This window comes from Gigantopelta aegis, chromosome 4 (genome assembly GCF_016097555.1).
Source record: "Gigantopelta aegis isolate Gae_Host chromosome 4, Gae_host_genome, whole genome shotgun sequence".
NCBI lineage: Eukaryota > Metazoa > Mollusca > Gastropoda > Neomphalida > Peltospiridae > Gigantopelta > Gigantopelta aegis.
Window position 1 is genome coordinate 38,561,891 of NC_054702.1, and position 137,357 is coordinate 38,699,247.

The 137,357-nt window shown below is 36.6% G+C and overlaps 4 protein-coding genes and 1 long non-coding RNA gene across 5 annotated transcripts; 3 read left to right on the top strand and 2 right to left on the bottom strand.

The window, feature by feature from the left end:
* Positions 1-29,231: 29,231 nt before the first annotated feature.
* On the top strand, positions 29,232-67,564 carry LOC121370513 (lipoxygenase homology domain-containing protein 1-like). Its single transcript, XM_041495796.1, has 19 exons — positions 29,232-29,647; positions 30,379-30,498; positions 31,335-31,405; positions 33,477-33,641; positions 35,536-35,691; positions 37,450-37,621; positions 39,004-39,015; positions 48,639-48,834; positions 50,729-50,777; positions 52,654-52,792; positions 57,198-57,364; positions 59,216-59,302; positions 59,988-60,249; positions 61,041-61,207; positions 62,170-62,256; positions 63,396-63,675; positions 64,278-64,459; positions 64,846-64,932; positions 66,101-67,564. Exons 1-19 carry the CDS (start codon positions 29,407-29,409, stop codon positions 66,284-66,286), a joined length of 2,826 nt encoding a protein of 941 aa, XP_041351730.1. The 5' UTR covers positions 29,232-29,406; the 3' UTR covers positions 66,287-67,564.
* LOC121370515 lies at positions 64,121-82,248 on the bottom strand. Its single transcript, XR_005957689.1, has 2 exons — positions 82,178-82,248; positions 64,121-64,381 (listed from the first exon to the last, which is right to left on the bottom strand). It is a non-coding gene; the product is annotated as an uncharacterized LOC121370515 (long non-coding RNA).
* LOC121370514 (NADH dehydrogenase [ubiquinone] 1 beta subcomplex subunit 2, mitochondrial-like) lies at positions 74,930-80,813 on the bottom strand. Its single transcript, XM_041495797.1, has 3 exons — positions 80,633-80,813; positions 77,303-77,426; positions 74,930-75,194 (listed from the first exon to the last, which is right to left on the bottom strand). Exons 1-3 carry the CDS (start codon positions 80,719-80,721, stop codon positions 75,129-75,131), a joined length of 279 nt encoding a protein of 92 aa, XP_041351731.1. The 5' UTR covers positions 80,722-80,813; the 3' UTR covers positions 74,930-75,128.
* A 1,422-nt stretch (positions 82,249-83,670) lies between the features above and the next one.
* LOC121370516 lies at positions 83,671-100,358 on the top strand. Its single transcript, XM_041495799.1, is given in 9 exon segments — positions 83,671-83,769; positions 86,116-86,775; positions 86,777-87,091; positions 87,462-87,684; positions 89,188-89,558; positions 89,560-90,112; positions 92,149-92,350; positions 93,421-93,760; positions 95,014-100,358. Coding segments are annotated over 8 exon segments (2,883 nt in total). The 5' UTR covers positions 83,671-83,769; positions 86,116-86,121; the 3' UTR covers positions 95,239-100,358.
* Positions 100,359-103,647: 3,289 nt separating this feature from the next.
* On the top strand, positions 103,648-109,596 carry LOC121370466 (cysteine-rich motor neuron 1 protein-like). Its single transcript, XM_041495716.1, has 3 exons — positions 103,648-104,300; positions 108,300-108,416; positions 109,392-109,596. The coding sequence occupies exons 1-3, from the start codon at positions 104,183-104,185 to the stop codon at positions 109,517-109,519; spliced, it is 363 nt and encodes a 120-aa protein (XP_041351650.1). The 5' UTR covers positions 103,648-104,182; the 3' UTR covers positions 109,520-109,596.
* Positions 109,597-137,357: the final 27,761 nt, after the last annotated feature.

The following is a 137,357-nucleotide window of genomic DNA, read 5'->3' on the forward strand; positions in this document are numbered from 1 at the left end:
CGTAATTCAAATAAAAAAAGCCTACCGCTCCAGTCTGCGCGTGCCAGTATCAAACTACATATAGCTAGATATTGAGTAATTGTTATGACATGATTAATATCTTACACCGGTGTGTAATAATTTATGACATGATATGATATGACGTTATGATATGATGTTATGATCTGACATGATACAATATGATATATTATGATATAATATTTTGGGAATAACTGGTTACTATCTTAAGATATCGGCTTTGTCCTGCGAAGGCTAGAATGGCGAATGCAGAGAGGCTCTTCCGAGCTGCATTCGCCATTCGACCTGAGCAGGATAAAACCGATATCTTATGACGGTAACCAGTTATTTCGTTTGTCCTGCAATCCTACGGGAATAGTCGAAAATAATTATTTATTTAATTTTTGTGCAAGCAAATAGAGTATTGTTAACCTAGCAAAGCTTTTGCCGTATGACGTCATACAAGATACATGACGTCGTTTTTTTTTAAAACGCTAGGTACATTCTGTCACATTCAAAACGCGTTTCTAAACTAGTGGATAAATAAATAATAATAATTGTTATCGCAAAACTAAACGTTATTTGTATTTACTGTACTTATACAAACGATTTAAAGAATATATTTGTTGAAAATGTAATCTGAAATAGTGAATCTGAATCACATGACCTATATTTTTGGTCATTGACCGAAAATATGGATATTAATCTAGTCATCATATCTTGCCAATGTATACGGTGATTGCGGGTAAATTATTATATGGTATGATATGATATGATATGATATGATATGATATGTTATGTTACGATATGTTATTTTTTGGTCTTTGTAATCTTTAAACGGTTTATTTCTGCATTCGTCTGCTTGTTGTACCACGCCCTAGGATTACGTGACGTCACAAAATGTCATCAGTTAGAATTCATTGCAGGGAATTATAAGAACTGGTACATTTCGATTCTGATAAACAAAACAGGACTGCACGAGTCGTATGGATGTCATTATGTAATAAAACAATTCTGCACCATATTTCGGGGAATATCAGGTTTGATAATATGTTATGTTATGTTATGCTATGTTATATGTTATCTTATGGTATGGTATGTGTTGAACTTATAATATGTTATGATATGATGTTATGTTATATGTTATGTTATGTTATGATATGATATGATACGTTATATGTTATATATAGAATACTAAACGAGCTTGCCTGTCATACCATCTTTATGAAACGAGTGAACAGTTTTGGTATCTGACGAGCGAAAGCGAGTACTGTTCACGTGTTTCATAAAAATGGTATGACAGACAAGCTAGTTTAGTATTGTATTTATTACAAACCAACTGCAAACATACCGCAACGCAGAAGTAAGCAGATGTCGAGACCTACTACATGTTATTTTTCTATGAATTGGGTCAGCAAGTGATCTAAGTCACACGTAAACTTAAATGACGTCACAATGAGCAACGAGACGTCAGCAATGTACAGTTTAGATGTTGGCATGAAGCTTTTGTTAATTGTCAGTTAATGAAGTGTTGAGATTCACAATCATAACTGAATTGTTGATCGGACCACCAAAGATTAAGCTGAGTAAATGGGATTGACTAAATCTGACGCTGACATTTTGTACATAGATATAGAATACTATACGAGTTTTCGCTAGATATCATTTTTACGAAACGAGTGAACTAAAAATGATATCTAGCGAAAACGAGTGTGGTATTTTATTTATTACCCTCCTTTAAATCACGCAAATTATGAAAAATAAATAAATCAATCAATCAATTTTGTAGCCTATTTCAAGACCGGATGTTGATTTGCATAACTAGCCGGTGGACGACTACATACCGCCGCATTGAGAAATAGTTCGTTGTACTTCCGCTACTTCTCAGTGACGTTTTCAGGGGAGTGGTGTAGACGTACTTCCCGATAAATTTCCATCGGGTTTCATTTTTTAATTTAAAGAAAGCTGTAAGGTACATGCATCAATATATGTTTATTTTCATATTGGGTGAAAAATGGGTAAAACTAATGCATAATTCCATATTTTAACAATTAAAACGCCCCCAAGAAACATGTTTCCGTTACGCCACTGGTTATGCTAATAATGATGAATTCACAAATCACAACTGACAATAACAATTTGTTGACCAAAAATCGAACCAATAAGAGATTAACAAGTGTTTTTGCAGTTAAAAATGTGTAGCTTGCAAAAGAAGATGAGTTCACAGGAAAACTAAAGTTACAACTTTAAGGTCGACGACAGTCATTTTTCGAGCCCTTGTTTTGGCTTTGTACACAATAAATATAGCATATCTTACCGTAATTTCACTTGAAATCCATATTTCGTAAAAGGTACAATTTTTCAATCACAGAATTTTCTTCAAACACATTCAGGTGCTTCAGTAATGTTCGAAAAAAAAAAATCAATAGGAATTTTGCATTGGATTGTTTCCAGCATTCTTAAAACGGAAACGTCATGTACCCAGTTTGTGGTTATTGTAAGGAGGTGCAAAGTGACGTCATTGAAATTCTGACGTCATTCAAATTCAAAATTAGCTATATTATTACAATGTATCGCCACATTAAAATAAAAACTGGTCTACTAATCTTGACCCCTGTTAAATTTCTACAACAAGCAAACAACGCTGTTTACAGGTCGGTATATTTTACTTTTTCATAATTCTACAAAAAATATTTATATAGTAAAACTTGTGGAATGTTGACAACGTAATTTTTCATGAATGAAAAAAAAAGTCCCGGTAGACTTACTGTCCAACCAATCATAATAGCCTTGCTTCATTGTCAACCAATGAAAAGACGTACATCCGGTACGACCCTCGTGGTGCGTACCGTATTTGTACGACACCGCTATACGTTCACCAGGTGGGTGATAAAAAACAGTAACAGGTCGACGACAGACACTTGCCTCAACATCGTTTTGGCTTTGTACACAATGGGCTCAAATATAACAGCCTATCTTATCGTAATTTCAATTCATGGCCATATTTCGAAAAGGTGCACTTTTAAATTACACTATTTGGTACAGACACAGTTAGATACGTTAACAGCAATTTTGCACTGAATGTTTTCTAGCGTTCTGAAAAAGGACGTGTCATGCACTCAGTTATTTTTTTTGCAGGGAGATGCAAAGTGACGTCATTCGAATACCGACGTCGTTCTAATTACAAACTCATGTCAGTCTGCGTGTGCCAATATTACACTAGTTAGATATTGAGTAATTGTTATGACATGAACAATATCTTACACTGGTGTGTAATAAGTTATCATGTTATGATATGTTATGTTATCTTATGATATGTGATGTAATCTTATATGTTATATTATATGTTATGTTATATGTTATATGTGGTAATATCATGTTACATTATGTTATGATTTGTTATGTTATACGTTATATGCTATGTTAATCTTAGTGTTAGTGTTAGTGTTTGTGTATGTGTCTATTTAAGAATTGACCGCAATTATTTTTTGGTTCATGCAAGTATGAACGAAAAAACGATGTGCACACTGTATGATCCCGCGTAGTGGGTCATACAAAAGTGTGCACATCGTTTTTTCGGTTCATACTTGCATGAACCAAAAAATTATTGCGGTCAAATCTTATAATTAAATTTATATGCATACTTTAACAATACATAACTGAATTTATTTTGTTTCACTTTAAATACGCCTGTAGTATTGTTTGTGTAAACTTCATTGATACTTATGTCGCGTAAGAATGCGAACGTTCATTCACTATTATTTGAATCAGGTGATGTTTTGTAAATGACGTCATTTCCTCTAGCTGCTGTGCATTTTTACGGAAGGAATTGTCCTATTCGTGTTCAGTTTATATTTTATGAAAGTGAAAGAAGGGAACGTGTCTAACATTTATGCTGTCTGTGGAACAGTTTAATTTTCGCTAACAGCTGTTGAACATCGCTTACAAGTAAGTTACAGGCGTGAAGTTTCCTACATGATTTTTTTGGCCAACGACAGAGTCTCATGTCATGATTAGCGAAGGGGGGGGGGGGGGGGGGAGGTAGTAGGCGTGGCTTAATTTTTTTGGGTTCATCGAGATATGAACGAAAAAAAGTAAGCACCTCTGGACCAATCAGATTGCCGCAAAGTGTATAGACGCAAAGAAAATTTAATTATATGTCTATGTCAATAACAATGTTAAAATCAATGTTAATTTTATGTGATATGTTATGCTATGAGATGATATATATTATGATATATTATATGTTATGCCGTTATGATATGATATGATATATGAATTGATATGATATGATGTTATGATATGTTATACGTTATGATATGACATGTAATTGTATGTTATGTTATGTTATAATGTTATGATATGGTATATTATGATGTTATGATATAATATAATATCATACATTATGATATGATATGGTTATATGATATGGTGTTATGATGTTATGTTATCTAGGATATGTTATATGTTATTACATGTATGTTATGATACGTTACGTTAAGTTACATTATGTTATGATATTTTACATGTAATGTTATGCTATACTATGTTATGCTATGCTATGCTATGCTATGCTATGCTATGATATGCTATGATATGCTATGATATGGTATATGTTATGATATGGTATTTTATATTGTGTTGTGATATTGTATGTTGTTATATGTTATGTTACGTTGTGGTGTGTTATCTTATGATATGTTATGGTATGATTTGGTATGGTATAATATGGTATGTTATGACATGCTATGGTATGTTATGATATATGATATGATAGGATAGGATAGAATAGGATAGGATATGATAGGATATGATATCATATGATGTTATGCTATATCATGTTATATGTTATGATGTGTTATATTTTATATTATCTTTATGTTTCTTTGTTTATGTTTATATTTATATTTGTGTTCATGTTCATGTTCCTGCTTGGTTATGTTTATGTTTGTTTGTTTTTAATGTTAATGTTAATGTTAATGTTTTAAAATTAATGTTTATGTAGTGTTTGTGTTACATGTTTATGTTATGATATGTTTGTTATATGCTATGTTATGATATATGATATGAGATACTGTATGTCATGTTATGGTATATGATATGTTTTATTATGCTATGTTGTGTGATATGATGTTGTGATTTATTTTATGATATGATGTTATGTCATGTCATGTTATGTTTTATGCTATTTTATGTTATGCTATGCTATGTTATGATGTGTTATGATGTTTTGTATTATGTTAGTGTTATGTTTATATTATTTTTTGTGTTTATGTTTATGTTTATGTTATGTTTATGTTAATTTTTGTGTTTATGTTTATGTTTGTTTGTGTTTAATGTTTATTTTTATTTTAATGTTTTAAAGCTAATATGTTTTTGTTTGTTATATTTTATTTTATGTTATGTTATGTTATGATATATTATGTTATGTTATGTTATATTATGTTATGTTATGTTATGTTATGTTATGTTATGTTATGTTATGTTATGTTATGTTATGTAATGATATCTTATATATTTTAATATGATATATATGTTGTGATATGAATTTATCCTATCAAATGGTATGTTGTGCTATGGTATGATATGTTATATTACAATATGTTATGTTATGTCATGCTATATTTTATGATATGATATGTTATGTTATGTTATGTTATATTTTGTATTATGTTTATCTTATGATTATGTTTATTTTAATTTTTGTGTTAATATTTATGTTAATGTTGATGTTGATGTTAATGTTAATGTTAATGCCAATGTCAATGTCTGTGTGTATATAAGTTATGTTATGTTACTGTTTATGTTATGTAGCGTTGTGTCGTGTCGTGTCGTATCGTGTTATGTTTATGATATGTTATATGTTGTTATGATATAATAATATATATGTTAAGATATGATATGTTATGATATGATCTGTTATGATGTTTTATATGTTTTAATACATTTAAGTTATGATATGTTAATGTTTATGTTAATTTTCGTGTTACTGTTTATATTAATGTTAATGCTTTTTTATGTTTATGTTAATGTTAATATTAATGTTTGTTTTAGTGTTTATGTTAATGATAAATTTTATGTTGATGTTAATAGGTTTGTTACTATTTATGTTAATGTTTATGTTTATACTGATGTCAATATATATGTCTATATCTATTGCAATGTCAGTGTCAGTGTCTATTATGATATATTTATGTTATGATATCTTTATGTTACGATATGTTTATGATATGTTATATGATAGGTTATGATAATGTTATATTTTATATGGTTATGTCATATATTTTATGTCATATGATGTGATATGATATACAGATTTGATATGTTACGATATTGTATGTTATGAAATGTTATAATATGATATATAATTATATGTATGATATATGTTATGATATGTTATGTTTCGATATGTTTTATGTTATGATAATAATATGTTATGCTATGTTATTTTATATGTTATGATATGTTATGATATGTTACATTACATTATGATATATTATGATACATGTTACGATATGTTATGGTATATGTATGTTTATTTTAATGTTAATGTTATTGTTTGCATTTGTGTTAGTATTAATGTTTATGTTAATTTTTATATCAATGTTTATCTTTATATTAATGCTGATGTTAATTTTGATGTTTATATTAATGTTTTTGTAAATATATTTATATTAATATTCATATTTATATTTATATTAATGTATGTGTCTTTATCTATGTCTATGTTTATGTTATGATCTTTTTATGTTATGTTATGTTTATTATATTATATGATGTTATGATATGATATATGTTAAGATATATGTTATCTTACAATATTATATGTCTTATAATATGTTAATATTTATGTTAATGTTTATGTTAATGTTTGTGTTTGTGTTTGTATTTGTGTTAGTGTTAGTGTTTGTGATATGTTTATGATATTTTATATGATATGTTATAATATAAGTTTATGTTATATATTGTATATGATATGATATGGTATGTTAATGTTATATATTATGTTATGTTATCTTATGATGCGTCATTATATGTTATGTTATGATACGTTATGTTACTATATACTATGTTATATTATGATATGCTTTATGTTATGATAATGATATGTTATGTTACATGTTATGATACGTTGTGCTATGTTTAGGTTATGTACATATTTACGTTTATGTTAATGTTAATGTTAGTGTTTGTATTTGTGTTAATGTTAATGTTTTTTCATATTTATGTTAATGTCTATGTCTATGTCAATGCCATATATATGTGTTAATAGTTATGTTATATGTTTATCTTATGATAGGTTTATAAAATGACATATGAAAGATATGAAAGATCCACAAAACACAGACTAAAATAATCTTTAATAGATCTTGGATCAAAAACAGAGAAGCTAACACTTCGATGGATACCCTGGCACTGTAAAGTGGCTGGACACGAAAAAGCTGACAAGTTAGCGAAAGAGGGATCAACGAAAGAACAAGTCGACAACAATATCTCTTCCAAGAAGCTAAATCTATCATAAAGTCTACCATGAAAACAAAATGGAGCAAACATCACCCACTCTATGATAAACACGATGCCTATTATCAAGTCGGCCATAGAGAACAAGTAATAATCTTCCGACTAAAATGCGAACACAACAGACTGAGACATCATTTGCACAGAACATTCAAAATTGGCGATTCCAAAGACTGGCCTTGTGGACAAGCGGCTGAAACACCCGAAGATATTCTACAACACTGCAGCCTACACAACACATCCAGACAATTAATATGGCCAAACACAACACTCGCCACAAAACTGCATGGAACAGTCACTGAACTAATGAACACCGCCTCTTTTGTGTGAATGACTGGTCTGGTGATTTGACTGACGAAGAACGAGAAGAAGAAGAAGATATAATATGTTATATTATGATGTTATATGTTATGATATGCATGGTATGTTATGGTATGATATACTATGCATGATATGTTATGATATGATATATTATGATATATGTTAAGTTACGATATGTTTTATTTTGATATGTTTAAGATGTTGTATGTTATAATATATTATATTTTAATACAGTTGTGATAATATAGTATGTTATGTTATCACATATTATGATAGGGTATGTTATGTTATATGTTATGATACATTATGTTTATGTCAATGTTTGTGTTGATGTTAATGTTTTTATTAATATTTATGTTCGTGATAATATTTGTGTCTGTGTTAGTGTTTATGTACATAGCAAGACATGTCATGATATGATATATGATATGGTATGATATAAGTTATATGTTATGATAATAATAGTTTACGTTATGTTATGATATGTTATGATAGTGTTTGTCTTAATGTTGTTACATGTCATGCTATATTATGCTATATCAGAGGCGGATCGGCCCTAAATTTTGCGACAGTTATAAGTTTATTATATATTAATTTTCATTTTTTTTACGATCCCCTCCAAACCTCCCCTAAAGTTCCATTGGCATTACGCCTCATGTCATTGCCCCCCCCCCCCCCAATGGATTTTCTGGATCCGCCACTGTATATTATGATATGACATATATGTTATGATATGATATGTTATGAAATGGTATGTTATGATATGTTATGATATGATATACTGTTATATGTTATATTATGATATGATATGTTATGTTAAGATATGATATATTGTGATATGTTATCTTATGATATGTTATGATATCTTATATTTTGATATGATATTTATATGATATTAAACGAGCTCTCATTTCGTATCATGTTTATGTCCCGAGTAAAATAACTTTCAGTTGTTACGAGATTTAATTATGATATGTTATGATATAATATGTTATATTATATGTTATGATAATGATATTTTACGTTATGTTATGATAATGATCTTTTACGTTATGTTATGATAGTGATGTTGTGATATGTTTATATTATGATATGTAGAGATTATTGTACTAGCTTTTGTGTCGTACAGATGTTACGAAACTAGTGTCTGGATTCTTGTGTTGCTCGAGCCGAAGCGAGCGTACTACGAGAATCCTGACACGAGTTTCGTAAAATAAGTACGATTCACAAGCGAGGGTAACAATTTCTTTATTATCCATATTGTCCATTATTTTTTTTTTATGAACTAACAAGGACCGTGTCAAAACCTTTCAAACATAACCAGAAGGAGATATAAGCGATTACACAGAGGTAAGTCAGGGGAAGCCACATTATGTTATGACGTCGCTTCCCAAAATGAGGTCATTCGTTGGTCATGTGAAATCGTTTTGACATACGTGTCGTACTGGTTATATGTCACTATATATCTTGAACTGTGTAGATAAGTTATGATGTCATGATATGATATAATATGTTGTAATATGATATGTTATATGTTATGATATGTTATGTTACGATATGGTATGTTATGTTATAATATTTTATGATATGCTAATGATGATATGTTATGTGTGTTATGATATGATAGTTTTGTGATGTTATGATATGATATATGATGTGATGTGATGTGATGTGGTGATGTGATGTGATGTGATGTGATGTGATGTCTTGTTCTGTGTTATGTTGAGTTATAATATGTTTTGCTATGAGAGAGGGCCAGGACGGAAATATAGGGTTTTTTCCCCTCTATATTAATAACAAATGTGGCTTGTGACCCCCTCCACACACACACACACACACACACACACACACACACACACACACACACACACACACACACACACACGCGCGCGCGAGGTTGTAACCCCACACGAGAACGTGTTCCCCTCCTCCACTTCAGATATCGTTCCTACGAGTCTATGTATAGCATATGACCAATGACTCTGGTAATCATGTCCTATACGGGGTGGGGTGTCCATACACAGACACACACACGCGCGCACGCGCGCACACACACACACACACACACACGAGGCTGTAACCCCACACGAGAACTTGTTCCCACCCTCCACTTCAGATATCATCGTTCCTACGGGTCTATGTATAGCATATGACCAATTACTCTGGTAATCATGTCCTGTATGGGGTGGGGTGTCCATACATATATACACACACACACACACACACACACACACACACAGACACACACGCGCGCGCGAGGTTGTAACCCCACACGAGAACTTGTTCCCCTCCTCCACTTCAGATATCGTTCCTACGAGTCTATGTATAGCATATGACCAATTACTCTGGTAATCATGTCCTGTACGGGGTGGGGTGTCCATACACAGACACACACACACACACACACACGCGCAAACAACCACCCAGCCATTACATACATACACACATAGATGCCATACATATACAATGACACACAAACTATCACAAAGAATAAATAAGTAACCGCCCCCACCTTCCCGGAGTATATCCCAACAACTACCGAAACAACATACCTGTTTATAAATACTTGTGTGTATAAAACAAACTAACAAACAAACAAACAAATATATTGTGTGTTTCTGTTAAAGAAAAATGGTGGTGCCCATGACTCATTCACACGGATGCAGTTATGTATCAATAGCTACGGTAGGCTAAATATTTACCTCATTGATAAATATACATAATAGAAAAGTTGTAAACCGAATTATAGCTAGGTGAGATCATTTCCTTTCCCTCTGTTCGACCGACACATAATCCCTGTATTGTATTGGGGTGTACCTGTAACGCGGTATATAATATTCAATATTAATTACCAAGGCGGGTCTAGGATTTGACCAAAAACAAGGGTACTGTCATAATGTTTTTGTTTACTTTACTTATTTATGAAATGGTGGAACCATAATTATTAATGAAGTACAAACTTGGGATACACATATTTAAATGAAAATAAATAACTGAATAAATAACTGAATGAATGAATGAATAAATAAATAAATAAATAAATAAATATAAAAACTAAAATAAAAAATACAATACCTATTATAGGCTATATACACCAAAAGAATATGAGGCGCGGATGCAGGAATTTTAGCAGGTGTGTGTGTGTGTGTGTGTGTGTGTGTGTGTTTCTATGTTGTGGCGAGCAAAGTTTATAGGGGTGTCGAGTCGTGCTCCCGTGGAAAATATATTGAAAACCCCCCACAAAAAAACCCCAACAACAACAACTTTGCGTGAGCAGGGAGGGGTTTCAACCTCGAAAACTCTCCCCTGTACACGCGCTTACAGGGTGAGGTGTTGGGGTGCGTCCCCTTGATGTGCCTCTAATATTCAGTGTTCAGCAAATGAATACGTTGTATTTATTTGTGTTTATTAGGGGACATGTAATATCTTCGTCGGCTTGGTGTTTAGGAGGAGTATTGCCATACACATGTGTAATGTGTATTATAAGATAGAATGAATGAATGAATGAATGAATGCATGTTTAATGACACCCCAGCACGAAAAATACATCGGTTATTGGATGTCAAACTGTGGTAATGGAAAAACAATGTAATGATCAACATCAATGTAAAAATTCAAGTGTCAAATAAATGAATGAATGAATGAACGTTTAACGACACCCCAGCACGAACAATACATCGGCTATTGGGTGTCAAACTATGGTAATGCAAACAAATAAGGTGATGATCAACATCAATATAAACATTCAAGATTTAAGTAAAAACAGTGTAAAGAAATGTGCAAAAATACAAATATCACAGATAGATACTGACTTTTACTCAAAATTTCAATTTGTGCTGTATTGGCCATTCTCAAAGAGAATGTTACACCCCTGCACCACGGTGAGGTTACAGCACGCGCAGGGGTTATAAGATAGTGTACTTTTGAATTTTGTAGGTGGCCTTTCGAAACGTACGCGTGGCACCCCCTCCCTGAATACTTCAGGTACTCCTAATAAATGTTGCACCCCTCCCTGAAAAGATCCTGGCAACGCTCCTGGATATAACGTATACCTTTAAACTTACGTTACTCAGGTACCTAATGACATTAATATGACGTCAGATGATTGCATAATGTATTTAGATTAATATGTACAAAGTGTGCATACCGGTAGTGGATTGTGTGGGAGTGTTATAAGATTCCAAAATATTTTGTTATATAACCACCTGACCTAGATTAAAATGTGATCTCTCAAAACAAATGGCTGCTTAATACATTAAACTTTCGTTAGCCGACTTCGAAAAGGTGATCTATTTCATTTCATTTCAACTTATTTGTGTGCTTATATCCAATTAAGGTTCAAGCACGCTGTCCTGGACATACACCTCAGTTATCTTGGCTGTGGCCAGGATCGTTGGTTAGTTGTTAGTGGTTAGTGAGAGAAAAGAGGGTGTAGTGGTGTTACACCTACCCAATGAGTCGTTAAAACTCGCTCTGGGTTGGGAGTCGGTACCGGCCTGCGAACCACGTACCTACCAGCCTTGTGTCTGATGACTTAACCACGACACTATTAAGACAAGTGGTTAACTTCACAAAATTAATGTGGTAGGTGAACAAGTTTGACTCATGACAATAACTTGCACTAAGAACATGGCAGATTGTTAGATTTATTAACACAATTAACACTTATAGCCTACATGGCAAAAATGCAAAAAAAAAGAAAAGGACAAAATGTGGAATGTAAATTAATATAATATGATTTCGTCATGGGAAAATAACGACGACGCCCTTAATTGATGAATTTAAGTTCACTGACGTCATAATATGGACGCGACAACGGGGAAGACATCATTGTTATTCATTGACTGTTCAGTTACGAACGTACAGAAGATATTTCATTTTATATCATGATACGTGTATGACTCAGTTGAATACATTATGTAAATTACGGTATTGCCAGTCTTAACACTATAGTGGTTAAACTATCAGTTTTAAGACTGGCCCCGTGCTTATAAAACTTTTAGAGTCTAGACAGAGGCGTATCTAGGGGAGCCCCCCCCCCCCCCCCCTACATTGTGCGACAGTTATAATTTTATTATATATTAATTTTTAATTTTTTTTACGATCCTCTCCAAACCTCCCCTAAAGTTCCATTGGCATTCCGCCTCATGTCATTTGGGCCCCCCTAAATGGATTTTCTTGATCCGCTACTGCTAGACTCAAGGCTCTTAATCAATGTCATGGCAACACAATGTAAATTGTACGCATGTGACGTCATTACAGACTGAGTCTAAACTAAAACATTTATAAGCACGGAAGGAAGGAAATGTTTTGTTTAAAGGGACATTCCCGAGTTTGCTGCATTGTAAGATTTTCCCGACTAATAAAATATTTCTACGATCAAACTTACATAGTAAATATATTTTCTTGTTTAGATTATCAGTGTCTGTATATTCAATGTGTTTCCTGTCGTCTTAATATTTGTAAGAAGCCCAAACTGGATTTTGTCTTCAAATAATTTCGTACGTACGAAAAAATAATATTTTGGGATATAAAATGAAATTGTACCTAGTACAAATATAAGAACGATCAGAAACACTAATATTTTGTGCAGAAAAATATATTTGATATGTAATTACAATCGTTAAAAAGTCTCTGTTGGTCGATACCATCTTAAAAGTTGCAACAAACTCAGGAACGACGCGAACCCAATACCTACTTGGGCCCGTGCACTGTGGGATGGTGCATATAAAAGATCCCTTGCTGCTAATCGGAAAGAGTAGCCCATAAAGTTGCGACAGCGGGTTTCCTTTGTCAATAGCTGTGTGGTCCTTAACCATATGTCTGACGCCATATAACCGTATGTGTTGAGTGTGTCCTTAAAGGGATTCCTCTGTTGACTACGTGTCCGAATGACTAAATTTATGTTTGACATTCAATAGCTGATGATTAATTAATCCCGTTTGACCTCTTGTTTTGTACAGTCAAGCCCATAGTTGTATTTCTCGGGACAGCGTACCAAAACCATAAATGGCTATACTGAATATGTAGCCCAGCCAGTAGGAACAATGTTTTAAAGGTATTATATGGTTGGGGGTTTTCAAGTTCAAGTCATTTATTGCGTTAAGTTTTGCAACTTATCAGCATATGTAGGCCTACCATGCCAAAGCCCTCCCTGCTAAAAAAAAAGCTTCTTTTTTTCCCCTCAATATATTTTACGGGAAAGCATAACTCGACCCCCTATAAACGTCTCTTGAAGCAGTCTAGCCCCCCCCCCCCCCCTCCTGCTAAAATTCCTCCACACGCGCCTGATGCCATTTGCAAACGCTATATAGTTGGAAGGGGGAAACATTCACATGTTTGCTTTTGGTATCTCTGTGTGTGTGTGTGTGTGTGTGTGTGTTTGTGTGTGTGTGTATGCGTGCGTGTGTGCATGCGTGCATATATGTATATATGTAGGTGTGTTTTTTGTGTGTATGTGTGTACGTGTGTGTATGCACATGCGTGTATTCAACTTTGTCTACTAATTCCAAGACCGGTGGTGTTGTGTACGTTTATACCTAATTAAATTGTCATACACATTTCGGGGCTATACGTGTGCATGCATGTGCCTTGTGTCAACGCGACATTTTATCCAGCGCATCAACGCAGCTGTGAATTAAAACTATTTCTGCAATGTATCAAAGGAATGCAGGTAATTCAGGTTTGACGTGTGGACGTATTGTGTGCAGGGAGATGTGTTAAAAGGTTAATAACGAGAGTGTGTCAAGGAATACATATGTAAAACGAGCACCAGGTACACTCTTTTTATCACTCACCTCTGGAAACATAATCGATTGTTAAAACGGCATTCGGTGTGAGTCTTATATACTCAGGCACGTGTGCTTCGGGGGTTGATTGATTGAAAACATGTTTTATTGCATAAACAACAAAAGGATTGGGCACAAGTTTGACAACTTACTTGGCTCTCTCCTGTATACATACAATATAATGGCGACAATTACGTAATAATAATATAACAGTAATGTATACATACAAAATTTGTATACAAATGTATTTTAATGACAATCAAATTGAGGAAAAGAGAGTTTTATGTACAACAGGATTTTGAAAGAAACTAAACAGAAACAAAGAAGTACATGTGCCTTTAAGTTCAAACCATTAGACTATTTTAATCAAAACGATGTGTTTGTTTAATAAAATTTTGAACACAAATAAATATTTTTTAATTATAGAGATCACTTAAAGTATTTTGACCATATAAAAGCATTCGGGGGCTGTGTGGGTGGTGGTAGGGGGGTCGGAAGTCGAAAGACTAATGCTTGAAGCAAATTTTCTTCTTTTTAAAAAATATTTTTTCAGGGCTAGCATGACCTGAATCTCCCTAGAAACGTCGGTCGCCACAGGCTAGAGTCCTCTCCCCTACACCCCCCCCCCCCCCCCACCCCCGCGTAATACTGATACTGGTTACGCGAAAAATATAATCCTACATAATTATACATTTATATAGTAAAATATACAATCATTCCCTTAAACATGTAACATAATAATATAAAGTTTGTTTGATTTAATCACACCACTAGATTACATTTCATTAATCAGTCACCGGCTATAAGATGTCAAAATCTTGTCTGTGGGATGGTGCATATAATAGATCCCTTACTACTAATAGAACGTATAGCGGGTTTTCTCTCTGAGACTATAATATGTCAAAATTACCAAATGTTTGACATCCAATAGCCGATGATTAATAAATCAATGTGCTATTGTGGTGTCGTTAAAAAAAATAGATTTTAGATTTTAGACACGTAGTCAGAGGAAATCAGCCACGTGTTTCCATTAGTAGCAAATAAGAGAATCTTTTATATGCACATTCCCATAGATATTACAATATATACCACGGTATTTGATATACCAGTCGTTGGGCGCTAGTTGAGATGGGGGAAACCCCAAATAGGTTTGCTGAGTAGGTTCGCTCCCACTACCCAACCACGTCAAGCGAGCGTTCTGAGGCCTATTTCAGAAAACATTGTAAGTTTACGTCTGCGACTAGCAGTTATACCAGGCAAGAAGAAGAAGAAAATGGTTTATTTAACGACGCACTCAACACATTTTATTTACGATTATATGGCGTCGGACATATGGTTAAGGACCATACAAATATTGAGAGAGCAAACCCGCTGTCGCCACTTCATGGGCTACTCTTTTCGATTAGCAGCAAGGGATCTTTTATATGCACCATCCCATAGATAGGATAGCACATACCACGGCCTTTGATGCACCAGTCGTGATGCACTGGCTGGAGCGAGAAATAGCCCAATGGGCCCACTGACGGGGATCGATCCCAAACCGACCGCGCATCAAGCGAGCACTTTACCACTGGGCTACGTCCGCCCCTTTATACAAGGCATACATTTTTAAGTGTTTGGCATCTATTTCACGAAGAAATTTACATCATTACAGAAGACGGAGCATTTTAAGGACAAAAGAAAATGAAAAACGTCTACTTTTAGCTATAATAGTAGTAAAAGAAAATGTGGTTTTGTCGTAGATTTACGTTTACGTGTAAAACTAGGCTTTCGGTGTTTTGTTAAATTGGACCCTGTTGTTTAATGATTGTTGTCACTGGTTTTCAATTGTGATTCATATCTGTTTATAAACAGATCAGTCAGGTAGCAGCTGTAACACAGTTTCTGACTCCGGTCATATAATAGTAATACCAGTTTCACGCACATCTATATATGGTTTCTTTCGTTTAATACGTTACATAAAACTTATTGAAGCGGAAGTAGGTTCCAGTAACATTCAAGTAATGTCCATTTTTCTTGTACTTTTTGATTTGACAAATTGTCCAGATCTACGTAAGTCGTGCGTAATGTTATAATGTATGTCTGTTTGATTATAGGATATTAACCGAGCTTCCATTTCGTATCATTTTTTATGTCCCGAGTGACACAAACATGATACGAAATAGTAGCGAGTTTATTATCATATTTATTACCCATATTCGATCTTAATTTATACCACTCAACTCGTTTGGTTGACGTTCCTGTTGTAGTCCACCAATCTATGACATCGAAATGTTACGTCCCACTTGGCTAAGTCCGGGGTGGGCGTGCCTGAACCTCTGTGGATATGGGCACGTAAATAGAGTTCCCATTCCCATCTTCTCTTGGTAAGGAGTCATCCAATATTCCTGTACATATTCAGTTTGCTTCTGTGTCAGTCTGTCCATTTTCCTGTCTCTCTTTCTCTCTATCTCTGTCTCTCTTCTGTTTCAGTATCTGTCCCTATTCAGGACCGGAGAGTAGCCCAGTGGTAAAGCGTTCGCCTGATGCGCAGTCTGTCTAGGATCGATCCCCGTCGGCGGGCCCATTGGGTTATTTCTCGTTCCAGTCAGTGCACCACGACTGGCATATCAAAGGCCATGATATGTGCTATCATGTCTAAAATGATGCATATAAAAGATCCCTTGCTACTAATGGAAAAATGAAGCGGGTTTCCTCTACGACTACATGTCACAATTACCAAATGTTTGACATCCAATGACCAATGATTAACGTTTAACTGTCTATATTCTCTCTTTGTCTCTGTCTCTTTGCGATAGTTGTGTAGTTATCAAATTTATCATAACAGATATCTGTTTCAGATGTTTAGCAACATATATTTAATATTAGTTTTATTCTGCAATGAGTATTATTTGTATAAATGTATATTATTTGGCATATCAGGGCTGTAGCTAGGATTGTTTTTGGTTGGGTTTTTTTTTTTTTTTTTTTGTTTGTTTGTTTGGTTGGGGTTTTTTTTTTTTTTTTTTGGGGGGGGGGGGCAACTGAGTAGTTAATAGTCTAAAACTCCTTAAACGGTTAAGAAGAGAATTTTCTTTAAGTTTCCATGATGCTTTCCGGATTTTATGCCGCCCCCCCCCCCCCCCCCCCCCCCCCCCCCCCGCTAGCTACGGCCCTGCATATTAACCGTACTCCCACATCCCCTCTCAAAAACATCCCAAACTTGTTACGTTATGCTTTAATCACTAACTTGTTGATTTGTTAATGGACCACGTATACATGTACATAACTTGTTTTCCAACCAGTTAGACGCCTTGGGACATAAAATGCTTACACGAATGGCGCCAAAACCTCTGCCTTTATTTACACGTTAAAATCTACAATTATACCGTTTTCCTTGAACATACCAACAATGAACAATCAACTTTGTGGTTGCGTAGTTTATAAACCGGTTTCAGATCGCAGCTGTGTTTTGTAAAGTGATCACCGGTTAATGCTCCGCCAGAGTAAACAAGTTCTGTATTTCCGTTCTAACTGTATACATATACCTATGAAGTATGTGACACTCGAGTGAAAGGTCAGTATCGAGGTCGTTTCCAGTTGGTTTTGTACCCGATTCGGATTTTCGTTTTCCTTTTGGGAGGAGCCTTGAATCTACGTTTGACGACTTGTTTTCGTGCTTTATATCCAGTTGAGATTCAAGCACGCTGTCCTGAGCACAGCTATCTGGCTAGCCCGAATACTCTGACTGTAAGAGGGCAAGACGGACATTTGGACGGTTATTTAGCCCTAAGTAGCCGTCCAAATGTCCGTCTAGCCTTCTTGCAGTTAGAATACTCGTTCTACTATATTGCCTTTCGGTCCAATGTCCCTGCGCCTGCTGTAACCTCACCGTGATGCAGGGGTGTAACATTCTCTTTGAGAATGGCCAGTACAGCACAAATCCCCTTGTTTTCTTCGAGATACAATTGAAATTTTGAGTAAAAGTCAGTATCTATCTGTGATATTTGTATTTTTGCACAGTTCTTTACACTGTTTTTATTTAAATCTTGAATGTTTATATTGATGTTGATCATCATTTTATTTGTTTGCATTACCATAGTTTGACACGCAATAGCCGATGTATTATTCGTGTTGGGGTGTCGTTAAACATTCATTCATTCGGTCCAAGGCCCCGTTTTATGAATCGATTTAGGGCTAATTTAGGCCCGTGTGGGGCACTGTAATTTTACCTTTATTTATATAGAGAAAGAAAAAACCGCGTATAATTTCGTCTTCGGAGAGGGGGGGGGGGGGGGGGGAGAGGGGATTTAGCTCAGTTGGTTGAGTTATCGCTTCAGGTGCTTGCGTCGCAGGATCGAACCACCTCGGTGGATCCATTCAACTGATTGGGTGTTTTTTTCTCGTTCCAACTAGTACACCACAACTGGTCAAAGACCGTAGTATGTGCTTTGCTGTCTAAGAGAAAATGTAGCGGGTTTCCTCTGATGATTACGTGTCACAATTACCATATGTTTGACATCCAATAGCCGATGATTAATTAATCAATGTGCTCTAGTGGTGTCAGTAAACAAAACAAAAAATTTAATTTATCAAGGGGGGATACAGACCCCCCCCCCCCCCCCAGGGTTCCTACGGGTGCACTTAAGGTGGTTTTAGCGTCAAGATTACTTCGAAAAACGGGGCCCAGAACAGTGGGTTAGTAGTTGGTTGTAAGTGAGAGAGAAGTCGCTGTAGAGGCCTTTCCCACCGAGTCGTTAAAATTCGCTCTGGATGGGAACCGGTGTAACGTGGTACTTTAGCTCCCGTAGAAAACCGACCCTGGTATTCTACGTAGAAAAGTGACAGGGGGACAGTTTTCTACGGGAGTCAAAATACCACGTTACACCGGTACCAAGATGAGAACCCAGTACCGGTATTTACCGGCCTGAACTATGTTATTTTCATGGCAACTAATAAAATATAAAGCAAATATTTAAGTACATGAATAAGATTCCGTGTAGATGATGGATATGTCTCTGTGGGATAAACTACATTTCATATTTAAATATTCATTTGTTTTACAACATAACATATGTGATTTACATCGAGAGAAATATTAGGTTTAAGTTTCTTTATGCCAAACTGGTATTTCTTTTCAAATTGACGGCTATTGTTTTCATGGATACGTGACGTATGTTTTTCAGTTTTGATATGCTCGAGTAATTTGTAATTCTTTATCACAAATAAAATTTTGGAAATGTGCAAGAATTATAACGCACTTTTAAAGATGTGCACCTTCGCCAAAATTGCTAGGTTTTCATAAATACCAACTAAATTGTAAGGATGTTTTATAATTTAGCACGCTTCAACTGATCACGAATATAAGAACGTAGTTCATTCAGACCGAGCTTAAAAACCTCCGCCAGACTGGTTTATGCGCTTCACGGTAAACCAAATGGCCACGTTGGGAACCAGTCAAATAGTTCGCGAACGTTATCCGACTGAACTTGGGGACGTATTCACTCGTCTCCGGAAAGGGTCGGGACGTAGCCCAGTGTTTTTTTTTTTTGGGGGGGGGGGGGGGTTTGTGTGTTTTTTAAGCGGTCTAGGATCGATCCCCATCGGTGGGCCCACTGGGCTGTTTCTAATTCCAGCCAGTGTTCCACAACCGGTGTAACGAAGGTCGTGGTATGTACTGTCCATTCTGTAACATGCTGTATATATATCCCTTTCTGCTAATCGGAGAGTAGACCACGAAGTGGCGGCAGCGGGTTTCCTCTCTAATTATATAACTGGTGCTTAAACATATGTCCGACGCCATATAACCGTAATTTAAAATGTATTTTTTTTAATTTATTATTTAACGACGCCGCTAGAGCACATTGATTTATTAATCATCGGCTATTGGATGTCAGACATATGGTCATTTTGACACAGTCATAGAGAGGAAACCCGCTACATTTGTTTTTAGTAGTAGCACAATCTAATTAAAATTAGCTCCACTATTACATGTAATAGTGGAGCTAATTTTAATTAAATTGGTAGTAGCACGGGATCTTTTATTTGCCCCATCCCACAGACAGGATAGCACATACCATGGCCTTTGATATACCAGTCGTGAAAATGTATTGAGTGTGTAGCTAAATAAAACATGTCTTGTTTTTGTCTCCAGATTAAAAAAAAAAAAATTCACTGGGCATAACCAGACGGATTTTAGGTGATTACACAGTCAGAAATGTATTGCACATGACTATCGGTGTGCGACGATATCATTCCATGTAAGGAACCATAAATACCATGTCATGTTATCAAAGGGCCAAGCATTGTTTAATTGACCACAATATAGCTACTTCCCTGTCATCGATTTTTACTATATGAACCCGCCGTGTATTACGTTTCATATAAGGAAATAATAACACTGGTAGACTGATGACATAATCACAAGAGAATGATCATAAATTACCCGACATTATTTGCCATTCCTGGTTATCAGACAACAGGGAAAAAATACATCAGAACTCGGTGACATCGAGACTATTCCGCTGAAAGATCTGATCGACCGACTTTACATTGGTCAAAGTAGCCGTCTTGGAAATGTTGATGTATTAACGTAAACAATAAACACACACATGTTTGGAAAGTTTTTTTTTTTTATATATTTAGATAATGAGAATGATAGAAAGAGGGTGATAGATGAGGAAGATGAATAAAAGGTGAATGTGTGCGTGCACACACAGACACACACATATACACACACACACACTACACACACACTACACATCTATACACACATACAGCACGTATTATACTAGTTCATCAAGATTAACCTTGAGCGCAAGCGCATATAGACAGTACAACGCGCGCGCATATACACAGACGCACACAACACAAACCACACACATATAAACACGATGCGAAAGCGGGTGGATGGATAAACAGTAGGTACTGGCCCACACAACTCGGAATATTATACATCCTCCAGCTGAAAGGTGAATTAATACAGAACCATCACCCACCACCCCTAGCCCGAGTACTCTGACTGTAAGAGAGCTAGACGGACATTTGGACATAAACACGCTCTCATGAATGATAGAAAGAGGGTGATAGATGAGGAAGATGAATAAAAGGTGAATGTGTGCGTGCACACACAGACACACACACATACACACACACACACTACACACACACTACACATCTATACACACATACAGCACGTATGAGAGCGTGTTTATGTCCAAATGTCCGTCTAGCTCTCTTACAGTCAGAGTACTCGGGCTACCACCACCCCCAATAGCTATTGGCATCTTTAAATGCCACGCACACACATACTTGCACATACGCACGAAAACAGTGGCTTGGTGGAGGTATCAAGAAAGACACGATTTTGCGCCCCACCTAACCAGAGAAATACGATATCCACTCTCCACCCGCAAGTTTCACAATATTATATACAAGGCATGTACAATATACATTAATAACATCTGATGTGAAGCATAACGAACAATGCTACATACGTACGTACACACACACACACACACACACACACACACACTCTTTCTGTTTCTCAGTCAGTCTCTCTCTCTCTCTCTCTCTCTCTCTCTCTCTCTCTCTCTCTCTCTCTCTCTCTCTCTCTCTCTCTCTCTCTCGGGTGTGTGTATGTGTGTTAAAAACAACAATAGGATTTCTTTTTTTAACTTTGTGAAACGGGGTCGCAATACACACCGTATGGGTGTTGAAATGTACACTGGGCGGATTAGTTGATGTTCGTTCCACTCATTAACAGGTGGTGTACAGCTCTCGTCAAACTCATTCACAGGTGAAATACGAGTCTTTTCATCTGTCGCATCTATTCGGTAAGCAAGGCTATGTGTGACAAGTGTGTCAGGGACGTGGTACAGAGTGGTCGTGTTCTCGCATCGTCTTGTTAAATCTACCAGCGAAATGCTCCTCGTGCTAATGAGAGCTATGACGTCAACACGGATGTTAATTTCAAGCCGAATGGAGATGTCACTTTCCTGATCTCGCAATAACACGTTAACGTTCAACACCTGTCCTTCAGCTTCTGAATAAACATCTAGATCTATTTTTCGTCTCATTTACCTCGTCAACAATTATTTGCAAACAACCGCAGCCTTGAACCTACTAGTATATAATATATTTTTGAAAATATATTTTTAGATGAACAGTGTGACCAGCTAAAAGCTACTCTAGAATAAGATGTTAGAACAGATGATCCAGTTCTGTTTCGTACCTATGCCATAGCGTGTTTCGCTTTCAGTTCAATATGCTCGCTTATCTAGAATATATTTTATATTTAAGCTTGTAGAATAGATGACCCAGTTCCGTTTCGTACCTGTGGCATAGCGTACTTCGCTTTCGCTTCAATATGTTCGCTTATGTAGAATATTTTTATATATTTAAGCTTGTAGAATAGATGATCCAGTTCTGTTTCGTACCTGTGACACAGCGTACTTCGCTTTCGCTTCAATATGTTCGCTTATGTAGAATATTTTTTATATTTAAGCTTGTAGAATAGATGATCCAGTTCTGTTTCGTACCTGTGACACAGCATACTTCGCTTTCACTTCAATATGTTCGCTTATGTAGAATATGTTTTATATTTAAGCTTGTAGAATAGATGATCCAATTCTGTTTCGTACCTGTGACACAGCGTACTTCGCTTTCGCTTCAATATGTTCGCTTATGTAGAATTTTTTATTTTTATTTAAGCTTGTAAAATAGATGATCCAGTTCTGTTTCGTACCTGTGACACAGCGTTTTTCGCTTAAAGTTCAACATACTCGCTTATCTAAATCACATGCACGTATGTTTTTTTTTAAATTGAAATAGCAGTCTATCAAAATGTTGGATTTTAAGACGATTTACGCAGGTGTTGAATTTGTAACATGTTAAACAAATTTAATTGTATTTGAGGGACCGTCTCAAAGCTCCAACACATCTGTCCCTAGACATATGGGAAGACATATGGAAAATAAATAAAATAAAATAAAATAAAATAAAATAAAAATAAATAAATAAATATATAAAATAATTAAATAAATGATTTAAAACAACATCAACAAAAAAAAACACAACCTAACAAAAACAACAACAAAAACCCAGTTGAATGAATTACCCAACTGTTTTATCAGATTCACCGAACAGCACCAGAAGAAAAGGGCAAACACCTGTCCGTTTTGAGTTCTTTTGTATTTGTATTTCTAATTACTCTTCCCCAGTTCAGTTTCTAAGTCAACGGAAGTGTTTCAAAATGCAAACACGTCGCCAAATTATCCTTTTCTTTGTTTGTTTTTGTTGCCATTGCAGTAGAGAAATATAAAAATGAGCTCCTATAAATTGTTGATATTGTAGGGCACACGGAAACAATTGACGGAGTCTATACGGAAGTCATTAAGGTGTCTGTCAATCAACATGCTAGTGCACACCATCGAATTGACATGGTGTACCGAATGCCGTGTTATTAAAGCGGTCTGAGACCCAATAAACCATTTTATCTAGAATCGGACACGGCGAAAGCAAGTAGATCAGGAGCGCAAAGCAAAGCTTCTAACGTGTGTGTGTAATATTTTTATTCAGAATTATTTACGGGGGCTAGACCCCCCCCCCCCCCCCCCCCCCCCCCGCTCATCGTGCCTGAGAATTACTAGGATCTAAAAACAAATTGACCGATTTGGCACACCCAAATATCAAATCAGCTGGGAATTACGTATTTTGTATTAAAATTATGTCATGTATTTTTTTAAAATTAAATTACCTCAGTGTAAGGCCTATTTAAAGAAAGAAAAAAAACACGCGTCTAGAGGTCGTGATAAAAGAAAAAACAAAGCACACTAATACTATTTCATGCATTATCTTTTGGACAAACTGCCAAAATAGTGTCATATATTGACAATGTTTTCACACCAACAATATCTCTCAGTGGAATATTTTAGCCGATTTCCAAGATGGATGGATGGATGGATGAAAATATACGATAGCAAAAAGGAACCAATAATTAAAGACCATAAAAATGATGACCAGTCTAATTCAGCGATTACGTCCAAATATCTTCAGGGTGTGGACCAAACGTGATGATACCCGCAGCTGGTGACACCTGATGATACGGGTACACAAAACGCGTCTAGAGGTCGTGATAAAAGCATTATTCTCTACCTGTTTACAACACGTATCAAATTTCCACGTACTACCAGGGCCGTACCTAACCTAAAATAACTGGGGGGGGGGGGGGGGGGGGGCAGTAAAGAAATAATCAGATATAATATATTAGAATCTTCTCTAGTTAGACCTAACAACAACGACGACGAAGACAACAACAACACCACCAACTACAATAAATAAAGAAATAAAAAGGTGCTTTTAAACTAAAACACCGACCTCGGTGGTGTCGTGTTTAAGCCATCGAACATAAGGTTTGTACGTACTGGGTTCACAGCCCGGTAACGGCTCCCACCCAGGGCGAGTTTTAAGAACTTAATGGGTAGGTGTAAGACCACTACACCCTCTTCTCTCTCACTAACCACACACACCTAATTCACTTTCCTAGACAGAAAGCCCAGGGCCCCGTTCCACAAAGCGATCTTAGCGCTAAGATCACCTTAAGTGCATATGTTAGCTGTGCAGTTACGGTGATCTTAGGGCTAAGATCACTTCGTGGAACGGGGCCCAGATAGCTAAGGTATGTGCGCAGGACAGCATGCTTTAACCCCAACTGGATATAAGCACGAAAATAAGTTGAAATGAATGAATGAATGAATGAATGAATGAAAGAAAGAAATGTTTTATTTAACGACGCACTCAACACATTTTATTTACGGTTATATGGCGTCAGACATATGGTTAAGGACCACACAGATTTTGAGAGGAAACCCGCTGTCGCCACTACATGGGCTACTCTTCCGATTAGCAGCAAGGGATCTTTTATTTGCGCTTCCCACAGGCAGGATAGCACAAACCATGGCCTTTGTTGAACCAGTTATGGATCACTGGTCGGTGCAAGTGGTTTACACCTACCCATTGAGCCTTGCTCACTCAGGGTTTGGAGTCGGTATCTGGATTAAAAATCCCATGCCTCGACTGGGATCCAAACCCAGTACCTACCAGCCTGTAGACCGATGGCCTACCACGAGAATGAATGAATGAATGAATGAATGAATGAACCAAAACAACAGAACATTTTTATGCTTTTGGGCGAGTGTTGGGGTAGCTACCGCTTACCCCCCCCCCCCCCCCCCACCAGCTATAGGTACAGCCCTGACAATCAACAGTCAAATAAAACCCGAGTTTATTCCACATCCACCCTAAGTCACTGTTCAAATAACACTTGACATACTAATAAAGATGTCAGAATACATTCCATTTGCATAGTTTTAAATGATCACAAATGTATATATCCATATCCACATTCCTGTTGATATAAAACAGTGGAATTTCGCTTTCAAGAACTCGAGATTCACGTCAGAGATATACATATGTAAATACAAAGAGTTTTGTTTGACCACCATCGTGGTCAAGAAAGATATGTCGGAAATACCTCGGTTGGGTGTTTCTTAGTTATCTTGGGGCAACGCCATTTAGAAAATGTTGTTTTCGTACCTGGTCAGAGGGTACAAAAAAAAAAAAAGCATTTTATGATAACAGTAATATAGTGCACCTATTCATCAATCTTTGTATATTTGCAGCTGTCACAATTAACATACGCATGGCACTTAATAGCCGCTGATTAAATAATGTTATGTTTAAAATGTGTTTAAACAAATATTATTTATTTTTCTAGATTTATTGCATAGCTTAAAATAGCCGTCAATGCTTCTTTTAAAATGTTTAGGCAAAATAATCAAATTTTAAAAAAGAATTATTATAAAAATAAAATAAAATCGTACATTACAGTATTACTATTAGGAAATCTTGAACAGTATTCCAATATAGATACGAGATATTATGCCAGAGGCGGATCTAGTGGGACCCCAGGGGCCCGCCCCCACTAAATTTTGCGATAGTTATAATTTTATTATATATTAATTTTCATTTTTTTTTACGATGCCCCTCCAAACCTCCCCCAAAGTTCCCTTGGCATTCCACCTCATGTCCCTGGAGACCCCCTAAATGGATTTTCTGAATCCGCCACAAACAAAACAAACTTTAACTCTAACCCTGACCTATTATCTTGATTTTTTATTTCGTTTAATGACCTTATTATTATTTAATTAACACAATTAAGTAACTGTGGCATAACAAGAGTGGCTGATGCTCGAGAGTAAAAAGAAAAATATTGACGCCCATCAAAAGACCCCCCCCCCCCCCCCCCCCACACACACACACACACACATACAACTCCACTCGCCTTTCACACTCACACTATTTGTCCTTCTAACCTTACTACCACTTGTGTAAATATTTACCTTTGTTTGACACACAACAGGCGATGTATATTTCGTGCTGGGGCGTCGTTAAACATTCACTCATTAATTCATTATAGTTTTACTGCAGTACTACTGTATGAAATATATTACAGTTTTTATCTGATCACGGGGCGGGAGGTATCCCAGTAGCAACAACGCTCGCTTTATGCACGGTCGGTTTGGGATCGATTGGGCTATTTCTCGTTCCAGCCAGTGCACCACGACTGACGACTGGTATATCAAAGGCCGTGGTGTGTGCTATCCTGTCTGTGGGATGGTGCATATAAAAGATCCCTTGCTGCAGGAAAAATGTAGCGGGTTACCTCTAGCTATGTGTGTGAAAGAGAGAGAGAGAGAGGGAGAGACAGACAGACAGACAGACAGCCACAGAAGCAAACGAGTGGGTGGGTAGACATAGGGAAGGGTGTAACTTATCTTCATCCAAGTGCGGATTCGGGTGTGGGGTAGGATTCGGGTGCTGGGTGGGATTCGGGTGCTGGGTGGGATTCGGGTGCGGGGTAGGATTTGGGTGTGGGGTAGGACTCTGGTGTGGGGTAGGACTCGGATGTTGGGGTAGGACCGCCGAACATTTATTTAGAAAATCTTACTTTTCCTAATTATAACGCTTTAATAGTTATTCAATGTTAATTACTACTAATACAATTAATGGTATTAAAATTAATGGCAAAATAAATTAACCCCCCACCCCGCAAACCCCCCCCCCCAAAAAAAAAACAACCACCCACAAAAAAACCACCTCAACACACAAAAAACCCACAAACAACAAACAAACAAACCCCCCAACAAAAACAACAACAAACAAACAAAAACAAACATAAATAAAACGTTTGCATATTTTGGTACAATTTATATCACAGCCACTAATCAACACCCCCCACCCCCACCCCCACCCCACTCCCACTCGAAGATAAACATGTACGGGTTGTGGGGGTTTTATTTTTTGCATACTATAATAATTATAGTAAAGGTTAAAAATATGACTTGTGCCCCCCCCCCCCCCACTATGGAGGCCGTGTCACTCCCCACTAGAGACTGCCCCCCACCCACCCCCTTCCAGATATCGATCCTACTATTTAAGCGTCTGCTGATACCAAGAGCTAGCATGGTTCCCGAAGGGAAACGAGTTGGGCCGAAGTGTTCGCAACGGTAATGAAAACGTCAATAATAGTTTGACGTCACGATGTTACCACAACTACAACTAATGGTCCCAGTCTTTCTGTAAAAGAAAGTAATTTATGAGTTCGAAAATTGGTAAGTTACACCTTATATCTTCATTATGCCTAGTTGATAAATGTTTAAGACAAATGAATTGGTAAGTTACACCTTATATCTTCATTAGGCCTAGTTGATAAATGTTTAAGACAAATGAATTGGTAAATTATATTGTTTAATTATGTGAAAAATTACAATTAATGCTTTGAACTCTAGTATTCTACTGAATATTCCACATAAGCAACCTTTTCTCTCTTTTGGGGGTGGGAGTGGGGGTGGGGGTGTGGTATGGAAAAGCCTCCCCCTCCATTACATGTACTATAGTAAATATGTGTACTATAGTGACTAGTCAACATCGTATAATATACTTTTTTCCTAACCTTGGACTGAGGCACTACTAAACCCAATAGTTCTGCCAGTCTGTAAAGTTCGAACTATAAATTTAAGTTACATAATACTAATATTATTTACTTTATTTTCAATGGCCATTATGGACAATTATATAGCTTTATTGAGAAACAAATGTTACTGAGAGAAATATTTTTATTTAATAGGGAAATAGCTAATTTTTCTTTACATCGACATATGAGAACTGACGAAGAATTGGGCATACGACTGGGACAACTAGCTGGGTGCTATTTAATTTGGGCGCTACCTAGCCTAAATTAAAATAGGAGGAAGGTGTGTGTGTGTGGGGGGGGGGGGGGGGGGGCAGTACCCAAGGAACCAAGGCACAGTCAACAAAAGATCTCCAGGTAGGGAACTTTTGTCTAAAACTGATTTTTTTTTTTTTCGTTTTATTAACTGTCTCCCTTGCAACCTAGCTATGTAGTATGTAGGCTTTGGCTATATTCTAAACTTATTTGTTTTTGTTGTTGATGAACGTTAACTTCGGTTGTCAAATATCTAATGGGCTCACACGGAACTCCTCAGCTTATTCTTCGGGTTATATACCGTTATCGACCGAGGTGTTTCGAATGGCATTCTCTGCAAATTCGCGAACTGACGGAAATATCCGATCCACAGTTGCCGAAGTGAAAGCGAGGCGGTACTGGGAAACCACTGACAAATAAATAAACAATATGGCAGCCGCCATGCATTTTTCGTAACGTGTACCAAAAAAGAGGTTTTCTTTAATTATTGAATGAACTAACACATTCATACTAGTCATGAGTTACATGAGTATTTGGAAGACAAGGCCTCATTGTTTAGTGGACAATCGATTTTCCAGCGATACGAAGTTAACTTGGGCGGGGCCAATAAGCACCACTTTATACGGCGATGCATTGCAGCAGCTCTGTCGCCGTACAGAATATTCCAAACAGAGGTTACACAATCATATGGGTTACTTGGACCCATGTTTAGACCAAGGACCAGATTTCTGGCACGACAATAAGAAGCGTTCATCAGGTATTTAGCTTTCAAAATCATTAAACAAATGGGATATGTTGAAGGTGTTCGGTCACTCGGTCTGTATAGATAGTTTATACTGTGTAGAGCTGGCAGGTGCGGTAGCTTATTAAGATACACTTTACTACTATAATAATTGGGACATGGATGTCCCGGGTCAGGCCACTGGCTATCCAGAGACCAGACCCGGGACAGACATGCTCGAAACTCCAGTGGTATATGAGCATGTTAATAAATATTGGATTGGATTGGGACATGGATGAAAAAAAGCCCATGTTATGAGAATATTGGCCAAATCAGCATTTGAATGGGTTTTTTTTTTGGGGGGGGGGGGGTTGCAATAAAAATATGGCTGAAAGAGTGATCATAACATATTTTTATTTATTCACGACTACTCGAGGATACAGTCTGGCGCCAAAGTAAAAAACACTGTCCGACATACGGTGCCAAGTGAACTATGACAATAAACAAGTCGGGGTCTTGACATCTGTTGTGTGATTTCGTTTTAGAAATCTGATTAGGTCCAGAATATTACTTCGACTTCGACTTCTCACTGCTGCTAATAACTTGGTGACTTGAGCTGATTTTCAGTGAAAAAAATGCTCTTTTCGCCAGCAAAATTAGGGCCTGGAGATAACACTATAACAAAAACACAGAAATGCTGCCTACCACCGATTATTTTTACAGTTAGTATTCATTTAAATATTATATTTCTTTCTTTTTTTCCACAGCTTATAATGTAACTACACCAGATAAGTCTAAAGTATCATGGCACGAACCCAATGTAATGTTTTCTTCTGTGCAGTCCCTGAGCACTGCGGCAGATACAGAATCTATAGCTTCGTCATTATGTAAGTATTTTGGATAGAAATTTGTGCAGGGGTAATGGGGGTTTAGACAATTGGGTGGGCCCAGTGGTGGATCCAGAAAATCAATTTTTTTTGGGGGGGGGGGCCTAGTGACATGAGGTGGAATGCCAAGGGAGGTTTGGAGGGGGATTGTAAAAAAAATGAAAATTAATATATAATAAAATTAAAACTATCGCAAAATTTAGAGGGGGGCCCCCCTAGATCCACCTCTGGGGCCGCTTCACCCATGGCAGTGGCTGACAAATTCTTAAGTTCAAGTTCTGATTTTCACTATTCGATGGGGAAGTATGAGGTTCTCTATAAACAAATAAACATGTCTATATAAATAAATATTTTTTTACACATGTGGGGGTAGCGAAAATAAAATGGTAAATTTTTTGTATACTTGTGAAAAAGTTATTTGGGAGTGATCCCTAAATTAGGGGTGGGGAAAAGCCCTTTTTTCATGGTCTGGGACCGATTCTTGATCTCCAAGACTGATATTATTTTTTTTTTAAACATATGTTTGCTGGTCCCACTTCTGTCATTCTTGTTGGTCCGAAGCATGTGGGCCTAAATAGATATTATATGTATTTATTTAGACTGTTACAAAATTTATGTGATGAAGTTTTTATTATCTTTTGTTTAACTTGACATTTAAATTTTTTAAATTTATATTTTTATTGCTTAATTTGTTGATTTATATCGGTAGAAACTGTCTTATGTAAAGTGCATATATGCATTTTGTAAATGCTTTTTGTATGTGTGTGTGTGTGTGTGCATATGTGAACATTATTTTGTGTTTTAAATGGTGTAATAAACAATTTGTATATTTACAGGTGGTGGTGCCAGCAACTTTTGTTATTTATGTTCAACAATGGAAGAACACGAAAGAAACCATTTACATTCTGTAGGTATTTGGACAGTATCCAATCATAATAGTCTTATTTACTTGCTAGAATACAAAGTGTTTTTTGTTTAAACCTTAAGATTGGTAGGTACTGGGTTCAAGCCTGCTCATGACTCACACCAAGAGCGAGTTTCAATGACTTAGTGGGGAGATGTATGGCCACTATATCGACTTTGTTCTCACTGGGGCGAGACGTAGCCCAGTGGTAAAGTGCTCGCTTGATGCACGGTTGGTTTGGGATCGATCTCCATCAATGGGCCCATTGGGCTTTTTCTCTCTCCAGCCAGTGCACCACGACTGGTACATCAAAGGCCGTGGTATGTGTTACCATGTCTATGGGATGTGCATATAAATGAACCCTTGCTGCTAATTGAAAAGAGTAGCCCATGAAATGGCGACAGCAGGTTTTTCCCTCAATATCTGTGTGGTCCTTAACCATATGTCCGACACCATATAACCGTAAATAAAATGTGTTGAGTGTGTCGTTAAATAAACCATTTTCTTCCTTGTTCTCACTAACAGTTAACCATTAAACCCTGTTATGAACAGACGGCTCTGGCTCTAGATGTAAACTGAGGTGTGTGTGCCCAGGACAGCATACTTGAAAGTTAATTTGGATATAAGCATAGAAATACATTGGAATAAATGAGTGGATGAAAGAAGTTGGTTACAATTTTGGAAATAAAACTTTTTATTTCATGATTTTACAAAAAAAGTTAAGTTTGTGAGAGCACAAGACGTATTTTGTAATGAGCACAGAGAGGTATATCCATATATTGTTATGGTATATACAGTCATGCCAACAAATATTGGTATAGTATTATATTATAGTGATTTCCCTAGAAATTAGGCAAGGCATGGTAGACCAAACACTTTTGGGGCATTTTCGGGGCACTTGTTTTTCATTAAAAATACAATTTTTTAAAATTAAAATAAACATTAATGTAAGTTATGCACTTGCTTTAATAAATGAATGGCAACAGATATAAAAGACATATTTTATTAGTTAATAATACCTTTTTGGGTGTTTTATAAAGACTTTTTTAGAATTAATTACTGAAAAAGGCTTGTTTAATCTCAGGGCAGCATGGCACTGATTGAGGCAAGATGGTGCTAGACTATTGAGGCATGGTGCTGCACCATGCTAAAACAAACTAGGGAAAACACTAATATTACCACAAGCTGGTCTTTTAATAATGTTTTTAAAATGAACATTACTGTAATTTTTAAGGAAATCATCAGCAATTATAGGCCTTGAATTTTGCAAATTAGAGGGCAAGGCAATTTGGTATAGACCAATGGAGATATTTTTTAGGCCTTTATGGCCAGAAAATGGGACAACAAGGAAAACTTCAACAACAGGTGTCTTAATAGAAAACAGCACACATTTAATGTAAAGAAATGTAAAGTTTCATGTTTTCATAATAAAATAACTTTCAGGAGTTGTGTTTGAATATGAAGACTAGGGCCTCCATGAGTACTCAATCACGCGTCGAGTCTAGCAAGACTTGAGTCCGTTCACAGGACTCAAGTACTATGCCAGGAATAGGACTGGATAACATTTTAACGTACCTATATCCAATTAAGGTTCAAGCACCGTGCAAGGAAGAGCATTCTCATTTAATTATAATTTTTGTCATTTTGCCATATGCTTGCAGCCGGTTACATTAGAGGGCTATGAGAATGTCTGCAATGCAATACAATGGCATGATTTGGCATCCATGTTCAGCGCTGGAATTAAGATGCATAATACTATGTTACTTTATTCTTCAGTCTCATTATCATCTACCAGGTACTCATGTCCGGGTTGGGTTTGAGCCTCGAGTACTCGAGTCCAGTATTTTGGACTCGTGGAGGCCCTAATGAAGACCAGTTAGTACCATGTAAAATAAGGCACTGCCAGTTTGGCCATGAGACTATGTTTAATTTTGAGGGCATTGAGGAACGTGATTATGGCAATTTGCTGCATAGCCATCATTAAATTCAAGCCATACAATGATGAACTTTATTCATGACAAAATAAATTTCGTATTTATACTTCACCATTTTTTCTCTTTTTTTTTCTTTTTAGTGTCCTCGAAAAGCATCTATGAGAATGCTGAGAGCTCGGATTGAGTATATAGCACCAAAGCCAAAAGTAAAGAGGAAGATACTGGAGCCGGCTCTCGTCACCGACGTGTCTTACAAAGTGGTGGTCTGGACAGGAGACATGGCCGAGGCCGGGACCAATGCCACTGTGAGTTGATGATGAGAATCAGATGTTTATAGGATATTAAACAAGCTTCCGTTTCATATCATGTTTATGTTCCAAGTGAAATAATTTTCAGTTGTAACGAGCTTTAGTGAGTGCCAATGGAAATTATTTCATAAGGAACAGGGCTAGCCCTGGGTTTCTAGTTTTGTTCACCCCAAAATTCGCTAATCTTCAATTTCTTTCACCAATTTACCAACTACATTTTGGCATTTTAGTCAAAAGATTTTATTTTAATCTCATGCTTTATGATAATAAAGTATATGCTCAGATGTATTTATTATTCAGTTTACATCTTGTATGACATTGTTTTAGGGGGTCTATTTTACATATCTATGGTAAGTACATAATGTTTACATACATATATTTAACGAGTTGTATCATTCAGTATGTGTGCAAAATGCTGGAATGAATGTAGTCCCACAGGACCCAGTTCCCTTTTAGTTTTAATACATTTAAAAAAAAAATATAATGAGATATAAAAATAATTTTAAAGTGACAAAAGGAGTTAATGTCCAATTATGGAACTGTTCAACAATTACATAACGTAAGATCTGACTCTTTTTATTTTTTACCCCTGCCTCCATTATTACGTTTTGTAATTATGACAATACTCACCCCTCTAAAGTTATGTAATAATTGTCTCCCATCCACTTCCTTCTTTTCCTGTCATTCACATTACTTTTACCAACATTATAACATTAGATTATCGGTTCTTATTTTGGCTTGGGAAGTGGCCATGTCTCGATCTCCCAACCCCATGAGAAAACAGTTTTTTGTTTTCCTTTACCGGCCTCGGTGGCGTCGTGGTTAGGCCATCGGTCTACAGGCTGGTAGGTACTGGGTTCGGATCCCAGTCGAGGCATGGGATTTTTAATCCAGATACCGACTCCAAACCCTGAGTGAGTGCTCTGCAAGGCGCAGTGGGTAGGTGTAAACCACTTGCACCGACCAGTGATCCATAACTGGTTCAACAAATGCCATGGTTTGTGCTATCCTGCCTGTGGGAAGCGCAAATAAAAGATCCCTTGCTGCCTGTCATAAAAGAGTAGCCTATGTGGCGACAGCGGGTTTCCTCTAAAAACAGTGTCAGAATGACCATATGTTTAACGTCCAATAGCTGATGATAAGATAAAAAATCAATGTGCTCTAGTTAAAACAAACTTTTTTTTTTTTTTTTTTTATCCTTTCTTTTTCTTTTATGCTTTATATAAAGATAACAATCTAGCCTGGGCCATCCCACTAGAGACTGTGCTAAACCCTCCGGATATTGTTTCTGTGCCACAGGCCCATAAGATATGGGCTTGTATCTTTAATCTCTGGTAATAAATACATGTATACAGAAACAAATATATGAAGACAGGCTGTATATATATACATGTAGTGTAACACACATGGGTGTTCCATTGACTGGTACTAATCATACACCTAGAACCTCCAACCTGGACCCAAACGCCCATGTTCTATGTATGTGCACACCATCAATTTAGAAGGGGCAGCTCCAGAACCAACAACGTATATGAAAGAAATGTTTTACTTAATGACGCACTCAACACATTTTATTTATGGTTATATGGCGTCGGACATATGGTTAAGGACCACACACATATTGAGGGAGGAAACCCACTGTCACCACTTCATGGACTACTCTTTTCGATTAGCAGCAAGGGATCTTTTATATGCCCCATCCCATAGACAGGATAGCACATATCACGGCCTTTGATGTACCAGTCGTGGTGCACTGGCTGGAGCGAGAAATAGCAACTCCAGGTTGGAGATGGTAATGGCGAGCAAATGATGAGCAGATAATCAAATTCAATTCTTAAAGGTGTTCAGGTGTTCAGGTGTTCAGGTGTTCAGGTGTTCTGTTTCTTTTCAGGTGTCTATTGCAATAAAAGGAACCAAAGATTACCTTCCAGACATAAAACTTAACAAAGGCCAAAAAGCAAAGACGTTTTGCTTTGTCCAGGGGTCGAAAGAGACATTTTTTGTAAAAGGTCCAGAATTAGGAGAACTGGAATATTTGACAGTTGAGGTAAGTACGATATATATATGAAGAGTTTCATCGCAAAACGTAATAAGCGCCACTATACACACCCAATCCTAAAAACGTTTTTATTTCAAACCACCATAAACACTACGTCAGTTTCTATGCGATCTGCGATATATCCTCAGACAATCGTATCGCATTTTGCTGAAAACTGAATTTGAACTTGTGTTTGTCTACGTGTGAACAGTGTCTGAGTGGTGTTCGCACAATGGTTTTTAATATGGCACTTTTCGCATTTTACAATGAAACTCTTCATATCTTCACCTGTTAGTCGATTTTGGCTGTAAGTCAAGTTCTTAATTTCCTGAAGTCCTGAAAATTTTAAAATTTTTATCCACTGTTTATAAGTCAATCTAAAAAAAAGGGCCTAAAAATATTAAAGCATTTCTTATTTTCAGCCAATGAGAATCATGAATGGCTAATATGTGTAATATTTGAACAAGAGAAAAATGTTTTAGGAACTCCTGCCTTGAACATCAGTATCCCAAAACTGTTTTAGGAACTCCTGCTTTGAGCATGAATATCCCATTTCCAAGAACATTTTATAGCATCAAAAGATAATACTTATTATCTGTAGTGGTTTACCTTACAGCACAGTATAGTATTTATCAATAGATCACTGCAGTATTCAACATGAAACTGATATATGAAAGCATGCGTCATTTTACAATGTAGCAATGTCAAGGAGGATAACTCTGTTGGGGAGAAACTAAACTGGTTTTCATGCCAAAAGTGATTCCTCATGACTACCCCAGTAAAAAGCAGTCTGAACTACAGTGAAACTCCTCTAAAACGGACACCCTCGGGACCAAGTAAAAAAGACCGGTTTTAAGAGGTATCCAGTTTAGAGAGGTTCTCTTCTGTACATATATTTAAAACGGGGCTGCAAAAAATGTCCAATTTTGAGGGAATTCCAGTTTACAGAGGGTCCGGTTTTGAGAGGTTTCACTGTATTTAAGTGCAAGCTGATTGATTAATATATTTATGAAGCTATCATAGATGTGTCAGTGTGCATATTTTGTACCAAGGATTCTTTGAACACCAATTAATGCTGTATAGTGACCAGATTTCAGAATAAACATGGGCAACAGGTGGTTATAGCATTATCTACAGTTTTGTGATATACGTGATAGGCTCTGGTGTTGAAATGACTATATATTAGACACATATTTTCTTTTCATCTTGACCATCAGTTAGAGGTCAGGCTAAGTGTTTATGAAAAGAGAAAATTATCCCAAGTTTTCTTCAGTCTTGGGTCTCATTACACAGATGTCATCTGCTATTAATATCCATGTTAAATTGCCCAATTTCAAATGAACAGGTAACAACATATACCAGTGCAAACATATTTTATATAAGCATTTATTGTCACTCCAAAATTGAGAACATTTCCTTCCGTCTTAGTTTTTTGCTATATGACCACATCTGGCTGTATAGTACCAGTCCAAACAGGTGGTTCAGGAACTGATTTCAATGCACAATATTACAAAATAACATAGGGGAAATCCAGCCAGAGGACTTGCCATTGAAAAATACAAATTGTTTTAATTCTACCACAATTACTAGAAATAAATATATGAACCACAACATATACATGTCACAATTAGGAACTATAGTGGACCGTGATGAATGAACTCTCACCCGAAAGTGAACTAAGTAGTGAGACCGTAGCAGATCATTACACATGTGCTGGGGTGTCATTACTCAAACATTCCTTTTTTTATCTTTTTTTTACCTGTACAGCATGATGGTCTACAGAAGCGACACAGCTGGTATCTGGAGAAGGTCGAGGTGACCAACTTGAAGACAGACCGGACCTGGGTGTTTGTGTGTAAGAACTGGCTGTCTCTCCACAAGGGAGACTATCGGAAGAAGAGAGATCTGGAGGCCCAGGAGAAAGAGAGGAAATTAAGAGGTAACAAAGTACTACCGTCCTTCCTGTTATTCCAGTTATACAGAGGGCATAACTACATGCCTGCTTATTAATTGTGTATATTCAATAACAGATTTCTTCATACTAAATAATAACAAATTTCTCCATGTAAAATAATAATACATTTCTCCATGTTAAATAATAATAAATTTCTCCATATTAAATAATAAAAACATTCTCCATGTTAAATAATAATACATTTCTTCATGTTAAATAATAATAAATTTCCATATTAAATAATACTAAATTTCTCCATGTTAAATAATAATAAATTTCTTCATGTTAAATAATAACAAATTTCTCCATGTTAAATAATAACAAATTTCTCCATGTTAAATAATAACAAATTTCTCCATGTTAAATAATAATAAATTTCTCCATGTTAAATAATAATAAATTTCTCCATATTAAATAATAATAAATTTTTCCATATTAAATAATAAAAACATTCTCCATGCAGGTCTCACTCTGATGGATCTTGCTTTAGTTGATTTACAGTTTTGAAGTCACTTCATAAAAGATTATTTTAAAAGTGTCAAGAGTTATGCAAAAGATTATTAGCCAAAATTAATGTTGATTATTTTTGTCTGTCTGTTGCCATTCTGGTTACTGACAAAATAAGACATACGCTTATATCTGAATGAATTGTTTTATAACTTTTTGTTATTGTTTACGTTTTAAGTGTGCGACTCAATAAAAAAAAGAATTTAAACTATTAAAAATTCTCTAAATAATCAACTTTCTTCAAGAAGTTCTTCCTTAGTGTGTGTATGAAGGCACCGACATCTACATGTATGTCCCAGTGTCACGGCATCCTAGCATAGCTTTGGAAAAACAGACATTCAGTAACCAACATTAATGTTTTGTGGGGTTTTTTTTATTTTAATTTTTAATGGGATTTTCCCCAATAATTTGTGCCTTGAAGAAGGATTTGTGCCCCAGATACATCGTTGCTTTTATAGAAAGATGGTTGTTCTATAGATCAGGGGTGGGAATTCTCCTCAGATCTTCGCATTTTAATCATCCTTTCCTCCAAAATGTGTTGGATGGCACAGATTTTAACCTAGGATTTCAAGAATTTCCGTGACCCTTCTAGATTACCTCTTTTTTTTACAGTTCACCAATTCCCACCCCTGATAGATACCCTATATTGTATGTTAAATTACTATATTTTGGAGAAAGTTACATGTATGTTGAATATTAAAAACAAAAAACACCATGTAGTTTATAATTTCAGGTAGATACAATACTATAGGATGTACATGTATATCAAAATGAACTTTGAAGAAATAACAGTTAATTTAAAACTGAATATTATTGACTTACTGCATTTAGTTGATGGCTTGTTGGTTTTGTTTTTATAGGTGGAATTCGAGGTAATGTTACCAGCATATCTTGACATATATTTTTAGAAACTTACATATATAATGCATGCTTTAACAGGATTGTTGGATTTTGATTTCTGTTTTGTGTATTGATTGAATCTGATATTTCCATCCTCTTACAGTCTGTAGCATGTCACATCCCTTTTGAGATCCAAGTGGACCCAAAATACATAATTAATTAAAAATTTAACCTTAGATGTTGCAATGAATTTCTTTTTTATAAGGTTTATTTTTGGTACCAAATGCATAGTGTTTGTTTTATATATTGTATGTTGTCATGTTAGTGTTAGTTCTTAAAATAAATTCAGCTAGGATAAAACCAAAACCAAAATTGCTTGCTTTTGTTAATTTTATACATTTAGTTGGCTATATACATATATACATCAGTGTTCGAGATTAACGGTATCCTGATATCCCAGGGATACCAGAATTTAATTTTGGATACCAGACTTCAATAACCCAGTATCCCACTGGGATACCATATAATGTTGGGGTTTTTTAATCCTGTGTTTTTATTTTTCACTGAAACAATGAAAGTCGTCATTTACTGGGGAAGTTAAGTAAATAACAGTATTTTCCAGCTCGTACACAGTCTAATGCTATGGCATAACAATATCTCCCCCAACTCTTACCCAGTCTAATGCTACACTGGAACAATAACGGCATAGCAATAGACTGAGAACTGCTAAGTCGCTATTGTTTTTGTTGGATGTTTCCTCCCTTTAAAGTTTTACACATTCAAATTGATACAGGTAGGTTTATCATTAGTAATGTCAGAAACACTTACAGGCTACTGCTAAATATTAATTTATGTCAGTATTATACAAAAATAGATACAGCAAATCTTTTTGCCAATTCCGTTTGATTGCGGATTTTACGAATTCCACGATTTCGATTGCGACGTAGCAATAGACTGGGAACGAGAACAGTGTAAGTCTGTTACGATGTTGTTTATGAATTTCATTTAAGTGGGATACTAAATTCTCACGTGGGGTACCAGATTTTGAAATGTTAGTATCCAACTGGGATACTGCCCAACATTTTTAATCTCGAACACTGTACATGTATATATACATGTATATATGAAATTATGGAATTGTCAGTTAATAAATTGCTGTAAAACTGTCTCTGGATTTTGTGTGGAGGAATCAGGATTTTGGGGCCAAAAATTAATTGTGTCTGGTATCTTTAATATAACATCTAATAGCCGATGATTAGTAAGTCAGTATGCTATCCTGTTATTGTTAAACAAAACAAATTATTAACTTTTCTTTAATATAATTCTTTCTCGTATAAAGATGAAATATATACAACTTTTAACTTTAACAGTACTGTTTTCTCAGCATCACTTTTTATCTATTCTTTGAGTCTAGACAACTAATTATTCATATCCTGAACAACACAGGTATATAACCAAATAAAATTTACATAACTGCATTTGTAGAATCTATCAGAGGGCTTGCCTGAGGTACAACTGGTTATAGGATTGATTACCTTGGGGGCGGGGGGGGGGGGGGATGTAGCCCACGGGAGGGGATGTAGCCCAATGGTAAAGCCCTCACTTGATGCACGGTTGGTATTGGATCGATCCCCATCAGTGGACTCATCTGGCTATTTCTCGTCCCAACCAGTGCACCACGACTGGTATATTAAAGGCTGTGGTATGTGCTAACCTGTCTGTGGGAATGGTGCATATAAAAACATCCCTTGCTACTAATGGGGAAAATGTAGTGGGTTTCGTCTCTAATGAGTATATGTCAAATTACCAAATGTTCAACATTCAATAGCCAATGATTAAAATAAATCAATGTGCTCTAGTGGTGTCGTTAAACAAAACAAACTTTAATTTTAAATATTTGCTTTGAATAATCTCTAACAAGTTTTGTGTGATTAGTGTTAGTGTGAGAAACTAAAACACTAATAGCAGAATGTAAACTTTGTAACAACAGGGTGTAATCTATTTTCACAGACAGATTGAACTATATATTAATTACATTACTTACTAACCTAACACAGGTGATTATTCGATGTAGTTAGTAACAAAATGTAGAGAATACTTTACCTGCTTAATGCCTCTAGTATATTTAATATTGTTTAAAAATTTAGCTTAGATCATCCAATTTTGTTAGAATCATCAGCCATTTTGCCTGATTTGTGTAATTTAGGTAGCAATAAATAGAGGCTATTTCATGTTTTTTGTCATATATGATTTATATCTCATCTCATGAAGTTTGCAATATCTCACGAGTTGCGCTTGCTCGATGAGTGTGATATGATTGCAAACTTCATGAGGTGAGATATAAATCATATTTGACAAAAATGTGAAATTTTCTATTTATTATATAACGTTTTGCAATTCATCTTTATTTTTAAAATACCAGCAGCAAAATAGTTCCGGCTTCCTTACAGTAAAGATAACACTTTCTACAGTGACGATAACACATTTTAGAGTGAAATAGTGAAATTTTCTCTCTAAAATGTGTTATCGTCACTTTGTGACTGATAACACTTATTTCACTGATATTTTAAGATATTTCACTAAATGTTGTATAATAAGATGCAATTTTTACTGTATTATCACCATTCTCAGTGTGGAATATTGTACCGGTATATTGTACAAAGATATTTTAGTTTTCCCAAACTTGTTTTAGCATGCCTCAATAATCTAGCGCCATCTTGCCTTAATCAGCGCCATGCTGCTCTGAGATTAAACACGCCTTTTTCAATAATTAATTCTAAAACTGCATGCCTTTATAAAACACTCGGAAAATGTATTATTAATTAATAAAATATCCCTGTTATATATTTTGCCATTCATTCATTACAGCAAGCACATTAATAACATTTATTTTAATTTCAATAAAAACATTTGTCTTTAATGAAACAAAAAAAGTGCCCTGAAAATGGTAAATTTTTTCCAAAAGTGTTCAGTCTACCATGCCGTGCCAAATTTCTTGGGAAAAACACTAGATTTGTATACTGATGGAAAGAAATAAGGGAAAACACCAACACTAACAACAGTGACAGACTGCAGCCTAAACTCTCATCCAGGGAACATTTTGTTTTCAAAATTTTGATTAGCAATATTTCTAGTCAATTGGAAATTGATTAGCAACTACAGTTTATTGTTTTGAAAATGTGTATGGGTCTTGGAAACTCGTTTAGCATGTTGCGATGTGATACTGAATAAAAATGTTCCCTGTCATCCACAGTGTTACTGACATTCATTCCCACATTCCAGATGTTCAATCTGACATTCCATCTTTGTATTTAATACAGACATTGCATCTTTGTATTTAATACAGACATTGCGTCTTTGTATTTAATACAGACATTGCGTCTTGGTATTTAATACAGACATTGCATCTTTGTATTTAATACAGACATGTCTTTGTATTTAATACATACCATTGCATCTTTGTATTTAATACAGACATTGCATCTTTGTATTCAATACAGACATTGCATCTTTGTATTCAATACAGACATTGCGTCTTTGTATTTAATACAGACGTTGCATCTTTGTATTCAATACAGACGTTGCGTCTTTGTATTCAATACAGACATTGCGTCTTTGTATTCAATACAGACATTGCGTCTTTGTATTCAATACAGACATTGCGTCTTTGTATTCAATACAGACATTGCGTCTTTGTATTCAATACAGACATTGCATCTTTGTATTCAATACAGACATTGCATCTTTGTATTTAATACAGACATTGCGTCATTGCATCTTTCTATTTGTATACTGAACCGCAAAAGAAACGCGACACATGTGTGGCTGAGAAAATATGTTTCAATTTATTAATATACTCTTCAAAAAAAGAAACGCAAAAGGGTACAAATGGGTTATAACTCCGATTTTATGTTTCCTACCGGTTCATGCTTTGTGAATATAAGGTCATTGCATGTCCCAAACACATTCCCACGGTTACATTCGATAAAACGCAGCTACTGTACAATAAAGTTCCAAAATGTGAATATTCGCAAAAACGCAGCCACGTGCAAACCATGTCACCACTGCACGTGCGTTGTCTGCACGTGCAACATGAACACCGACAGTATAAAAGTGCAGGGTGTTCGCTTGCCTGGCCTCTGTATCTGGCCGACAGTTGACAATCCAGGACATGCCACGTCTCAGTGAACCGCAGAGAAACAATGCCATCGGCCGACTAGACGCAGGCGAATCCAGAACGGCCGTTGCCAGGGCATTCCATGTGTCCCCAAGCACCATCTCCAGACTGTGGGACCGTTACCAGCAACATGGATCAACACGTGACCTCCCTAGATCCGGTCGACCACGGGTCACTACCCCCGGGCAGGACCGCTACATCCGGGTACGCCACCTTCGGGAACGATTGACTACTGCCACCTCCACAGCCGCAGCAATACCAGGTTTGCGCAGGATATCCGACCAGACCGTACGGAACCGCCTACGTGAGGTAGGAATTCGTGCCAGACGTCCAGTTCGAGGTGTCATCTTAACACCACAACACCGTCGACTCCGACTGCAGTGGTGCCAGATTCATCGACAATGGCCTCAACTGCGATGGAGACAGGTGTGGTTCAGTGACGAGTCCCGATTTCTGCTCCGACGTCATGATGGAAGATGTCGCGTGTATAGGCGTCGTGGTGAACGTTATGCGGCAAACTGCGTGCAGGAAGTGGACAGATTCGGCGGGGGTAGTGTCATGGTGTGGGCAGCCATCTCACACACTGGCAGAACTGACCTGGTCCACGTGCAGGGCAACCTGAATGCACAGGGCTACATTGACCAGATCCTCCGGCCACACATCGTTCCAGTTATGGCCAACGCCAGCGCAGTGTTCCAACATGACAACGCCAGGCCTCACACAGCACGTCTCACAACAGCTTTCCTACAGAACAACAACATTAATGTCCTTCCTTGGCCATCGATATCACCGGATTTGAACCCAATTGAGCATCTATGGGACGAGTTGGACCGACGCCTCCGACAGCGACAACCACAGCCCCAGACCCTGCCCGAGCTGGCAGCAGCCTTGCAGGCCGAGTGGGCCACCATCCCCCGGGACGTCATCCGTACTCTGGTTGCTTCAATGGGCAGGCGGTGCCAGGCAGTTGTCAACACACGCGGAGGCCACACTCGGTATTGACTCCAGATGACCTTGACCTTGGTGGTGTGTCCTATCACTTACTCACAATGGACTAGAGTGAATTGTGAACAATCCTCCAACATTCGGTAATTATCGGACTCACCATTCAATAATTAAATCAATTCTCCAAATGTTACGACAATGTGGTTTTGCGTTTCTTCTTTTGAAGAGTATATCAAAGATAAATTTTGAAAAATCTGATAAAGTCAATTTATTGGATGCTCTTTGACCACAGTCTCTGGGTCGTTTGCCTGTGTTCAGGTAGTGGGGGGATCCAGCACATCGAGATTGTAGGGCGTGACATGTTCAATACCATGTATGTCCTCCCAGGGTGTTCAAAACGGCCATACACCGTCGGTACATGGAGTGCACGAGGCGGTTCACAAAAGCCATTGGCACCTGTGCCCACACCCTCAGGAAAGCTGCCTCCAGTTGCACATGAGTTGTCGGCCTTGGGACCACCTGGTTAAGCCGTCTCTGGATTTCATCCCACAGGTGTTCAATTGGGTTCAAATCAGGGCTGAGAGCCGGCCACGGCATGGTTCTGATGTTGTGCTGACGCAGGAAGTCCATGGTGATCCTGGCCGTGTGGGGGCGAGCATTATCCTGCTGGAACACATGGTTATGGTGACGCGTGAAGAAGGGCACTATGTGAGGTGTTAGAATCTGGTCAACGTAGCGCTGCGCTGTGATGCCATTCCCTCTGCCTGCACCAACATTTTGGAACAAATGGGGCCCAATTCTCTGATTCAGGCCTATAGCACCCCAAACCATGATGCTTTGGCCACCCCACGGGTCTCTCTCCAGGACACATACGTGTCTGTAGCGTTCACCCCTCCTACGCCACACCCTCACTCTGCCATCCGAGTTGGAAACGCAGTACCGGCTCTCGTCAGAGAAGACTATCAACCTCCATTGTTGATGCCGCCAATGTTGGTGCTGTGTAGCCCACTGTAGTCGTGTCTGACGGTGGCGGGCGGTGAGGACAGGTCCTCGAGCGGGACGTCGGCAAAACAGGTTGTTGGCGGCCAGTCGACGTCGTACCGTGTCGTCACTGATGGGTCGCTGTCCAGTGCCAATGGTCGTGCGAGCTGTCATGCTGGCCGTTCTGAAGCGATCATGGAGGTGTTGCCGGTTGATGTAGCGGTCCTGCCTGGGCGTGGTCACCCGCTGCGGTGACTGTCTGCAGTGCTGTTGGTGTTGATGTACCACTGCTGTAGACGATGGATGGTGCTGACATGGACATTGTAAGCGTTAACAACAACCAGGGCACGCTGCCCGGCTTGCAATCGGCCGATAGCTTGTTATCTCTGCGCTGCTGACAATCGGGTCATACCTGATGCGTGCAAATTACGAATGCCAGGAACGCGGTTCAAGTTGGTTTTTATACCCATAACCTCCACAAGATGCACGTGCATTTCGGTTTTCATGACAATTGTTTGCAACTGCCACCCACGGCCTTCGAGACAGGTGCGTTTTGGCGTGTCATTTCATGGACAGTTGAAAGGGTACCTGCAATTTGGGTCTCAGTCATAAACCAGCATGTCTTGTAATATTGACAGTTACATCCCCGAAATAAATTGTTATAATTTACCATATAGAAATGACATTTAAAAATCTCGCGTTTCTTTTGCTGTTCAGTATATTTAATACAGACATTGCATCTTTGTATTTAATACAGACATTGCATCTTGGTATTTAATACAGACATTGCGTCTTTGTATTTAATACAGACATTGCATCTTTGTATTTAATACATACATTGCGTCTTTGTATTTAATACAGACATTGCGTCTTTGTATTCAATACAGACATTGCATCTTTGTATTTAATACAGGCATTGCGTCATTGCATCTTTCTATTTAATACAGACATTGTGTCTTTGTATTTAATACAGACATTGCGTCTTTGTATTTAATACAGACATTGCATCTTGGTATTTAATACAGACATTGCATCTTGGTATTTAATACAGACATTGCATCTTGGTATTTAATACAGACATTGCGCCATTGCATCTTTCTATTTAATACAGACATTGCGTCTTGGTATTTAATACAGACATTGCATCTTTGTATTTAATACAGACATTGCATCTTGGTATTTAATACAGACATTGCATCTTGGTATTTAATACAGACATTGCATCTTGGTATTTAATACAGACATTGCGTCTTTGTATTTAATACAGACATTGCGTATTGGTATTTAATACAGACATTGCGTCTTTGTATTTAATACAGACATTTCATCTTTGTATTTAATACAGACATTGCGTCTTTGTATTTAATACAGACATTTCATCTTTGTATTTAATACAGACATTGCATCTTGGTATTTAATACAGACATTGCGTCTTTGTATTTAATACAGACATTGCATCTTTATATTTAATACAGACATTGCATCTTGGTATTTAATACAGACATTACATCTTTGTATTTAATACAGACATTACGATACAAATAGTGAATTAAATTTGCTCAACAGTACCATGTGTTCCTTTATTTATTTCTCTCAGGCATCAATGCAGTTATTGATACAACCATTGATAGCGGAATGTTATGTTTCTTATTTAAAGTTGTATTTGTGTTTTACATTAGTGAAATATACAGCTTTACTTTTGCTAGGGATATATATATATACTAATCATATTTGTGCACATCTGTAATTCATGCAATGAGACAGTGTGGTTTGGGACGTTCCACACATCACCATAGTAATACATGACTGTGATTAGATACATGTATGTCTTCCTTGAAACACAATAAATGCATTTGCTTTACTTGACATATTTTTTCCAGATATTCCTAGTGAACGTTGAGTACTGGTAGTATATGTTAATTGATGGAGGATGTCATATTGGCCATAATCCTTCTTGCTATGTATTAGTCACAGACCCTAGTTTTAACCCATGGAAATGGGCCAAGTTTGGTTAATATACAAACCTGTAATACATCTGGATAAAGTTACAACAGAATGAAACGAGAGTCTCTGACGCTAAAACAGAGAAATACACTGTAAAATAGACTAGAGTTCATCTCCATAAGCATTACTTCTCAAAAGTATGTGTGTTTTTAGAATTAAAAAGAAGAAAAGTATTTGGGCATTACAAACAAGGATGACCAGAAATACTTTGGGATGTACGGTATAGAAATTAATGGATAATCTGAACAATAAAATACAAGTAATGTCTAACTTCAATTATCAAACATGGCTTCAGTTGTGAAAAACATGTCGCAGTGTTTAAAAACTAGGGTCTGTCACTTTATGTAACTATTCTAAGAATTAAAGTAACTCGGCTATTTCCATTTCTATATACTTCTCTGGATTATATTAATTCTTCAACATCTTTTTTTATGTTTCATCTTCAAATTTTCTATAAAGTTAACACTCACAGACTTGTCTGTTATCTGTTTTCCTGTTTTCTGGCTGATAGAATAAAATGTCAGAGTATTGAGTTTTAAACATCATTATATATATATATTTCAACCTTCAAAAATGAAGTCTTATTTAAGGTACATGTTGTACATGTACTTGGTCATTTTACAAATCTGGGGCCTAATTCACAAAGGTCTCTTAGGCTCTGTTAATTAGACAACAAAGCATCCTCTTTGCAAGTCTTTTAGCATTGCACTGCGAGATTGCAATGTTGTAAGAGTTTAGTGAATTAGGCCCCTGTGAGGTGTATCTATAGCTGAAACTTAGCTTTCTTGTTTAAATTAGTAGTTTCTTCACACATGAAATGTATTTTTTAAGTGCATGATTGCTTATAAATTATCCAATTCAATATGTTCATATCTTGGAATCAAATGCTTACGTTTGTCACCAGGCAATCAAAGAGAATTGTAGGGTTATAACAATTTGGGTATGCATTTTCAAATACTAAGTTTAAATACTCCAGTATTATGCAAAATGTGGCATATTCCAAACAATAGCATACCAAAACAAATGTCTTAAAGGCATACTGTCACAGATTTAAGGACCTCTCTAAATATGGATAATAAATAAAAATTACAGTAACTGTTGGAAACCAAATCTAGCTATCGCATCACCTTAACTGAACCATGATGGAGTGAAATCCATGTCATCCCTCTCGGCAATTTTAGTTTTTGAATTATGGACCATTGCCATAATTCAATTATTTTTTTACAAAATGTCATTAATAAATGGAGTATGGTGGTTATGAAGATGGTTGAATAAAGTACATTTAGGGACAAATCAAATTATATTTGTTCAGGTAATACTTTGTTAGACCAGTAAATAGGTCAGTGGTCTGTGACAATATGCCTTTAACAGCCTTTGAAAATATTTGTAATTCATTTGCTGGATCTCTTAAATTGTAACTTTTTGTACGTTTTAGTCTGATCACTTCTTGAAACTGATTGTCATATTATGCATCAAATTGCCACATGATTATGCATTCGTATTGCCAAGTGTGGTATCTATTAACTGTGTACTATAATTTTTCTAAAGAGTATGACGTGACGGTTGTGACGGGAAAGAAACGCTTTGCTGGGACAGATGCCAAGGTTTACCTCACCATCTACGGGACCGAGGGATCAACCAACAAAATTCGCCTTGATGCAACCAACGAAGACCCGTTTGAGAGAGGGAAAACCGACAAATTCAACATCAAAGTCAGAGACGTTGGGGAAATTAAGAAAATCAAGTTTGTATTCATCACAACATAACAAAACCAGAATAATAATTTACAGGGCTATAGCTCTGGCACTTGCCAAATTCGCTAATTTTGAAAACAATAGGCACATTTTATTTTAATTTGGCGAAATTAATAATTCCATGCAATTATTGTTATTTTGTCAAGAAATAACTGGGTTTTTACAATTTTTTAAGTTTAATAAATAATTTGGCAACATTTTCTGCTTGCCTAGAGTTAACCCAGCTTTAAATACCCCCCCAAAAACTCCCCCCAAAACCCAATAACAACAACAACAACAACAACAACAAGAAAAAAGCATTCATAAAATACATTTCTTTTATGATCCTCTGTTGTTATTACATCAAGTTAGTCCCAGCCGATCTAGATAGAAATTTTAATAGAACATGTTTTTCTATTTACTGCTATACAATATTTCTGGCTAAAAGATATTTTTATAGTTCTTAAAAATTAAATACTTGGTACTTAATTTGTTTCTTCCTTGGGGAATACAGGTAGTACTTACTGTTTATCCAATGTATTTTGTCAATTTAGTAGTGCAAAATCTTTTTAACATGATTTAATAATGTGCATTATTTTGGAACTGTCAAGTTGATTAATATATATGTATAATCATGTCATTAGTATAATGTTTCATTACAAATGAGTGGATAACCCACAGTTTAATGATACTTTAAAGTCACATACCCTAGTTTCAACCCGTAAAAATGGACACTAAGTTTGATTAATTTACAAATGTGAAACATATTTGGATAACGTTACAACAAAGTGAAATAAGAGTCTATGACATTAAAATGGTGAAATACTCTTTAAAATAGACTAAAACGCGACTACATAACCATTACTTCTCAGACGCACATGCATTTTTTAAAATATGTAAAATGCATTTTGTAGTATTAGAAATACCAGGATGACCAGAAATACTTTGGTTGTACAGAAATAGATAATCTAAACAATAAAATATAAGTAATATTTGATTACAGTGATCATAAACGGCTCTAATAGTGGAAAATATGCCTTAGTGTTTAAAACTAGGGTCTGTCCCTTTAAGGCAACTTTGAGACATCATGGTAATTGCACATAGGGGCATGCAGGTGTGAATTTGAAGTGACAGCTATATGTATATATAATGTCACAGTGAGCCCAGTAATTAATCATTTAACTCTTTTACTAAATAATGATCCTCTCCCCCTCTAAAATGCAGCTGCCTGATAAACTCATGTTTCTGCTATTACCAGTTTGCATTGTGTTGTCGTTTTTAGTATAATTAATTTCTATTATTTATTTACACATTAAAAAAACACCTAAAGAAGAAAGAAAAGAATTAGATGAATATTCATTTTATCAGACATGCAGGACAAAATCTCTGTACTTACGGTTAAAGTGTGAGAATATCAATATTACAGCAATTATTATACGTGTATATTTCTTGAGATCCGACGCCATATAACCGTAAATAAAATGTGTTGAGTGCAGCATTAAATGAAACATTTCCTTTCTTTCCATTTCTTGAGAATTCTGTTGTTCATATTTGGTTTTGTTTCAGCAGGACAATGCTAATTGGCTATTAGTAGCATATTTAATTGTACATGTTATATATCCGGTAGATAGATTTGGTATCAAACAATTATAATGTTTTTCCTAATGAGCAATGTAGCATTTTAATGACAATATTTTTAAGACCAAACATTGTTTTTACATCTGTCTTAATTTTTACAGTTTAAAGTCATTCTAAGTTTTGATTTACTACTTTTGATTATAATAGTGATTGTATTATATTGAAGTACAGCGTATACATGTGTACGTGTCACATCATTTTATATCACATGGTATATAACAGTGACCAGTCAAAACATTTGTAACAAACTGTAATTATTTCTTACAGGATTGAACATGATGGAAGTGGATTGGCTCCAGGATGGCATCTAGATAGGGTAAGTGGACTGAAATTCTACATGCATTATTCCCCAGCCTACTACCAGCTCTCTTGCACTTGCCAGCATGGGTGGTCCCCTCCTCCCATCCACGCCAAACCCGTTTCCTGTCCTGGACAGAGGAGCCGACCTAGGCCGACACCTGCACCCATAACAGGCGTGCACTACAACAGCTTGTTCTGAATGTGCATGTTAAACCCTATGACACGACCTGACCTGACCTGACCTGACCTGACCTGACCTGACATGCATGACCCATAACAGCATACAACTAGAAAAATTATTTGTTTTGTCAAACCAAGGGAATAAAAACTGACATATACATGTATAAAGAATAATAAACAAGTTACCAGTTACTATCATATTTATATCTAGAGTAAAATAATTATCATTTTTCACGAACTTTAATATTAGCAAGTGACAAATGAAAATTATATTTTGAGGGCCATAAATTGGATACTACGGTAACTGATATTGAGTTTGTTATTCCATTTATTACCCCAGCTATTGTTTCTTTCTCTAAAAGCCTTTTACTTTTGCTATACGTAAATATAGAAACAATGTAAACCACTTTACACACTGTTCTGAGGATAGCTTTGACTTTAAAATTGTATTTTAATCATGTTCATAGATAATTTTCAAAAACCAAAGTTCTATTTATTCTGTTAAAAAAAAATCTATAATGAATAGCATTAAAATAATATTTTATTACAAATTTAATAATGAAAACAAAGACGCATAAATGCAAACTCTTTTAAACAACGTGACATCATTTTGTGTGTTTGCCAAAATGTGATAACGTCATCTTTAGTACCGACAATGTCATTGGTTTGTAAGCATCAAATCGTCCAATAGTATTGTACATTACAATAGTCCAGAACATTTCACTGAGAAAATATTAAAATTTTAATATTTTCCTCGTTAGGAGTAACCGCTGAGGTAATAATGTAAAATATAATTTAAAAAATTATGAAAACCATCTCATTGTCTGATATTACATGTTTTAGGCATCATACAAGGTATCTCCTTTGATTATACAAACCACTTACGGTATATAATATTATTCTGACTGATTCTATGAGCCATAGCAATTTATTTAGTTTTTTGCCAATCTTTAATTTATACAGAAACATTACAAATGCATTTATGTATTAAATTATTTTCTTACCCCAGCAGGCACTCATAACGGGGAAAATAAAAATAATAATTTCACTGAGAAATTATCATGCATTGGTTTAACGTACACTACTACTGTACAATTTGACGCCAACAAACCAATCACCTTGTCGGTACTAAATATGACATCATCACGATTTGGCAAAGCACACACAATGACATCATGTAGTTTAAAGCATTTATGTTTACGTCTTTCTGGTTTCAGTGTTAAACTTGTAATAAAATGGTAGTTTAATGCAATTCATTATAGATTTTTTTTTTTTTTTTTTTACAGAATATATAGAACTGGGTTTTCAGAATTAAAGTTAAAGCAATACTCAGAACAGTAAAGTAGTTTACGTTGTTTCTATATACATGGACGTGTAGCCGATGTAGCTATCGAAAATAAAGGCTTTAAAAAAAATAACGAACTCGGTACGAGTTATTATCACATTTATGTCCCTCGTGAAATAATTTTCACTCGGGACATAAATTTTATAATAACTGGTAACTTATTTGTTATCCTCTATATATACATGTATAACAGTATAACATTAGTATACCACAAATTAGATATATGTACTTGTATATAGATTATATCACTTTGATGTAAGGCCATGAATTCAAGGCTCCCCAACCTTGACATGGTGAAAATGGACTGGGGAAAATAAATAATATTTTTTTTATTTATTATTCTGACTGAGAATATTTCCATCTCCAGGTTATCATCCAAGATCCTAAAAACCCAAAGAACATCTATTACTTCTTGTATGGAGGATGGCTGTCCAGAGATGCGGGGGATGGCAGGTTGTGGAGGGAGATCAAGGCAAAGAGGAAATTACCAAAAGAAGTGACCCGAGGTAAACCACGAACACTATGGTACATGTACCTGTACTTTACCTGTTTTAAGCAGGAGGATATTACCATATGAAAATATCTGACTCAATGTAAACCAGACGGACCAGCATTTTATAACCTATGTTTCTAGACTCCCGATAATTGGCACCATTCTCCACCATTCTCTGAAGCCTATGTCGTTTTTATTCCCAACTTTAGAGTTAAAAATTCCCAGTCTGCATGTAAATAATTCCCATTTATTATTATTATATAAAGACATATTTTGAAAATGATACATAACACTTGGCAAACACCCCTTCACTCCCCTATAAGATTTTGTGTCACAAAATACATATATTAATTTGAATAAACTCAAGTACATGAGGTGCTTTTAAAATAAAACTGAAAAATCCCTCTCTTTTTTTATAAAATGATACTAAAACTCCTAAAGTCCATGCCATGGATGAAATAAAACCCTGCAGACTGTTGTTGACAGTTTTAAGGATACTAAAAAAGTTTTTAAAGTTTGATACTACTGCATTGTACTTAAAAATACAAGCTATGTTCAGTGACATGACATTACACATTTCAGTTTGTACTGAAAACAGCCTTTTACTCACACTGACAAATAATGCATCATTTGCACTCCGAAAAATCAATGTTTTCTTTTAGTTAAGAACATTTACCAAATTGCTAAACGTTTTCGTCGTAGTATAATTCTATTCTTAAATATTAATTTTAAAGTAGATATAATTAACAGGTCGAATTTGTGTTGTCGTTTTATCTTAAAATACTTCACAGACCTCTAAAAGTAAAAACTTGTGTAACCATTAAGAGAAAAAAAAAGTTTAGGTCATCATTATGATCTTGTAAATAGTGTCCTAAATTAATTTGTTTTATGTAAGTCAAGGTTGAAATGATAATCCTGGATGAACATAATGGTCAGTAGGCAATCTGATTAAAATTAGCTCTACTGGTTTACCAGTAGATTTAACAGCATTGTGTGGACTCCCATGTCCAGGTGACATTTCATCTATAAATAACAATTTAAATATCGACCAATTACACTTCGCCTTTTATAGCGTTATTCGGGAGCATACAAATTTTAAAAATATCGGGCGAGACTATTTATGCAATAGGCGAACTTGTTGGTCTATTTTAACATTAAAAAACAGGGGGAAAAGTGCAGTAATACTTTGGATTGTATACTAGTATAAACAGATTTTATGGCTATACCATCATGGTTTTTTTTTTTTTTTTTTTAAGTGAATTTTATATAAAATTTTATATTGAAATTAGTTTCTGGCATACTTTGTAATTCACCCGAATCATTTCGTATACCCTCGGCATAATCCCGAATGTTTTCAAATTCTTTTCAAATCACTGGCTTGATTTTGCAAGTAAGTTTTTGATTGGTCGAATGAAAGGTCAACTGGACATTAGCTCCAACAAGGTGCTGTTAGATCCACAGGTAATAGAAATTAGCCAGTGGAGCTAATTTTAGTTAGATTGGTCAGTAGGCAACATTTCAGATGATGCTGTTTACACAGCTAGCTGTTAGGTCTAATTGTCAAAATTAGCTTTTAAAGTTTATATATACAAATGTATATGGTAACTAACAGATACATTGTGTATTTCAATTTCACAATTTTTCGCTGAGGAAACAATCCACTCCCAAAAAACCCCCCAGACAAACCAAAACAAAATTTAATATTGTATGATACTGTACTATTAACTTATTGGTGTTCCTGTGGCATTCCTAACAAAGTTTTAAAGAAGGTTTTCTTTAATTTATGTTTTACTTCAAATGTTTTAATGATAAAATTTATTAAAACATGAGACACATAACTTTTTCCTCAAGACATTCAGCAATTCATATATAATTTTATTTTGTCGTCTATTTTCTTGTTAAAAGAAATTATTTTCATATATATTACCAATGGTTCCTTATTTTAATGCCTACTTGTTTTGTTTTTCTTGAATTAAGTTACAGCAAAGAAAAAATCTAAAGGTGACTTGTACAGGTGTATTTTCATCTGCATGAATGCTATATTCTTGTGCATCACTGTAGTACAATGATGAACAAAGACATTTGCATTATTTTGTCTTTATAAAGCGTGCATGCTCAGTGTTGCTTTACTTAATTGCTTTCATTGAGGTGATCGTATGCAGTATTGTTATCTCGCTTGAATCTTAAAGTTGTCATTGTAATTTTCTTATACATGTATGTCCAAGTACATGTGTTTACATTGAATAACATATGATAATAGCTATATTGCCTACATCGGTGTGTAGTACGGTAGGTTTTAATTCTTGTTTTCAGTAGTTTTCTTGGGACAGTCTTTGTTGGAATCTATCAAAATGATGTCCTCTCATATGAAGTTGGAACTCACAGTGACAAATTAAATCATGTCATTTCACATGAACTTGAAAACCAGAGGCAAAATCACATCCTCTCACATGAAATTAAAAACCGCAGTGCAGTGGACAATTAATACAATTAATACATGTATTTAAAAATATTTTAGGTGACTATAGATGTATCTTCATGTGATTATTGCCTAGGTAACTAATTATATTTGTGTAGCCGGTTAGTTACCTAGCTCTTACATACTTGTACTAGGATCCTGTACATACATTTATTTTCAATCTTTCTTTTGATTGATGACTGCACATCAAGTGTCCAAATAGCAGTCTACAATTTTTGTGTGATACATGAATAAATTTCTGGTGATCCCAAGGTTTGCAACTTTTAATTCTAGAATGTAACGCTTCACAACTTAAGAGATTGACAGTTTGCATGAATTTTAAGCTCCATTGTATATCTGACAAGCAAACAGAATGACATGCAGTTTGAGTGAAATACTCGTATTGTACCCTGCAGTTTGAAAATCACATCCTTTCACATGAACATGGCATTCACAGTGGCAAAATCACATTCCTTTCACACGAAGATGGAAATCACAGTGGCAAAATCATATTATGTCACTTGAACATGGAAATCACAGTGGCAAAATCACATTATGTCATATGAACATGGAAATCACAGTGGCAAAATCACATTATGTCACATGAACATGGAAATCACAGTGGCAAAATCACATTATGTCACACGAACATGGAAATCACAGTGGCAAAATCACATTATGTCACATGAACATGGAAAACACAGTGGCAAAAATCACATCCTTTCACATGAACATGGAAATCACAGTGGCAAAATAACATTATTTCACACAAAGATGGAAATCATGGTGGCAAAATCACATCCTTTCACACAAAGATGGAAATCATGCTGGCAAAATCACATTATTTCACAAAGATGGAAATCACAGTGGCAAAATCACATTATTTCGCTTAAACTTTTGCCCAGCAGTGCCAAAATCACATCCTCTCACACACTTGAAAATCACAGTGGCAAAGTCTCATTATTTCACATGAACATAGAAATCATGGTGGCAAAATCACATCCTTTCACTTAAACTTTTGCCCAGCAGTGGCAAAATCACATCCTCTCACGCACTTGAAAATCACAGTGGCAAAATCACATTATTTTACATGAACTTGGAAATCACAATATCAAAACCACGTCAAGTCAGATGCCACTAGTTCAACACAGTCATGTAGATGTTCAAGTTAGACTTGTCAGCAGTGTGCACGTTTCATATTAATATATATCCTAGATTTCTATACTTGTCTTAATCTTATAGTAGATCATTCATTACGCTTAGTTGTGCATGAAGTAAAATTGTATGTATCATGTTAAACCTGAAAACATAAAAATATTTGTAGTCTTCAAATTTAAAAAATAATTGGTTTCATTAGATTAATAAATTAGATTATTTGGTCATTATAATCTTTCTCAGCTATGTCTTATATATGATACATGTAAGTGTATCAGTATTACTGTATATATGTAATATCATACATCTGTATATTAAACTATTGAATCCCGGGGCCCTAGACAGAACCAGTAACCATTTCTTTGATTTGATCTCTTAATGCAAACATTACGAGACTATTATGGTACTAGGAAACTAGAGAAATGCATGATATTAAAAATAAATATAGTAAAAGAAATTTTTTTAAAATTAATTTAATGTATACATTGTATCTATACTAAAACCCTTTACCTTTCTTGCATTCCATCCTCCACTCACTCCTGAAAATGTTTCCTCTCTCATTATCTGTGTTGTCCTAAACCATATTTCCAATGCCATACAACAGTAATTAAAATGTATTGAGTGCTTCATAAAATAAAACATTCCTTCCTTCCTTCCTTCCTTCCTTCTTTCCTCTTCCATGTTATCATCTGTATAAAAGACCAAAGACATTTAGTCTGGTTATATGTTTGATCCAGAAATGTGGGTAACAATATTTTTTCTTTAATTGAAAAATAAAATCTACCAAAACACGTGTTTGTTGTAGGTATTACGGTGAAGTATATAGTGACAGTGAAGACTGGGGATGTGCGGTTCGGAGGAACAGATGCCAGCGTCTTCATTCAGTTCACCGGGTCAAAGGGCACCACAAAAAGGTTGAAGCTGGATGACTATCAAAACAATTTTGAAAGAGGAAAGACAGACAGATTTGAGGTATGCTGAATATTTAATATACAGTCAAACCTGTCTAAACCGGATCATGCCATGGACCTAAAATGTATCCGATTTACACGTGATCGGGTGTTTACAGGTTTATTTTAGAAATTGGAAACTTTGGGACAATGAATCTTGGCTGGTATTGACAGGATACTGATTTGTTCAGGTTCCGGTTTAGTCAGGTTTAGCTGTATCTGTTAATATTTTCCATACCTCAACATGAAAAAAATTGAGGGAAGTCATAAATTGCTCCTGTAGCTTACGTTATGGGGATCCATTTAAGATGTTACCATAACGATACCATCTAAATTCACATGCTAGGGAGAGCCTAATAATTACTCTTCTCAGGGGATTGATGGGGAGTAAAAGTGATAGCTCCTGTTAAAGGCAAATTGTCACAGACCACTGACCTGTTACATAGCCTAACAAAGTATTACCTAAAAATATATATATTTGATTTGTCCCTAAATGTACTTTATTGAACCATCTACATAACCACTATACTCCACTTATTAATGATATTTTGTATAAATAATTGAATTATGGCAATGGTCCATAATTCAAAAACTAACATTGCTGAAAGGGTTGATATGGATTTCACTCCATCATGGTATAGTTAAAGTGATGCAATAGCTAGGTTTGATCTGTAAAAATTAATGTAATTTTGATTTATTATTAATTTTTAGAGAAATAAGGTCGTTAAATCTGTGACAGTATGCCTTTAATTGGCGAGGTAAATGTGTAGTAGTTTCCCACTATTTTTCATGTCCCCTTCAAGGCCCTTGTTGTGTTAAGTGTGTGCTATTTAGTTAGCTTGCAATCTAGGTACAATGCTATATGTTATACAGTCTTGGGATCATAGAAACTTACAGTTCTATAGACTTATGCTATGCTAGTTATTCTTAGTGGCTAGTAGTTGTTTACAGATATAGTAATACTGAAATATTTCTGTTTCAAATTTGAGTCAAATCAATTCAACGGGTATTGTATAGTGTTATTAGCTTGAGACTACATGTATGTATTTTAATGTATACATATGTATATTGGGGCTGTTCAAATGTTACAAAATGCTATATTTGTAAAAAATAGACCCTCTTCCTCCCTGTGTAATGCTCGTAATGCTAGACCCCCAAAAAATATTATGTAATGCTTGGAGACTCCCCTCCCATACACAAACAAGTCATGCGAAGGGTGTAATGTACTTTTAACATACAGTTTTATGATAAAGTTTTATTTATCGACGCACTCAACACATTTTATTTACGGTTATATGGCGTCAGACATATGGTTACAGACCACACATATTTTGAGAGGAAACCCGCTGTCGCCACTACATGGACTACTCTTTCCGATTAGCAGCAAGGGATCTTTTATTTGCGCTTCCCACAGGCAGGATAGCACAAACCGTGGCCTTTGTTGAACCAGTTATGGATCACTGGTTGGTGCAAGTGGTTTACACATACCCATTGAGCCTTGCGGAGCACTCACTCAGGGTTTGGAGTCGGTATCTGGATTAAAAATCCCATGCCTCGACTGGGATCCGAACCCATTACCTACCAGAATATAGACCGATGGCCTAACCACGATGCCAAGAAGGCTGGTTACGATTTAGGAAAGCACAAATACTCATTTCAATTCGATTTATAATTGTTATTGTACGTATACTTCTAACTATACTACATACTTTAAACATTGTCGCTGTGACAGAGGATTTATGAAAAACCTCACCAAAACCCCACATATTTTAGTAGTAAAAAAGTGAGTTATGTAATGCTGTTAACTACCCCTGCTGTTACATAATATTTGAATGGCACCTTGGTGTATTTATACGTTTTAAACTTATTTCAGCTGGAAGCCCCGACTGTTGGCCCTCTGCAGTCAATAATTCTAGGTCACGACAACTTTGGACCAGGTGCTGGATGGTTTGTTGAAGAAGTAAGCCTAACTGTTCACCAGACATTTAATAATTTTAATAGACACACAAACTAATGGTATTTAAGCTGAATAATTTTAAACAAAAGAAAATTAAATTAATATTTGCATTTTTTTTTTCTTCTGGTTGTCGTTCAGCATATATAACTGAGCTCAGTGTAATGTTTATTTGACAATGTGTGGATTTTTTTTCAGTTTTATTAGTCCCAAATTAGTCCAACTGGAGGGGACGAAAGATTTCATCTCCACCCTTCTGTCTGTCTATCCATCTGTCTGTCTGTCCATCTGTCCAACATATATTTTGTTTGATATTTTTTTGCACAATGCCTTAAGATATTAAGCTGAAATTTTGTGTATAACTTTATCATGCAGTGCGATTTACTCATTTTTCAGTTTTGGCTTGAACGTTTTTGGGGGCAATAGCTGAAGATATTAAGATGGAATTTTGTACTGTTACACATCAAGTTTGACTTTCATAGTGATTTACTCTTCTTTTTTTTAAAAAGAGTTATGACCCTTGAACTTAGGAGATATGAAAATTAGTTGGGCTTGGTAGCAGACATGTATTGCTTTAGCAGTACTCTCAGAATGCTTGTTTTTATATATATATATGTGTATACATTTTCTTTGTTACTGCAATTTTTCTTTCTATAGATATATATATATAATATTTTGTCTGTTACCATAGGTCAGTGTAAGAAAATATCTGACAAGGGAAGAAGCTATTGAGAAACTAAAGCAGGCAAAAAAGAAAGCCAAAGTAAAATCTCGCCGTCATTCACGATTAGACAGTGACGAGGAAGAAGACTGGATTGACGTGGATCGCGACGTTCTGCCCCGGTACGAGGATTACAACATCACCTGTCAGTGCTGGATCGCCAAGGACGAGGAGGAAGGTTTAACATTTAAAGAGTTCCCAGTCAAGGGAAGCGACTCTGATGTTCATGATGGTATGGATGGCTCAATTAACATTTAAAAATGTCTTTCATTTTATTTTATTTATTTACCTTCTGACTACTGGATTGAGTTTTGACAAAAACACATTATGGGACAGGAGCGTCGGAAGCAATTAAAAGTTGGTACTGCCATGAAAGCAGTGTATATGATGAGATCTATAGGGCCTACTATGCAAGCACCATAGGAAGATACATTTTTTTTTCTTGGCTCTAAAAGTGGTATGGCCATGGCTGTACCGGCCGTACCACTTCCGACACTCCTGTGGGGGCACAAATTTTATAACTTTACTCTCATATTTTCACTTAATTTTTTATAAATACATATAAAATAATCTTCATACATGTATGTGAATCGGTAAGTATTATTTTTGTTAGTTTTTCAAATTTTTATAATATTTTAAATCGGATAATGTTGATTAAAATTAGGCAAAAAATGTATAAAGTCGCGTTTACTTACATGCATTTGTGGTCAGATGTCTAGTATTTATGGACATTAGTCCCAATAACTGTGTTTTACTGACCAGAATTGTTTTTGGAATGTACTACGATTCATATCCCAATACTTCGTGATTTTTGTTGTTGGTAAAACAGTCAAATTTATTATCAAATTAGCTGTATCAATCAGCTATCACTAATTAAAAATGACAGCGACGTTCCGCCATTGACACATCTGATACACAACAAATAGCTGTAGATTATAAGATGCTTTGATTACTCACCTTAATACCAGGTCAACCATATTTATTCTTGTAGAGGTTTTTGATTTTCAGTGTTTTAATTTTTAGGTACCAAATGTAAATACGAGGTGACTGTACACACTGGCGATGTGGTGTTTGCTGGAACAGACGCGAACGTCTTCATCCAGTTTGTGGGGACGAATGGTACTTCACCCAAACATGTCATGGACAATGATGCCAACAATTTTGAAAGAAACATGACAGAAACATTTACGGTATTAAGTACAATTTACTTTTCATTTTTGTTTAATTTGTGACTAGAGGAGGGGGTATTGGTAGGTGCAATGCTGAGTTCAGCCAGATTGAAGATAAAAACATTTGCTAGACTGGTTTAGGTGCTTTACAGTAAACCAGATGGCCACTTTGGGAACCAGTCAAAGGGTTTGTGAACATTAGTGAAATGTTTGCTGGCTGAACTTGGGACAGATCACTTCCCTAATTTGTCTTCGCACTTTAATTTTTACACTGTTAAGAAGTATTCTTTTGAATATCATTTTAAATGTGGATACATATATTAAATATTTTGGGGTAATGGGGAAAGGGTCTGGGGAGGATACCCCACTGGCTAACATTACTCTTTTAAGTCCATTCTGGATTATTTTAAGTGGGTTTTTTCCCATTCTAAAATTGAAGTAAGTTGAAAGTGGGCATTGAGGATCTAGGACATCCTTCTCATCTTTAACATCCCTACACATGTTCAACTGCCGACTAAATCTGGGTCATAGGATCTAGCTCAATCAGTGGGGGTATGTGCTGTCCTGTCTGTGTTAAAATGCACATAAAAGATCCCTTCTTGCTAATGGACAAAATGTAGCAGGTTTCATCTGGAGACTGTCAGAATTACTAGATGTTTCACATTAAATAGCAGATGATATATCAGTATGCTCTAGTGGTGTAGTTAAACAAAAAAAACTAAAACTTTAAGCTATTAGCTTTGTGCTGATAGGTACTAGGTTCGCAACCAGAAAATAAATAAATTTGATTTATTACAGCTGAGTGGTGCATTATTTCATTTCTCTTCCTATCACCACAGTGCATTTGAGCGTCTATGTAATTTGCAGGTTATTCATAGTGCTTGTTTTCCTGAGACACAGAAGCTGAGATCAGAATTTTACCCCACCCCCACCTCCTCCAAAGTTAAACTTATTTATGTAATGTTATTTTTGTTATTTTTCAGTTTCTTGATCGAAATGTCGGGGATCTGAAGTCGATAGTGATTGGCCATGATAACACTGGGGCGGGACCTGGCTGGTATCTAGAAGATGTAAGTAGACTGCTGTGTGTGTGTCGGTGTTTCTTGAAACATTAACTGACAACTAGGGCCAGTCCACAGCAGTATGGGATGGAATGGGATTGGATGGGATGGGATGACATGGCATGGAATAACTTGGGATGGATGGGATGGCATGGATGAGATTGGATGGGATAACATGGATGGGATGGGATGACATGGATGGGATAGGATGGGATGACATGGATGGGATGACATGGATGGGATGACATGGATGGGATGGGATGACATGAATGGGATAGGATGGGATGACATGGATGGGATGGGATGACATGGATGGGATAGGATGGGATGACATGGACGGGATGGGATGGGATGGGATGGGATGACATGGATATGCTGGGATGGGATGACACAGATGGGATGGGATGACATGGATGTAATGGAATGGGATGGGATGACATGGATGTAATGGGATGGGATGACACAGATGGAATGGGATGGGATGACATGGATGTAATGGGATGGGATGGGATGACATGGATGTAATAGGATGGGATGGGATGACACAGATGGCATGGGATGGGATGACATGGATGACATGGATGTAATGGGATGGGATGACATGGATGTAATGGGATGGGATGGGATGACACAGATGGCATGGGATGGGATGACATGGATGTAATGGGATGACATGGATGGGATGACATGGATGTAATGGGATGGGATGACAGAGATAGAATGGGATGGGATGACATGGATGTAATGGGATGGGATGACATAGATGGAATGGGTGGGATGGGATGGAATGACATGAATGGGATGGGATGAGATGGGATGGGATGACATGGATGTAATGGGATGGGATGACACAGATGGAATGGGGTGGGATGGACTGGAATGGGATGGGATGGGATGGCATGGATGGTGTGGGATGACATAGATAGGATAGGATGTGATGACATAAGATGTGATGTGATGGGATTGGATGGCATGGGAAAGAAAGAAATGTTTTATATAATGATAAACTTGAAATATTTTAACTATCAGTTATATGGCATCAGAGTCTAGGATAACATAAAACTGATATTTGTGTCAGATTGAAGCATTATGGCTATACCAACTGTCTACAGGAACACTGCAACCAAACCTTTATTCCCCCATTGCAGGTAACAGTTAAGAAGTATCTAACAGAGGAAGAAGTACTAGAGAGACTCAACCAGCTGAAGAAGCTAAGTGGTGCGAAGAAGAGCAAAGTGAAAGACGTATTTGACAAAGATGGCCACCTCCTGCAGGTTCCGGTCTGTGACGAGTATTACTTCACCCACCAGAACTGGCTTCAGGACGAGATCATCTCCAGGGAGCTGGAGTTCCAGAGAAGGGAGACAATCTACCGAGAGAAGGGGAGACAAAAGAGTGACACGAGGAAATTCAGTACAGGTTCATCAGGTGATTACAGTTTAATGATGGGAATATTTTATAGTCCTTCCCACAGGGAACGCCTTTTTATACTATGGAATTTACTTCAAGTTATTTATTTCTGAGCCGAATGTTTTCAAAAGTACACACAAAAATAGTGCAGGTTTTGTCATTTCCAAAACATTTTTACTTTTCTTCTTACGTCAAACCAAACTGAAATTATTTACCAAAAAACATTTTTGTAGGAGAATACTTTGGACTATAGCCAGCGCACCATGACTAGTATATCAAAGGCTGTGGTATGTGCTATCCTGTCTGAGATGGTGCATATAATAGATCACTTGTTCCTAATGGAAAATGTAGCAGGTTTCCTCTCTAAGACTATCAAAATTACCATATATGTTTGACATCTAATAACCAATGATTAATAAATCAGTGTGCTCTAGTGGTGTCATTAAACAAAACAAACTTTAACTTTTAACTAGCATCATGTATTAGGCCTCTGAATATTGAGAGAATATAGTAGATTTTTTTTTGGCCCAGCACTCAAACAGGTCTAGTTTTGCACAATCTGCCATATACAATAACATGTTTGTAACAGATTATTGAGTATTGAAATGTTGTGCTTGCAGCGTCCTCTGATCTCGGAAACCCTGTCCGTTACCTCGTGTATGTTACAACTAGCGATGTTCCTCTAGCAGCCACTGATGCTAATGTCTTCATACAGTTCGTTGGACTGAAAGGGAGGACAGACAAGATTCCATTGAAAGATGGCACAAATAATTTCAAGAGAGGGAAAACGGACATTTTTGAGGTGAGAGATTGTCATGTTATAATGCGTATTATTAAATTACATTAAAAATGGTACAAATAATGTTAAGAGACTAAACAAAACAATAGTTTTGAGGAGAAAATTGTGACTTAAACTGAATGCCATATCAGTACTGATATTTAACATCTGGTATTGCAATATGTATAGTTTTTGAGGGTGGGAAGAGGCTTTTGGCAAACAGATTTTAATAAATGAAATTAGTGTCCTAAAATATGTCAATCAGGCAATTAATGTCCTGAAATATTTCACTTAGATGTAAGTTTTAAAAATATTTCTTAAAGATTAAATTATATTTTTTAATGTTTATATGTTAAAATCCAGTAAATATCCAATCTTGTGCACTAAAAATGTTTTTGCTCTGCTTGCAGATTGAAGCTCCAAATGTTGGCCGTTTGGAGAAAATTGTTATTGGTCATGACAACTCTGGAATTGGTGCAGGATGGCACCTAAATAATGTAAGCTTATTTCGCTTGCATTGTTCTTATTATTACTATCTGCAATGGTACACAATGATCTGCATATGGGTTCATTGTCAATCACAAATTCTAAATTTTACTTCTGGTTGACATACATGTAAGAGATTTAACAGAATATACTGTCAAAACTGGACGAACACAAGGGAGCTAACTGTGTATTCCATTGGAAAACTGGCTTCAATTATCACAATCAAAATTGCATATCTGTGCAAGGAAGAGTCAAAAGGACGTTTTGACAAGGTCATGACGGCTCATATGAATCACTTGTCATATGCTTTGTCTATAGAATTGCCACTCCTTGCGAGAAGTGTGCGAGGGGTGTGTGTGTGTGTGTGTGTGTAGCTCAGTCAAAGTGCTCACCTGAGGAGCTTGGGTTGTACGATTGGCAGACCCATTGGTTTTTTCCTGTCTCAGTGCCCCACAATTGGTACATCAAAGGTGATGATGTATGCTGTCCTGTCTGTGGGAAAGTGGATAAAAAAGATCTGTTGCTACTAATGGAAATTTTTTCAAATGTAGCAGGTGATCTGACGTGTCAAAATTACCAAATGTTTGACATCCTATACATGTATGTGGTACATGTGCTCTGGTGGTGTCGTTAAATAGAACTTTTTTTTTCCTTCTCCCAAGGATAATGTATATAATAAGTGTGAGAGACAGTGCTGGAGCAAATCCTCAAATTCGGGCAAAATTTGCTGGCCTGAAATCGTTTCACTATAACACTATCATAGCTGTTTGGCAGTAATGCTAATATGAATAAATATTGTTATCTGGATTCTGGCATTTTTGTTTAATTTGGGCAAAAACCAGCCTGCCTCCTACAAAAATGGGAGCCCATATGCCTATTATACATATATCTTTTTTTACTTTGTAAGCGGATTGCCATGCATCCTGCATCCTTGAAATACATGTAGGCTATATCTTGGGTTGAGTTCAGCCAGACTGAGCACAAAAACATCCACTACACAGGTTTATGTGCTTCACTTTGAACCAAATGGCCATGTTGGGAACCAAGCAAATAGTTCGCGAATGTTAGCTGGCTGAACTTGGGGCTGATTTACTTCTTACAAATCGATGTCCTTAATTGAAAGAAATAAATGACAGTAACAATTTAAAATCACACCTGTTGTATTATTTTGTGTTTAAGGTTCAAGTGAAGAAGTACCTGTCACCGGAAGAGACCACAGAGAGATTACAAGATCTGAAGCGAGACCGGCGAGCGAGCGTGGGCCGTGTCTCACAGACAGAGGAGTATGAGTTCAAGTGTGACCGGTGGCTCGCCAAAGATCAAGACGACGGTTCAATAGTCAGAGAACTCATCGCAGAGCGCTAGTAGAACTAGTTACAGAACAGTCCCACAGCGTTATTTGAACAAAACCCAGAATAGTCACACAACACTAGCTGAATTAGTTCTGGAACAGTTATGCAACTCCAGTTTGTCTAGTTCCAGAATAGTCACACAATGGTAGTAGACCTAGTTCCAGAACACACTAATTGACCTAGTTCTGGAACTTGTCACACCCTAATTGACCTAGTTCTGGAACTTGTCACACATTAGTTGACCTAGTTCTGGACATGTTATAGTTGCAGAACTGAAACAACACTAATTGACCTAGTTATGGATCATGTCACACAATACTAACAGTCATAGATACAGAACTGTCACACAACACTAATTGACTTAGTTCTGGAATTGGTCTCACAATACTAACTGTCATAGATACAGAACTGTCACACAACACTAATTGACTTAGTTCTGGAACTGGTCACACAATACTAACTGTCATAGATACAGAACTGAAACATAACACTAATTGACTTAATTCTGGAACTGGTCACACACTACTAACTGTCATAGATACAGAACTGTCACACAACACTAGTTAACCTAGTTATGGAACTGGTCACACAATGCTAACTGTCATAGATACAAAACTGTCACAACACTACTTGACCTAGTTCTGGAACTGGTCACACAATGCTAACTGTCATAGATACAAAACTGTCACAACACTACTTGACCTAGTTCTGGAACTGGTCACAAAATGATAATTGACATAGATACAGAACTCGTCACACAACACTAGTTGACCTAGTTCTGGACTTGTCACACATGTTGACCTAGCTATAGAACTTGTGGAACACTAGCTGACCTAATTGTAGAACTTGTTACATAACACTGTTTTGTGCTAAGTTTTGAAACTTGTCACACAGTAGTAGTTGACCTAGATACAGAATTCATCAAACCACACTAGTTGACCAAGTCTATAAATGCCTGGTACAACTCTAGTTGACAATTTGAAATTCTGTGATATTGGATCTCTTCTTTACATTAATACTGGTTCTACACCATACTTTAGAATTTGTAAGATCAATTACATAGTATATAATTTTATTATCCATTAAAGGCTGGCACTATAATTTGCGATATCTCCTGTGATATTCTCCTATGAGATATCGCTTCTTTTTGTTACGTCACTGTGTATGTTTCAACGCTAAACCTATCAGTGACATCACGCCACTGTCAATCTGCTAGTTAACGAGACTACTGCTGCCAAATATAGTGACATTCAACTCACATTACTGACATTGTTTACAATTGTCGCAAATGAAAAGAATGATAATGGATGATAAAAAGAATACTCCCTTCATGTCTTGTGATATCATAATTTATCAGCACTTGTTGATAAAAGTATAAAAATCCTCTGCAAGCCTTGGATTTTATACTTTTATCAATTTGTGCTGATAAATTATGGTATCACAAGACACTTAGGGAGTATCCTTTATATACAAATAAGTTTCATTCCATGATAAAAATAGCAAAACATAAGTATTCGGTTACGGTTTAAAAACTTATTGACCTGACAAAATGTACCATCTTACAAAGAATGGTATGATAAATCTTGTATAACATCATAGGGCAAAATATTTTCTTGCTGGGTTCAGTTTTGTATGGCAAAAGCTAAACTGGAATAAGATTTTTCCACTTTCTTGTTAAGATTGCAGAATAAATAAACTAACTGGCTCCTGCTTTCAGATATTCACATTAAATCCTACTTAAGTTGAATGTTGAATACAGCTAGGAGCTTCACAGCATTTGCCATTCTGAAACTGGGTAAAATTGTGAATGAAAATGTTTCTATAGATAATACACATGTGTACATATATATTATCAATGTAGTTATACAGTATAATTATACTGTAATTAATGTAGTTATATAGTATATTAACAGACAAATATTTTTTCTATGAAAATGTTTCTGCAGTTAATTCAAACTTGTACAATATAATTCTAATCTGCTGTAGTCAATATGCTCAAATAGGAGTGCCTTTCTTTTTGGTCTAAGGTGTCTTAAGCAAATATTCTTTTTGTTCTGTCCTGATCCTTATTAAATCAACTCCTTGAAAAAAAGAAAAGAAACCCTGATGTATAAAATAGACATTTTGGTATCTTTGTACTTTTTGTAAATGATTTGGTTGGTTAAGTTACTTTTAGAACAACCAATTCTAACCCACATGTATATATATTTTGCTCAATGTACATATTAATTCCAAAATCCATTAAAAATTAATGTCCGCGTTGTAGCTCGCAGAAAATATTGATTAACCTGGTCTAATTTCTGAGTAATGTGTAGGCTAGTACAGTCAATGAATTTAAGAACACAATGAAAAATAATTTATGATGCTATCTTTTTGATCCACGAATTTAAGTACCCAACAAAATGTGTATTTTAGTAAAACCACGCAAATGTAAGCCTATAAAGGATTTCACAGTATTTAAATCCAACATTTTTGTTTATATACTCTTCAAAAAAAGTAGGGGAACTCTAATAAGAATTTACAATTGCCAAAATTGTAAGGTATGTTAGCTGTGGGGAATGGTTATATGATAATAGTGAATTAATTGGGCAAACATTACAACCGGTAGTTCAGTATTACAGTAGGTTTTATGACCACCAAAGATCTTGAAGGACGATTGGGGTCAGAAGTGAAATTTGAAAGTTGATGTTCTTTATCAGTAAATCGCAAATTCAAGCAAAAAAAAAAAAGAGACTAAAAACAAAACAATAACAGAATGAAAAAGATTGACAGAAATAATGTTCCACAGTGATTAATTGACCTTCCTGGAAATTGTCAAAATGGAGAGTGACACCCCACGCACATGTACGGGGCAACTGCGTGATGCATGTGCAAACTATGGAATGTGTTTTGGTGTGTTGATAAACAGACCTGAACATTCTTTACTAAGATGTCTGTGGTCAAAACGTATGTTCGGTCTAATAGTTGATATTAACATTAATATTTCAGGTTCCCCTACATTTTTTGAAGAGTATATAATAAGTTTGAATTATTGCTCATTTTCTTGTATGACAAAAATTAAATAATCAGATTTTTGTACAGACACTTGGTGAATATAAAAGTGTTACACATTACAAATCATTCATATCATTATGAAACCATGAATGTTCAAAGTGAACAGTAGTGTTGCATAGTAATATACATGTACATATATTTATTTTTTTTGTGTACAGACTTATTAAGTGTAAGTCTGGAAGTATGATATTTATTTATAATACATGTTGTATAAATCATTCATAATTCCATCTGTCGGTCTTTAGGTTTCTTGCTATTAGCAGTTTAAGGGCTTTGTTCATTGATATACATAATATATAGTATATGTTTGTTACTACATGTATTTGTTATTTAAAATTTTATATACGGTAACATTGTTATTTTAAATGCTTGTATATTTTATTATCATAATTTATTTTCATAAATATATCATTATGTTAATTTATAGTGCAATCATGTAAAAACCTGAATATGACAGATCATATTTTCTATCCCCATTGATCTCTATTTTTTAACTTGAACACTTTATGCCAATTTGATTTAACTTTGTGTTTGAATTTTTATTTTTGTTGTCGTTGTCATTAAGCTTACTGCCGACTTTTAATGAAAATTTATTTTCTTTTATTATTCATTAAATAGTTAAAACATTACATTTATTTCCGTCTTTAGCTAGTATACATAGAGAATAACTAGTTAATGAAGTCGGATATCGGCTTTATCCTGTGAAGGTAAGAATGAGAAATTCTGCGAGGCTCTGCCAAGAGAAATTTGGCCTGAACAGAATAAAGTAAGATATTCAATGTCATTAACTAGTTATTATCTTTATCCTGCAGACCATAAAAATTAAGGGGAAAAGCTATTATTTCTGTTATTTCAGCCACATTGTACAATGACCTAGAGGTCAAAATTTAATGAGTGATTTTGTAATGTAGCTATGTGTGTGACGTCACATGAGTGACTTCAAAAGTCATAACCTGCTGCTATACGGATATGACTTTGCTTTATCCGTCATCATATTCTGTCAATAGAAACGGTGGTTGCAGGATAAAGTACCAATATAGGGGCCTATGTGATATATTTACTACTGGACAATTATCCACAACCTGACAGGTCTGTTAGTGTTACCACATCCATTATGTAATTGCTCAAGATGAAAACCCCTGCAGCATCTCATTATTTACATGTTGGTTTGTTTTGTATTTGTAAAAATACTTTCATACTGAATATTGATGTATTATAAATGTTTTCTTAAAGCTACAATCTCGCCAGAATCTGAAATACAAGCCCCTATAAATTAAACAGTGGCATTTCACAAGAAAGAGGATACATGTATTCTAAATGCTCAAAGTTGCATAATGACGGCTTCCCACCACAGTTATTTATTACCTTTTGCTATGAAGTGTAAGCATCATATCTTAACTGTATACTCATGAAAAATTACAACTAAATGATTTATTTTACTAGTAAAATATTTTGTACTGGAAAATCTTTAGTGGACAACCATTGGAATTGTTCATGTTCAGTTGAGATGGAACATTAAGCCAGGTGGGTGTTACAGACAAATTTGCTGTCTTTGTGCAACTCACCTTGTGTCTGACAGACAAATTCAATATATAGACATATTTAACTGGTTCTGTTTACACTGTATCCATGAACATTACAATTTCAATATTACCGAGTTATTTACCGGTATGCCAAAATAATGTATGGGATCAATTAATGTGTAGTTATTTATTAAAATAAATGTAAAAAAATGGCAAAATATTGCACTTTTAAAGTTGATTTTATGAGTTACAGGTATAATTGACTAAATGAGGTCTTTATGAAAAGAATGATGTAATATATACATATTATGTCTATAGGACATACTGAATTGCACTTTTCTTTTATAACATATAGAGTTATACAATGTATACATGTAGTTATTTCTTCTTATGCTTTTGATTGTCCTAATTTCTGTTTACAGTGTTGCAATAAAGTGAAGAAAAAAGATGTATGGCAAAACGGTTATGTAGCACTGCCACTTAGGGGAGGTAACCTTACTGCAGGGGAAATGATGGCATTTTAGAATAGTGTAATAATGTATGTTTTTAAAACCATGTACCATACTTAAGTCAGATCCATAAAATGTTGAAGAAGTTGTAGGGTCTAAGACCGGTGATCCTTACCCTTTCATTTTAAACCCTCCTGTATGTTATTTTTAAAGTTTCTTTCAAATTATTGTAGTCAAATATTTATTATAATAGATTTTGATTGATTATACCTGTATGTCATCAGGTGCATATGCAGGCAAGTGTTTTGAGAGTCAAAACTCCACCCGGTTCAAGCATGTTTTCTTCTCTGCTTTTAAAAAAATATATATATTACAGGGGAGTTAAAATTCCTGCACAAGTGCCTGCATGTATCATAAGTTCCTGTTTCTTTGCCATGGTTGTACTCTTCTAAAACTGCAAATTAGAAGACTTCTCATACAATATCATTCAGTTAGCATGTTTTGTAGACACAGTACCAAAAGCTATCTTGGCTGTGAATTTAGTACCAGGAGGTTATAGATCATCTTAAAACATGCATCAGTAGGCTTGCAAAGATACAAAATCAGTTGTACGCTCTTCTTATGTGTTAACAGTTATCATGTTTAATGATACTTTTAATATTTTATAAAATGATTTTCTGTGAAGTATGATCTTAGAAAATAAAAGTTTCTATAAATTAATTAAACTAGATTTTTTTTTAATAATATCAGTTTTAGATATGCACAAATTCAAGGTGAGCTGAAAATCACTCTCCTGAAATGGTTTTAGGTGAGCAATCCTTATTCCAAGGTGAGTAATCTGCTGCTCTCCTAAATCTTATGTGGATTGGAGCATGGGAGATCGTTTGTCTTTTCTGGTGAACACTGGGTATCCATTGATTAACTGGAATACTCATGGATAGATACTTTTGAACTGGTTACCCTGTAGTAATAATAATATATACTGAACTGCCATTGAAAATGTACCACCCTATTTTTAGTAATTATTGCTATCGCATTAGTGAGATTGTTTTAAAACACACCATAACTCTAACCCTTGTATACATTTTCATTTTAACTTATTTTCGTGCCTATATCCAATTATGGTTCAAGCATGCTATCCTGGGCACACACCTCAGCTATGTGGGCGGTCTGTCCAGGACAGTGGGTTGGTTGTTAACTGTTGGTGGTTAGTGAGAGATGAGGGTGTAGTGGCCATATACTTACCCATTGGCTCGTTAAAACTCGCTCTGGGTGGGAGCCGATACCAGACTGCGAATCCGGTACCTACCAGCTTTATATCTGATGGCTTAATCACGACGCCATCGAGGTTGGTCTTGTATACAATTTGGGGGTTATTTATTGTTGACCAGAATACATCCAGTTACACAAAATCGCTTAAATGTATTATTTTTTCTTATTCTATCTTTTTTACAACTACAAATATGACTGATGCATTTTCAATGAAGTTCAGTATATATAAAGGTTATTTCACAATTTATGAAGTCAATTGTTTATACATGTGTGTATATGTGAAGTTATGAATATGTTAGTACATTTTTATTTTATATATTTTAATATGCACCATACATGTAAAGAAATCAGTGATATTTTTTGTTATAGGATAAATAAATGTTCACCTTGAATACATCAAACAACTTTGTTTATTATTAAATATGTATGTTTACTTTTTTTATCGACATTGTTTGCACTGGGACCTTTTTAATGTACATTAAATCCCCAACACCAATAACAGACCAGGGGTTGAATTTTAATTTTTGGGGGGCACTGCAAGTTTTGCCTTTATTTTAATAATAGAAATTATGTTACCAAGGCAATTTGCCAAGACATCAAGGCAATTTACTTTATCACGTTTTCTAAGATAAAAATTATTTCACTGTGGTGTCTGTGCAATTTAATGGACAAAACAGAAAGTTATGAGGTCAACTATGACAAAAACTGTGGTAAATTTGAACTGTTAATAAATATTTTTAAAAACAGCCTCAATAATGTAGTGGTTTATTCAGGGCTTCTAGATTATGGTATCCCCACTCCCATGGCTAGTGATATTCAAAGTGGGGCTAGTAAATAACTACTATTGCCATGCCCGATGGCTAGTGAAATTTTTTTGGTCAAATGTTGCAGTTAAGTCTATTTTGTAAATATGAATATCCTTCCCCCACTCCAAACCCCCCAATGTTAGTGTTTTTAAGCTCCCTCTCCCCTCTTTGGGTGACATATCTGATTATTATTATTATTATTATTATTTAGTAAAATTGTAATAACTTAATGTAAAGTAGGGCTAGTGAATTTTTAATTGTGGCTAGTAAATTAAAAAAATTACTGATCCCATGGCTAGTGGATTTTATAATTATTTAGAAGCCCTGGGTTTAAGTTTGTTTTGGTTAATGACACCACTAGAATACATTGTCGATGCCATATAACCGTAAATAAAATGTGTTGAGTGCGTCATTATATAAAACATTTCCACTAGAACACATTGATTTATTAATCACCGGCTGTTAGAAATACCTGCTATATTTTTCCATTAATAGCAAGGAATCTTTTATATGCACCATATTACAGACAGGATAGCATCTTTGATGTGCCAGTTGTGGTACACTGGTAGAACAAGAAATGGCCTAACAGACCCACTGACAGGGATCGATCCCAGACTGACCGCGCAACAGACAATTGCTTTACCATGTTGTGGTTATGCCATCAGAATTGAGGCTGGTAGACAATGGGTTTGCAGCTCACCTGAGGCAATTGGGGATAGTGTTTGTATCCCATGAGTCAATGGGAGACATTTCATTCCAGTACTGGCTTCAACTCGGCGAGTGCACTGTTACAGCACTAGGCTCAATGTTTCATCCACATCATGGGTATGATTTTGGGTGTCTTCCAAGTATGTGACCCCCAAATGGGAGATGATTACCTAGCAGTCAATGCAGGTTCTGTGTAACTTAGTTGTGGGTTATACCAAGATACATACATGTAGCTCAATGGACAGAAAGTGTGGGTCATGGTCCTGTCAAGTTGTCCCACACACAAAAAGGAAACTATTGCAGCTTCCCCATTCATCTCTTTATCATCTATATATGATGTTTGTATGCATGTGGTGTCTTGTTAAAATTTTTAATAATAATTAAAAAAAACATTTAAAAAAGGGCATTTCAAATGAAGGGTCCCTACTGGATCTGCCCAATATGACCCATGCCCAATCAGCACATTACAAATATGCAGGGCTAGTAAACTTAAAGAAACCCAGTTATTTTGTAACAAAATATCAATTAATACTTGAAATTATTTTGCCAAATTAAAATAAAATTTGCCAATTGTTTTTAAAATTCGCATTTGACGAATTTGGTGAGTGCCAGAGCTAGCCCTGAATATGTGAAGCTTTCTTAAAAGCTACAGGTATTCCCAAGCTACATGTATTCCCAAGCTACAGGTATTCCCAAGCTACAGGTAAAACTGAAGATTGAATGCAACAGTTACACCCACCCTCAAAAAAAGAAGAAAAAAGTTATAATCCACAAATTAAAAAAAAAAAAAATAACACAGTATTCCATTATAATTATAATTACAAAAAAAAAGACTAAACAAATATGACTTTCACAATTTTTTCATTTCTGAAAAGCACTGAAGTATCACTACACACTGTCATATTATCTACAGTTAGTTTGTTTTCATTTCCACTGTGTACAGGTATCCAAAGATCCACATGTGATGTAAGTTTGTTAACAGTCTTATAAATACACAGACAAGTGGGTGTTTGGGTAAATCCCAGCACACATTCCCTGGCACATCAACTAGGTGGGATACCCAATTCCTCATCCGTCCACTGCTCTGGTTCTGGATACACGAAGTGTCCCTGTATGAAAATAATGGATAGCAAGAATCAGATGTTTAAAGAATAAAGTGTTGCATAACACTGTAGCACATTTTAAACTATGTATAGCTACTTGGCATCTAGCATTAGGTTATTTTGAGGCTAGAATTATCTCCCCTTAGTCTGTGATGCAAAGGCTTGAAATTTTGATGGACCTGACTCCACACAACATACTTTTACTTTGCTATTTATTTGTTATCTTAAACAGACCTTCAATTGGGTGGTCAGCTTTGCTGGAAACCTTGTAAACAAAAAATATTACCATATATTCACGTATATTGCTTTTTGTTGAATCGCGGGCTCCACTGAATTGGGGCATTTGAGATTTCATCAACTGTTTTAGCAATTAACCCCCTGTAGTTACTTTCCCTGTTGGACAAGCAGCAGAGCACACACGACCAGCCTTGAATTTACATGTAGTCTTGAAAATAAAAATATATCCAAGTTGCTTTTACATTTTACTGTCGCAATTAATGTTTTTAATACATGAACCTAAAATGACGAAAAGCACACCATATATGTACACGTACATGAAAGCCAAATTATTGTTTCAGATACTGATAAATCATTATTAAAATAATCTCATCTTTAGCACACTGTAATTATTGTATAATCGGGGTTTTATATTTCTAGACTGACAATTGGCAACATCCCCCACCATTCTCCAAAGGCTATGTAGTTTTTTATTCTCAATTTTGTTGTAAAATATTCCCAAAATGAATGCAAATATATTCCCATTTCCCCCCCCATATTTTGAAAACAATATATGTATGTAACACTCAGGGCTAGATCTGGCATTTGCCAAGTTCACCAACTGCGAATTTTATTTTAATTTGGTGAATACATTTCATGTAATAATTATTATTTTATTAGAAAATAACATGTTTTGCAATTTTTGAAGTTTAAGTGATGATTTGGCAAAATTTTCTGAACACCCAGAGCTAGCCCTGGTAACACTTAAAGCCGCACACCCTAGTTCCATCCAGCGAAAATAAATTATAATTTGGTTAATCTACAAACCTGTAACACACTTAGATCACGTTTTTATCAATGGATTGAAAAAGCAGGTTTTATATCGATAAATACCATGGGAATCCCCATGTCCCAATTGCTTGAAATAATTTTGAAAGTTAGTATTCTGATGTCACCGGTAGATGTCGCTCGAAGCACAACAATGCCTACGTCACGACAAATTTCACAAACTTGGGGTGCGTTCTTTTCACCTCTCCTGGACATGTTCCAACTGTTCTGTCCTGGTTGTATCCCTCTCCAGATATCGTAAGACTTAGCAAAATTATTGGTTTTAAGGGTTTGTAACATTTTGTATTGAGACACTTACTTGTCTGAACTTTATTGTTACTGAAAATGTTCACGAACTGTGAAGAAAAATCTCACAAATGAACAACAAGCAAACGACAACAAATCGGATGTTGATTACGTGAACCGTGCACGAGAAAACAAACTGAACCAAAAATGATAATGGTCACGTGGTATACCAACGTCTGTGCCGTTTACACAGGAAGATTCGCTCTAAAAATAGATTGGACCTCGCTTGCTTAACAGTTTTCTCTCGAGTGCACGCCTGTTGTTAAAAAATACAAAAAATGCATTTCGTGGTTTTACAAACATCAGGATTACCAGGATTACCAAAAAGCACTTCAGGTGAATGGAAATGTGTATTCTAAATAATAAAATGTAAGTAAAGTGCAATTATATTTGTGAAAAAATGGGTTTAAGGTTAGCGAAAAACAACGCCGTAATGGTTAACAACTAGCCGTAACTAGGGCGTGTCCCTTTAACAAACATACTTTCCCTCCCCAATAACATACAACACAAAACAGATATATTAATTTCAATAAATACAAATACATATACAGTATTAATTACAATTTTAACTTAGCTCAACAAGAATCTTTTGAAAATGAAAATTTCCTGGGTTTTTTTTTTTTTTTTTTTTGTAAAACGACACTAAAATTCCCAAAGTCAAAGCCATTGGCATCAAATCAAATTTTAAAAATTAAACCCTGACTGTATTTGTCTTTTGTTATATTTGCACCAGTCTGACATAAAACTGCAGAATGAAATCTTACAACAATATGTTCTGGTTCATGCCACAGGTGGTACAGCATCCAGTACCAGAGTACGAAGCCCATTACTTCAGCCTTTATCAGCGTTGTCTTCGACGCAGGGATAGCTGGTCGTCGGTACACCCACCTGCAAGGAAATCCATCATTAATTAATTTATTGTAATTTTATTTCCATTTATTTATAACTTTATTCTAAAAAGTTTATTGGTATTTTGATCAAGTCTTACAAAATTAGCCAACTCAGGAGCTGCACAGACGGTACGACCACACCACTTTTCTAAGCGGTATGGCATGGCCCATACCACTTTTTGTGTACATGTATATGTGTCATATTTGTTACATCTGTGCAAATGTAATTTGAAAGGTGAGTCTGGCAACCACGTGTTGCATCACTATTTTTTACACTGTGCCACCCCATGCAACTATTAAATGTTGTCACCACTTTGTATAAAGATTGGCAATTGGCTTAATTAATTTTAAAAATTATTATTATTTGTTTTGTTTTTTGTGGATATAAGCTTTCAACATGTTGCCAGACTAGACCAAATAATGAAACAAACCAAATAAAAAAAATTAAAAACCCTAAATCATTACTGATCATATTTGGTTCTGGGTTAACTACATAACATTCATAAATATTTTGAAAATTATATCTTAGTGATACCTACAAGTAGTGTTTTATGTCCTTATTACTGACTCGACATTGAAATAAAATTTATAAATACACATGTATATATGTACACATTAATTAACTTTTAGTTGGTAATTTTAAAGGCATACTGTCACAGATTTAATTATTTTATTTCTCTAAAAATGGATAATAAATGAAAATTGTATCAATGTTTGGAAACCAAATTCTGGCTATCGCATCACCGTAAGTGAACCATGATGGAGTGAAATCCATGTCAACCCTCTCTGCAATTTAAGTTTTTGAATTATGGACCATTGCCATAATTAAATTATTTTTTACTAAATATCATTAATAGGTTGGGTATGATGGTTACATAAATGGTTGAATAATGTACATTTAGGGACAAATCAAATACATATTTTCTCAGGTAATACTTTGTTGGGCCATTTAATAATAGATGAGTGGTCTGTGACAATATGCCTTTAAAGAGCTCTGCAATTTTAAATGTTTGATTTGTTTAACACCACTACGGCACACTGATTTATTAATAATTGGCTACTGGATGTCAAACATATATAATATACCAGCAGGGGTGCAGAAATGGAACATATTTCACTAGCCCGTCAGACCAGAACCAAGTAAAATTTACTAGCATGCAATAATTTCTACTAGTCCGCCAGTCTATAGAATAATATATTATTAATAATATTATAATATACAGTGTCTTCACTTCAAATATTATAGATATAGATACATAGACAAAACATAAACGTAGCTGCATTTTTTAACACGTCCGTCAGAATTTTTACTCAAATTTGACAAGTGGGCGAATACTTTCTGCACCCCTGATACCAGTCCTGCCTCCTGGGGCATTGGTTGGAATGGGGAAAACCTCAAGCAGATTATTATGTGTCCACTGAGGTGGTTCAATTCTATAACACAACCACCTCAGGTAAGAACTGTACTGGTGCACTGAGCTATAGTCCATCCTGGCCAGGGAATGCCTTTGTTCATACTATGAAATTTGCTGCAAGTTATTTATTTCAGAGCCGACTGCTTTGTAAATTGCACACAATAATAGTTGGGTTTTTTTGCTATTTCAAAAACACTTTAACTTTTCTTCTGACATGAAACCAAACTGAAATTATTTTCAAAAACCCAGTTTGATGGGACAGAATATACAGATCTATGAAGATCCCGCCCCATTATAAACATTTTCATCCTCAAGTGTGTGTGTGTGTGTGGGGGGGGGGATGGGATGGGATGGGAGGGCTATGCCTTTATCAGATTAATAATGGCATCTTGGCCTAATCATGCTGATGCAGCATGTCATTCAGTGCCAATGGCTTTATGATAAACTTCATGAAGGCATCAACACTGAATCGGTGAATCATGAATTGCAGTGGGAGCAGGTCAACTTGCCCCTACCAAGTCACCCCAGCAGTTGGTTAACTGTTAATTAATTAAATATACCAATATTTTAAACAATAATGTGTGTTAAAGGGACATTCCTGAGTTTGCTGAAACAGAAACTTTTTAACGATTGTAATTACATATCAAGTAAAAGTAAATTTTTCTGCATAAAATATTAGTGGCTGTATATTAAACGTGTTTCTGATCGTTCTAAAATTTGTACTAGTTAGGTTACATTTCATTTTATTTCCTAAAATATATTTTTGTCATACGTACGAAATTATTTGATGACAAAATCCAGATTGGGCTTCTTATAACTATATTAAATTACAAACTTTCCGAATTTATACGATTTACTGTATTCTGATTGGCTGACGTCACTAAAAAACCAAGTGTTATCCTTCCATAAACCTCATAAAAATACGTCATCACGGAAGACCAAGATCGATTGGAATTATTTTTAGCTGGATGGGCGAGAAGCCCAATGACCCAGTTCGGTGATCGTTTTAAAAATAGAACAAGGAAGTGACCTGTTTCTCGATTAAAAAACATAAGGGAAACTGGATGAGATATTCATGTTATAAATAAATAAAAATTACAATTGATATATTTTTTATTTGTTTTTATTCTGTTTAAAAAAAAAAAAACATCCAATAGTATGTATACATGTATTCCTACGCTTATTTACAGAACATGGCTGACGGTAAGAAGGAAAGAAATTATTTTTGAGTGTTTTAAGGTACACTTCTTGTACTGATTGTAATTATAAGAATTGTTTACTCTACACGATTTTATACTACATTTGTAACTTTTATACATCGATAAATTCCTAAAAAAATGAGAAACAATTCTTATTAAGACAACCAGAAACACATTGAATATACAGATTGTCACACTGATATTCTAAATAAGAAAATATATTTAATATGTAAGTTTAATCGTAGAAATATCTTAGTCGGAAACATCTTACAATGCAGCAAACTAAGGAATGTCCCTTTAAATATTGCTGAATATGCACACCAGTTAGAGTCCAAAAGCCTTGCCTGATCATTATTTTAAGGATATTATATGGGACAAACTCACAAACGTCATTAAAATAGGCGTGACAGATTATTCATTTATTGTAAGTGTTTATCCGATATTAGGATTTCCCCAATATAAAACCATTTAATAAGTGGTCGTAATGGTGGAGTTTGTCCAAACACTGGGCCCTGGGGCGAGTTGCTTTTGGGACGAATTGACCAGCATTCCTGCAGTCGATCATTATTTTAACAATTTAGTGTACTTACGTTCCTCCATTTCTGACAGCTGTCAACTGCTGATTCGTTCGGGATCTTAGAACCGTTGATGCAGCCCTTATTCGTGACAAGAAATACATGACTACTGTGTCCTTGGTCCACAACCTTGCGGACCACTGAGCAAATCTTCGTTACTGCTTCTCAGTCCGGAAGGACTTGGAAGTTTCCGTTTCCGCTAATATATTCAATTCGTAAATGTCCGGATTCCGAAAAGATAAGTACAAATGGGTTTCAATCGGAGTACGTTCGAGCGGACGATTAGGGATTGTTTCTCACTGTGTCACTGTGTTTCTTTCTTTATTAATTATATTAGAGATGCGCATCAAAATTTTATAAAGGCCCACTATTTAATTTTTAGATGTAAATTTCAAAATTGTCCGCTTAATTTTCTTCTGTCCCGGGACAAGCCCCTGGCTATCCAGAGACAGGCCCCTGGACGGACATGCTCGAAACTCTAGTGGTATATGAGCATGTAAAAATTATTCGCACTCGCACACTCACTGTGTCACAGTGTGTTAAAAATTTGTTTTTGTTTAACGACACCACTAGAGCACACTGATTTATTAATTAATCATCAGCTATTGGATGTCAGATATTTGGTAATTTCGACATATAGTCTGAGAGAGGAAACTCGCTATATGTTTCCATCCCAGACAGGATACTAGTAGTACATGCCACGGTCTTTGATATATCAGTCGTGGTGCACTGGATAGAGCGAGAACACAGTGTGTTATATTATTAGCAAAATAATATATCTCACAATGAACCATACATAAACATTTACATGTTGACCTTTGTTTTTTTTAATATTATTTTGAGGCGCAAGTGCAAAAATGTTTAGCAGGAGGGGACATAGACTGCTAGACTGTGGCGAGTGAAGCTTATGGGGTGGGGTGGGGGAAGAGTAACGATATGCTCCCCTGGAAAATGCATTGAAAAAAAAAGAAAATTTGCTTAAGCAGGAAGAGGTTTCGACTTCTTTGCACACGCGCATGCATTTTTTGTTTTGTTTTGACAGTGAGATCGATCCATATTTAAAGGAACACGACCCTGCCAAATAGCCCCAAACCGAAAGGAAAATACTGCGGCTTCACAAGTCATCCCATTATCATCATCCATATTATATTCAAATTGATTTTGACACATTATTTACTAAGAAATTGTAATGCATTAAACAAATAAATATTTCGTGCTAGATAAATTATATTGTTTCCATGCGTGGCTCAGGGTTTATTAAATATGCAAAATGTAATCATGAAGATTGTAATGCATTAAACAAATAAATATTTCGTGCTAGATAAATTATATTGTTTCCATGCGTGGCTCAGGGTTTATTAAATATGCAAAATGTAGTCATGAAGATGCCTGATATATAGACTTATGCCTGTTGGCCGATCCCAACCGAATATTTGGCGTTTAATAGATATATTGTTTAAACCACATTAAGTACAAAATGTGTTGAGTCATAAACACAAATATTAATAAAACAACAACAATAACACACACACACGCACGCACGCACGCACGCACGCTTACCTCTCCCAGACCTAGCTCCATCTAGATTCGAAGATCGGAAGAGTAAATCCACAAAAACAGCTGTATACAAACTATCTAGTACCATGGCTACGTTGCTAAGTAAACGTTAGACGCAAGCGTTTATGACGTCATATAATGCCGTTCAGCACAATGCCATGTACACATAACGCATATTATGGTTAAAAATATCTATTGGTTCAACTTCAGATAATTTCACTTGGGACATAAACATGATACGAAATGGAAGCTCATTTAATATCCTAGAAGGAAGGAAATGTTTCATTTAACGACGCACTCAACACATTTTATTTCACAGTTATATGGCGTCAGACATATGGTTAAGAACCACACAGATATTGAAAGAGGAATCCCGCTGTCACCACTTCGTGGGCTACTCTTTACGATTAGCAGCAAATTGCAAAGAAAAATACATTGTCACACATTACCACCAATCATGTACGGTTACAGATCGAGTTTCACTTTCATGTTTATTTACTATTTATTTTACAGAGTTTTGTCCCTTGAACTTAAGAGGTACGAACATTTGTTGGGCAATATAGGAGACATGTATTGCTTTAGCAGAACTCTCAAAATGCGTGTTATATTGTGTTTAATAGTATAAATTATTAATAATAAAAAAAAACAACACCCATATAATTAGCTGCTGCTGGGCATAATCAGCGGTTTTCCGCAAGAAGGAAGGAAGGACATGTTTTATTTAACGACACACTCAGCACACACAGATTATAAACCCATGTTACGGTTCATGTGCCCATAGAACGGGTTCGGGCACTAACAACATACATGGTTAAGGACCACACAGATATTGAAAGAGGAAACCGCATCTGCTGTCTCCAGTTCATGGGCTCCGGCTCTTGCGCGATATAGCAGCAAAATGAAAATCTTTACATATTGTTTTAATTCTTCACCATCCCAGTGCAGGGTACCCATACATGTGTCCACGGCCTATAGGGAACGTGATGAATGAACTACCAGTCGTGGTGAGACCTCAGCTGGATTTACGGTTATGTGAATCGGACATATGGGACCACACAGATATTGAAAGGGAAATTGATCCCAGATCGACCGCTTGCGATTAGCAGCAATGAGCACTTGCACCACTAGGCAGGGTACGTCCCGGCCTTTAATACCAGTCGTGGTCACTAACGAGGAATCGTGGGCCCACCGACTTGAAAGCAGCATCGATACCACTAGAAAGAAGGCCTTGCATATATGTGCATTCCTGTAGATGATAAGTGCAGATACCGTTCATACCCTTGAGTTTGTTATGTGGGGGCAAAGGTTTTTCGACCGAGCGTAGACCAAACAATTGTAATTCGAATCCACTCCCCCAACCTCACTCCAAATGTTTTCTTTAGACGACTTTCTGCTCGAACAGGACCCACCATTGAACTCTCCGGAAACAAACGAATCAGTATTTCCGAATAAGTACGAACACCTCCGAATTGCAAACATGGCTACCTTGACGACAGCAGGTGCTAATTGTAAATAGTGACAGTGTTTCTGTATTTGTTGGAGATATCATGACCAAAGACTGCTAATACTTCAGGAATAAAATCCCGTTCTTCACCGTAAGTTTATAATGTTTATGCAAATAGTAGATTTATCTTTATCAATAATTATTATTCGTAAAATCTATTGGTAAAACATGCAGTTGGTAGTTACTGAAAGAAACCGTACCGACAAATTCTGTAGTTATTAAGTTAATCGTTATGTATGGACATGGACGTAACAATATTTTCCAGATATTGTTTTCAAAATTTAAAAATAAATCATCGTTATTTCAAATGTTTTAACATTTTTATTGTAAAAAGAGGGATCCCATTCGGTCACTGTCATTTAAAGATGAGTGAAAATAAATGCTATGCAAGCATGGATGATGGATATTTCAGACCACAGCCAAAGGTACAGAGGGAGCATTAGTTTTTTTGGGGTACCGTGCTTGCTGTTACATATCCTGGAGTAATCAATAGTCGTGCACCTAAGAACACACAGTAAAATAAACAGTGAACCGAAAAGAAAATTTCCAAATATTATTTACTTAAATACTTGGTCCTTTGCTGTATGTAGCACACTGTTTGTTATTAATATCAAATTTGAAATGGCGGAGAAATGTTTAAAGTTTGTTGTTGGAAAATTTATTTTGTTAATATAATGAAGCAAGTACTTAAATCAGGATTTAGTGAGTACTGTATGTTATACATTTTTAGTTTGTGTGCCAATTTGTTGTACTATTTCGGTTGTAAAATGGTTGAAACATGGTACCACTAGTTTTGAATACGGCCAGCTATATATAGGATGATGTAACCATTTTCGGACTTAGTAAAAAACCCACACTTTCTACGTCTGTTTGGACTAGTGGCATGGTTACTGAATCACTAATACTGGTTAATTAAATGCTTTATTTTTGAAGAAAATTGTATGTACCAGTATATATATTTAGCTTAGAACAATAGCCACCTGGTCCAGAGATGTTTTGTTTTCAATTAACTGAAGCTGTGTATATATAGAGAAAGAGTGTTTTTTGGTATCATCAGTATCATATATTAGGAATAAAACTTGTATTATGCGAGCCTCTGGTGAGCATAATACATTATTTTTATTCCTAATATATGATATTAACAATACCAAAAAAAAGGGGGTAATAATCTCTTTATCATATAATCTCAAGCTTAATAACATGTTTTTGTAAATTGTACTCGCAACTTTAATTCCAGTCCGCCATTACTAGATATTCAAATGAAGTAAGAATATGTGGCATGGCATATATTTTAATGGAAATGACATCAAACTAGAATGACATCATTTTGGATGTCCTTACATCAAATTAAACAAGTGCTTAACATTTTTTGTTTTCTGAACTCTGGATAGCTTTCAGTGTAAAATTGCTATTGAAGTGTTTTTATGTGATGACTATGAATGCAAAAGTCAATTATGGAGTGTCACCCTAGTGTGTTTGGTTAAATGTCAATAAATCTAGTGTCATGACCTCGTTTAATTTACATCTAATTTGCAGTTATCAAATTCTTAAAGTATGTGATCTGAAAATATATGCTTTGATTGCACTGAAAATGTAAGATATTAGATGATATATATATATATATATATATATATATATATATATATATATATATATTATCCACATGGTTCAACATAACCGAGTTAATAATAATCATACGAAATCACACGTGTAATAACAAGTGTGGTGATGTAATTTTGGGAAGCGACGTCATAACATGATGTTGCTTCTCCAGTCCTAGCTCAGACTTTGCATGTGGAATATGACGTCATTTCGTCGTTTCCATCTAGTTGTGATTGAAACATTTTGAGACGGTCCTTGTTATTCATAAAAAATACCAATAATAATATGGATAATAAAGAAATTATTACACTCGCATGTGTGTCGTACTGATTTTACGAAACTCGTGTCAGGATTTATGTATTACCCTCGCTCTTGCTCGGGCAATACCAAAATCCTGACACTCGTTTCGTAAAATCAGTACGACACATAAGCTCGTATAATAATCTCAGTATATGTATCGGTAATGAAATTAGACCTTACAGTTTAAGGGGAGTTTTCACTATCACTCCCCATCACTCTCCTGAGATTAGTTAAGAGAGTCTGAGTAATTGTTTACCCCCCACCCTTAGCTTGTGAATTGTTTTGGTATCAGTATGATAACTTAAATGGCTCCCAATAATCTATACAAGTTAATGAAGCAATTAATCACTCCCCTAATGTTTTTTTACGTCAGGGTTTGTGAACTATTTTGTTTTACTATTATTTTGTTTTTGTAATATTGCAATAATTATATGCCACATCTAAGTTATCATTACTATAAATGTTTATATTTAAAAATATTTTTGAGTATTTAGTAAATATTTTAATACCTTTAGGTTACTTGTTATATTTACAGACAACAATGGAGACCTCAGAATATACAGAACCAGTCCCCTCTGTGCAGGCACCACTGCCAAATCTGTTGGGTGAGGTACTGGAGAGGGACGTCACATTCTGTGTGGACACGTCGGGAAGTATGTACCGCTGTCTGCACGTCATAAAGGAGCAACTTATAGAAACTCTCATGAACCACGCCCAGAGAGGAGACACAACGTTCAACATCATTGAATTTAATTCTGAAGTGACGCAGTGGGCCGACAAGTTGGTAAAGTGCACGCCCGAGACGGTGGCGGTTGCTGTCGAATGGATCAACAAACTATCGGCCACCACCGGCACGAACACCCAAGACGCCTTGCTGACCGCACTGAGTGACCCCCATTGTCGGGCGGTGTATCTGATCACCGACGGTTTGCCCGACCAGCATCCCGAAGACATACTGGACAATGTGGCCACCGTGGTTGACAACCGGCCCATCCACTGCATCTATCTTGCACATGAGAAAGCCGACGAAGCAGCGACAGAATTTCTCGAAGATCTGGCCATCGAGAGTTATGGCTCGTTTCATATCGTGTCGTTATCAACTCACGGCTGCGTCGAGAAGATCACGCCAATATACAGATCCGACCACGGTTCAGGGAGGGTTATTAGGACTGTTGAAAATGTTATACGGAAAACCGGATGTTAAGATGTGCAGTGTTGCCACAACGCTCGCGGTTGATCCAGAGACAGAGTACATCCTGGCACCGAGAACTGCATCGCTGAGTCACTGGCTTCACCCCCCGCCCTGGTGGCCACCGATGTACCCATCCCGGTACTACTACCCTTCGTACTGGAGTCGGTACCGACCAGCCAAGTCGTGGCTGAAGGCCCAGGATGCACTGAATGATGAGATTGAGTTTTCTCCTGGTGCTGGTGCTCTGCTGGTGGGGAAGAAAGTTATGGCAAGAAGAATGGATAATGGTTACTTTTATCTGGGAAATGTTCAAAGTCAGGTTGGTGTACCGGTTATATTTTTTTAATTTTTTTTTGTATTTATTATTATTTATTATTTATGAGATAAAGATGAAGCAAGTACTTTTTAGTGAGTAGCATAATTTCATATTTATAGTATTTACATGTATGTTATGTAGATTTATTCTTTAAAGCTTATGGTCGATGGGTGTCATAAAGTACATATGCAGTTAGTTGCGTTTTTTTTTTTTTTTTTTTTTTTTTTTTAACTCTACCCTTTGTCCCATGTATATATTTTGTACATTCCATCACTATATCCCTCTGTCCTCAATAAAGCTACACAATACAAGACACCATTTGAAACTTTATTATAGTATCTACAGTATGTACATTTGAATTTTTCTTTTGCAGATCTTATCGGACAAGTTTCTTATAGCCTTTGGTCCAAATAAGCATGGGAAGTACAAGGAAACCACATACCAAGACACATATGTGTGGGACATTATAGACTTTTTTGATTCTAAACGACACACAATTCTAACCGGTGATAGGGTTCTAGCTCCGTGGGAGCCGGAAGGAGAGCGGTACGGGCCTGGGATAGTCATCGATGGCCACGAGAAACGCATAAATGAAGGTGAGATGAATTAATTTTAAATTAAAGCACTGACTGTGACACTAAACAGTGTACACAGGTGGGATTTAGCGCTTACCTCAGGTGTTTTTGGTCATAATATCGAACCTCCTCGATGGATGCATTGAGTACTGGTTTTTCCTGTCCCAGTGTCCTACAGCTGGTATATATAGGGAATAACTGGTTACTGTCTTAAGATATCAGCTTTATCCTACAAAAGGTTAGAATGGCGAATGCAGTGAGGTTTGACCTGAGCAGGACAAAGCCAATATTTTAAGACAGTAACCAGTTATTTCTTTTATCCTGAAATCCTACAGGGATATTCAGAAAATCGTTATTTATTCCAGTTTTGTGTATGCAAATCGAGTATTGTCAACCTAGCAAGGCTTTTGCCGTATTTCATACAAGATACATGATGTCATTATTTGTAAGATGCTAGCTATATTCTGTCACATTAAAAAAGCGTTTCCAAGCTCTAATTCATAAATAAATATACAAGTTTTGTATTGTTATCGCAAAACTAAAAGTTATTTGTATTTACTGTACTTCAACAAATGATTTAAAGAGTGTGTTTTTTGAAAATCTAGTCTGAAATACTCTAGTCGAATTGGGCTTATGTTACGTGACCTATATTTTTGGTCAGTGACTGAAAATATAGAGTTTTATCTAGTCATCATATCTTGCCAATGTATACAGTGATTGTGGGATAAAAAAGGACATGGTATGTGCCATGCTGTCTGTGGAAAAGTGCATTTTAAGATCCCTTGCTGTTAATGGAAAAAAAATATAACAGCTTTCCTCTGAAGACAATGTTTCAGAAGTACTACATTTGACAGCCAATAGCTGATGATTAATTAATCAGTGTGCTCTAGTGGTGTCATTAAACAAAACAAACTATATAGCTAAACAGTGTACATGTAGAAACTAAATAAGAAATGCATGTGTTGGAGTATTTTGTTGAATTTTCTTTGAAAATGCACAGCGATGTTAATTTGGTCAATTAAAATAGCCCTGTAATATGTTTGTCTATAAAAGTGAACTGTCCAAACTGGCACCTGTGTTATGAGTATTTCTGTTTAAACTGGCATAATCTTGGAGTCCCATTCAGTGACAGTAACTTGGGTGAAACCTGTCTATTCCATCACTCTGTGTATACTGGCACATCCTGTCGGGGCTCCCCTTGAAGCCAGTTTAAATTGAGTGTATAAGCCTATCCTAAACTTGCAGAGATATCTTACCTTATACAGTCTGTGTTTTATTAATTATTTTAGAGGAAAATAATCAAATAAGTTTCCTAAAAAATAGTACTAACTCACTATTTTGTGATCTCATAGTGCAATGTAAACTGACATGCAAGGATGATGTGATTTTGCTCAAGTAATCAAAGTGAATTAATAGGCCCCTATATCTTTAAACTGAGTTGGGATTGGTTTATACACATAACTGATTAATAACAATGAGATTTTCCACAATTACACTAAATTTGAATAATTTTCTAACCTTCAGGTCCCAGCGACAAAACGATAACCGTCACGTTCAGCGATGGCAAAACCGAAACGGTGCCTTTGGATGTGGCTCTTTGGATTCCGGAGCCAGTTTATGAGAGACTCGCACTGGAGTTGAAGATGCCACGAGAAGCCAGGGAAACACTTCAGACCCAGAGGGACTATCCCTCGGAGAACCTCACGGGTTACCCCACCTCGGGTGCAGTTGCTTCCCCTGCCGTCTACCCGCGAGCTGCAACAGTTGTGATGGATTCGGACCCAGTCTTCATAAACAGCCTGTATCACTGCGCACCGTACGCCCCTTTCTACCCTCGACCGGTCATGTGTCATTATCAGAACAACAAACCAAGCAAAGTGGTGAAGTCGGCGGTGAAAAAGCGAGGACGTGAACGCCGTCATTCCGGGAACGAACATAACCCAGAAGGAGCTGGATGAAAAGGTCACATCCCAGCTGATGGAACACAAATTGTTTCTGGACGAGAGAGAGAATGAGAAAGTCCAGCCGGGCAAGAAGCTACTGAAGAAACGTGAAAAACAGCTTGAGAATTCACTGAAGAAATCGGTCACCTTCAACGAGGCCGAACTGCTGAAACAAGAACTGAATTACAGTGCCAACAATGCCGATGATATTTGCGTCCATGACTTGGACTACGAGGACAGAGAGATGATCTCGCCAGAGAATGGTGACATCGATGTGGAAGAAGATGTTAGGAGGAGGGATGATGTCACGAGTACGGGAGTGAACATGGATTCAAGTCTGCTGTTCCACAGGTCACGTAGTCTAGGCAGACGGCCGCCGTGGAGGTACTGGAACAGGGATCCCAGTCCCACGAAGGCTGAAGCGAAGAGCCGACACGGACCGTTCAGGGAAACTGCTCTGCAGGCCCCGCTGGAGGCTAGAGACCAGCGCATGCTCAATGGCAGTGGTAATATTTCATTCTGTAATTATTGTTAGAAATATGTATCAAATTTACAGAATGTCGGCCAATGGACAATATTTTTATTTTTTTTAATCACTGCAACGACTAGATTGTAGTCTGGCAATAAATGGGCGTGGAATATAGCTCAGTAGCCGAGCACTCACTTTAGAAGGGATGGATTATAAGACCTATAAAACTGTATTCTGGCAATAAATGGGCGTGGAATATAGCTCAGTAGCCGAGCACTCACTTTAGAAGGGATGGATTATAAGACCTATAAAACTGTATTCTGGCAATAAATGGGCGTGGAATATAGCTCAGTAGCCGAGCATTCACTTTAGAAGGGATGGATTATAAGACCTATAAAACTGTAGTCTGGCAATAAATGGGCGTGGAATATAGCTCAGTAGCCGAGCACTCACTTTAGAAGGGATGGATTATAAGACCTATAAAACGGGTCTGGCAATAAATAGGCGTGGAATATAACTCAGTAGCCGAGCACTCACATTAGAAGGAATGGATTATAAGACCTATAAAACTGTAGTCTGGCAATAAATAGGCATGGAATATAACTCAGTAGCCGAGCACTCACATTAGAAGGAATGGATTATAAGACCTATGAAACTGTAGTCTGGCAGTAAATAGGCCGTGGAATATAACTCAGTAGCCGAGCACTCACATTAGAAGGAATAAGACGTATAAAACACATCATCGTAACCAGACAGGGCTGTATAAAGAAGCCTATTTTGTATTGTTTTATAAACACAAATGTTCAGCATTATAAATGTATGTAGGTATGCATATGTAAGAAAACAACAAATAGCCCAGCTTTGTAGATTTGGCCCAAATTCTTTGTCTTTCTGTTAGTAAATAACATTGGTCAAGATGCTGGAAGGGCAAATGTCATATAAAGACTGAGTGCACACTATTTGTACCCATGCTTAGATTCTGGAAATTTCATAGGAATTTACCGGTACTGTTTAATCAGTTGGAATATATTATCTGCATTAATACTGTTATTTTACCATTGAACATCACTCGCTGTTTACATCACACCAAAAATGTATTATTTTCCATTTTAAAAGTGAGAAGCAGGATGCTCTATTTTTCTATTTTTTATGTTTTCTAAAGTATTACAAAAACATCATGACAAGCCTATATGTGGTATGAAACCGCCAATATCAATAACATTTGATATTGATAACATTCAATTTAAAAACAACAACAAAAAATGCTTTAGTAAATTATCATATTTTTACATGGTGAGGAAAGATTTCATCTTTAAAAAAATAATTTGCCTATATTTTTTACTCTACAACAGAAATATATAACTACAGTGAAACCCTTCTAAACCGAACACCCTCGGAACCAAGTAAAAAGTCTGGTTTTAAGAGGTATCCAATTTACAGAGGTTCTCTTCTGTATAGATATTTAAAAAATGGCCACGAAAAACGTCTGGTTTTGTGGGAATTCCAGTTTACAGAGGGTCTGATTTTAAGAGGTTTCACTGTATACCATATTTATATCATTTTATGCCTGGTGTGTCTACAGCATCTTTACCGTAACTGTATCTATGCGTCTTTTAAATAAACTTTTATTTGTGGGTGTTGGGTATATATTATAGAGGATATTTCATACTTCATCTCGTGAAGTTTGCAATCATATCACAATCGTTGAGCAAGTGCGACTCGTGAGATATGATTGCAAACCTCACTGGATGAGATATAAATCATATTTGACAAAAAACAAATTTTCTCTTTATTATATAACTTTTGGCAATTTACCTTTATTTTTAAAATGCCAACAGCAAAATAGTTCCGGGTTTCTTAAAGTGAAGATAACACTTTCTACGATAGCACTTTCTACGAAATTTTCACTCTAAAATGTGTTATCGTCACTGAGTGACTGATAACACTTTTATTTCACTGATATTTTAAGATATTTCACTAAATGTTATATAATAAAAAAACCAATTGCCTCCTGTCTGTCCTATGAAATCATTTGATATTGTTACTGTATTTTATTTTGTTTCATTTCCTCAGTGGAATGGCCGAGCTCAGCCTTCAGATATGTCGATCAGTTTGCCAAGCATGACTATTCCAACTCCGTGGAGCTGCTCTTCAAGAAACCTAGACCACCACCGGCTTCAGGGGATGTCCAGAGAGATTCTGGGGGCGGTGTGGCTGCGTCGTTAGGTTACCGTGTGGAATCCACGAGTCCAGAAGAGGCACGCAGGGAATACAGGTATTTATGTTTGCATTTAGTAAGTTTTGCATATCTGGAGGATTTATTTATAGAGATTAATATTGGGTGCACTATTGACGTTTTTAGCTCTATCCTAAGATATACATTTATTTGAATACAGCTGAAGATAATCCCAAATTAATTATATTATTGGCTTGTCAAGGCTTCTTTTGGGTGTGTAGTCACAATTACATAAAAATTACATCAATATATCTTGTAAAAAATATATTGAAAAAAATAATGAAAAAACACTTATTGGTATTTTAAGATTGACTCAGGATATTTTAAAGTTTCGCATTGGTTCTAAATGTCAGTCATAATATTGTTGGTACGTGTATTTCATTTGATTTTTTTAATGCACGGAAAAGTGATTTCTCAGAACTGATCATATCAAGGAAAGCAGCAGGCATCATAATTATATTATTTTATGCCTGGTGGGTCTTCAGTATCTTTACATTAACCTTATATTTGTACATCTTTTAAATAAATAAACTTTTATTAACAATTGTCTCCTGTCTCTCCCATATAATCAGTTCCGACATAATAGTTAAGTTTATAATCAGAATTATTAATTACGATCCATACATAATCATATGGTTTATATCTATTTCACTGTGTACTATATTGTATTTCCAATAACGAATAAAAAGTGTTATTCCGTATACTTTTGCTTTAGCATAAGCGCTGCAAATAATCTTGCAAAATACCTACCATATATTAAAAGTTCCAAACTTTATTAAAACAAAGCATGACATCATTATTCATTACATGACTTCATTCATGATCATTTTCAACATGCCATTACTCTGTTACAGTCTAGGATCATTTTTCTTTTAGCCAAAAAAGATTTTAATGCTGGATTTTCAATAATGTTTATAAAATTAAAATAGCCTTTATGGGAAATGAAAACATACATAATGTCATCTTCTGATATTTGACTACAGCTTGGCAAAAAATAAGTGTTTTGTTTTGTTTTTAATTTCATGTTATTATAAAATGAACCTTTAAAATAATAATGCTCACTTTACTTTATTATTAAGTTAATGTTTTAAATACTATTACTACTGCAGGCGGCAAAAGATCGTTGAGCGCCAGGCGGAGTGGGAGAACCGTGTGTGCGAGACGGAGAGCATGAAGCAGGCCATGCAGGACCAGCACCACGAGCGAATCCTCCACCAGCTGGCCCTGGAGCGTGAACGACAGATGGGTGAGAAGAACGCCATCCTGCAGGCGCGGGAGGCAAAGAAGAACATCAGCCGCGAGCTGCGGGCCCGCATCGAGGAGAACCAGAAGAGGGAGATGGAGATAGAGGAGCAGAGGATCAAGGCCATGAGACTGAGGAGGGAGCAGCGGGAGGCCCTCGAGGCTCAGAGGGACAAGGAAATCGCTGACACGGTCGAAAGAAGACAGGTTAGTGGGGTCTTACCGTTTATTAATTGACGTTATGTCTGTGGGTGGGGGTGCAGGATGTGGTAAAGATTTTGTTTAAAGTGTGATAGGTCAGAGAATTCATTCCATTTCAGCCCTCTACATTGCGACTGATTTTGTCCTTTGGTGACTAAAACATTTACAGGTCGATATGTTTTTATTTTTCATAATTTTTGACAAAATATTCAGTTTAAGTTTTAAAAGATGAAAGAAATTAAAAGTACCTTTTGTCAGATATATCATATAAAAAAAATGAATCTTGGGTATGATTTATGTATGGTGTACAAAGCAAAAACAAGGATGCTTTTACTTGATCCTGTTAGTGTCCAGTTTAGAGGGTTTCACTGTATATTTAAAATAAGGGGAACATCATAGGTGAAGAAAGGTTTACTAGTAATACCATAGAATTTGAGTCTTTCCCTGACAAACAAGCAGAGGCTTGTGCTTTCTTCAAAGATGGATAATCTATAGTGAATAACTAGCTAATGACGTTGGATATCGGGCTTTATCCTGTGATGGTAAGAATTGGAATTTCTCATGCGGCCTGAACAGGATAAAGCAGATATCCCACGTCATTAACTACTTGGGGCAGGACATAGCCCAGTGGTATAGCGCTCGCTTGATGCGAGGTTGGTTTGGAATCGATCCCTATCAGTGGGCCCATTGGGCTATTTCTCGCTCCAGCCAGTGCACCACAACTCGTGCATCAAAGGCTGTGGTATGTGCTATCCTGTCTATGGGATGGTGCATATAAAAGATCCTTTGCTGGTAATCAAAAAGAGTAGCCCATGAAGTGGCGACAGCGGGTTTCCTCCCTCAATATCTGTATGGTCCTTAACCATATGTCCGACGCCATATAACCGTAAATAAAATGTGTTGAGAGCGTCGTTAAATAAACCATTTCCTTCATTAACTACATGTACATGTAGTTATTATCTTTGTCCTGCAGACCATAAAAGTAATGGAAAAAGCTTTTATTTCGTTATTTCAGCCACATTGTAATGTAGCTACATGTATTTGTGTGACGTCACATGAGTGACATCAAAAGTCATATCATGTTACTATACGGATATGACTTACTTTATCCGTCATCATATCTGTCAATAGAAACGGTGGTTGCAGGATAAAAAGTCGTCCATCACTTCGCTTTATTAAGTAGGGTGAGCAGCTTTAAACTATTAACACTTAATACAGTATAATTTAGTTCATAAATGTTTATATTTCTTTATTTGCAGCAAATTAAAGTTCAGAAATCTCAGGCCAGACTGGATGCCAGGGTTGCCCAGCTAGACGAAGAGGACACAGCAAATACGACTCACCAGAACAAAATGCAGAGTGCCAAGGCACAGAGATTGAAACATTTCCAGACTATTGAACAGGGTGCCCAAAAGATGAAGGATTTAAGAATAGGTGTCAAGGTTCAGCAACAAGACATGCTTAGATCTCAGATATTTCCATAATACAATCTTATCAATTAACATGGCTATATATATATATACATGTATTTAGAGTGTGTGAGAGAGAGAGACCATTTAAGAATAGGTGTCACGGTTCAGCAACAAGACATGCTTAGATCTCAGATATTTCCATAATACAATCTTGTCAATTAACATAGCTATATATATATATATACATGTATTTAGAGTGTGTGAGAGAGAGAGAGAGAGAGACCATTTAAGAAACCCAAAACAAAACCCTCCAATAATTATCGCTTTCTGTATTTTAGCTATTGTTTAATAGTCTGTCAGTTTGTAAACTATTATATTATTTTTTGTTTAATTTTTCATAAAATATTAGGAAAAGAATTATGGCTGGGTTGATGAAATGGTGTGATTTTAGCAATAGGTATTTTTTGAGAGACACTGTAAACCCATTTTGATATAATTATTAACCAAAATGTAGTGCCGTTGCACGCTCAATATCCCATGCTTGGCACACTAAACATTGGACATCCAGTTTTCCAAATCCTGTATCCATCCATGACATGGGAAAAAAAACTGTGATATTTTTATACCTCTTAGCTGATGATGTTAACTCTTAAAAGAAAGAAAGTAGTGTCCCTGTATTACCGTTATTTCAAATCTGTTTGTAGCACAGATACATGTAGGTGGGTAATTTATACAGTGAACCCTATTTAAACCGGACCCTGAACAAACCTGTCCAAACCAGCTAAGTTTCATGGTCCCAAATTTTTTAAATTCTAAAATGCGACTCTCTGAACACTGGATTCTGTGTCAGTCAGATTCTGTGTCAATTGGATTCTGTGTCGATCAGATTCTGTGTCAATCAGATATTTATTGAGTCCCCAGGGTGATCTGGTTTCACTATAGATCTTTCAAATCCACTTTTAGTACATGATCATTAACGGTTATTAATTTATCATAAAGCTACTGTTGTTGCCTTTAATTGTTTAAAAATACACAAATAACATATTCTTATGATGTTCAATTTTGTTCCCTGGTATATAATAAATTCTGAAAATGGATAATTTGAGGTAGAATACATATTGATATTCTGTATCTTCATTTGAACTATTTTATTGTGTAGAAATTCTTTGAAGTTTATGTCATAGTTGTTATAAAGTTATGAACAACTAGATTACACCATCCACTCTATGATTAGCAGTATGTTTATTTTTGTTTTTGAGTCGTATGTCATTTATTGATATAATTTTATGTGTCTGAATTTTATTAGTTCCCCATTAAGGTTTTATTTATGTTCTGTTGTGTCTTTTAATCACACACTGGAAACACTCTTCATTGATTCATGCGTATGTGCATAAATAATTCCATATGCATCTAGGTGCAACTCGTAATCTTTTTGTTGAAGATTTTAAGACTTAGCATACATGTACTAGTGTGTAATCTCCATGAAACAAAGTGTATTGCAGTGATTCTTCACTTCAGTCTTTACTCATTTTATGTTTACATGTAATGATCATGTTTAGCAACTGTGTGCTAATGAACTATTCCATTTCTAGGCACATTTTTTATAATTTACTGTCTATCATGAACTTCTTATGGACAGTGTATTTAGATTGATTTTTACAGTCAATTCTTTGGTTTTCAGTTTTTACTCCTTTTAATAAGAGTTATTTTCCTTTATACTATACTAGTTCTGGGGTATTGGTTTACTTATTATTAAACTATACCTTGCAACAGTTGTTGACAGATGTGTCTGTGAATGAACATTTTATGATGGCTGTGATAATTCTCCTTTTCTTCTATTTATTGTTTACTGTGTAGCATGCCTGTTAGTGGTAATGTACATGTATGTTTAATATATTTCAGATATATTTATGACTATTGTACATTTATTAAACTTGTGAATTTACTAATCAAATATGAAATCATAACTGTGATTTCTTAGTGTGATTTGCAGTAACAGTTTGAAACATGCAACCAGTCTTTCTCTTTTCAATCAGTGCACAACAATTTGTATGTAAAATGCTGTGGTAGGTGCTGTCCTTTTGATGAAACTGCACATAAAAAGAACCCATACTTCTTATGGGTACTAACAGTAGCCTTGTGGAGGTAGCAGATTTCTTCTACTGTTCTCTAGACTACTTGTCACAACTGCAACATGTTGGGCATTTATCAGCCACTGTTATGTTGTGAACATGCAGTTTTCCTTTTTTATAAGCATTGAAAGATGCTAGGAACACACGGCTTTCAGATGGAAGCCTAGGAGCCAATGCATACGGTATTACATGGGTCTCGCTACATGTCATAAGCAATGGCGGGCCTGCCATCTTTTAAGACTAATTTCCAATATGCCCGCCATCCATTGGCAGCGATAGTAATATCTGCCATCCGTTTATTTAGGTCGCCATCCAAAATCACAAGTCGTGTCATCGTCTTGAACTACCATCGTTTTCAAGACATTTTCGAAGTACTTGTACCCTGCAAATCTTGGGTACCATCCCTTCCTATAAGTGGAACCAGCTCTTCCGATTCCCTCCCTCCCTTTCCTGAATACTGGAGAGACCACTGTATTATACATACCAACTCATCCTCAGGGTGGGAGGAGAGGCGCCACCCTTACCTCCACCTACTTCTAAGGCTTATTCCTTGATAATGTGTAAGAATGTCAAAATGAATTATAATGCATGGGTGAACATGCATCAGTCAAACTACTAACTGAAGAAAACTTTGGCTTTAATATTCTAAATTTCTAAATTGGCCTCAGCAATTAGAAAATCCCTGTCCCGAGTCAGACCCTGCGATCCTATCAGAGGCCGGACTCGGGATAGGCGTGTTTGAAACCATAGTCGTATAAGGACACGTTAAACCAGTTAATAATAATAATGCAACAAACTAGCTAAAATACATGTATATATTTTATTGATTACTAAGCCTCTTTGAAAAGTAGCTTCTGGAAAATCTGAGCTTCGTGACCCGTCTTACTCTATACAGCAAACCATAAATGTTTGGTGTATTAATTGAATTGGATGCTGCAGATTGTTACTACAAGTTGAGAATTCACCTCAAAGCTTTAGACATTTATGCATGTGATGGGTGTTATTTATTCTGTAGTTGCATTAGAACCATTGATCTCATTAAATTAGTCATGTTGTGTTTTAAGAAATCAACTTGTGTTGCTGTTGTTGGTTTATAAAATACTTACGCTATTGCTAATTACAGGGTGCAAACACTATATCCTGTCTTGTCTGGAGTGCCTTAACATACCTGTTATTCTAACTGTATATAGGTCTGTATACTAGTAGTAGTGTTGTAACAACGTAAAATAATCTGAGCTAATTTGAAGCAGGATTATTATAGTCTAACCTGTGTTATTAAGCACCCACCAAAAGGAGTATCAAAAAGTGGCCTTTTTAGACAGGTGGATGCTTAATTGAGGCCTGTTCATACTATAGTAGATGATATGGGAGAATTAAAATGTGGCCTTTACAGAGGTGGCTGCTTAATACAGGTGCCCGATAGAGCAGGTTTAACTATTTGTAGTCTCCACCTTTTTGTTTTGTTATTGTGTACATCTGTACATGAACAGCCATGTAAAACAAAGTGGAGCACCAATGTATGGTGATTGGGTTGTTGGGGTCATGAGAAAGGGTTCATGGGATCTGGAGTAATCTTCACTAATGTCATTATTGGGCCCTTGGATGTTTGAATTTGGTAAAACAATCTGATTCTTTTCTCCTTTTTAATATTATGTTAGGTGGGTGTGTGTGTGATAAAACTGCACAGTATGAACTTCTTCACCTAATCAAAGTTTTCAAGCCACCAAAATTGTTTGGCTATAGAAAATTAACTGATTTATTCTCACGGTAGACCATCTCTGGTGTGCCCATATGTCCATTAACTTATTTTTTGGGGGACATCTTAATGTTATCTTTATCAAATTTTATTAGTTAAATGTACAAAGCCTGCCACTATTAGGTCATTTTGATAATTTTGATAATTAAATATAAAAGCTTAATCTGGTTTAAAAAATAATCTTTTTTTTTTTTTTTTTTTATTATTATTATTATTTTTTTTTTATCAAATCCTCAAGGCTGTTTGAATAAATTACAGTATGATCTGCGTTTCAAAATACAGAATTGACCTAGACTGACTGTGCTGTAACTAACATTATTTGCATTGTCATTACACTATGGTAGCCTTTTAATTTAATTACCATGCAGGGTCCCGTTTTACCTAGCGATCTTAGCGCTAAGATCACCTTGAGTGATTATTGTAGTTATGCACTTTATGTGATCTTAGTGCTAAGATCGCTTTATAAAATGCAGCCCAGGCTAATAATAAAGTTAATTTGATGTCTTGACCTGTGGAATCTGATCATGCTCTGAAGTTTTCATTGTTAAAACCAAAAATGAAACCATGAAGCGAATTAAACTTCGAAATAGCTTTTGAGAAATTTGTATTATTTATAGTACAGTTTTTGGGGTTGTTTTTTTGATACTCTGACTTGATACTCTGCAGTTATATTTTGTTTTTTATTGAATGCCTTATTAAAATCAATGATTTTGTTTATCAGCATTAGATTAATGTGCCTTTCTTATTTATATCCCCCACACAGATAGTTTTTATCTCTATCTTTCTGGTTTTAATTTTATTCTCGGGTTTGTTAGTGACAGTGTTGAGTAGCAAAGATTTTATACAAAATACTACAGATTACCAAAACATGGTCGACTGATATTTTCAGCTGATTTGAAATTTGTTTTAAAATGTAAATATGGTATCTACTTATGTTCATAGTTACCATTTACAAATAGATTTTTTAAATATCTGTCTATTGTGCAGTCTTTTGTTAGTTCTTTGATTGTTACTTATAAGCATGCATGTGGCAAATAACGAGAATCATTAAAACAAATTTGCATGCTTTATGTTTACAAAATTGAATGATTGTTACTATATGTAGCATTCCTTCATCTGCATATTTTCATGTTTGCTAACCGATCATCTCTTTAAATTCTATTTTGTTGGCGTTTGTTTTAAATTCAATTGTAAAAACGTCATGAAGGGACAGTTCCTGTCGGTTTTGTTTTGGCAAGGTTTTTGTTATTTAAGAGAATTTAAGATTGTTGACTTCTGAAAATAAACTTTGTAGAAGAGATTTACTTCAGTGTATTTATTTTATTACTGGATGAAGGACACACTCAACACATTTTATTTACGGTTATATTGTGTCGGACATATGGTTAAGGACAACACAGATATTGTGAGAGAAAACCCACTGTCGCCACTTCATGGGTTACTCTTTTTCGATTAGCAGCAAGGGATCTTTTATATGTACCATCCCACAGACAGAATAACACATACCACGGCCTTTAATATACCAGTCGTGGTGCACTGGCTAGAGCGAGAAAGAGCCCAATGGGCCCACTGATGGGGACCAATCCCAGACCGACCGCACATCGAGCGGGCACTTTACCACTGGGCTACGTCCCGCCCTTATTACTGGATTACTTTATATTAAATAGGCTGTATCTATTCTCAATCACAGTGTAATAAGACGTTATGGATATAGTAAACCAAATAACTTCCAGCTGGGTCAAAGTTTTGATAGAGAAGTGAACACCTCAAGTCCTGTGATTGATGATAAATGCGAGTGTGTTGGTTGTAAAATAAAATAGTTTCATCTGGGCAAAAAATGTATGCAATTGTATTTCATCTAGTACCACTGTGTCAAGCAGCCTTGTGCTTGAAACATGTATGGGGTACCTGTAAAAAAAAAGTACTCAAATTTGGTGCGGCACTAGGGTAGTCATAGACGCTACCCATTATCTCAGAAATGAGCAGCTTGACCCCCATTTTTTTCTGATTCATTTTAAGGATGAGGGGTGGTAGTATTTATATCTGTGGTGTTTATGTTGATTGCAGGTAAGAGGCCACATATGCTACTATTGTCATCTATGGGATTTGATTTGGTAGTATACACCCTATACTGGATACTCTTATCTTAAGAGGAAATTGCCAATTCATATCATCTATTTCTATACTGATGGAAAGAAATAAAAAAGTGTTGTTTAACGACACCACTAGAGCACATTAATTAATCATCGGCTATTGGATGTCAAACATTTGGTAATTCTGACATATTGTTTTAGAGAGGATACCTGCTACGATGTTACATTAGTAGCAAGGGATCTTTTATATGCACCATCCCACAGATACCAGGATACCACGATCTTTGATATACCAGTCGTGGTGCACTGGCTAGAAATAGCCCAGTTGTGGAGTACTGGTTGGAATGAGAAAAAACCCAATCATTTGAATGAATCAACCAAGATGGTTCGATCCTGCGACGCAAGCATCTTAAGCGAACACTAAATGTTAAATGTAGGGAGAAGTCTTAATATAGGCACTTGCCTGTTGGCCAATCCCAAATTTTGTTTATACTAAGCGAACACTCGACTGAAGTAACCCCCCCCCCCCCCCCCCCCCCCCCCACACACACACACCCCTTCCCGAAAATACAAGTGCACATGTAGTTTAAATAAACCTGCCTCTTATCGCTGTCAAACATTATTGTCACATTATGTATAGCTTTTGTACGTTTGATCTCTATCCCCATTACATGTTCCGGCTGAAAAGTACATAGAATACAATTAGGAGTTTGGATTGCTTACATTTTGAACAAATAATTATAAGACATTCAAGAAATAACAATTAAAAGCCAGGTTTATTTAAATGTTATAAATCAAACAACAATAAATTTTGATAAGGATTTAAAAGTCTATATCCTATAGAAGAGTGGAACAAATTTTTAAAGTTTGTTTTGTTTAACGACATCACTAGAGCACACTGACTTATTAATCATCGGCTATTAATTGGATGTCAAACATTTGTTAATTCTGACATGTAATCATAGAGAGGTAACCGGCTACTTTTTTTCTTTTTTTTCATTAGTAGCAATAGATCTTTTATATGCACCATTCCACAGACTGGACAACACATATCACGGCCTTTGATATGCCAGTCGTGGTGGACTGGCTAGAACGAGAAATAAGCCAATGGGCCCACTGACGGGGATTGATCCTAGACCGGGATTTACGACTGAGTTACGCCCCGCCTCAGAACAGTGGAAGAGCACTTCCGCTATATTTGAGTGTTAAGATGGAGAACAAAACATGTTTATGTGACGAGGATATATAGAAAGAAAGAAAGAAATGTTTTATTTAACGATGCACTCAACACATTTTATTTACGGTTATATGGCGTCAGACATATGGTTAAGGACCACACAGATTTTGAGAGGAAACCCGCTGTCGCCATTACATGGGCTACTCTTCCGATTGGCAGCAAGGGATCTTTTATTTGCGCTTCCCACAGGCAGGATAGCACAAACCATGGCCTTTGTTGAACCAGTTATGGATCACTGGTCGGTGCAAGTTGTTTACACCTACCCATTGAGCCTTGCGGAGCACTCACGCAGGGTTTGGAGTCGGTATCTGGATTAAAAATCCCATGCCTCGATTGGGATCCGAACCAGTACCTACCAGCCTGTAGACCGATGGCCTGCCACGACGCCACCGAGGCCGGTAGGATATATAGAGACGTACTTTGGCCAAAAGATTTTGAAGAATGATACGCAACAGTCAATTCTACGTACATGATTAAATAGCTTTTTAAAAATATAAACCTTGTAAAATTAATCATTTCACCACACCATAATATATAATAGACCTTTTTTTTAAAATTTAATTTACTTATTTATTTATTTATTTATTTTTATTAAATAAAATCAACAAAATTAATGCTGGATGCACTTTGCACGATCAACCAAAAATGTTCAGGCCTAATTAATTTCGCCTTCAAGATTTTTATTTTAACTTTCAAAATTTATTAAACAACACATTACAATGTGTAATAAGAGGTCAGTTTAAATACGTAATTAACGTACATGATTGTAAATGTATAAGGTGGTCGGTAGTTAAGTTCAAAGAAATTGCCTCCATTGGTTTGCGTAAATTGTAACTGAAAGTAGTAGGCATGTAATTAGTAGGGTTACTTTTAACCATTCTCTACTTTATGGAGGTTAAATGCCTCGGCCTTCTCCCCCCCCCCCCCCCCCACCACATAGATGGGGTATACAGGAGCGTAGGCTTGGGGGGGGGGGGGGTCGGAAGCAAATGGTCCGCTTTCAGTACTAAAACATACAGATTTATAAATATGGAATTTCGGGTGGTGCAAAAACAAAATAGAAAAAGGTCCACTTGGTTCATATCCGACCCCCCCCCCCCCCCCAAGGTCCAGATCACGCTACGCCCCTGGGTATATATTCATGCTTTTTAAATTGAATTTATTAGATCCTAATTTAACTATTTAACGTACTAACAGGCCTATACTATTACGCTGGCCTATAGTTGATTTTTTTTTTTTTCTTTTTTTTTTTTTTCTTCTTCTTTTTTTTTAGGGGGGGGGGGGGACCTACCTCAATTCTTCTATGTTATGTTATATTATAGGGATTAACGTGCACATTAAGAGCAAGCTGTTTTAGTGCACGCCTGTCATGTGCACAGGTGCCGGACTCGGCCGGCTCGTCCGTCCAGGACAGGAAAAGGTTGGGGTGGATGGGAGAAGGGACCGCCTGCACTGGCAGGTGCAAGAGAGCACCAGCACCCCGACCGGGGTCTGTAGCAAGCGGAGCCATTCTTCTAGTTTAAAGACCACAATTATACTATTTTGTCCTGTTACCACCTTTTAGTTGTAATTCCTAATATCAAAAGAAAGAAGTTGCGTCAGTAAAGTCACGGTTCATATGATATATGTCTGAATGACATAACAGATGTTGCACTGTTGCCCATATTTCAGAGAAACCGTTGACAATGAATGTCAGATGACCACTCTGCTTGATTGATTTAAGCTTTGTCCAATAATAGAAAACTGGCCAGGGTGACATTGTCTCTCTGAGTATAAATAAGCATGGTAAAAATAAGAGATGGTAACACTCGCAAGACTGCTAACATTCTACACCATGAAGTTCGTCCTCGCCGTAGCCGTTGTGTGTAGCGTCCTGGCCATGTCGTTGGCTGGTATTGGTTATGGAAAAGGTGCATGTAAGTTCATTCAGTTATTTTGTTTTTTAATCTACTTTTATTCAGACAAATTCTAATATTGGGTCTATGTATATTTATTAATGAAGCCTTCAGGTCATACACCACCATTAATTACTCAATGCAGTTCAATACAATTTCTATGTCAGAATATATTCTGTGCAAAATACAACACTATCGAGAGGGTCATGTGGCTACTCATTTTAGGGAGTGCTCTCAACTTAAAAAATAAATCAACATTGGTCGACCACGAACTTTATCGTGTTGCTGTTATACAGGTGACACTATGTCACTTGCACAGTTGTTATCAGTTAGTACTACATATAACAAGTAAATTCAGACGAATGGGTCATTTAAATACTACAGAGGTCAACCTATGTGTAATCATCAAAGAAAGATTTTAAAAAGCATATCAGAATTTTTTAGTATTTTGTTTATGAGGAACTATTTCCTAAACTGGACTATATTATTAAGCTGCTACAACAAGTAACGACACGACAAATGGTAGTGTGGTGTCTTTAGAATGGTCAATCCAGTTCTTTTTCTTACTTGTAACTCGCCATTCTTCCGTTTCGTTTACAATTTTATGGGTAATCTTGCTTACGAACAAATGCAGTTTCGCACTATTAAAAGTTAAAGTTTGCTTTTTGTTTAACGACACCACTAGACACATTGATTTATTAACCACTGACTATTGAATGTCAAACATTTGGTGATTTGGACAAAAAGTTTTAGAGAGGAAACCCGCTACAATTTGTTTTCATCGGTAGCAAGAGGTCTTTTACATTCACCATCCCACAAATAGGATAGCGGATAGCACATACCACGATCTTTGATATACCAGTCGTGGTGCACTGGCTGGAACGAGAAAATGGGCCCACCGAGCGCTTTACCACTGGGCTACGTCCTGTCCCCCTTCGTCCTAATTAAAGGCATATTGTCACAGACCACTGACCTATTTAATGGTCTAACAAAGTATTACCTGAACAAAAATAATTTGATTTCTTTCTAAATGTACTTTATTCAACCGTCTTCATAACCACCATACTCCATTTATTAATGACATTTTGTAAAAATAATTCAATTATGGCAATCGTCCATAATTCAAAAACTAAAATTGCCGAGAGGGATGACATGGATTTCACTCCGTCATGGTTCAGTTAAGGTGACGCGATAGCTAGATTTGGTTCCAACAATTAATGTAATTTTTATTGATTATCCATTTTTAGAGAAATATGGTCCTTAAATCCGTGACAGTATGCCTTTAATGCTCAAGACACCTCTCATGTCTTTAGCAGAAATATTTACCAGTGGTGAAGCAAGTCGTCTGCTCACTATCTATCAACTGAAACCCAATACTTTTGTCAATTATTTATTTCGAAAAAACTAACAACGACAAAGAAATTTTTTATGTTCCTAAATGTGATTAACTCTTGTTTTCAAAAATATCTATACAGCATAATTATAAACAGTACTTAATGGTTAACGTCTAAAGTATACTCCTGCTTATAATACTGTTATATTATTATACCTATTTCGTATTGTGTGTGTGTGTGTGTATATATACTTAACTCCAAAAGAAACGCGAAAATTTTAAAATATTAAAAAACCCACATTTGAATAAACTATGTACAAATCGATTAAGTTGACCAATAGCCATCTTGTCAGCGTATCCAATTCCACATAACGCATGAAAAAAACGAGTACAGTGTGACGTCACGCACGTGCTGAAATTGACGACCAAAATCGATCTGGAATGCAAAACGGGTGGATCATGAAAGATGCGAATTGCACGTGAAACACTACCAGGCCTGGGTATAAAAGAAACGCCAGACAGCAATGTTCAACTCATTTTACGAGTAGCGATACAACGATGCCACGACTTAACGCTGATTCCAGACATAGAGCTTTGGGGAATTTGGAGGCCGGAATGGATGCCAGGCAGGTTGCACGTGCTTTCGGTGTCCATGTCTCGACAATCTACCGTCTCATAGACCGATTTCTACAGAACAACAACGTCGTCGACCGTCCACGTAGCGGCCGTCCCAGAGTGACGTCACAGCGCCAGGACCGTTACATCGTCCGAACTCACATGCGTGATCGGTTCGTACCAGCCACCACAACAGCCCGGCAGACAGTGGGAACCCACAACCGCCCCGTTTCCTACACCACGGTACGACGTCGTCTGATCGCCATCCATCTGAACTGTCGTCGACCGTACATTGGACAACGTCTCACACAGCGACACCGCCTTGCACGACACAACTGGGCTGTTCTGTATCGACAGTGGCGGAACCGACAGTGGCAGAACATCGTCTTCTCCGACGAAAGCCGCTACTGCTTAGATAGGGCCGACGGTCGTATGAGGGTGTGGAGGCGTCGAGGTGAGCGCTTCACAGATACGTGTGTTATGGAGAGGGACCGTTGGGGAGGGCCTTCCGTCATGCTGTGGGGTGCCATATCCTGGGGACGTCGTGTACAACCTGTCATCTTCGACAACAACGGCCGAGGACGCGGCAGGGGCGTCACAGCACAGCGCTACATCGACGAAGTGCTCACGCCTGTGGTGGTGCCTTTTTTCGCGGGTCACCGTCAGATGGTTTACCAGCACGACAACGCCAGGCCACACACGGCACGGGCCACCCAGGCATTCCTGGCACAGCACAACATCATCACAATGGACTGGCCAGCTTTAAGCCCGGATCTGAACCCCATCGAGCACTTGTGGGACGAGGTTCAGCGCATGATGAACCAACGCCCTGCTCCCGTGGTGACACAGCAGCAGCTCCGCCAGGCCGTCGTGGACACCTACAACAACGTGCCCAGGGCCTTCATCAGGAACCTCTTCCTCTCCATGGGTAGGAGGTGTGCGGCGGTCATGGCCAGCAATGGCGGACACACCCGCTATTAGTGGACATGTTTGAGTGGCATGTGACGCCATTGAAGAAGCGCCATGGCCTTGACATTTCAAATGACAATGCGACCTCGATTTTTAACATGTCAATAACATGAAATCTCATCTTTACGAATTGTTTAAGTTTTTCATAGAAACGATTATTTTAAGAACTTTGGGACGTATTTCAATGAGTGCACTCAAAACCTCCAATCTACGTATTCGCGTTTCTTTTGGAGTTAAGTATATATATATAGCTATAGCTGTCTGTAAAATATATTTTTAAACCACCTCAATGTATCACCGTTTGGTGATCCGAGTTGAATACAGTTCTGAAATTATGTTTTTTTGATTACGTTTATGTATAATATACTATATGATAGCAAATGGCATTTTTCACTATGGGTGAATTATACCGTTTTATAATTTACGCCCCCCCCCCCCCCCCCCCCCAATTACTAAAGGTCCAGTTTTCTCTATTAAATTTAAATAATGTTACGTAATCGTTGTTGTTTTGAGGGGTTATTTTTATGTTGATTGGTCCCATCATGAGCAATTCGCACCCACCCATTAAAAATCCTGCGTACGGGCCTGTAAACTCAGGAAAAAAACCACTTTATTTTTCGTTTTACGTCAAGCCAAACTGGAATTATTAAACACCTAGAGTTGTATTTACAAAAAAAAAAGAAGTAAAAATTTGTTTTGTTTAATGACAATACTAGAGCACATTGATTAATTACTCATCGGCTATTGGATGTCAAACATTTGGTAACGTTGACAATCTTAGAGAGGAAACCCGCTACCTTTTTTTTATTAGTAGCAAGGGATCTTTTATATGCACTTTCCCACAGACAGGAAAGCACATGCCACGGCCTTTGACCAGTGCGGTGCACTGGCTGGTTGGAACAAGATAAAAAAAATCAATCAACTGACTAAGATAAATTCCGCTCCTCGAATTTACAAAGACTGTTTGTTGTATACAAACATTTACAGTGTTTAAACACCCGTGGTTAAGAAAAACAGGCCTCGTAGATTCGGCCCCTAATAACTAATTATTTGAATGTACCGGTGAGTCATTTCACAAACAATTCTTCTTCTTTGTTTTTCAGTGGGGAAAACGTCCTGTATTCTGTGTAAGTCACCGGTATGGGCGAGGCCATACTGTCCATGCGGTAACGTGCTGGACAACTGGGGATGCCCTACACTGTGTTGCAGAAGTTGTAAAAGTAAATATATAAATATATATAATATAGTAATAATGATATAGCTTACATGTTCATTACTGCATCAGTTCAATCACGGTGTTTAATTTCTTTCCGTCTTCCTTGTTTTAAAAGTGTTGAGTACGTCGTTGTATATATAACACTTCTTTCCCTCCTTCCTTTTTTCACTCACTAATTCACACACACTCATTTAGATATTACTTGTCACTTCCATGTACTCGTCTTGTAATAACTTAATTCACTCATTCATTCACTCACTGACCCAAATCCACACACCCACGCACCCACTCACTCACTTACCCACCCACCCACTCACTCAATTCACTTCTTTATTGAAACTGTCAGTAATAACTGCTCAACCCCTCACTCACTCTCCAACTCGCACACTCAGCTAATTATTTGCTCAAACTGCCCAACAACTCACACACAAAGGCTATCCTCCCACTCACTGAAAATCCCCCACTCACCGAAATCCCCCACCCGCACACTCATTCATTCACTCACTCACTGACTCATCAAAACTCATTCACACACTCAACCGCCAACTCACTCACTCACTGAAACCTACTCACTCAATCGGCCACCAACCCACTCACTCACTCACTCACTATTGAAACCCACTCACTCACTCAACCACCAACTTACTCACTGAAACCCACTCACTCACCCACTGAAACCCACTCACTCACCCGCTGAAACCCACTCACTCACTCACTCAACCGCCAACCTACTCACTCACTCAAACACCAACCCACTCACTCACTGAAACCCACTCACTCACTGAAACCCACTCACTCAACCACCAACCCACTCACTGAAACCCATTCGCTTACTCAATCGCCAACCCACTCATTCACTCACTGAAACCCACTGACTGACTGAAACCCACTCATTCACTCATTCGCTCACTGAAACCCACTCACTCACTAAACCACTAACCCACTCACTCACTGAGTCTCGTATTTATTTTACTTACAGAGTCTTACATGTGTCCCAGACTACCGTGTCCATTGTGTCCCCTCGGCCGCTGTCACAACCCCTATAATGGCTGCCCCACCTGTGCGTGCAGGAGGAAGTACCCAGCCGGTGGGCGGGTCTATGGATGAGCACGTGCTTCAAAACAAATTTGTCTCCAGAACGTACACCTTGGTTCCTTCCAGTGACCAGGTGTGCGCGAGTGTTCATTCTGTCTTGGACACATGTCCCGGGGACGTTGGAACACGTGTCCACGACAGAACTACACGTGCTTGAACCTTCAGTAGCAGGCTTAAGCAGGCTTAAGCATCGTGTGAATTTATATTGATTGATTGATTGATTGTTAATTAAATGGATGTTTATATTGATTGATCGATTGAATTAAATGGATGTTTATATTGATTGATGGATTGATTTTTAATTAAATGGATGTTTATATTGATAGATTGATTGATTGTTAATTAAATGGATGTTTATATTTGATTGATTTTTAATTAAATGGATGTTTATATTGATTGATTGATTGATTGTTAATTAAATGGATGTTTATATTTTGATATTGGATGTTATATGATTGATCGATTTGTTTTAAATGGATGTTTATATTGAAATGGATTGATTGTTAATTAAATGGATGTTTATATTGATTGATTGATTGATTTTTAATTAAATGGATGTTTATATTGATTGATTGATTGATTGTTAATTAAATGGATGTTTATATTGATTGATTGATTGATTTTTAATTAAATGGATGTTTATATTGATTGATTGATTGATTGTTAATTAAATGGATGTTTATATTGATTGATTGATTGATTTTTAATTAAATGGATGTTTATATGATTGATGTTTAAATGATTGATTGTTTAATTATATGGATGTTTATATTGATTGATTGATTGTTAATTATATGGATGTTTATATTGATTGATCGATTGATTGTTAATTAAATGGATGTTTATATTGATTGATTGATTGATTGTTAATTAAATTGATATTTATGTGGGAAAACAAAACTAAATACAAATTAAAAACAATCAGTTAGTTGTGTTGTCTTTATTAGAAGAAAAAAAAACCTCTAAAAAGAAACATCAAAATGCTACTTATTGCGTTGTCCAGAAATCACGTCGGTCTACGAGGAGAATTGACTCTAAGGGCGGAACCAGGAAATGTTTTAGGGATGGGACCGAGAATAAAACGGAACATGGACCAACTCACAGAAAAGGGCACTTCAATGGAAATTGTAAACAAATCGTTCAAAGATAAGGGGCACTTTAAAAAAGATTCCTTGCTACTAATGGATAAAATGTAGCGGGTTTCCTCTCTAAGACTATATGTAAAAATTATCAAATGTTTGACAGCTAATAATAAATCAATGTGCTCTAGTGGTGTCGTTAAACAAAACAAATTTTAACTAAACTTATCGTGGCAGGGGCGAGATGTAGCCCAGTGGTACAGCGCTCACTCGATGCGCGGTCGGTGTGGGATCGATCCCTGTCGGTGGGCCTATTGGTCTATTTCTTGTTCCAGCCAATGCACCACGACTGGTATATCAAAGGCCGCGGTATGTGCTACCCTGTCTGTGGGATCGTGCATATAAAATATCCCTTGCTGTTTATCGAAAAGAGTAGCCTATGAAGTGGTGACAGAGAGTTTCCTCTCTCAATATCTGTGTAGTCCTTAACCATATGTCTGACACCATATAACCATAAATAAAATGTGTTGAGTGCGTCTTTAAATAAAACATTTCCTTCCTTCTTGTCGTGGCTATACTAGTAACTAACATGTTAGTTTAATACTATTATTGAAACCTTTAGAATGATCTGTTCAGGTGTTTTTACTTGTTTTCTCGTAACCCGCCATGCTTCGATTTCCTTTACAATACTCTGCGTAATCTACTTAACAACACTCTGCGTAATCTACTTTACGAACCAAATTTCTGCCTCATTATAAGTTAAAGTTTGTTTTTATTTACTAATCATCGTCTATTGGATGTCAATCATTTGGTTATTCTCATATAATACAGTTTTAGAGAGCAAACCCGCCAAAAAAAAATTCATTAGTAGCAAGGGATATTTTATATGCACCTTCCCACACAGTGGCTTAGGAAGGTGCCAAAAGGGGGGTGGGGTAGGGGGCACACTTTTATATTTACACACTTTTACACTATTATAAAGCAAATATAAGGCAAAATATCTAAAAATATCTGCCTCCCCCCGACTTTGATATACCAGTCGCGGTGCACTGGCTGGAACGAGAAATAGCCCAAATGGTCCCACCGACGGGGATCGAAGACACTCGACACTCGTATGCGAAACCCACCAGTACTGGGATACCAACGTTTTTCCTACCATTCTTAAATATACTGCAATGTTTCTCTCTTTTAGTCGCCTACCGGTCGAACCAGAGTGGATTATAGGTTTCGTGACCACCCTTCTGTCCGTGTGTCCTGCTTAAAGTTTTCCTGCCTTATATTTCGCAATACTTCAAGATATTGAGCTGAAATTTTGTATATATCATGTACTGTTTGTTATAGATTAAGTTTGACTTTCAAGGCGATTTACTCATATTTGACAGAGTTATGGCCCTTGAACTAGGAGATACGAAAAAACAAATCCGGACTTTTTTTCCCGAAATGCCTCAAGATAATGCCTCCAGATAATCTTGAGACACTGAAAAAAGACTGATACTGAGCTGAAGTGTATATATTTATCATGTACGGTTACAGATCGAGTTTCACTTTCATGTTTATTTACTATTTATTTTACAGAGTTATGTCCCTTGAACTTAAGAGGTACGAACATTTGTTGGGCAATATAGGAGACATGTATTGCTTTAGCAGAACTCTCAAAATGCGTGTTATATTGTGTTTAATAGTATAAATTAATAATAATAAAAAACAACAACACCCATATAATTAGCTGCTGCTGGGCATAATCAGCGGTTTTCCGCAAGAAGGAAGGAAATGTTTTATTTAACGATACACTCAGCACATTATATTTACGGTTATGTGGCGTCGGACATATGGTTAAGGACCACACAGATATTGAAAGAGGAAATCTGCTGTCTCCACTTCATGGGCTACTCCTGTCGATTAGCAGCAATGAATATGTTATATGCACCATCCCACAGACAGGATAGTACATACCACGGCCTTTGATATACCAGTCGCGGTGCACTGGCTGGAACAAGAAATAGCCCAAATGGTCACACCGACGGGGATCGAAGACACTCGACACTCGTATGCGAAACCCACCAGTACTGGGATACGAACCTTTTCCCTACCATTCTTAAATATACTGCAATATTTCTCTCTTTTAGTCGCCTACCGGTCGAACCAGAGTGGATTATAGGTTTCGTGACCACCCTTCTGTCGGTGTGTCCTGCTTAAAGTTTTCCGGACTTATATTTCGCAATACTCAAGATATTGAGCTAAAATTTTGTATATATCATGTACTGTTACAGATTAAGTTTGACTTTCAAGGCGATTTACTCATATTTGACAGAGTTATGTCCCTTGAACTTAAGAGGTACGAACATCCGGACTTTTCCCCCCCGAAATGCCTCAAGATAATGCCTCCAGACAATCTTGAGGCATTGAAAAAAAGGCTGATACTGAGCTGAAGTGTATATATTTATCATGTACAGTTACATATCGAGTTTGAATTCCATGTCTATTTAATATTTTGTGTAGAGAGTTATGTCCCTTGAACATAAGATGTACGAACATTTGTTGGGCCATATAAAAGACATGTATTGCTTTAGCAGAACTCTCGAAATGCGTGTTATATTGTGATTAATAGTATAAATTAATAATAATAAAAAAAAAAACCCACCCATATAATTAGCTGCTGCTGGGCATAATCAGCTGTTTTATGCAAGAAGGAAGGAAATGTTTTATTTAACGACACACTCAGCACATTGCATTTACGGTTATATGGCGTCGGACATATGGTTAAGGACCACACAGATATTGAGTGAGGAAACCCGCTGTCGCCACTTCATGGGCTACTCTTTTTTATTAGCAGCAATGAATCTTTTATATGCACCATCCCACAGACAGGATAGTACATACCACGGCCTTTGTTACACCAGTTGTGGAGCACTGGCTGGAACTAGAAATAGGCCAAATAGGTCCAGTTTTCCGCAAGAAGTATTGACTAAAACATTCGCTGGAGGAACCTAAAGTGATCTTCCCTTCTATCCCAGCTACCATTGCTTCGGGGTTTTCTTTTCAAATTGCAAAGAAAAACTACATTGTCACACATTACCACCAATCATGTACGGTTACAGATCGAGTTTCACTTTCATGTTTATTTACTATTTATTTTACAGAGTTTTGTCCCTTGAACTTAAGAGGTACGAACATTTGTTGGGCAATATAGGAGACATGTATTGCTTTAGCAGAACTCTCAAAATGCGTGTTATGTTGTGTTTAATAGTATAAATTAATAATAATAAAAAACAACAACACCCATATAATTAGCTGCTGTTGGGCATAATCAGCGGTTTTCCGCAAGAAGGAAGGAAGGAAATGTTTTATTTAACGACACACTCAGCACATTATATTTACGGTTATGTGGCGTCGGACATATGGTTAAGGACCACACAGATATTGAAAGAGGAAATCTGCTGTCTCCACTTCATGGGCTACTCTTGTCGATTAGCAGCAATGAATCTTGTAATGCACCATCCCACATACAGGATAGTACATACCACGGCCTTTGATATACCAGTCGCGGTGCACTGGCTGGAACGAGAAATAGCCCAAATGGTCACACCGATGGGGATCGAAGACACTCGACACTCATATGCGAAACCCACCAGTGCTGGGATACGAACCTTTTCCCTACCATTCTTAAATATACTGCAATATTTCTCTCTTTTAGTCGCCTACCGGTCGAACCAGAGTGGATTATAGGTTTCGTGACCACCCTTCTGTCGGTGTGTCCTGCTTAAAGTTTTCCGGACTTATATTTCGCAATACTCAAGATATTGAGCTAAAATTTTGTATATATCATGTACTGTTACAGATTAAGTTTGACTTTCAAGGCGATTTACTCATATTTGACAGAGTTATGGCCCTTGAACTAGGAGATGGAACGAACAAATCCGGACTTTTTTTCCCCGAAATGCCTCAAGATAATGCCTCCAGATAATCTTGAGGCACTGAAAAAAGACTGATACTGAGCTGAAGTGTATATATTTATCATGTACGGTTACAGATCGAGTTTCACTTTCATGTTTATTTACTATTTATTTTACAGAGTTATGTCCCTTGAACATAAGAGGTACGAACATTTGTTGGGCAATATAGGAGACATGTATTGCTTTAGCAGAACTCTCAAAATGCGTGTTATATTGTGTTTAATAGTATAAATTAATAATAATAAAAAACAACAACACCCATATAATTAGCTGCTGCTGGGCATAATCAGCGGTTTTCCGCAAGAAGGAAGGAAATGTTTTATTTAACGATACACTCAGCACATTATATTTACGGTTATGTGGCGTCGGACATATGGTTAAGGACCACACAGATATTGAAAGAGGAAATCTGCTGTCTCCACTTCATGGGCTACTCCTGTCGATTAGCAGCAATGAATATGTTATATGCACCATCCCACAGACAGGATAGTACATACCACGGCCTTTGATATACCAGTCGCGGTGCACTGGCTGGAACAAGAAATAGCCCAAATGGTCACACCGACGGGGATCGAAGACACTCGACACTCGTATGCGAAACCCACCAGTACTGGGATACGAACCTTTTCCCTACCATTCTTAAATATACTGCAATATTTTCTCTTTTAGTCGCCTACCGGTCGAACCCAGAGTGGATTATAGGTTTCGTGACCACCCTTCTGTCGGTGTGTCCTGCTTAAAGTTTTCCGGACTTATATTTCGCAATACTCAAGATATTGAGCTAAAATTTTGTATATATCATGTACTGTTACAGATTAAGTTTGACTTTCAAGGCGATTTACTCATATTTGACAGAGTTATGTCCCTTGAACTTAAGAGGTACGAACATCCGGACTTTTCCCCCCGAAATGCCTCAAGATAATGCCTCCAGACAATCTTGAGGCATTGAAAAAAAGGCTGATACTGAGCTGAAGTGTATATATTTATCATGTACAGTTACATATCGAGTTTGAATTCCATGTCTATTTACTATTTTGTGTAGAGAGTTATGTCCCTTGAACATAAGATGTACGAACATTTGTTGGGCCATATAAAAGACATGTATTGCTTTAGCAGAACTCTCGAAATGCGTGTTATATTGTGATTAATAGTATAAATTAATAATAATAAAAAAAAAAAACCACCCATATAATTAGCTGCTGCTGGGCATAATCAGCTGTTTTGTGCAAGAAGGAAGGAAATGTTTTATTTAACGACACACTCAGCACATTGCATTTACGGTTATATGGCGTCGGACATATGGTTAAGGACCACACAGATATTGAGTGAGGAAACCCGCTGTCGCCACTTCATGGGCTACTCTTTTTATTAGCAGCAATGAATCTTTTATATGCACCATCCCACAGACAGGATAGTACATACCACGGCCTTTGTTACACCAGTTGTGGAGCACTGGCTGGAACTAGAAATAGGCCAAATAGGTCCAGTTTTCCGCAAGAAGTATTGACTAAAACATTCGCTGGAGGAACCTAAAGTGATCTTCCCTTCTATCCCAGCTACCATTGCTTCGGGGTTTTCTTTTCAAATTGCAAAGAAAAATACATTGTCACACATTACCACCAATCATGTACGGTTACAGATCGAGTTTCACTTTCATGTTTATTTACTATTTATTTTACAGAGTTTTGTCCCTTGAACTTAAGAGGTACGAACATTTGTTGGGCAATATAGGAGACATGTATTGCTTTAGCAGAACTCTCAAAATGCGTGTTATGTTGTGTTTAATAGTATAAATTAATAATAATAAAAAACAACAACACCCATATAATTAGCTGCTGTTGGGCATAATCAGCGGTTTTCCGCAAGAAGGAAGGAAGGAAATGTTTTATTTAACGACACACTCAGCACATTATATTTACGGTTATGTGGTGTCGGACATATGGTTAAGGACCACACAGATATTGAAAGAGGAAATCTGCTGTCTCCACTTCATGGGCTACTCTTGTCGATTAGCAGCAATGAATCTTGTAATGCACCATCCCACATACAGGATAGTACATACCACGGCTTTTGATATACCAGTCGCGGTGCACTGGCTGGAACGAGAAATAGCCCAAATGGTCACACCGATGGGGATCGAAGACACTCGACACTCATATGCGAAACCCACCAGTGCTGGGATACGAACCTTTTCCCTACCATTCTTAAATATACTGCAATATTTCTTTCTTTTAGTCGCCTACCGGTCGAACCAGAGTGGATTAAAGGTTTCGTGACCACCCTTCTGTCGGTGTGTCCTGCTTAAAGTTTTCCGGACTTATATTTCGCAATACTCAAGATATTGAGCTAAAATTTTGTATATATCATGTACTGTTACAGATTAAGTTTGACTTTCAAGGCGATTTACTCATATTTGACAGAGGTATCTCCCTTGAACTTAAGAGGTACGAACATCCGGACTTTTTTTCCCCGAAATGCCTCAAGATAATGCCTCCAGATAATCTTGAGGCATTGAAAAAAAGGCTGATACTGAGCTGAAGTGTATATATTTATCATGTACAGTTACATATCGAGTTTGAATTCCATGTCTATTTACTATTTTGTGTAGAGAGTTATGTCCCTTGAACATAAGAGGTACGAACATTTGTTGGGCCATATAAAAGACATGTATTGCTTTAGCAGAACTCTCGAAATGCGTGTTATATTGTGATTAATAGTATAAATTAATAATAATAAAAAAAAAACAACACCCATATAATTAGCTGCTGCTGGGCATAATCAGCTGTTTTCTGCAAGAAGGAAGGAAATGTTTTATTTAACGACACACTCAGCACATTGTATTTACGGTTATATGGCGTCGGACATATGGTTAAGGACCACACGGATATTTAGAGAGGAAACCCGCTGTCGCCACTTCATGGGCTACTTTTTAGAAACAAATGAAACACTATACAAATTAAACCCTGAGATGTGTATGCTATTTTCTGGAGTAAAAAAAAAGGAGAAAAAGTGAGATTCTAAGGGGGCAACTGCCTTCCCGGAGGGTGCGGCCCTGACTTCGTAAATATTTGACGGCGTAACTCGAACTATGACATCGAACAACCAGATTAAAAGCACGATACTTATTAGGCAAGACTGGTTGTGTGGAAGGAAGATAGCCTAGACATGTCTTTCTCTGTCATACGCCAAACACTCTGATAAATAGAGAAGGGTAGTAAGTATGCAGCTCTGGTAGATTCTTAGCTTCGTACGTGTGCTATATTGTGCTGATTTCCATACTGCCTAAATATTCATGAAAACACCTCTGGCCTTATTTAATCTGCTCTGAATGTCCATGCTTGCACCTCCATCCTGGCTAATGACGCTACCCAAGTATGTGAAGGTGGTTGTACTTGTTAGTTCAGACTGCCCGACCTTCACTGCTGATGGACTTGGGATGCTCACAGTAATCACTTGTGTTTTCTTTTGGCTAATTTGTAGTCCAACTTGTTGGCTGAAAGTGTTGAGCCGTGTTGTCTTTTCTTGTATATGACAATGAGAATGTCTTTGCCATTCTGAACACTGTTTGATGATGTTGCGAAGCGTAAAAATGTGGTCTGTGCATCCGCATCCTCTATGGAATCCAGTTAATCTTTGCTGAGAGCATCATCAATGGCATCTGTGATTCGTCGGACAATTATTTTGCATAGGATCTTACTTGGTACAGAGAGAAGGGTAATTCCACGCCAGTAATTGCAATCACTTAATGCTCCTTTCTTGGGAATCCTGACTATCACACCTTTGTTCCACTCATCTGGTATTCTACCTCCTTCCCATATTGCTGTGAAGACATGTGTCAAGATGGAGGCTGCTGTTTCTGGGTCTGCTTTAAACAGTTCGGCATTCAGGTTGTCTTGGCCAGGAGCTTTACCGTTCTTCAGGGACTTGACGGCGGCGATGATCTCCTCTTTAGTAGGTATATCCACGTTGATGTCAAGGTCTTCTTGAGCATCCTGAATGTCTGCCTCTTCATCAGGTGGTGGTCTGTTTAGTGTTTACTGGAAATGTTCGGTCATTCGCATTTTCTGCTCCTTTTCTATTGTCAGTAGGTTTCCTTGCTTATCCTTGACAAGCGTGTTCCTTGTTGTATGGCATTTGCCGCCGATAATTTTCGTTAGTTTGTAGACCGTTCCTTGCTCATTGCGTACTGCTGCCTCCTCTGCTTGTGTTGTCAAGTCCTCAAGATATTTACACTTATCTGCTCTCACTAGTCTTTTCACCTCCCGGTTAGCATCTCTGTAGTTGTCTTGGTACCTTTCCTTTATCCCCAAAGATCTTGCATCTAGTGCTTTCTTCTTCATCTCCCTTCTGATCTCAATGGCTTTCCATGTGTCAGGGGTCATCCAGTCCTTTCTTTTCCTTGTTCTGTATCCTAGGCATTCTTTGCTGGTTTCTTTGTATAAGGCAGTGACTTTGCTCCATTTCTCATTGATCCCTTCATTTGCAGTTCCGACTTCCTCGTTTTGGTCTGTAAGAGCTTGGAATTTGTTCTTTGACGAGAAATAAATCCGCCGGCCGGTAGCTTTATTTCGAAATAAAATCTCCGAGGGCGATTTTATTTCGAAATAGAATCGCCAGTCGGCGATTTTCTAGGGCAGCGGATATATTTCACGACACCGGCCTTGGCTGACTCCTCCGTCCACGACAGGAAAATGTTGGGGAGGGTGTGAGAAGGGACCGGAAGAGAGCGCCAGCAGCCCGACCGGGGTTTGTAGCAGGCGGAGCAATTCTTCTAGTTTAAAGACCACAATTATACTATTTTGTCCTGTTACCACCTTATTCCTAATATCAAAAGAAAGAAGTTGCGTCAGTAAAGTCACGGTTTATATGATATATGTCTGAATGACATAACAGATGTTGCACTGTTGCCCATATTTCAGAGAAACCGTTGACAATGAATGTCAGATGACCACTCTGCTTGATTGATTTAAGCTTTGTCCAATAACTGGCCAGGGTGACATTGTCTCTCTGAGTATAAATAAGCATGGTAAAACTAAGAGATGGTAACACTCGCAAGACTGCTAACATTCTACACCATGAAGTTCGTCCTCGCCGTAGCCGTTGTGTGTAGCGTCCTGGCCATGTCGTTGGCTGGTATTGGTTATGGAAAAGGTGCATGTAAGTTGATTCAGATATTTTGTTTTTTAATCTATTTTTATTCAGACAAATTCTAATATTGGGTCTATGTATATTTATTAATGAAGCCTTCAGGTCATACACCACCATTAATTTCTCAATGCAGTTGAATACAATTTCTATGTCAGAATATATTCTGTGCAAAATACAACACTATCGAGAGGGTCATATGCTACTAATTTTAGGGAGTGCTCTCAACTGACAAGAACCGCCTCGTCTTGCTGTTATACAAGTGACATTATGCCACTTGCACAGTTGTTATCAGTTAGTACTACATATAAAAAGTAAGTTCAGACGAATGGGTTATTTAAATACTACAGAGGTCAACCTATGTGTAATCATCAAAGAAAGATTTTAAAAAACATATCAGAATTTTGGGTTTATGAGTAACTATTTCCTAAACTGGACTATATTATTAAGCTGCTACAAGTAACGACACGACAAATGGTAGTGTGGTGTCTTTAGAATGGTCAATCCAGTTCTTTTTCTTACTTGTAACTCGCCATTCTTCTGTTTCGTTTACAATTTTATGGGTAATCTTGCTTACGAACAAATGCAGTTTCGCCTTATTAAAAGTAAAAGTTAGTTTTTTGTTTAACGACACCACTAGACACATTGATTTATTAACCACCGACTACTGAATGTCAAACATTTGGTAATTTGGAAAAAAGTCTTAGAGAGGAAACCCGCTACAATTTCTTTTCATCGGTAGCAAGAGGTCTTTTACATTCAACATCCTACAAATAGAATAGCACATACCACGGTCTTTGATATACGAGCGCTTTGCACTGGCTGGAACGGGAAAATGGGCCCACCGAGCGCTTTACCACTGGGCCACGTCCCGTCCCCCTTTGTCCTGATTAGTGCTCAAGACATCTCTAATGTCTTTGTCAGAAATATTTACCAGTAGTGAAGCAAGTCGTCTGCTTACTATCTACCAGTTGAAATTAGCCGATGTAAAAACCACTTTAGGTGATGAATATCATTTGTTTCAATGTACGTATTTCGCAAATGAGAGATTCATATACCCCCCCCCCCCAAAAATTATTATGCAGACCACAAACAATTATATAAATTCTGTCAATTATTTAATTCGAAAAAACTCTCAATGACAAAGAAATTATATATGTTCCTAAATGTGACTAACTCTGTTTTCAAAAATATCTATACAGCATAATTATAGACAGTACGTAATGGTTAACATCTAAAGTATACTTCTGATTATAAAATTTTTATATTATTATACCTATTGTGTATTATTCGTATATTATATGTATGTATATATATATATATATATATATATATAGTAGTATATTGGGTCTGTCATAATATATATATAGTTTAGATTTTTGTCAAGCGTTTACTGCAGCTGTCTGTATAATATGTTTGTAAACCACCTCAATGCATCACCGTTTGGTGATCTGAGTTGAATAAAGTTCTGTTCTGTTCTGTTCTGTTCTGTTCTGCTCACGAAAACCGAAATTATCTTTTCTTGAATACGTTTATGTATAATATACTATATGGTAGCAGATGACATTTTTCACTATGGGTGAATTATACCGTTTTAGTTGTTATCTTGACCAAGCTTTTTAAAAAATGTATATTAAAATGGAACACTTTTTGTTGGTTAAAATTAAAAACACTTAAAATAAACTCAGAACACAAAAACTACTTTTGTTTTTCGTTTTACGTCAAGCCAAATTGAAATTATTCACAAGAAAAACACTTTAAATTATTTCTCGTACAAAGTGTTAAACACCTAGGGTCGTATTTGCAAAAAAAAAAGAAGAAAGAGTAAAATGTGTTTTGTTTAACGACAATACTAGAGCACACTAATTAATTAATCATCGGCTATTGGATGTCAAACATTTGGTAACTCTGACATAGTCTTAGAGAGGAAACCAGCTACTTTTTTTTTCATTAGTAGCAAGGGATCTTTTATATGCACTTTCCTACAGACAGGAAAGCAAATACCACGGCCTTTGTCCAGATTGGTTGGAACGACAAAAAAAAAAAAAAAAATCAATTGACTAAGATAAATCCCGCTCCTCGAATTTACAAAGACTGTTTGTTGTATACAAACATTTACAATGTTTAAACACCCGTGGTTAAGAAAAACAGGCCTCGTAGATTCGGCCCCTAATAACTAATTATTTGAATGTACCGGTGAGTCATTTAACAAACAATTCTTCTTCTTTGTTTTTCAGTGGGGAAAATGTCCTGTATTCTGTGTAAGTCACCGGTATGGGCGAGGCCATACTGTCCATGCGGTAACGTGCTGGACAACTGGGGATGCCCTACACTGTGTTGCAGAAGTTGTAAAAGTAAATATATAAATATATATAATATAGTAATAATGATATAGCTTACATGTTCATTACTGCATCAGTTCAATCACGGTGTTTAATTTCTTTCCGTCTTCCTTGTTTTAAAAGTGTTGAACACGTCGTTGTATATATAACACTTCTTTCCCTCCTTCCTTTTTTTACTCACTAATTCACACACACTCATTTAGATATTACTTGCATTGTCACTTCCATGTACTCGTCTTGTAATAACTTAATTCACTCATTCATTCACTCACTCACCCAAACCCAGCCACCCACTCACTCACTCACTCATTAACTCACCCACTCACTAATTTCAGTTCTTTAATGAAACTGTCAGCAATAACTGCTCAACCCTCACTCACTTAACAACTCGTTCGCTTAGTTATTGACTCACCAACTCGTACGCTCAGCTAATTATTTGCTCAAACTGCTCAACAACTCACACACAAAGGCTATCCTCCCACTCACTCAAAATCACCCACTCACCGAAATCCCCTACCCGCTCACTCACTCATTCACTCACTGACTCATAAAAACTCATTCACACACTCAACCACCAACTCACTCACTCACTCAAACCCCAACCCGCACACTCAATGAAACTTACTCACTCAATCGGCCACCAACCCACTCACTCACTGAAACCTACTCACTCACTCAACCACTAACTCACTCACTGAAACCCACTCACTCACTCACCCACCAACTTACTCACTGAAACCCACTCAGTCACTCGACCACCAACCCACTCACTCATTGAAACCCACTGAACCACCAACCCACTCACTCACTCATTGAAACCCACTCACTCATTCAACCACAAACTTACTCACTGGAACTCACTCAGTCACTCAACCACCAACACACTCACTCGTTGAAACCCACTCACTCACTCAACCACCAACCCACTCACTCACTCATTGAAACCCACTCACTCACTCAACCACCAACCCACTCACTGAAACCCACTCGCTCACTCAATCGCCAACCCACTCACTCACTCAACCACCAACCCACTCACTGAAAGCCACTGACTAACTGAAACCCACTCATTCACTCACTCACTCATTGAAACCCACTCACTATACCACCAACCCACTCACTCACCCACTTCTTCATACTCACCCATCCTCCAACTCACCCTTCCACTAACTCACTGAGTCTCGTATTTATTTTACTTACAGAGTCTTACATGTGTCCCAGACTACCGTGTCCATTGTGTCCCCTCGGCCGCTGTCACAACCCCTATAATGGCTGCCCCACCTGTGCGTGCAGGAGGAAGTACCCAGCCGGTGGGCGGGTCTATGGATGAGCACGTGCTTCAAAACAAATTTGTCTCCAGAACGTACACCTTGGTTCCTTCCAGTGACCAGGTGTGCGCGAGTGTTCATTCTGTCTAGGACACATGTCCCGGGGACGTTGGAACACGTGTCCACGACAGAACTACACGTGCTTGAACCTTCAGTAGATGCAGGCTTAAGCACGTGTGAAATGATTGATCGATAATTATATGGATATTTATATTGATTGATCGATTGATTGTTAATTAAATGGATGTTTATATTGATTGATCGATTGATTGTTAATTAAATGGATATTTATATTGATTGATTGATTGATTGTTAATTAAATGGAAATTTATAGTGATTGACTGATTGATTGTTAATTATATGGATATTTTTTATTGATGATCGATTGATTGTTAATTAAATGGATATTTATATTGATTGATCGATTGATTGTTAATTAAATGGATATTTATATTGATTGGTCGATTGATTGTTAATTATATGGATATTTATATTGATTGATTGATTGATTGTTAATTAAATGGAAATTTATAGTGATTGACTGATTGATTGTTAATTATATGGATATTTTTTATTGATGATCGATTGATTGTTAATTAAATGGATATTTATATTGATTGATCGATTGATTGTTAATTAAATGGATATTTATATTGATTGATCGATTGATTGTTAATTATATGGATATTTATATTGATTGATTGATTGATTGATTGTTAATTAAATGGATATTTATGTGGGAAAACAAAACTAAATAAAAATGAAAAACAATCATCAGTTAGTCGTGTTGTCTTTATTAGAAAAAAAAAACTTTAAAAAGAAACATCAAAATGCTACTCATTGCGTTGTTAAAAAATCACCGGCCTCGGTGGCGTCGTGGCAGGCCATCGGTCTACAGGCTGGTAGGTACTGGGTTCGGATCCCAGTCGAAGCATGGGATTTTTAATCCAGATACCGACTCCAAACCCTGAGTGAGGCTCAATGGGTAGGTGTAAACCACTTGCACCGACCAGTGATCCATAACTGGTTCAACAAAGGCCATGGTTTGTGCTATCCTGCCTGTGGGAAGCGCAAATAAAAGATCCCTTGCTGCCTGTCGTTAAAAAGAGTAGCCTATGTGGCGACAGCGGGTTTCCTCTAAAAACAGTGTCAGAATGACCATATGTTTGACGTCCAATAGCCGATGATAAGATTAAAAATCAATGTGCTCTAGTGGCGTCGTTAAATAAAACAAACTTTACTTTTTTACTTTTTGTTAAAAAATCACGTCGGTGTACGAGGAGAATCGACCCCAAGGGCGGAACCAGGAAATATTTTAGGGATGGGACCGAGAATAAAACGGAACATGGACCAACTCACAGAAAAGGGCACTTCAATGGAAATTGTAAACAAATCGTTCAAAGATAAGGGGCACATTAAAAAAGGCCGTGGTATGTGCTGTCCTGTCTGTAGGATGGTGCATACAAAAGATCCCTTGCTACTAATAGAAAAATGTAGCGGGTTTCCTCTCTAAGACTATATGTCAAAATTATCAAATGTTTGACCCGCTATTACAGACTTTCGTTTTTGACGGGCGCGAGCACTATCACACCCGTGAACCCCCGTCAACTCAATCTGACGGGCGCGAAATAACGCGCCCCTAAATTGAACAAATCACGCTTGTATTTTTTTTTTTTTTTTTTTTTTTTTTTTGAACTCTGCCATTTTAAAGGGACACACCCTAGTTACAGTTATTTGTTAACCATTACGGCGTTGTTTTTCGCTATTAAACCCCATTTTTCACAAATAAAATTGCACTTTACTTACATTTTATTATTTAGAATACACATTTCCATTCACCTGAAGTGCTTTTTGGTAATCCTGATGTTTGTAAAACCACGAAATGCATTTTTTGCATTTTTTCAGAAGACGTGCTATCGAGAAAAAACCGTTATTTCAAGCAATTGGGACATGGGGATTCCCATGGTATTTATCAATATAAAACCTGCTTTTTCACTCCATTTGATAAAAACGTGATCTAAGTGTGTTACAGGTTTGTAGATTAACCAAATTATAATTTATTTTCGCTAGATGGAACTAGGGTGTGCGGCTTTAACCAAATTATAATTTATTTTCGCTGGATGGAACTAGGGAGTGCGGCTTTAATTGTTTACTGAATCCAATCCACAACGCCACAAACCTTTCCATTCTATTTTATAAATTGAAACACGATTGGTTGATTATCTTCACACTGAGCCAATCAGCTAGGAGTTCACTTATTATTAAGATCTCGTCGGTTTTGTTGTGTTTAATTTTGTACAATGCAATCTTTAATGACGTCACACGCATACAATCCCGTCTTGTTTTCATAGTTTAAATGGTCCCCACTCCATACATAACAACATAACAAACTGAAACACCTCCAAGTGCGTCCTCTTCTAGATAAAGTTCCTGGGTACTAGTTATGGATCACTGGTCGGTGCAAGTGGTTTACACCTACCCACTGAGCCTTGCGGAGCACTCACTCGGGGTTTGGAGTTGGTATCTGGATTAAAATCCCATGCCTCGACTGGGATCCGAACCCAGTACGTGCCAGCCTGTAGACCGATGGCCTAACCACGACGCCACCGAGGCCGGCAAATATATTTAATGACGCCATACGCATACAATTTGTATGGCGTTGCCATGACACTGAAGTATCAGACTGTAGAGTCTTGGGTCCAGACTTTAAAAGTTTTATAAGCACGGGGCCTGGTTAGTTAGATTAACCAGTGGTTAACAGGATTGTTTAAAACCAAGGACTGGATACAAATAATAATTGAAGACATAATGTTGAAAACACATTTTGAACAACCAAAGGTATCTCCATACATGATTTTGAACAACCAAAGATATCCCATACATGATTTTGAACAACCAAAGGTATCCCATACATGATTTTGAACAACCAAAGGTATCCTATACACAATTTTGAACAACCAAAGGTATCTTATACATGATTTTGAACAACCAAAGATATCCTATACATGAGTTTGAACAACCAAATGTATCCCATACATGATTTTGAACAACCAAAGATATCCTATACATGATTTTGAACAACCAAAGGTATCTCCATACATGATTTTGAACAACCAAAGGTATCTCCAGACAATATTTTGAACAACCAAAGGTATCTCCATACATGATTTTGAACCACCAAAGGTATCTCCATACATGATTTTGAACAACCAAAGGTATCTCCAGACATGATTTTGAACAACGAAAGGTATCTCCATACATGATTTTGAACAACCAAAGGTATCCCACACATGATTTTTAACAACCAAAAGTATCTCCAGACATGATTTTGAACAACCAAAGGTATCCCCATACATGATTTTGAACAACCAAAGGTATCCTATACATGATTTTGAATAACCAAAGGTATCCTATACATGATTTTGAATAACCAAAGGTATCCTATACATGATTTTGAACAACCAAAGGTACCCTATAAATGATTTTGAACAACCAAAGGTATCCTATACATGATTTTGAACAACCAAAGGTATCCCACACATGATTTTGAATAACCAAAGATATCCTATACATGATTTTGAACAACCAAAGGTATCCTATACATGATTTTGAACAACCAAAGGTATCCCACACATGATTTTAAACAACCAAAGGTATCTCCATACATGATTTTGAACAACCAAAGGTATCCCACACATGATTTTGAACAACCAAAGGTATCCCATACATGATTTTTTGAACAACAAAAGGTATCCTATACATGATTTTGAACAACCAAAGGTATCGCCATACATGATTTTGAACAACCAAAGGTATCCCATACATGATTTTGAACAACCAAATGTATCCCATACATGATTTTGAACAACCAAAGATATCCTATACATGATTTTGAACAACGAAAGGTATCTCCATACATGATTTTGAACAACCAAAGGTATCCCACACATGATTTTTAACAACCAAAAGTATCTCCAGACATGATTTTGAACAACCAAAGGTATCCTATACATGATTTTGAACAACCAAAGGTATCCTATACATGATTTTGAACAACCAAAGGTATCCTATACATGATTTTGAACAACCAAAGGTATCCCACACATGATTTTGAATAACCAAAGATATCCTATACATGATTTTGAACAACCAAAGGTATCCTATACATGATTTTGAACAACCAAAGGTATCCCACACATGATTTTGAACAACCAAAGGTATCTCCATACATGATTTTGAACAACCAAAGGTATCCTACACATGATTTTGAACAACCAAAGGTATCCCATACATGATTTTGAACAACCAAAGGTATCCTATACATGATTTTGAACAACCAAAGGTATCGCCATACATGATTTTGAACAACCAAAGGTATCCTATACATGATTTTGAACAACCAAATGTATCCCATACATGATTTTGAACAACCAAAGGTATCCTATACATGATTTTGAACAACCAAAGGTATCCCATACATGATTTTTTGAACAACAAAAGGTATCCTATACATGATTTTGAACAACCAAAGGTATCGCCATACATGATTTTGAACAACCAAAGGTATCCCATACATGATTTTGAACAACCAAATGTATCCCATACATGATTTTGAACAACCAAAGATATCCTATACATGATTTTGAACAACCAAAGGTATCCTATACATGATTGTGAACAACCAAAGGTATCTCCATACATGATTTTGAACAACCAAAGATATCCTATACATGATTCTGAACAACCAAAGGTATCTCCATACATGATTTTGAACAACCAAAGGTATCCCATACATGATTTTGACCAACCAAAGGTATCTCCATACATGATTTTGAACAACCAAAGGTATCTCCATACATGATTTTGAACCACCAAAGGTATCTCCATACATGATTTTGAACAACCAAAGGTATCTCCATACATGATTTTGAACAACCAATATAATTAAAAGAAAAACATTAGACCAACTCAGGGTTAATTTAACTATGTTTTGAACATCCGGGGCCTGGATTCTCTCCTGAACTATATAAATAAATTACATTAAAGTGACAGACCCTAGTTTAAACATTAAGACATATTTTCACTATTAGAGCCGTTTATGATAAACATTACTTATATTTTATTCTTTAGATTATCCATTTCCGTACATCCGGAGTGTTTCTGGTCATGCTGGTGTTTCTAATACCACAAAAATGCATAATTTTTCATATTTTTAAAAACGCACGTGCGTCTGAGAAAGATCTGTTATGGAGTCGAGTTCTTGTCTGGTTGTAGGGATATTTCTCTGTTTCAACATCACAGATTCTTGTTTTACTTGTTACGTTGAAGTAAGTTTATCCAAATGTGTTACAGGTTTGTAGATTAAAGGGACATGTCCTAGTTTTTAAACACTAAGGCATATTTTTTACTATTAGAGACGTGTTTGATAACTGAAATCAGACATTATTTATATTTTATTATTTAGATTATCCATTTCCGTACATTCGAAGTGTTTTTGGTCATCTTGGTGTTTTTAATATCACAAAATGCATTTCTCATATTTTTTTAACAACGCATGTGCGTCTGAGAAGTAACAGGTATGGAGTCGAGTTTTATCTATTTTTAGAGGGTATTTCACCATTTCAAAGTCACAGACTCATGTTTCACTCAATTGTAACTTTATCCAAATGTGTTACAGGTTTGTAGATTAACTAAACTTAGTGTTAATTTTCAGGGTTGAAACTAGGGTCTGTCCCTTTAACTAAAGTTAGTATCCATGTTTACGGGTTGAAACTAGGGTCTGCGACTTTAACGGCGTGATGACGTACGGCCAGGTACATAATCATGTACATGACATATTTATCTGAGACGTTTAATATACAGCACCAAACAATTGCGATACTCAACACGCAGATATATCAGTGTTTAAAATAAGCCATCTACTCGTATTTGTCAACCGTGTTAGGTTATCTTTGAAATATTTTAACATTTACAATTCGGATTTGTCAACCGAGTTATGTTATCTTTGTGAGATATTTCACATTTACGATTTAGGGTCTGCAACGTGTAGTAACGATGCAATCTCTGGAATTTCTTTAAACAGCCATTGAATATGGCCCGTGCTTATAAAACTTAAAGTCTAGACTTTAAGGTTTATAAGCACAAGGCCATATAGACAAGATCATCCATGATTTTCTTCCCTTTTTTTTTATCCTTGATCCGCCATTCTGCTACATAGGTCGTTTTGATACACCCGCTAAAATATATTACATTGTGTTGACTCGTCAAGAATGACCAATTCTCGGAACGTTTCTCTACTCTAACCGTTCAGTGTAACAATATCAAGCGCGTGTGCAGGGTTTTGGGGCTCGAAATTCCTCTCCGTTCAAGCACATTTGTTTTCGCTATATTTTTCGGGGGAGCATGAATCGACCCTACTGCTGTAAAGTTCGCTCGACACAGTCTAGACCCCCCCCCCCCCCCCCCCCCCACACACACACAGACACACCGGCTAAAATCCCTGCACATGTGCCTACGACTCAACTTTCACTAGCCCGGGATAAGTAAAGCAAGTGTCTTTATTGTCTTTATTCGATGGAGGACATATCTTATTGTAGTTATATGCATTACTATGGGGATGTATGGAACGTCCAAACCAAACAATTATCACTGATCACATGTTGCACAATTTAAGGAAGGAAATATTTTATTTAACGACGCCCTCAACACATTTTATTTACGGTTGTATGGCATCGGACATATGGTTAAGGACCACACATATACTGAGAGAGGAAACCCGCTGTCACCACTTCATGGGCTAGTTTTTTCGATTAGCAAAGCAAGGGATTTTTTTTACATGCACCATCCCACAGACATGATAGTACATACCACGGCCTTTGTTTTACCAGTTGTGGAGCACTGGCTGGAACGAGAAATAACCCAATGGGTCCACCGACTGGAATCGATCCTAGATCGATCGCGCATCAGGCGAGCGCTGTACCACTGAGCTACGTGCCGCCCTTCACAATTTAAGATGCGACCCTAGTTTCAACCCGTGGTTAATAGATAAACCTGTAAAACAAGAAGCAAGAGTTTGTGATATTGAAATGAGAATATAACCTTAAAGATAGACTCGAGTTCGTCTCCATAACCTTTACTTCACAGAGGTACATGCGCTTTTAGAAATATGAAAAATGCTTTTCGTGGTGTTAGAAACACCATGGACACCAGAAACACTTCGGATGTTTGAGAATGGTTATTCTAAACAATAAGATCTAAGACGTGACTGATTTTAAGTATTAACAAGAGTACCGCTGAAGTACATGATACGCCCATCAGGAGTTTGATGGAAAACCATATCTATATTAATGAATATGTTACGGGTATGATTCAATTCTAATTATGTGAAATGTTTGCAATGGGATGGATGAACAGTTTGTTTTAGACCAACCAACATCACAAGTTGTTCCTACATGTGGTTTGATGGTCCTGTATGCAAGATATGGTCCGGACAAGAAAACGTTAACGTTAACAGACGGACGTACAGACGTACAGATGGATGGACGGACGAACAACGCCGTACCATAATACGAACCATCATAGATGGGCGTATGAAAAACGGCTCTAATAGTGAAAAACACGCCATGATGTTTAAAAACTAGGGTCAGAGCCGGTTTATCCTTGTAGTAGCAGCACATGTAGCATGTGCTACCCGACCCGCGCTTCAGGGGGCCCCGCGGTGATATGTACATTTATTTTCCACAGGTCATTTTCCCTCTCTCCCCGAGGGGCTGCAAACTATATATCCCGGGAAGGAGGCCCCGCTGTTATTTGTGCTACAGACAATCGAAAAGAGTAGCCCATGAAGTGGCGACATCGGGTTTCCTTCCTCAATATCTATGTGGTCCTTAACCATATGTCCGACGCCATATAACCGTAAATAAAATGTGTTGAGTGCGTCGTTAAATAAATCATTTCCTTTCTTCCTTCAATTCGTGCACTTTTTGACCACCCACCCGACCTTACCTGACCTAGTTTCCGTAAACTCTGATAAAACGTATTTACATTCCTATTATCACCCTAACGCACTCCCTTTTACGACGTATACATATATATCGTTCGTTCCGTGTGCAGCTATCTCTTTGGGCAGGAATATAATTATATTTTCAAGGACATAACATGAAATATGGTGGAAAAAAACCCACTCAGTTTTTCAACCGTGAATCATACTGAACTAATTCAAAGAAAGAAATATTTTATTTAATAACTCTCAAAATGCGTGTTATATTGTGTTTAATAGTATAAATTAATAATAATAAAAATCAACAACACCCATATAATTAGCTGCTGCTGGGCATAATCAGGTGTTTTCTGCAAGAAGGAAGGAAATGTTTTATTTAACGACACACTCAGCACATTGTATTTACGGTTATATGGTGTCGGACATATGGTTAAGGACCACATAGATATTGAGTGAAGAAACCCGCTGTCGCCACTTCATGGGCTACTCTTTTCGATTAGCAGCAAGGGGTCTTTTATATGCACCATCCCATAGACAGAATAGCACATACCACGTCCTTAGATGCACCAGTCGTGGTCCAAACACACCAAAAGAGATACCATTCGAGTAGATGTACAATTGTTATGAGACCAAAATGTCCAAACTAGCGTCCGTTAAGAATCAGCTGTTTTTCGAAAAATCATTCTCTGCTGTCGGCATGTTGACCTACTAACAGAAGGCCGGATGCTACGTCACAGGTCTGATGCGGGTCAAATCGACTGAACAGTGGGGTTTTCCCCCGAGCCTTTTACAAAAAGTCACTTTATTAATAACTGGGATGGTATTTTTGTTTTTTATTTTTAATACTGTAATGTTTAATTATTTGTTTTATATACTGTGTATTAATAATGTGCCATGATTGTGGACATTTAAGTCTAAATAAAGAGAAATGAACCCCAGACTCCTTAGTGGTGTTTATCTGTCATATTGCATGTTTATTATAATAAGACTCAGGAATGTCCCTTTAACACTTGTGTTATTACTTTTCTCACGACTCCTAAAGCTACCATATGCATACAAATGTCTTAAACGGCATGGTGTGTCATCTACGTCATGGTGTGTCATCTACGTCACGGTGAGTCATCTACGTCACAACAAATATTTTTGCTTAATAATTATAAACTGTTGAAACTAATATAATTGAAAGATAGCGGTGTTCAGTGGGGAATGCACTTGTTTAACTTCACACGAGTTCCGGTACAAATAAAATATAAAAGTATCTTGATTGAGCGATTAGGGGCCTACCTACATCTGGTTACGGTGAATGTCTGACATTTGACAGACCGTCACAGTTCGAGAGCTTGAACATTGTTCAGTTATGTCTAAGATGTCAAACAAAATGTGAACATTAGTTTTACAAAGTAATGTAAATATACTGGGATTCACATTATTAGGTTAAATAATATGAGAAACAAAATAAATGGAAGTTCAAGAAAGGCTACATGTCATGACGTAGATGTCACCGAGATGGGACACCATGCAGATTTCATAAATTTTAAAACGAAATTGACCAGATAGATCACTGCAGCCATTACGATTATTTACTTATGATATTAACCTACCTAGAAGGTAGTCGAAATGTTATTTTAATTGGACCTGAAATCTACCAGTTATTGTAGAATGACTTCAAATGAAGTTGTATGTGATAGTGAAAAGTTAAAAAAAAAAAAAAAAAAAAAAAAAAAAAAAAAAAAAAGTACATATTTTTCAGATCACATACTTTCAGAATGTGATAAATTTGTAAATTAATCAAAGTCTTAGCGCTACGTTTATTGACATTTAAGCAAATGTACTTTGGTGACAAAGCAGAATTGACGGATGCATCAACAGTCGTCAAACAAAAACATGTCAATAGCAACTTTACTTTGAAAGTTGTCCAGCGTTCAGAAAAAAAAGAAAAAAAGCGTCATACGCTAGTTTATTTTTACAAACGCATTTGTATGTTAAACAGATAAGCGTTACTTGTCTTTCATTGAAGAGAAAACGCAAACTGAATAGGACTGTATATAGTGTAAACGTCGTATTAGTGCACCACGGCGTTGTTGTACAGACTTGTTTGTTAAAATAGAATTTCTAAAGAATTAGTAAGAACAGAAGTTCAAAGTGAAATGTTTAGTGCACTATACTCACTGACACGACACATCGTACGTCTATTTGTAGTAGTGACGTGTTTTCTAGACACAGTAAGACAAAAACATAAAGAGTTTTTCTTTCTTCAAATTACAACAAAATGTAAAATATTTATGCAAATTAAATTTCTTGTATTTCTATTTTCCCATTTCTCTGTATAGTCAGTTGCTTTTTTTTCAAATATATTCTTTTGTTAGAATTATTGTACAGAAAAAAAGAGAATTTTCATTAAGTTTCTATAATGCTTTACGGATTTTTTTCTAGCTAAGGCCCTGACATGGGTATCTCTTCCATCGCGATGTAATAAAAATTAATATTCTAAAACGTCCGATAATTATAAAATAACACGCATAATATATTGTTGATCCCCGCTAACATTAAAACAATGTATGGCAAAAACTATATCAGATTCAGATTATTAAAAATGGTTTACATTATCTCATAATACATTTGAAAACATCTAAGATTTAAAAGCCTGTCATAGGATCATGGCCCATAACGCGGACCATTTTACTATAAATACATAATTTTTAGAAATGAAATTTATGGTGATTTTAAATTTTAATACCTCTTCTCCGATTCAAAACTGTGTTTGTTTTGTTGCATCGTTCACAATATTTTATGTTATACCCTAGTTAGATACATTATTAGTCGAAGGTCCATTGTGATAGTTGAAAGCGCTGTATTTAAACAAATTAAAAAATAAACAAGCATCCTGGGAGTACTGGTAAAGCAATACAATGTTTCTTACCAGGCACATAACATTTTCGTATCTCCTAAGATCAAGGGCCATAACTCTGTGAAAAATGGATAGATTGTTATGAAAGGTAACTTAACTGTACATAAGTATAAAGCTATAATTTAAGTTCAAGGGCCATAACTCTGTGAAACGATATGAAATTCAAACTCGATGTCTAACAGTACATGATAAAGCTATACACAAAATTCCAGCTCAATATTTGGAGGTATTGTGAAAAAACAAAACAAAAAAACATCCGGAAAAATATATGTGGGACAGATGGACAGGCAGACAGACAGACAGAAGGACGGAAATGAAACCTATAGCCAACATATATTAATAATTGATCGCAATGATGGGTTGACAGTGTGTGCAAAACATGTATGCGTTTCATTGTGACAACACGCGTTTAATCATATCTGTCGGTCACCTTCTTGGTTATTATCTGACTGTAATTTGTTTTCAGAAATGTAGGCTAGTTGAAGGTACATGGCCGTATTTACAAAACATGTTTCTGTCTTTCTATGTAAGCTTAACCACATTGCTTAACCAGTTAAAGAAAAAAGGTCTTCGTACATTTTTCTCATACTCTTTACATTGCAAATGTTTACACTTTAGAGTGTAGCCGCCATTATGCTGGTGTTCTTTTAATGCAGTACGTATCGTTGGCAAAGCCATTATCATATGACATTATTGACTGTTAATGCCGCTGATAACAAAACATAATAACATATAATACGTTCTGCCGAGGGACAACGCGGTTTAATTTACCGTATAAGATAAGCTATAATGCGGTTTATGTTTTCAGATCTCAAACTAGACTGAGGTAATATTGATCTTTGTCAGTCTTTGCTCTCGGCCCTGCGGGTAGTTCTTAAAATGACGTATTTAAAGCTGCCATCTCGCTTTTCTGTGTCTGTGTGTGTGTGTGTGTGTGTGTGAGAGAGAGAGAGAGAGAGAGAGAGAGAGAGAGAGAGAGAGAGAGAGAGAGAGAGAGAGAGAGAGAGAGAGAGAGAGAGAGAGAGAGAGAGAGAGAGAGAGAGAGAGAGTACATGTGTGTGTGTGTGTGGTGTGAGACTAGTGAGAGAGAGAGAGAGAGAGAGAGAGAGAGAGAGAGAGAGAGAGAGAGAGAGGAAGATGTGTGTGTGTGTGTGTGTGTGTGTGTGAGAGAGAGAGAGAGAGAGAGAGAGAGAGAGAGAGAGAGAGAGAGAGAGAGAGAGAGAGAGAGAGAGTACATATGTGTGTGTGAGAGTACATGTGTGTGTGTGTGATAGAGAGTACATGTTTGTGTGTGTGTGTGTGTGTGTGAGAGAGAGAGTACATGTGTGTGTGTGTGTGTGTGTGTGTGTGTGTGTGAGAGTACATGTGTGTGTGTGTGTGTGTGTGAGAGAGAGAGAGAGAGAGAGAGTACATGTGTGTGTGTGAGAGAGAGAGAAAGAGTACATGTGTGTGTGTGTGTGAGAGAGAGAGTACATGTGTGTGTGTGTGTGAGAGAGAGAGAGAGAGAGAGAGAGAGAGAGTAGATGAGTACATGTGTGTGTGTGTGTGTGTGTGTGTGAGAGTACATGTGTGTGTGTGTGTGTGTGTGTGTGTGTGTCATGCAGCGGGCTAATTTCACTAATGTAGTCGATTCGCAGTGGCCTTTCTCTCATGGGCAGGACGTAACCCAGTGGTAAAGCGCTCGCCTGATGTTTGACATCCAGTAACCAAACAAACATAACTTCAGCGATTTCATCTTTCTCACCCGAGACTTAAAAGACGTAAGCAGTGCTGTGCTGTGGGTATGGGTGGGTATGGGTGGGTATGGCCTATCCCTAGATCAAGTTATTGATTGATAGTACCGACCTCGTTGGTATCGTGGTTAAACCATCGGGCATAAGGCTGGTAGGTACTGGGTTCGCAGCCCTGTACCGGCTCCCACCCAAAGCGAATTTTAACGACTCTATGGGTAGGTGTAAAACCACTACACCCTTCTTTCTCACTAATCACTAACAACTAACCCACTGTCCTGGACAGACAGCTCTTTATTGACAAAAAGCACACACATTATCTTCTTCTGGTTTTTTTTTCCACGTGTCCATATAATGATATGGGCCTACTTCGTTAAATTACAGTTCTTTATGATTAATTCACGTTTAAAAAAGTCTCGTTATTTTCTGCCAAGGCATATTTCCTCCATTGTCAACCACATGAAAGATAACACCATGGTCAATGAAACTATATTGTGTTACGTTCTTCCACAACGAACTTTAGACCTAAAAGATTAAAATCACTATAACAGCGAACTGTAAACGTATTTAAGGATGTTAACACCATATAAACAGATTTCATACAAATAATACGCAGTTTGTTTTGTTTAACGACACCACTAGAGCACTGATTTATGAATCATCGGTTATTGGATGTCAGACATTTAGTAATTTGACGTATAGTCTTAGAGAGGAAACCCGCAACATTTTTTTCCATTAGTAGCAAGGGATCTTTTTTATGCATCATCCCACAGATAGGATAGCACATATCACGGCCTTTGATATATCAGTCGTAGTGAACTGGCTGGGACGCGAAATAGCCAATGGGCCCACAGATGGGGATCGATCCCAAACAGACCGCGCATTAGACGATCGCGTTAGGTAATACTAAACCAAGTAACTTTCGGCTGGGTCAAGGTTCGAGGTGCACCCAACTTTTGATAAGAGCAGTTAACATAATATAAGATAAGATAAGATAAGATAAGACAAGATAAGATAAGATAAGATAAGATATGTATTCTGTACTTCAGGGGGCCATTGCCCATTATACACTTTGCAATATGTTTGTATATACCACTATACATGTTTGTGTCCCACATGTAACAACTAATATTTAAAGATACAAATAGTTGTGCACATATAGATATATACATAGTTATACTTTTAATTAGTTATTAATATGAATGCTGATCGGAATAGTAGCCACAAGCATGTACTACATATATGTATGTATACTTAGACGCATATACTTGTACATCTAGCTCACTAGTGATAAATGTGAGTGTGTTGGTTGTAAAAAGGAAAAGTTTCATCTCATCAAAAAATGTATTTCATCCAGGACCACTGT

Coding starts and splice junctions, on each gene's coding strand:
- LOC121370513 (XM_041495796.1), top strand. CDS start 29,407: ATGAGTTACATGAGTATTTGGAAGACAAGGCCTCATTGTTTAGTGGAC. Junction 50,778..52,653: donor CAGGATGGCATCTAGATAGG/GTAAGTGGACTG, acceptor TTCCATCTCCAG/GTTATCATCCAAGATCCTAA. Junction 60,250..61,040: donor CGACTCTGATGTTCATGATG/GTATGGATGGCT, acceptor TTTAATTTTTAG/GTACCAAATGTAAATACGAG.
- LOC121370514 (XM_041495797.1), bottom strand. CDS start 80,721: ATGTATTTCTTGTCACGAATAAGGGCTGCATCAACGGTTCTAAGATCC. Junction 77,427..80,632: donor GCTGTCAGAAATGGAGGAAC/GTAAGTACACTA, acceptor ATTTCCTTGCAG/GTGGGTGTACCGACGACCAG. Junction 75,195..77,302: donor ATGAACCAGAACATATTGTT/GTAAGATTTCAT, acceptor ATTTTCATACAG/GGACACTTCGTGTATCCAGA.
- LOC121370466 (XM_041495716.1), top strand. CDS start 104,183: ATGGTAACACTCGCAAGACTGCTAACATTCTACACCATGAAGTTCGTC. Junction 104,301..108,299: donor TGGTTATGGAAAAGGTGCAT/GTAAGTTCATTC, acceptor TTTGTTTTTCAG/TGGGGAAAACGTCCTGTATT. Junction 108,417..109,391: donor GTGTTGCAGAAGTTGTAAAA/GTAAATATATAA, acceptor TTTTACTTACAG/AGTCTTACATGTGTCCCAGA.